At 38.6% G+C, this 107,991-nt stretch overlaps 1 protein-coding gene across 7 annotated transcripts; it reads left to right on the top strand.

Annotated features, from left to right (window-relative positions):
• The first annotated feature begins 4,230 nt into the window (after window positions 1-4,230).
• Window positions 4,231-96,616, top strand: TRPC1 (transient receptor potential cation channel subfamily C member 1). 7 transcript variants are annotated; one of them, XM_062213647.1, is made up of 13 exons: window positions 4,231-4,477; window positions 15,188-15,342; window positions 22,039-22,140; window positions 26,185-26,387; window positions 50,583-50,714; window positions 53,430-53,625; window positions 58,048-58,384; window positions 65,796-65,935; window positions 67,806-67,949; window positions 90,810-90,985; window positions 92,327-92,528; window positions 93,383-93,577; window positions 94,792-96,616. In XM_062213647.1, the coding sequence occupies exons 1-13, from the start codon at window positions 4,306-4,308 to the stop codon at window positions 95,017-95,019; spliced, it is 2,382 nt and encodes a 793-aa protein (XP_062069631.1). In that variant the 5' UTR covers window positions 4,231-4,305; the 3' UTR covers window positions 95,020-96,616. The 7 variants fall into 7 exon arrangements, with proteins under 7 accessions (XP_062069631.1, XP_062069638.1, XP_062069624.1 ...); XM_062213640.1 differs by having other exon boundaries at window positions 4,233-4,477; window positions 58,318-58,384; XM_062213654.1 differs by lacking the exon at window positions 22,039-22,140 and having other exon boundaries at window positions 4,232-4,477.
• The last annotated feature ends 11,375 nt before the right edge of the window (window positions 96,617-107,991 follow it).

Raw genomic sequence — 107,991 nt, 5'->3', positions numbered from 1 at the left:
ATAATGCAGAGGAAATAAAACAAGGTAATGTGATGGAGACTAACTTAGGAAGTAGGATGGAGATGGATTTTGGTTATCAAGGAAGGTCTCTCTAAGGATGTTCTATTTGGTCTGAGTGTTCAGCAAAGAGAGCAAATGCAAAGGTCTGAGACAGGAGGAGCATCGAAAGCATTACAGAGAATAGGCGAATGTGGCCTGAGAGCAAGGAGGGAGAGGTGGAACCAAGCATGTAGGATTTAGTAAGGGAAGGGACACAGCAATGGGGGCACTGGCCTGAGCTTGTTTTTGAGCGGATGTTCCAGGATGGCTTATCTTGGCAACACTGTGCTCAGAGGGGGCCAGGCCACCAGAAACAAGGAAGTTACAGCTCCAAGAAACCAGTTTGAGTATGAAAATTTATGTTGCTTGAGCAGGACAGACTCTCCTGGTCCCCCTAGTCTACATCCTGGACACTGCTCTAACCCTTGCTATAAAAGAAAAGCACTGGTAGGGAAGCATAATTTCCCACTGTCTCCTGCACTCGTTCCAAGTAAACAATTTTTCTCTGAGCAACTCGGCTTGAGGCTATTTAACAACATCCCACGCAAACAGATCCCTTGGGTCCCCTAACAGAAGAAGAGGGTCTGATGTTGTAAATAGAGTCCTACTTGAGGCGCCAGATCTAATTCTGGATTTTTTTTTTTTTCATTTTCTGACTAGAGTTGCAACTGCCCTTTTGTACCTGTTTGGCGTGAGTTGCTTTGAGTAATGTGTTGCCTCTGATCTTACATACCATTGTTCATTGTGACTCTACTATTAGTCTCCAAATCACATTTTCAAAATAAATGGATAGAGCATACACATGATGTTAAAATACTCCAGTTATTGGTGCTGACACTGTGGCACAGTATGTTAATCCTCCGCCTGTGGCACCAGCATCCCATATGAGCACCGATTCTAGCCCCGGCTGCTCCACTTCAAATCCAGCTCTCTGCTGTGGCCTGGGAAAGCAGCAGAAGGTGGCCCAAGTCCTTGGGTCCTTGCACCTGTGTGGGAGACCCAGAGGATTCTGGCTTCTGGCTTCAGATTGGCTCAGCTCTGGCTGTTGTGGCCATTTAAGGAGTGAACCAGTGGATGGAAGACCTCTCTCTGTGTCTCTCCCTCTGTCTGTAACTCTACCTCTCAAATAAATAAATAAATCTTTAAAAAATACTTCAGTTATAGAGAATATCAAAGAGAGGCAAGGGAGTAGACTATTCTGTATCTCAGATGATTCAAAAGGATTTCTAAACAAGATGCACTGGCAACACTGGTATAACTTTGAAGTGTATTTAGCCTCCAAATACTTTGGAATGTGTCCTAGGATTATCTACTAACGTGGGTCAGAATGCCACCCAGTTGTAAAAATTAACCTAGTTCCTGTGGGAATCATCTAAGCCCAGAAGCTTGAAATGGTTTAATATGGAGAAGCTTATACACTTCTCTTTCTCTCCTTGTCATATTCCCTGTGTCTTTGAGTCTGATGTGTATTTTGTAGCTATACTTCTGAGCCATCTGAATTTTCAGCCTCAATCACTCTGAACTTTTGGATGTGTCAGAGAGCTGGTTTGTTACTGACCATTTTGCTGACCTACAAACAATGTATATAAGCACAAACATGTACCTCTGTTCCCTGGCCTCAATTTGACAGCAATTTTGTTGTTCTACCAAGTACACACACTTGGGCCTGTATGAGGAGGCTACTTCAAAACGTATATAGAAAATGGAGTCAAGATAAGTCTTGGTGCAAAAAGTATCTTAAAATCTATGCATAGTTTTTTTTCATAATATGCATTTCCATGAACTTTTTGAAGGCCCCTTATATGCAATTTCAACATTTTTGCACCCAAATAACCTTATCTTAAAACTCCACTTTCCACAAAGTTTTTTTTTTCTTTCTCACAAACTTTTTGAAGTATCCTTGTATTATGCATTACAGAGTGGGGAGATTTGTCTAAAGACAGAAAAAAAAAAAAACAAAAACAAAAAACAAAAAAAACAAACTAATGATTCAAGAGATGATCAATTATTTTGAAGTAAATATGAAAACTGAACGTGGGCAATCATGGCATCTCTTTTCTGGAAGATCTAAAGAGGACTTTGAATGATGACAAAATTGTATTTAGGAAATTTGGGAGTTCAAGTGTTCAGAGGTACAGTGTTGGAACAAAGCAACATTAACTGTATAGACATTTAGTCCCTCAAATATGAGGTATGCAGAAGTAAGCCTATGTGTGGCCTTAAAATCCTAAAGGCAGTTTTTTTAAAAAAATATTTTATTTGAAAGGCAGTTACAGAGAGGCAGAGAGAGAGAGAGAGAGAGAAGTCTTCTATCTGCCAGTACACTCTCCAAATGGATGCAATGGCGAAAGCTGGGCCGATCCTAAGCCAGGAGCAAGGAACTTCCTCCGGGCTCCCATGCAGGTGCAGGGACCCAAGGATCTGGGCCATCTTCCACTGCTTTCCCAGGCCATAGCAGAGAGCTGATTGGAAGTGGAGCAGCTGGGTCTCGAACCATCTGCCATATGGGATGCTGGCACTGCAGGCGGCATTCCCTAATTTTTTTGTAAAGTCACAATTCAGATTTTTTAAAATAAAAGATTTATTTATTTATTTGAAAGGCAGAGTAACAGAGAGGCAGAGTCAGAGAGAGGTCTTCCATCTGCTGGTTCACTCCCCATATGACTTCAATGGCTGGAGCTGGGCTGATCCAAAACCAGGAGCCAGGAGCTTCTTCCAAATCTCCCATGCGGGTGCAGGGGCCCAAGGACTTGGGTCATCTTCCTCTGCTTTCGCAGGCCATAACAGAGAGCTGTATGGGAAGTGGAGCAACTGGGATTCGAGCCAGTATCCATATGGGATGCCAGCACTGCAGGCGGCAGCTTTATTGCTATGCCACAACCCCTGCCCCAGTTCAGATGTTTTAAAAGATAACATTCAGATTTCCCTACAGTTGATTGTTAAGGAAATCAGGAGTTATTGGAGAATTACAATTTCAGGTTTTCTCCCCTTTTAAAGGTGTACCATAATAGCAGTGTTTTCCAATCTTAAATTTTTAAATATAATCTTGGTTAAAAAATAAATTATTCAAGGAAGCAGCAGTTAGCGTCAACCAGCTCTTGCCTAAATAAAAGATCCATTTTTTTTTTTTTAAAGATTATTTATTTGAAAGTTGGGAGTTACAGAGAGGGGAGAGGCAGAGAGGTCGATCTTCCATCCTCTGGTTCTGGCTGCAAAGGCCGGTGCTGGACAGGAGCTGGACGGGTCCGAAGCCAGGAGCTCCGTCCAACGTGGGTGCAGGGGCCCAAGCACCTGGGCCATTTTCCACTGCCTTCCCAGGCGCCTTAGCACCCTAACAGGCGGCCGCAGGGGATGCCAGCGCTGCCGATGATGCCAATGTCAGATCACGAACGACTTGTTTAAAAAAAACAGCCTTTAGAAACTCTGCGGCTTTCCGGCGGTACATAAACCACCACCTCCAGGCGGGGGCGAGGCAGACTGCACTGACTGAACGTCAGGTCCTCAGAGCTCCAGTGAGCAGACGGCTGCCATTACGACCCGAGACGGCGGGGAAGTCACCTCAACCTCGGGTAACTGGGGTGAAGGGCTGGGGCCGGAAGCCTCCTAGCGCAGGCCGGCCGTGCGTCCTTCGAGCCCGCCCTCCACCGCAGGCCCCGCCCCCGCCTCAGGCCCCGCCCCCGAGCCCGCCCCCGCCGCTGGCCCCACCCCGCCGCAGGCTCCGCCCCCAAGCCCGTCCCCGCCGCGGGCCCCGCCCAGGTGTCGTCGCTAAAGCCGAGGGCAGGATGACGTGAGCAGAGTCGCGAACAGCTCCTCCCGGCGCAGCTGAGCCGACGGTTCCCACAGCCTCGGAGCCCAACGTGCTCAGAAGCGCCGCTCCCACGGATCTCTCGTCGCGCTCCCGGCCGGGCCGCCTCCTGCGCGGCCCCTGCGGCTCCTGGCACGGCCCCGCGCTCGGCTGCCGCCCTGGCGCGCTCCAGTCTGTCTTCCCCGGACGGGCGCGGACCTGCTCGGCCCGGGCGCCGGCGGCTGGGGAGGGGGCGCTGGCCTCGAGGCCGCGCATGCGCCGCCACCAACCTGGGGCTGTCGGTGGAGGGCGAGTGCTGGCTCCGAGGGGAGGCGACGCCCTTCGGGGCCAGCTGGCCGCGCGCGGAGGCGGCGGTGGGCACGACTCATCCCTTCTCCAGCCCTGGGGCGGGGCTGGGGCCGGGGTCGGGGCCGGTGGGCGCCCCGCCCCCGTCTCCGGGCCTGCCCCCCTCATGGGCTGCGATGATGGCGGCCCTGTACCCGACCACGGACCTCTCGGGCGCCTCCTCCTCCTCCCTGCCTTCCTCCCCATCCTCTTCGTCGCCGAATGAGGTGATGGCGCTGAAGGATGTGCGGGAGGTGAAGGAGGAGAACACCCTGAATGAGAAGCTTTTCTTGCTGGCGTGCGACAAGGGTGAGAGCTAGGCCCCTCTCCCCTCCTCTGGACGCCCCTGCCCTCCAGACCCTCGGTCCTCACTCTGGCCTCAGCTTACTCCGGGGCAGCCCCGCGTCCTCCCCCGCAGCGCCGCCCCGCAGCTCCGGTGCCCTGGAGTTCGCGGCCGGGGGTGCGCCCTCAGCGCGGCACCTGCGGCGGCGGCCTTGCCCGCGGCCGCCTCCCTGGGCTCCGCTGTCGGGATGCTGTCCCGGGCCTGGAGCCCAGCGTTGTAGCCGCATCCCTTCTGACAGCGTGAACGACCTGGTCTGCTTAGGGCCTCCGTTCTTTCCGTTTGGTGTGTTTATTGGCTAGTTTCGGACCTTGCCGTCAGAACATTCCAGTGTGACCTTGCTTTAAATTCCTTGTATTTATGGGCTCTCAGCTGGCTTGAGTTTATGTTAACAGGAACCCCACCTTTAGTGCATGATTTAGCTCAGGTGCACTGCCTTGGCCGGTACCTGTGAGTGGAGTTAAGTATCTGAATAGCCCGGGTGAGACGCAGGATAAAAAGGCCTGGAGAAGTTCTGCCTTAGATCCTAAAACTTTATCCAAACTTCTCAAACAGTCTTGACTACTAGTGCTTTTTTTTTTTTTTTTTTTTTTTTTGGTAGAGAAAAGCGTGTAGCGCCATATCCTGTAGGAGATAAAGGTAGTGAAAAATAATTATATGGCAAAAAAAAAAAAATGAGAAATTTATTTTCCATTTTAAAAAAATTTATGAGTTAAGTATTTTTGTGGCTGTCTTTAAGTCTTTTAATGCAAGTATACTTTCTAAGATTTCTTTATTTGAAAGGCAGAGTTACAGGGAGGCAGAGACAGTGAGAGAGAGGGGTCTTCCACAAGCTGGTTGACTCCCCAAAAGGCCGCAAGGGCTGGACCTGGGCGTACTGAAAGCCCGGAGCCAGGAGCTTCTTCCGGGGCTCCCAGGCTGATGCAGGGGCCCAAGGACCTGGGCCATCTTCCACTGCTTTCCCTGGCCATAGCAGAGAGCTGGATGGGAAGTGGAGCAGCCAGGACTCACATGGGATGCCAGCACTGCAACTAGCGGCTTTACCTACTATGCCACAGTGCTGGCCCTAAGTATACTTTTAAGAATAGGAAATTGATTACCCTAAGACTGCTTTAATTTCCTACGAAAAAAAAATTACTGAAAATCTTCCATTCCTAAATTTGTGTGGCTTGCTAGTCAGTGGCCATGTTCACTTGGGAAAACTGTTAGAACCATACAAATTTTCAAAACATAAAAGGCCAGTTGCACAGTGTAAAAATTAGAGTATTTTTTTGTCCGTATTTTAAGTTTTGAATGAAGGATAGCCTCCCTAATCTCTCTTACTGCTTTTGACGTAGGATTTTATTTACAGAAATTTTTGAGAACACATTGACATTAACAAGGACCACCTGTGTCTGTTGTCAGACACTTAATGTTCTTATGTAACAGTATTAGATAATGTGAAAGCAGGTCCGCTGTAGGCACAATTTTGAGTAGTCTTGGAAATGTAAAGAAATTATAATGTTTCAAAAATTAGAATCTATAGGCTAAATAAAATTACCCTGTATTGTTGGAGTGACTTCTGTGATTCTCTGCCCTCTAAAATTCTCTTGAAGTGGAGGGGAAAGATTGTGTTGTATTATGGTAAGTGGCTGCTGCATTTGCCTCTCCCTCTCTGCTGTGATTACTTTAGGCAAAGTATTTCACGAAAGGGAACAGGATATATTTCTGTCAAACTGAGGACAGAAAATTGTCCCAATGAAATGGAGTTGGTACTTGTGTGGTGTATATATTTAGGACTATTGCATGGTGTCTCCAAGAAAAGAGTTCTAATTCATGATTGTGTTATAGTCTGTCTAGTAGTATCAATTGAAACAGCCTGATACTCTGTTAGTTTCCTATTTTATGGCATTAAGATCTTTAGAAAGATTTGACTCTTAGGAGTGGCTTGGAAACTACTTGCTTTTCCCAGTACGTAAGTTGAAATTTTTAAAAATAAATGAGATAAAATAGGTATTTTGTGTGTTTCAGGTATATTGAAACAAATTCTTGAGTTAGATTTAGAAAAATGGCATATTTTTTACATATACTTATGGTGCAAATTTACAATTAAAATAAGTGTCAGAGGATTCTTTGTTTACATGTTTGTATTAACTAATATTGTTTAACCTTTTTAGTGTCTGCTTTTTAGTGTTACTTAAAGCAAATCTAAAAGTGAAAAGTTTCTTGAACGTATAGCTCCTTCTATTACATTGGAGCCTTCTTGAGACCAAATGACAAACGTTTACTCCGCTATTGGTAGAGTGCCCATGCTTTGTGTAGATGACTGCATGTGATCCTTACAACTAACCTTTCCTTCCTTCCTCTCTTCCTTCCTCTCTTTCTTCCTCTGTCTCTCTCTCTGTCTCTTTCTCTCTCTCTCTTTCTCTCTCCTTCTCTCTTTCTCTTTCTCTCTCTATCTCCAGTGTTCTGTTGATTTGATCATAGGCAAATGATTGAAAATCACTTGTGTCAGAGAATACACATCTATGTTTCTACTTTTTGGTTGGAAATTAAAATTATTTTCCACGTATGTTTAATTTTTTATTGAGTGGCATTTTGACAGAGAGGGTAAGACAGACACATCTTTCATCCCATGGTCCATCCCCTAGTTTCTGCAACTCAGTCTGGGTCTGCCATGTGGGTGACAAGGTCCCAAAGTCTTCCCGGGTGTATTAGCAGGAAGCTGCATTGGAAGCAGAGTGGCACTCTGATAATAGGATGCAGGATTAAACCACATTAACCAACTGGTGGCTTAACCTGCTGTGCCACAATATCTGTCCTTAAATTTGCTTTTTATTACACTTATCCAATAAAGGTGAAAAACATGGTATTAAAGTAGCACCAGAGCAAATGGTCTCTAGACCACTTATGATGTTTTAGACCATCTCTTCCTTTCCATTTAGCAGTATTGCTGTATGTATGTGAAGTATTGATAACATGTTCCACTTACTGAGAACTTGGGAATTCCTAAAGCAGAAATTGTGGTTATGTGTATGTTAGTAGATGAGTGGCCCTTTGTAAGGTGTGTATGGATTAAGGAATAAACAAAAATGTAGGAAAGAAAAGGAAAAAAAATTATGGTTTGTACTGGCTGACTTTCAGATGGAACTCATCCATATAAGCAACTGCTGATCTGAGTAGTAGACACTTAGTAATGGCTATTATGGTTCTTCAGAGTGGGTCAGGGTGATTTCAAGGTAACGCTGGATCCTTTGTATAAAATTTAGAAGAAAAATTTTGATAGTTCATATTCTAGTGTTAAAAGCTTAAATGTAGTGACTCCCACCCCAATAAAATTCTGCTCATTCTTTTTTTTTTTTTTTTAATTGTGTATTTTCATTTTATTTGAAAGGCATTTAGGGATGGGAGAGAGAACACAAGAGAGAGCATGAGAGAGAACATGCCAGCTATTTTCTATCTGCTGGTTCACTCCTCAAATACCTGCAACAGCCTGGGCTGGGCCAGACTGAAGCTGTGAGCCCAGAATTATAGTCTGAGTCTTCCCACATGGGTGGCAGGGACCTAAGTCTTGAGGCATGGTTACTGCCTGCCAGGGTATGTGAGATGCTGGCATCCAAAGACACTGTTGGACCAAACATCCACCTGTCATATTCTTTTCCAACATAGAGTGCTCTAATTCAGAAGTAAAGATTAATTGAAACAAGTGCTGACTATGAATGTGTTTTTCATGAAATATATATATATATATATATATTGTTTTTTGGACAGGCAGAGTTAGACAGTGAGAGATAGACAGGTCTTCCTTTTTCTGTTGGTTCACCCCCAAGTGGCCACTATGGCTGGTGCATTGCGGCTGGCACACTGCGCCAATCTGAAGCCGGGAGCCAGGTGCTTCCTCCTGGTCTCCCATGCGGGTGCAGGGGCCAAGGACCTGGGCCATCCTCCACTGCACTCCCAGGCCACAGCAGAGACTGGACTAGAAGAGGAGCAACCGGGACTAGAACCCGGGGTGCCGGCATGGCAGGTGGAGGATTAGCCTAGTGAGCCGCTGTGCCGGCCTGTTTCATGAAATATTAAGTGATATATCATCTTTTGCCTCCCTCATTGAGGGTTAGTGTGATAATGTGCCTCTTATTGTGGGAGCCTGTGTTATCTTACAGGCATGCTGATTGGAGAAAGGGTAAATATGGTAATAAGTTTATGTATGAAGCACCTATTCTAAGTTAGTTTTTCTTTTAAAGTAATTGTTGAGTAGATGGTAGCTTTGAATATATATTTGTGAACACAAACCTGCATAAGGTCAATAATTTGCTGCTGATCAGTCAACAGTTCTTGCGTAAAAAAAAAATTCAAGGATTCCATCTATTCCCCATGAAGAGCATCTTTCTTTAAAATTTATTTTTTAAAGATTTATTTTGCAAGACAGAATTACAGAAAGAGAAAGTAGGGGAGAGAGGCAGAAACAGATCTTCCATTCACAGGTTCACTCCTCAAATGGCTGCAACAGCCAAGAGCCAGAAGCTTCTTCTGGGTGTTCCACATGAGTGCAGCGGCCCAAGCACTTGGATCATCATCTTCTGCTTTCCCAGGTGCACCAGCAGGGAGCTGGATTGAAAGTGGAGCAGCCAGGATGCAGGTGTTGCAGGCAGCAGCTTTATCCTACCCCACAGTGTCTGCCCCCTTGGAGAGCATCTTTGGGAAAGTTAGTCAGCAATGCTTTCTTGAACTTTCAGCATGAGGTCAGGAGAGGGATGGAGAGGGCAGAGTTTGCCCATTGTCTCTGTGTTCAGTTTAATGTCAGTATCCTTTGTCTCTTTTGTGATTTGATTTGCTGCCTTACAGGGAAGGATGCTTTGATGACTGAATTCCTGCATAAACTTTGTGTACCTTTGGGCTAGGAATACTTTTAAAATGTGTAACAGTTCTGGGAAAAGTGGTATTAAGCCACTGTGTTATCAACACCTTAATATATTTAATGGACTTTTTTTTTCTTCTTGGAGGAGAGATTTTGAAGTGTATGGGGTTGGAGAAAATGGTGGTGGGAAGAGAAAAATGGATGCAGAGTGCTGGATATTGCTGTTTTATATTGGCTGGGGTACCTAATGTAGATGAAGGAGGAACCTTCACAGAAAGGAGAGGTAGAGATGAGTACCACAGGCAACATTGTATAGACATTTCACAAGTTGTCATTAGGCAGGACACTTAAGAACCTTGTACAGGAAAGCTTTTCAAATGACTGAAGTTTTAAAATGTACTAGCTGAGAAATGTTGTAGGGAACGAATGATTCATAGATACCTTAACAAAACATGACTTGTAAATCCCCAGACTCTTGGTGGACAATTTAACAGACCAGTCATTGAACAGCTGGTTGCCTCACAGCTCTACAGTATTGGCATTTCTTTATAATGATACCACATAGTTTTCTTTATTATTATTACTTTGTTCTTTTCTACAAATCAACCAAATATACTATGAAGTCCTGAATTGTGATCAGGCCCTGGAAAAGTGCTCTATCAAGACATAACTGACTATATCCATATCTTAGGGTCTTATTCCATAATGAAGATGTGTGCTGTCTCTTTTATGTGTATTAATTTTCACTTATTGGAAAGAGACGAAATGTATATTCCATCTACTGGTTTGTCCAAATGCCCACAAGTCAGGGTGGGGCCATGCTGAAACCAGGAGCCAGGAACTCCATGCTGGTTTCTTACTTGAGTGGCAGAGACTTAAGTACTTGAGCCATCAGAAGAAACTCTTTTATACTCTACTGAGGGACAGTAAGGAGAAGTATGTTTGTGTAAAATCAGTTTGAAGCAAATATTCAATTTAACTTACATAGCCTGTGTGTGATTTGGAATATGGGATATTTCTAGTTCAAAGTCAGTCTTTTATGTGGGCAATTAAAAAAAGTTAACTCAAGCCAAATCCCTGTACCTTATGTATTACAACCATAGAGGAAGAGTATTAAAAGTTTAAATTTTATTATATAGGTATTGTTTTAACCTAGGAAGAATTCTTCTTGCTATAAATATTTCTTAGTTGACTTCATCAAATTTAATGATATTGAGAAATCTAGTGTGTAGGATGAGTAGTTTAAAAGGTAATAAGTTCAGAAATCATCACTAAGAGGTGATAAGTAGTGACTTTAAAAAAAAAAAAATCTGGCCGGCACCGTGGCTTAACAGGCTAATCCTCCGCCTTGCGGTGCCAGCACACCGGGTTCTAGTCCCGGTTGGGGCGCCGGATTCTGTCCCGGTTGCCCCTCTTCCAGTCCAGCTCTCTGCTATGGCCCGGGAAGGCAGTGGAGGATGGCCCAAGTCCTTGGGCCCTGCACCCGCATGGGAGACCAGGAGAAGCACCTGGCTCCTGGCTTTGGATCAGCGTGATGCGCCGGCCGCAGCGGCCATTGGAGGGTAAACCAACGGCAAAAAGGAAGACCTTTCTCTCTGTCTCTCTCTCTCTCTCACTATCTACTCTGCCTGTCCAAAAAAAAAAAAAAAAATCTGTTTTTCCAAGGTAGAGAGAGACAGAGATAGAGAACTCCCATCTCTCCTATCTGTTGGTTCATTCCTCAAATGCTTTTGCATATTCACTCTTCCTAAAAATTAAGATTGCTATGTCCTTTTTGGATATAGCACATTATCTTAAGTGACTTGAAAATATAAATTTCAGTGAGATGCTTAGCAACCACTGTAGCTTTCCTATAACATCTATAGTTTTAGCTCATTCTTTTGTGTGAGTGTTAGCTGTGGCAGGATAGAACTTTCTTATTTTTACTTTTTAAAAAATTTATTTATTTGAAAGGCAGAGTTAGAGTGGCAGAGGCAGAGAGAGAGGTCTTCATCTGCTAGTTCACTTCCCAAATGGCTGCAATGGTCGGAGCTGGGTCAGTCTGAAACCAGGAGCCAGGAGCTTCTTCCTTGTCTCCCACGTGGGTTCAAAGACTCAACGACTTGGACCAACTTTCAGTGCTTTCCCAGGCTCATTAGTAGGGAGCTGGATTGGAAGTGGAGCAGCTGGAACTTGAACCAGTGCCCATATGGAATTCTGGCACTGCAGGTGGCAGCTTTACTCACTACGCCACGGAACCGGCCCCAGAACATTTTGTTTTTTTTATTCTAGAGAGAGATAGGTCTTCCTTCCGTTGGCTCATTCCCCCAAATGGCCACTACGGCTGGAGCTGTGCCGATCCGAAGCCAGGAGCCAGGTGCTTCCTCCTGGTCTCCCATGCAGGTACAGGGGCCCAAGGACTTGGGCCATCCTTCACTGCCCTCCTGGGCTACAGCAGAGAGCTGGACTGGAAGAGGAGCAACTGGGACTAGAACCTGGGGTGCCAGCGCCGCAGGCGGAGGATTAGCCAAGGGAGCCACAGCGCCGGCCTATTTTTTTTTTTAAGATTTATTTATTTACTTGAAAGAGTTACAGAGAGTCAAAAGCAGAGAGAAAGAATGAGAGAAAGGGAGGGAGGGAGGAAGGGAGAGAGAGGGAAGTCTTCCATCTGCTGATTCACTCCCCAAATGTCCATAATGCCAGAGCTGAGCCGATCAGGAGCCAGGAGCCTCTTCTGGGTCTCCCACACGGGTGCAGGGACCCAAGCACTTGGGCCATCTTCTGCTTTCTCAGGCTATAGCAGAGAGCTGAATGGGAAGTGGAGCAGCCAGGACTGGAACTGGTGCCCATATGGATGGTGGCATTGCAGATTGGGGCTTTAGCCCATGGTGCTGTGGCATAGTGGGTAAAGCCACTGCCTGCAGCACCAGCCCCAGAGCTTTTTATTTTTAGGGCTTAAACTTATTTATTTAGTTTTGATTTTTAAAGTTTTTTTTTGTTGTATAACTCTGATTGCAATGGAAATATTCAAAAGTTTAAATCTGGAGTTATCTGATTTTTGCAATGCAGTTCTTTTAGCAATCTGAACTTTTAACATATATTACAATATGTTCTGTTTCCCTTTACCTGAAATTTTAAATTTTATAAAAATTTATTTGTATAGTTCTTTGTAGTTCAGTATTTGAAACTTTTGCTTTAAAACACCTATAAGTGAGAGCTAAAATATAACAAATATCTAAAAGAACATCTGTGCTTTCAGGAAATAAGGGGAACTCTTGGGATCCAAAGTGAAGAAAAGCCTGAAAAACAGGAGTATGTGAGCTGACACTATGGCTGTTCCATGAATAAATGGGTGTACTGCTTGTCTAGGCATGATATAAGGCCTTGAGTCAGCACCAAGTGGAGTTGGAGCCAGTATCTATATGTGAAACAAGGATCCTTAGGGATTTCATCTTCAGCAAAGGAGTAGATCAGGAAAAGAACCCATCCGCTAGAAGAGGGAGACTTCAAAGAAGCTTGTTTTACTCTGGATTGCATATAATTAGAAACCCTTACTTACATGTAACCATGATTTTGGGGCTTTTTTTTTTTTTTTTTTAAGGCTTATTTATTTGAAAGGTAGACTTAGAGAATGGGACAGACAGCTTCCATCTGCTAGTTCACTCTTCAAATGGCCACAACGACCAGGGCTGGGCCAGGCCAAAGCCAGGATCCTGGAACGCTATCTGGGTCTCCCCTGTGGGTGGGAGGGGCCCATGTGCTTGGGCCATCGTCTGCTTTCCCAGGTGCATTAGCAGGCAGATGGATAGGAATTGAAAGCAGCTGGGAATGGAACCAGCGCTCATGTGGAGTGCTGGCATTACAGGTGGTGCCTTAACCTTTCGTGCCACAACACAAGCCCCTTGTGTTAGCTCTTGTTAGCTTGGGATTCAAATTAATACTACCTACAGATTATTTAATTACCATATAGAGACCATAAAATAATTATGCTTTAAGGGACTAAAGTCTTAAAATATGAAAATGAAAGATAAAATTTAGAAGAAAATTCAATGCAATATATAAAAATATATACTTTAATTTTTATAAGTCAGTGAGTTAATTAACAGAGGGCATTAGAGGAGAAATAAGTGATTGGAACAAAATTCTGAAGAAATCACCCTGAGTCCAGGAAACGAGGAAAACTCAGAAATCCTGGGAGACACAGAAGTTGGAATGAGAAGGTATAACAAAACTGTTTAATAGAAGTTCTGGTAGGAGAAAAAATAATACAGGGTGAAGCAATGCTTGAAGATATAATGGCTGGAAATATTGAGAATTAATGAAGGGAAAAATCCTTACATTTAGAAAGCCTAGTGAGTCCCAAAGAGGATAAGTGCCCTCACCTAGACACATCATAACAAATTATAGCAGTTTTTATGGGTAGCATTCTCTTAAGATTTTTTTTTTTTTTTTTTTTTTTTTTGACAGGCAGAGTGGACAGTGAGAGAGAGAGAGACAAAGAGAAAGGTCTTCCTTTTCCGTTGGTTCACCCAGCAGTGGCCGCTGCGGCTGGCGCACCGTGCTTATCCAAAGCCAGGAGCCAGGTGCTTCTCCTGGTCTCCCATGCGGGTGCAGGGCCCAAGGACTTGGGCCATCCTCCATCTGCACTCCCTGGCCACAGCAGAGAGCTGGCCTGGAAGAGGGGCAACAGGGACAGAATGCGGTGCCCCGATCGGGACTAGAACCCGGTGTGCCGGCGCCGCAAGGCGGAGGATTAGTCTGTTGAGCCACGGTGCCGGCCTACCATTCAGTTTCTTTTAAAACGTGTGGGGGCTCTAAGGCCATTGGTTAACAATAATAGCAAATTTATTTAAAAGTTTAATAAAATCTTTCAAAATTTTATTTAGTCCAATTTTAGTATTTTTTGTAGCATGAAGTCATTTCTTTTTCTATCAAGTTTCCATTCTGATTGTTCTTTCCCTGTTTCTTAGTCTTCAAAGGTACAACTGTATTTGCAAGTCACAATGGTGTAATCATCTTATATTTGAACTTGCTTTCTTTTTCTGTTTAATTAGCATTTTTTGACTTATTCCCCATATTCCAGCACCATCTGGTTAGCAAATAAATATAGTGTGCCCTTTTTAAAATTGCTTATTGCCATAATTATCTTCATTTTCCCACACGGACAAATGTTTTGTGGTGGGGTACAGCTTCATAAGACAGTCTGCCTTCTTCTGACAGGTCAAGCAATAATCCTAGGCCTGCCTTAGAGTTTCCTGAACAGAGTGTGTCCTGATCATTTACCCCAAATAGCTTCATTACTAGGGTGTTAATGAAGTTGGTGATGATGATGTGTGTGTTGGGAGAGTGGGGAGGAAAGATAATTTTTGGGTATCCTTCCCTCATACTAGACATATTCACAAATTCACAATCCACTGCTCTTCCAACATATATTTCTCTTATAAAGCCGCTCTATATTATCCTCTACTTGGTACTAGATCTCATTTTTAACCATTATGTTATATGAGTAAATGTGTATATGTATTTGAGATACAGAATTTAATTCCATTAAGCTTCTCCTATCCTATTTTTTCTAGCTTTTGATCTGTGCTTTTGGACATACTTTATTAAATTGTTTTAAATATCTTCTACAAGTTTTTCTCCTTGTAATCATCCATTTCTATTTGCTTTTTGTGTTTTCAGCTGATAACATTTTATCAAGATAGAAGCCGCAAGGAAATGTTCACATTTTCCGTGCAAATTTCCATATACAAGATGAGTTTAGGCTTTTAATCTTTTAATTCAACAAACTAAGTTTGTCTTTACAGTCATTCTTATGTAATATGTCATGGATGTTAAATTATGTTTGTGTATTGTTATTTAGGTGACTATTATATGGTTAAAAAGATTTTGGAGGAAAACAGTTCAGGTGACTTGAACATAAATTGCGTAGATGTGCTTGGGAGAAATGCTGTTACCATAACTATTGAAAACGAAAACTTGGATATACTGCAGCTTCTTTTGGACTACGGTTGTCAGGTACAAGGCAAGATAATTTTATCCACTAGCTTCTAAGAAATGTTAGATATGTCATGTTTTCTTCCTTCCATCCAGTTTTTTTTCTTTTGCTTTTCTCTCTATTTAACCCTTTATTTGATTATAAGCCACCAAAGTTTTAAAGGCCAGCCAAAAAAAAAAACTTTTTAAAAAATTATAATTTGAATTGATTAATTTTTTCCTTTCAACTGTTACTTTTTTTGTTATTTGGTAATGCTGTTATCATGACTTATTGAAGATAACTTTATTTTTATTATCTATATTATTATTTGTGTTATATGCCTAAAAGCAGTACAGATATTCTGGAACTCTCAGGGGAACAGATTTTTCCTGGGCCTGTGTTATTTATAGGCATGTGTACAAAATCTTGACTTACAAAACAATTTTCAGTTTGACTTTGGTTTTCTTCCAAGTTCTATTAAATTTTTGTCTTTGTTTGAAATTGAATGTTTACTTATGTCAAAGACGAATGATTTTTTTAACTGGAAAAGACAGACCTTTCTGTTTATCTTATCAACTCAGATAGAAAAGCAAGCATGCATGTACAACTTGAAAGAATTTAGTAATAATATTGGTTTTCTTTTTTGGTTTGCTTATGATGGGACTTCTAGGTCATGAATTCTGGCTCATTTTTTTTTCCCCTTAATGAGGTATATAATTTTAAGTGGCATCAGGAAGCACTCACAGCAGATTTTGTGAATATAAGTGGGTAGTTCTATATACATTTCTAATATGAGTATATGTATTACAGCATATGGTATTGTCTCACATAGATAAGTATACTTAAAGTTAAGAGAGAATGCTTACCTAGCAACTTCAGCTACCCAGAATACAACTGGAAACTGAAAAATAAAAAATACCTGTGATAGTCAAGGTAGCTGCCATGAGTTTTCCAAATTAAGTATATGAATTTTAGTTCTAGGAGTACTTCCGGAGCCTTACTTCAGAGTCTATTTTTTTTCTCATTTTAGGTTCCATCATAATAAACTTAATTAATTAGTTTTCCAATCTGTAGAGAATTAGAGGGGCAACAGGAGAAGCTCTGGAGCTGCAGTAGAAGAAAATGAGACATGATACCTAGGGCAATATTTAATAAAGAGGTCAATCACATTACACGTCTAATCATCTCTGAGGGAGCTATATATTAGAATGGTAATTAAGGTTTATAACAATGGGCCAGAATCTGTAAGGAAAAGTTAAATTATATTCAGTACTTACTGATTTAGAAGAAAGAAGAATATATGAAGGTTCTTTAAAAAGTTTGTGAAAAATGGAAAAAGATGTTTATTTTGGTGCAAAAATTTTGAAAAAAATGCATGAGGGTCTTGAAAAAGGTTTAAGAAAAATATGTATTATGAAAACTATGCATAGATTACAAAAAGTTTTGCACCAAAATAAGCTTATTTTTTATTTCAATTTTCCATGAACTTTTTGAAATACCTTAGTGCACGTGTGTGTGTGTGTGTGTGTTTGGAAAGCAGACTATTTCAGTCAAAATAATTTAAAATTCAAACACTTAAAGGCATAAGCTTCAGTTACCTCAAAAATAAGGTTGTAAAGAAATTCAGTTTCTGATGATTCTGGATAAAAGAGGTATTATGGTAGAATAATTTTGTGTGTTTACACATACGGTTGTATGTACATGATAGTTCTGCGGTATATATGTTTTTTTTTCCACTTTCTTGATTATATTTGAATATCATAATCAACCTATATAGATGTTAGCATTTTATCGGTCAGAAAACTGAGGCTCATAGACTTTAATTATTGCCCAAAGTTCTAAAATTAGTAAGAAGAAAGCTAAGATGTGAACTTAATCTTCTGACTGCAAATCCCATGCTCTTTCCAGCTCACTGTGTTCTGTTTGAATTGTTTATATCTTATTCTATCAGTCAACAAATATCAAAGGCCTTTGGTTGGGTGTGATTGTGGAAATAAGTAAAACGTGTTCTGTATGAAAGGATCTTAAAATGAATTGGGTAAATAAAGTACATATGAATTCAAGTCAATTCACTAATACAAAGGTGTATTTGCTGAATGTTAGGTGGTAATAATGCTTGACCCTTGTATATTGCTTTACAGTTACATTGTGCTTTCATATATTTTGTCTTGCATTATATTATGTCGATGATTTTGAACCAGACAAGTTTGCCAGGGTCATTGATTATGGAGAAAGTTTTGGTTTCACTTTGGTGAGCGGGGACAGTTACTGCTGGTATTGAGTGAGTAGAGGTGAGGGATATTGCTGAATATCCTACAGTATACAAGACAGCTACCACACAGCAAGAAAAAGGAAAAAAAAAATCTGACCCACAATGTCAATAGTACCAATTTTGAGAAACGCTATATTGTACTTAGACTTTGTGGTTCAATATAAATGTTTTATGAGTGTTATCAAATTATAGAAAAACAGCATGATCACTGTGGAGCTATAAAAAATTTTATTGGAAGAATGTCAGTTGAGCTCAGCCTTGAAATATTAATAATTTCTAACATTTATGGTGCCAGGAACCTTGAATATATTCACTTGCTTAGTCCTTAAGAGTCCTTAAGAGGTAGGTATTATTATCCACATTTTATAGAGGAGGGAACTCAGATACAGAAAGGTTAAATAGCTTTCCCAAAGTAACTCCATAAATAGCATACCTAGAATTTGAACCCAAGTTCTGGCTCCAGAGTTTGTGCACCTGTTACCCTAATGTACTCTCAAAGATGTGTAGATAGGTTAGGAGCAGGAGTTGCGGAGAAGGATGTAAACAAAGGCACAGAAAATGTATGTTTTTGAGACAGTGAATTGAAACCTTTTTAATCGATATATTTGAATAGTGACAATTATTAGGAAAAATAGCTAACACAGTTAACTGATGAAAAGGGCTTGGGAGGCCAGGCTTAGAAATTTGGTTTTATATAATAGATAGGTATCATTAAATACCTTTTGAGAAATGATGTGATACTTGTCGAATATATTTTAGAAAGATAAATCTGGAGGCTGAATTCAGTAAAAATGGGGATGTATGAGTAGCTTTTGTAGTAATCCAGATATGAACTAGAAAAGTGGCTATGAAAAGAATAGTGTCTCTAAGGAGGGAAAAACAGCTTATGTAAAACATGTTATGAAGGAAGAATTGACCAATCTTGGTGAATATTTAAATCTGGAGGGGAGAATTGAGAAGGAGTCCAAGGTGTTTCAGAAATCTTAAGCTTGGGTAACCGGGAGGAGGATGAAAAAGACAGCATTCGACAGAGAAGTCAAACTTCGTGCAAAGGATATCTTGTTGACTGGGGGATATCCAGCAGTCCCCAACAGACAGTGACTCATGAAGACTTCATTCCTAGGGAGAGGTGAAGCTAAAGACTACAGTAGACAAGACATGTGGGCTGAAGAGCAATGTCCTGAGGGTGGGTGAAGTCACAGAGAAGAGCAAAGGGCTGGTGCAGATTAATTCTTAGGAAGCCCCTACATTTAATAAAGGGCCTTAGAAGGAAAAGGTTTCATTAAAGGAGATAAAAAGCGGGTGATTGAAGAAGTCAGAGGCCTTTGGGATGTTGAAGCATTGTGAAAACCAAAGGAATAGTTTTAATATGTTGCTTAGAAATCAGTAGAAGACTGATGACACTAAAAAGTCCATTGGATTTTGAAAGCATGGCACCAGTATAATTAGAGAAATGATACACATTGATTTGAGAAGTTTGACATGGTGAAAGGAAGAAAAAAACTTGAATACTAAGAGAAAGATCAGATCAAGTCAAGGTAGCCAAGAGTAAGGAATCAGGATTTAAAATTCTGGGAGCAAAGATTGGTATTTTTGTGAATGAGGGACTGGGGTCTTGAAGATTAGGTAGCTTTAGATAGAATACTAAGCATTAAATGAAGTACTAAGAAAGTTAGATTTGGAATGGAAATAAGTAGCCTCTTACTCCGAGCTTAGAGGAAAGAGTATGGGAATTGTTGAACAGATAAATTCTGAAGTGAGAAGAAAGGGAGTGTCCTTAGAAATATATGAGTATGTGTCTTAAAGAGATATTAACAAGAAGTGGTCAAATATATGAGAAATTGGGAAACAAAACTAGTGAGGACATTGTGTATATCTTTATATATTCTTAAAATAATTTGCAACATTTTCCCTTCAGAACTGTTATTGATATATTAGACATCATTTGTATAGAATAAGGCAATGGTAACTCCTTGCTTATATGATATTTTTATATAAATGAATATTTTTATAGCTGAAGCTTATCCTTTTAAGCATTGAAAGATTTAATATAAATCTTTCTTTATTCTTTGCTAAGTTTTGTGTCTGAATATAATTTAACTTTACCATCATAAGTTGGAATCATTGAGAATGTAGTCATTTTACTTCGTTTCATGTGGTCTGAAACTGTTAACGTGTTTGTCTTTACGTTAAATGGCTTCAGACTGCTGTGTTTTGACAGTGATTTTTGTAATACTGGTATTTTATATTTTCAGCGGTCGACTTTTATCAATTTTTTTTCCTTTTCCCTACTTTGTTGGTTTTAATCTAGTTGTTCCTTTATTCAGTACAGATTTGAAAGATACTTGAGAAAGTCAGATATTCATCATTTATAGACTTCTCAATATAATCGATTCTGAAGTGGTGGGAGCAATTGATATACTACTTAATCATAGACCAAAACCATCATCAAAACCAATGATAGTAGTTAGTACTCTTAAATATTTATTAATCTGTGCTGGTTTCTTTTGGGAAATAATGCCCATAATGTTAGCTTGTGACAGCTCAATATATATATATTTTTTTCTTAAGGTTGCCATTGTATCCATAGCCATGTTTCAATGCCAAGCTGAAGGCCGCTTGGCATTTGATCTTGAGAACAAGGCATCACTATATCTAGCTTTATGGATTAAAATTAAAAATTGTAAATGAAATACTTAGTAGTAATGGATATAGACTTCTTTTTGTTCATTTGCTTCAACAGAGTATGCTAAAAACTGAAAAATGTTTGCAAAGCAGGGAAATAATAATGCTAGGAAGCTACAGTGCAGTGAACACTAAAAAAGTTTTAAGGAATAGAACAATGGTTTAGATTTCCCATCTGCATGGGAGTTTTTCCTATAGGAAAAAAATAGATGATTCCTAACGGTTGAATGAGGACTCCAAATCTCTTTTGGGGCGCTTAGTCTTGTTTTTAGACGTCCAGATAAACTCTATAGTTTTTATTCCTATTTTTGTTTTTAACATCTATTTTAGAGACAAAGATGGACAGTTAGACATTTATATAGAGTTCTCATTTGCTGGCCTCCAAAAGTCCCTAATGATCAGGACTGAGCCACGATGAAGCTGGGAGCCAGGAACCCATGTTCTCCCATGTGGGTGGCAGAGACTCAATTACTTGAGCCGTCACTGCTGACTCCCAAGAAAGTGGAGGCAGGAGCCAGAGCTGGGTATAAAAAGCAGGTACTTCTGTATGGAACCCAGGTGTCCCAACCAGTGCCCCGTTAGTCCTATTTTTAACATCCAGATAAAATGGATGAAAACTATCATTTTCAGTTGCTAAGAATATTAAAGATCTGATATAGTTTCATTCCCAAGAGCAGGAACATTGGTTGATTTAAATAGTAAAAATTATAATAGTTAAAAATGTACAGTTTGAAAATAATCAACTTTTTTTTACATTAATCAGTATTCAGTGATTTCTTCTGCCTTTATGGTTTTCCTTAAAAAAACAACCCCACAAAACTCCAAAACCTAATGTCTTGGTTGCCAAACTGTAGGCTTTGTTTCAGAAAGTAGAAAAGTCTCCATTTCCTCTGAGTTTAACTTTCCCTCCTGTTGGAATATGAGTTGGCATACAAGTGTACTTCAAAAGATTCATGGAAAAAATGGAATAAAAAAACTTATTTTGGTGCAAGGTATTTTGAAATTTATGTGTGTGGAGTCTTCAAAAAGTTTGTAGCAAATGTGTATTATGTAAAAACTATTCATGGAATTCAAAATTCTTTTGACTCAAACTTAATTCCATTGTTCATGGACTTTTAAAAGTACCCTTGTAGAACTATAAAGTTACTTCTCCCTCCTGCCTCTGCAAACGGGTAGCCTAATTCATTCTGGCTTATACCCGACAAGATAGCTAATATTAATATCCAGTTTGTATCATTTCAGTCAGCCATGTGTATTTCAAAGATTAGAGCAGAATACTCTCCCCTTTACATATTTTTCCATTCTCCTCTATTGGTTTGGTTGGATCAATGATGATTATTTTATTAGAACATAATCCTTTACTTGTAGGAATAGTTCTGGCATTTTTTTTTTTGTTGATTTAAAATATTAAGTTTTTTCGGTCCACAATTCAAGAGTAAAGATTTTGAAAAAAAAAATCAGCTTTATATATTGCATGGATCAGCACTGTTCCACTAATAATCCCTTGTATCAAGCATTCATTATTTTACCAGCTCATGCATTGGAATCAGGACAGAAACATGTAGTGTGGTACACAGACGTACTGCTGAGGCTAGCAATGTGCTACTTGTACAGTCTGAATTCCTGGAAATTCAGTATTGCTGTATACATACATATATATATGTATATATGCAGTTTAAATTTTTAAAGATAGAATAATTTATGAGTTAGTAAAAATAAATACTCACAGTTTACCTTTTTATATTCAATTTTCATTTTTAACTTTTTTTTTTTTTTAAAGTCCGCAGATGCACTTTTGGTGGCAATCGACTCTGAAGTAGTGGGAGCTGTTGATATACTACTTAATCATCGACCAAAACCATCATCAAGACCAACTATAGTAGTTAGTACTCTTAAATATTTATTAACTTGGATTTTTAAACCAAAATAGATCTTTTTGCCCCGTTGCCATTTTTCCTTTCCCAAATTTATTTTGTTTTTTTACAAATCAATTTTTTCTTTTTGTAAATTATTAAAGTAAGTAGACACTTGCAAGAATAATTAGTTTTGTTTTCAGAAACCTTTTTAAAATAAATTGACTTCTCCTTAATTTTGTTGGTGTGGACCAGTATTTTGATTTGGTATAATCTGCAGATAATGTTAACTTTTAAATTAATTTCCAGATAGACTTAAGAATTAAATATAAATGATGAAGCCATAAAAACTGGAAGAAAATGTAGATGAATTTTAACTGGGAGTAGAAGGACTTTTTAAGCATAAAAACAGTAGACAAAAATCACAGTGACATAGTCTTTGGCTGTTTTGAAAGTTAAATTTCTGAATTTTAAGTATCAGGCAAAATTTGGAAAACTGATGGGTAACTGGCAATACATACTTTTCAGCATAATAATAAGCTTAGAAAAATAGATGAAAATTGTTATAAAAGAACATTAAAAATCTGAGAAAATATAAATTATTAAATCTTACTGATAATCACATACAAGATGGTAATTTTTGCTTGTCCAATTAACAGATACTTTTAAAAAATAATAATCACCGATAGCAAGAGAATAGCAGAGTCATATACTGCTGGTGGGGCAGATACTTTGAAAAGCATTTTGGCTGGATGTTTCATAAATAAGAAAGGTGTTCCTCCTGTTGTTTAACTTAGTTCTTTTACCTCTGAGAACCTCTCAAGGAAGTGATCAGAAATGTGAACAAGGAAGTCGACTGCATTCTTATTTGTAGCAGTAAAAGAAAAGCAAAAACTCATGAGACACAATCTAAACATCCCAAAATAGATAGGAAATAGAGATAACTACATAGATGCACAATGGGATGTTATGCAGTTATTAAAATGATTTTTAAAAGAATATTTATGGAAAAATATACTAAAAAGCAGGATTAGTAAATTGTACATATGATTGGATCCAAGGTTAAAAATGTGCATAGAAAAACTGTTGTATGGAAAATGGCAAAATGTTCCCTAACAGTGGTCATATCATACTGATTGACCAAATGAAGAGTGTTTTCATTCTTATTTTTTATTTTTCTTTATTACTTTTGTAGTTAGGAAGATAGTCACTAATAATTAAATACTAATCAGAAATGAGATAGTTGTTATCGAAGGTGTAGTGAAACCAGTGATTTAACTCTGAGTATAAGCTTATTATACTCAGAAAAAAAAAATACTGCTTTTAGCAAGAATTATAAATTAGTGGCAGGCTGCCTGATGGGATCTGAGAACTAAGAGAGGTTCTGGTAAATTGCTGTATATTAAATGAAAAAGTTTACTCTCATTTAGACTATTACAAAAGCATGACTCTGTCCAGAAGATGGTACCACCTAGTTTAAGTGGTGGTAGGAAAACAACAGGAATAAAGAAAAAAGGACCAAGAATGTGGTCTCTATTCAATAGATCAGATATATCTAGTGTCTTATTTAATTTTCCACCATTTGTTGTGCAGTTACTATTCTGTTTTGGTATACTTCTTCTACTTTCTAATCTTTTAGCCCATTTCATCTTTGCAGGGGAGGTTGAAATATAGTGTGTTGGCTTTTGGAATCACTAACTCTTATTCATCACCATTACTAGTACCAGTTAAATGTTAACAGTTGGAAGGCCTTGGCAGTTCTCACCTGTTCAGTGAAGAAACACTTTCTGCTCTATCTCTAACAAACAAAGGTTATTCAGCCTTTATTTCAATACTTCTAATGACAGCAAGATCACATTTTAATGGTCCTGTTATTTCTAAACAGGCATTATTACACTTGATCTTAGTTAAAAGGCCGAGAAGCAATCTAAACAGGCATTATTAAACATTGTTATATATTTTACACTTTCAATGAATTCATTCTATACTTTTGCCATGTCAAAATTGTCTTTTTGATAATTGACTTTCAAATACATGTTTTTATTTGCTAGTTCATAGATTATATTATGAATAATGAAATTGTGAATTTTAATCTTATGCATGTTTAATATTGTTTTTCATGCAGTTAATGAAACAGAGCCATTTTTCTCCCAAAGAACTATATATAGTTTTCTTTATAACTAGTAATACAATAATAAGAGGGAAAGGGGCTAAATTTTTAAATAAATTCATTAATTTGAAGTCTGCAATAAGTGGAAAATATATAAAGTATATAAAGAAACTTCATAAAAAGGAGGGGAAAAGTTATACCAGAAAATAATAAAATTTACCAGTAGAGCAGAATAGATGAAAATTTCATGATAATATTTCTCATAAACTAGGAGTGCCCAGTGCTGGTGAGTAAAGCTTTAGTATAAAATGAGTGTATTCTTAAATTATTGATAATATAAACTGTTAAAAGTGCTTTGACATTCTGTATCAAGAGCTTCAAAACTGTTCATTGCCTATAATTCTACTTCAGTGGCAGGGGAAGGTCTGTGTTAATGAAATAATTAAAATTTGTGAAAAGCTGTTTTTGTTAGTATGTTTGTAGTAGTGTTACTCCAGTTAGTAGAATAATATATCTTGAACACAGACTCTATGAAATTATTTAGATTGCATGCAAAATTCTGTGCATGAATTTTTTCCCCTGAAGATCTTAGGCTATGCCTTTATAAAATTATAAAAAGGGTCTTTGATCTTCAAAATACTAAGAACCATTGTTTTTATCTTTGGTGCTTAGCATATCTACTATTTAAGCAAAAGATTTTCTTAAAAGGGTGTGTGGTAGAGAAAAGACTAGAAGGAAAAACTATGCTGTAAAATGTTCTGCGAAAGGAATATTAGTATTTTTATTCTTCTTTCTGCTTTTCTATATCTTTCAGATATTTTGAAATGAGTGTATACTACTTTTACAATGTTAATAAAAATTACCAAAAATGAGAACTTGATGAGCTTACACTGTGGAGTCAAACAGTTCTCAGGGAAACCTCTGAGAAAAAAATGAAAAGAATTGGAAAGAATATGCAGTAGTCATAAAATAGTCAACTTTTAAATTTAATCCTGATTCCTTAATTACTACTGTTTTCTTCCTCATTTCATGCCATTACCAAGCCCTCAGCCCCTGTAGTGAGAGGAGCTCAGGCTCCCAAGTAGTACAGCCTGGATTTAATCAGTACCCTGCCACTCTGTTATGTGGCTTGGGCACATTAACTTCTCTGAGCCTCAGTTTCTTCATGCGGATTGTAATGCTCTGTTTTGCAGGTGGGAACTAAATGAGGTGATAAATGTAAAGTGCTTAACAGTTTCAAGACTCATTAAATAGTAGCTATATTTGTTAGTGTTTTTATACATTTATAATAGGAAGTGTTACAGGGGAGGATTGGGCATGTGTAGATAATTATATGAGGGTCTTCAGAAAGTTTGTGGAAAATGCTTATGAAAAAAGCTAATGCATGAATTTCATATTTTTGGCACTAAAATAAACTTTAATTCTGTTTTCCAGGAACTTTTTGAAGTACCCTCATAAAATGAAGAGTGCTTCCTACTTACTTACCCCTTTCAATTAGCTTCATTGCTGTTCATGTGACAAAGTTTGCCATAGAGGTGGATTTTAAAAGTTTTTCTCATACATTTATACTCTGCTTGCTTTTAATATTTATGTTTTTCCATTACATTCTTTTTCTGAAAACCTTGTTCTTTATACTGTCGTACATGTTTCTATAATCTTGTGTAAATTAGACATTTTTTTCTAAGGTATTTCTCTTGGTAGTCTCACTTCTCCTTTGTTAGGAAAAACAGAACTCTAGTTAAAGAAATATTAACTATTGAAAATTTTGTGTTATGATATTGTAATTTATTAATCAGAGTTAAGCTTTGAGGTCTCAAAAAATTTAGTCCAAGTAAATTATCATATTTCTTCAAATACTTCTTAAGTTCTTTGTGCTTTCCTAGTTTTTTTCATTTTATTCACCAATAAATATATTTTTTGCAGTCACAAATTATGTTTGGAAATTTATATAAATATTTTTCAGAAACTAATGGAACGGATTCAGAATCCTGAGTATTCAACAACTATGGATGTTGCACCTGTTATTTTAGCTGCTCATCGTAACAACTATGAAATTCTTACAATGCTCTTAAAACAGGATGTATCTCTACCTAAGCCCCATGCAGTTGGCTGTGAATGCACATTGTGTTCTGCAAAAAACAAAAAGGATAGCCTCCGGCATTCCAGGTTAGAAAATTAAAATTTTGATAAATAGATAAGTGATGTAGTAAGGTCTATGTCAATTGTGTCAGTTTTTTAAATCTTTTTTTTTTCCAGTCACTTTTAAGACATGATGCCGTGGTGACTTGAATTAAAAATTTCTATATCCTTTGCTTGTACAATGACTTCTGAATTTTTCAGAAATGTTTACCAAATGCTACATAATTCAGAAAAATCCATGAAATTGTGAATGAAGTTTACCCATACTCCTGCTGTTGGGGATACTATTTACTCTTTAGAGGCAGAGTTTATTAATACAGGAGAATTTCCAAGTGTAGAAATTGCTATCTTATAAAGAAATCAGGACTACCTTGTAACTATGACTTGTTATGCCTCCTACAAACTCCCCCACAAATATTCAAGTCATTATTTCTTTCCATTTACCATCTCTTATCATTTCCTCAGTTGAAAATGTTAGGAAAACTGAGGAGTAATTGATCAAGAAAATACCCCATCTTTTACAGACCGAGCAAGATCATATACATGGGCTTGTTGTACAGAGGTATGGTTCTTAGCTAGACTTGAAAATCTAATTTTCAGCAAAAACCATTGCTATGGTTTGGATTTGGCTAGCTCCCACCAAAACTCATGCTGAAAATTAATTTCCAGTGTGATTGGTGCTGGGAGGCGGTGTCTTTGTGTGATTGGTACTAAGAGGTGATTAGGTCATGGGGGCACCACTGGATTGATGCCTTTTTTGAGAGATGGAGTAGTTCTCTGCAGACAGGATTAACTCTTTCAGTTAGTTCCTTTGAGAACTGGCTTATAAATAAAGCCCTGGTCTCTCTCACACATGCTCTTTCCTGCCATAAGACCTTTACTGGAAGTCAAGCAGATACCAGTCCAAACACACATATACATATATACATACATATATATATATATAAACACATATATATGTGAATGCTAATTAAATATATCTGAAATAGTATCAAGTTTAATATCTGCTGTAGGAAATGTGACTGGAAGTCCCAGGCAGCCCACTGACAAGCTACTTTAAGTTAAGGATTATTGTATAATATATACATTAAACTTTAAAGTGAGAACCATCCTTCTCACTGCTTCCTTCCCTTAAGAATAGCCCTTTGGTGTATTAAAGGAGCTATGGTTTAGTATGAGTAAGGTAAAGTATTTTAGGCAGAAAGTATAGCATGTGATTTTAGTTTATTTGAAACTTGCAAATTGTTTGGAATATTTGCAGAAGAGTGAGAACAGTTTGGCAATGGATCCTGACCAAAATAATTTCCAGGAATTGCTAAGTAGAACTGCAGAAGAAAAGGAGGCTAACAAAATGAGTAAAAAGAAATAAGAAGGCTTCTGGGAAGTTGAATAGCCAATGAGTTGGCAATAAGAGAGTGAGACAATTTGTATTTATAAGATACGGGTTTTTAAATTTTAGAGGTGGTGTCATTCCAGGTGATGATAATGTCTAAAGGCAATATTTTCACCTAGGGTAGAGATAGATAGTGGATTGTGCTGGTTTTGAAAAACATTTTCAGTAATATAGTTACTGTGGTTTATTTTTAGTTTCAATATTTGATGTACTTTGAAATTTCAAATAACTTTAAAAAAATCTTATTATCAGAAATTTTTAGACTTGAGAATCAATGCATTTGGAAGAGACAGCAAAGTAATGAACAGTGAACTACCAGTTAAATTTAACTTACAGGAGTGCTTTGTTTAACGTGTAAAGTATATTTTTCCTAATTTTGCATTGAATGCTGGTAAACCCGATATATACTCAGCTTTACTCATATTATTACCCACTTCACTGCTGAAGGTAAATAAGTTTGACTAGATAGTTACAAGGGGTTGGTATTGGCAAAGTGAACTTCGAGGGTAAGGTGATCTTAGGAATTCTGGCATAGTGGCAAGAAAATTAATTTGAAAGGGAGACTGCTCAGTGTCTCAGTCCTCAGTAAATATACAAGAGGGATATTGAGGTAGATAAATGACAGAGATGATGTTGAGTGGGTATTGGAATAACTGAATGGTTTGAACCTCCAAAAAAGTGATTTTGGTATATGGAAGAATGAATAACTGCCTATAATATTTAGTTATTAATGACATGATGCTTCTTTACTGCCAGAATCTCTAAAGGAAAATAGTTTGTTTTTATAAAATCATAAATGGATTATATACACAGTTGGATTGCATACCCATAACTGGATTATACAATAATTAGGTTTAAAATTTTCTTTCAAAGACAACAAGAAATCTTTTTACACTTGCCTAATGTATATGGGAACTTCACTTCCATTATTTTTTCTTTTCTAAGCATTTTTAATTATTAGAGGTGGCGGGAAGAGAGAGTGAGATATTCCATCTGCTACGTCACTCCCCAAATACAGTGCTTAGGGCTGGAGCCTGGAGCCAGCAGCCAGGAAAACAATCCAGGCCTCCCGCATAGGTGGCAGGAACCCAATTACTTAAGCTAGCACTGCTGCCTTCCAGGTTCTGCATTGACTGGAAGAATTAGGAGCCAGAGCTGGGAGTCAAACACAGATACCCTGATGTACATGTCCCAAGTGAACATTTTAACTGTTTCTTTTTACTAAAAAAATTATATTTTAGTTAGACAAGTAGTATGTGAATACATCCTTAAATATTTGTAAATATTCTGCTTTCAGGGACTGGTATTGGGGCACAGTTGGTTAAACTGCTGCTTATAGTGCTGGCATCCCATATCCACTTCTTTTTTTTTTTTTGACAGGCAGAGTGGACAGTGAGAGAGAGAGAGAGAAAGGTCTTCCTTTTGCCGTTGGTTCACCCTCCAATGGCCGCCGCGGTTGGCGCGCTGTGGCCGGGGCACCGCGCTAATCCGATGGCAGGAGCCAGGTGCTTCTCCTGGTCTCCCATGTGGGTGCAGGGCCCAAGCACTTGGGCCATCCTCCACTGCACTCCCTGGGCCATAGCAGAGAGCTGGCCTGGAAGAGGGGCAACCGGGACAGAATCCGGTGCCCCGACCGGGACTAGAACCCGGTGTGCCTGCGCCGCAAGGCGGAGGATTAGCCTAGTGAGCCGCGACATCGGCCCCATATCCACTTCTGATCCAGCTTATTGCTAATGCACCTGGGAAGGCAGTGGAGGATAACTCAAGTACTTGGGTCCCTGCTGCCCATTTGGGAGACCTGGATGGAGTTCCTGGCTTGTGGCTTTGGCCTAGACCAGCCCTGACAGTTGCCATTTGGTTTAGAAACATGACTCTTAATTGCTAGATTAAGAGCCTTAATTGTTAGATTAACTCTTAATTGTTAGATTGGCAGCTACAGTCTCATCAGTGGCTGTCAATTGTATGTTAGAAATTTTGTCTCCCAATTTCTGCCTATATAGATACCATTCAAATTTTCTTTTCTTTTTCATTAAGTTAACCTGTTTGTTATTAATGTTGCCTGATGCTCTGTCTTTCTTCTCATGTTTGCTTAAATAATTAGATTGAGAACCATATGAATTTAATGGTTTGAAAGACCTTTGTGGTGGCTGGCCTCTGGCACAGTGGTTGGGTTGCTACTTCGGACACACATGTCTTAAATTAGAGTCCTTGCTTCAGTCCCAGCTGCTATGTTTGTGTTCCAGCTCTCTGTTGGTTCATACCCTGGGAGGCAATGGATGATTGCTCAAATACCTGGGTTCTTGCCACTCCTGTGGAAGACCTAGATAGATTTTGGGCTCCTGGCTTCAGCCTGGCACAGGCCTTGCTGTTATAGGCTTTGGAGGAACTAGACAACATATTGAAGATACTTCTCTGTGTCTCTCTGCCTTTCAGATTAATTATTTAAAAAGTACTGGACATGTGGAGTTATATATTTCCATATTTAAATGTTAGTATGGATGAAACCAGAACCCCAGAAAGTCACATAGAATATAACCACCTAACTCCATAGGACTTTAACAAAGTTTTCTTTAAAATTTGGATGTTCATGATCTTTTTTTTTTTTTTAAGATTTTATTTATTTGAGAGATAGAGAGACAGAGACAGAGACAAAGAGAAAGATATTCCATTCGCTGGTTCACTTGCCAAAAGGCCACAACGGCTGGAGCTAGGCTGATCCAAAGTAAGGAGCCAGTAGCTTCATCTGGGTCTCTCAGGTGGGTGTAGGAGCCCAACCCCTTGGGCCATCTTCTGCTACTTTCCTGGGCCATAGCAGAGAGCTGGATCAGAAGAAGAGCAGCCAGGACATGAACCCATATGGGATACTAGCACTGCAAGTGGAAGCTTAGTCTACTACGCCACAGCCCCAGCCCCCGATGTTGATGATCTTAACAATCTGATATTTTTACATTTCCATCACTGGAAAAAGTTCTCTCATACTGATTGTATAGTTACTTCTCTAATCTCTAACTCCAACCAACCACAGATCTTTTTTCTGTTTTTTCCTCTTCTAGATATTTCAAATAAATGGGATCATATAATGTGTTGACTTATATTTCTGGTTTCTTTTACTTACCATAGTTTTTGAGGTTCACCCATATTGTTGACAAATCACTATATTTTTTTTAGTCTTCAGTAGTGTTCCATTGAATGGATATACTACCTTTTGTTTATCCATTCACTAGTTATTTCCAGTTTGGGCAGCAAAAATTCACAGGCAAGGCTATGTGTGGACATAATTTTTATTTCTGTTACATAAGTACCTACAAGTGGAATTTCTAGGTCATAATGGTAGGTGTCTATTTAACTTTAAAATTTTTAAAATACATTTATTTGAAAGAGAGAAAGATACCATCCCTCTATTGGTTTACTTCTCAAATACCTGCAACAGCTGAAGCTGGGCCAGGCTGAAGCCAGGAGCCTAGAACCTAATCTGGATAACTGGTTGCAGGAACCCTAGTACTTGAGCTTGTGTACCAGGGTGTGCATTAATCAGAAAGTGAAGTTAGAATTGGAGCCAGGGGGCCAGCGTTGTGGCATAGCTGGCAAAGCTCCCTCCTGTGACATTGGCATCCCATGGGATGCCAGATCAAGACCAGCTGCTCCACTTTCCATTAAGCTCCCTGATAATGCACCTGGGCAAGCAGTGGGCATTTGTACAAGTCTTTGGGCTCCTGCCCCCACATGGGAGATCCAGAAGAAGCTTCTGGCTCCTAGATTTGGATTGACCCAGCTCTAGCTGTTGTGACCACTTGGAGGAGTGAACCAACAGATGGAAGATCTCTCTCTCTGTGTCTCTCCCTCCCTCTCTCTATAAGCTAAAAAAAAAAAAAAAAAAAAAAAAGGTTGGAGCTAGAATTCAGATCCTAGTCTACAAACTCTCAAGTGATATCCTAACTACTATACCTAAACCACACCACTCTTGATCATTTTAGTCACTGTCTAGCTGTTTTTCAAAGTGGTTTTTCCATTTTACATTCTCACCAGCAATGTATGATGATTCTAATTCTGCCACATACTCACCAACACTTGATATTGTTGATTCTTTTTGTCATTTTAGAGTTTAGTAGTTTCTCATTGTGATTTTGATCAAAACGTGATATCAAGCATCTTATGTGTTTATTTGAGATTACTAGGTCTTCTTTGATGAAATGTCTTTTCAAATCTTTTTTGTCCATTTGTTATTGGGTTGTTATGTTATTATTGACTTAAAAGAGTTCTTTTCGTATTCTAAACACAAGTCCTTTATCAGATACATATTTTATAAATGATTCTCCCAGTCCATGACTTATCTTTTCATCCTCTTTATGGTGTCTCTTGAGTAGCAAAAATTTTAATTATGATGAAGTCTTTTGTGTATTGTGTTTACAATGTCAAATCTATGAAATATTTGCCTAACTCAAGGTCCCAAAATTGTATCTGATCTTCTAGGAGTTTTATGATTTACATTTATTTATTTTAAAAATGTATTTATTTGAAAGGCAGAGTTAACAGAGAAGGAGAGTGAATGAGAGAGAAAGAGAATTTTTCCATCTGCTGGTTCACTCCCCAAATGCCTGCAATGGCTCAGGGTGGTCCAGGCCAAAGCCAAGCACCTAGAAATCCAACTGGGTCTCCCATATGGGTGGCAGTGGCCCAAGCACTTGGGCCATCTTCAGCTGCTTTCCCAGGCTCATTTAGCAGGGAGTCAGATTGAGAGCAGAGCCACTGGAATTTGAACCTATGCCAATGTGAAATGCCTGTGTTACAGGTAGTGGCTTAACCTGCTGTGCCACCAATGCTGGCCCTAGGATTTAATTTTTTTTTTTTTAAATTTGTAAGGCAGAGTCAAAAGGGGGGGGGCGGAGAATGAATATGAGTACCTTACATCTTACATCTGCTGGTTCACTTCCTTCCCAAATAGCTACAGTGGTCAGGGCTGGGCCAGGCTGAAGCCAGGAGCCTGGAGCTTCATCTGGATCTGTCAAGTGGGTATGGGGGCCCAAACACTTGGGTCATCCTCTGCTGCTTTCCCAGGTGCATTAGCAGGGAGCTGGATATGAGGTTGAGCAGCTAGGACTTGAACTGGTACCCATATGGGGTACCAGTGTCTCAGGTGGAGACTTAACTTGCTAAGCCACGTTGCCAGCCCCTCTAGTGTTTACATTTAGTCTACGACCTAGTCAGACTAAATTTTTATATACTTGTTTGATAAGCACTGTGTTTATTTTCTGTTTGTAACAATCATTTTTCTCAACACTATTGAAAAGATAATTTTTCTCCCATTGAATTACCATCTCATCTTTGAAAACCATTTGAATAGATACTTGAACAGTGTGGTTTTTTAAAATTTTTATCTATTTATTTATTTTGACAGGCAGAGTGGACAGTGAGAAAGAGAGAAAGGTCTTCCTTTGCCGTTGGGTCACCCCCCAATGGCCACTGCAGCCAGCGTACCGCGCTGATCCGAAGCCAGGAGCCAGGTGCTTCTCCTGGTCTCCCATGCGGGTGCAGGGCCCAAGTACTTGGGCCATCCTCCACTGCCTTCCCGGGCCACAGCAGAGAGCTGGCCTGGAAGAGGAGCAACTGGGACAGAATCCGGCGCCCCGACTGGGGCTAGAACCCGGTGTGCTGGCGCTGCAGGCAGAGGATTAGCCTATTGAGCCACGGCACTGGCCGAACAGTGTGGTTTTATTTCTAGACTGTTCTGATCCATTCATCTATGTCTGCTTTCATACAAATACTACTCTGTGCTGATTACTATAGCTTTTCAGTAAATTTTATGGTCAAGTAGTATAAGTCCTCTATTTTTTATTCCCCCCCCCCTCAGATTTTAGCTATTCTGTGGCCTTTACATTTCCAAATAAAGTTTAAAATCAGTTGTAAATACTTACAAAAGCACTGCTTTGTTTTTTGAGAATGGTTGATTGAATCAATTTAGGAGAAATAGATTTTAATAATATTGAATCTTCCAAGCCATGAACATATTATATATCTCTTTTTGATAAGTTTTTAATTTCTCTCACAATATTTTATAGTCTCCAGTGTACATGTCTTGAATTTTTTTTAAAACAAGTTATTCGTATGTACTTTATTCTGTTTTGCTTGGTTTAATCTTTTATTTTCCATGGCAAATATATAGAAATCAAATAATTTGTGTATATTGGTTTTATATTATGTGATCCTACTAAATTCTTTTTCTAGTTATAATACCTTTTTTGATAGATTCATAAAGATTTTCTACATATAGTTTATACAGTTTATGAATAAAGACAATTTTTTTTTTAGTTGTTAAGCCCTTTTCTTTACTACAGTGAACAGACCATCAGTATGATGTTGAATAGATGTATTAAGATCTTTATTTTGTTTTGGATCTTGAGAAAGAATTCAGTCTTTACCATTAATGTGATGCTAGCAGTAAATTTTTCATCAATATATTTTAGATAATGATAAAATCCCTCTATTTCTAGTTTGTAGAGAGTTTCCATCAGTAGTTGTTTTTGAATTTTTGTTTAAAAATGCTTTTCTTGTGTTAACATTGCTTCATTTTACTCACTTATTGCATTACATTAATTGATGTTTGAATGTCAAACTGACCTTATATTCCTGAGATAAATCCCACTTACTTGTAGTAGTAATCCATTGAATGTGTTGCTTAATTCTGCTTGCCAGTAAATTAAATATTTTTATATGTTCATGATAGATCTTAGTTTATAGCTTTACTTTTCTTTTGATGTCTTTGGCTTAAAAATCAGAACAATGATGTCATAAAATGAGTTTTGAAATATCCTTGGCTTTTTGCTTTCTGAAAGGGTGTATTTACAATTGGCATTATTTTGGGGCCGGCACCGTGGCACACTAGGTTAATCCTCCACCTGTGGTGCCGGCATCCCATATGGACACCGGTTCTAGTCCCAGTTGCTCCTCTTCCAGTCCAGCTCTCTGCTGTGGCCCGGGAAGGCAGTGGAGGATGGCCCAAGTGCTTGGGCCCCTGCAGCCGCTTAGGAGACTGGGAGGAAGCACCTGGCTCCTGGCTTTGAATTGGCACAGCTCCGGCCATAGCGGCCACTTGGGGAGTGAACCAATGGAAGGAAGACCTTTCTCTCTCTCTCACTGTCTGTAACTCTGCCTGTTAAATAAATAAATAAAAAAATTTTAAAAAATCTAAAAAAAATTGGCATTATTTCTTTCTAAGTATTTGATAGAATTCATCAGTGAAGCCATCTGGGTCTTGTTTTTTCTTTAATATTTTAAGCCAATTTTTCTTGAAGTGGGGTTAATGTGATTTGCTACTTATTTTTTAATATTTTAAATCTTTCTTAGATTTAAAATAAAGCATTTTTATTTATTTGAAAGGGGTAGGGAAGAGAGAGAAAGAGAGAGAAAATCTTTCATTCACCAGTTCCTTCCCCAAATGCTCACAATGTCCAGGGCCGGGCCAGACCAAAGTCATTTGCCCAGAACTCAGTCTGGATCTCCAGTGTGGGTGGCAAGGACTCAAGTACTTGAACCATCACCTGCTGCCTCCTGAGGTATGCATTAACAGGAGTCTGGATTCAGGAGCAAAGCCAGTTCTCCAGTATGGGATGTAGGCATCCCAAGCAGCATCTTTACTGCTAGAGCAAACACCTGCCTTCATTTGCTGCTTATTTTTTTAATTCATTTTGATAATTTGTGATATTCTGGTTATTTGTCCATTTCATCTGTGTTGTCTAATTTGGCATGTAGTTGTTCATAATCCTTTATTTTTTTTCATTTTTGTAAGAACTCTAATGATGTCCTCTTTTTATTCTAGCTCTCTATCTCTTTCTCACTTGCTCTCTGTGGTCAGTCTAGTCAACTGTTTTGGTAAATAAAATTTTTGGAGATTTTTGGAGATTTTTGGAGATACATTGTCTATTGTTTTTATTACGGTATAGCAGCAGATTTGAATATTCACAATATAAGCAGTATAGGCCTCAAAGACAAAAATATTGATTGTCTGACTCTTTGTAGAAAAAGATTTGATAAGCCCTGGTCTAGATAAAGGCTTGTCAGTCTTATTGATCTTTTCTTACAGACAATGTTAATTTTGTTTGTGTTTTTAATTTTTAATTTTATTGTTTTGTCTAGTATGTTAATAATTTTTTTCCATTTCCTTTGAGTTTGATTTGTTCTTAGTTTCTAAAGTTAGAACTCTAGCTTGTTCTTGACTTTTAAATCTTGCTTTCTTTCTAATGTATGTGGGTTTTGTTTTTTTTTTTTTTTTTTTTTTTTTTTGACAGGCAGAGTTAGACAGTGAGAGAGAGACAGAAAGGTCTTCCTTCCATTGGTTCACTCCCCAAATGGTTGCTACAGCCGGCGCGCTGCGCTGATCCGAAGCCAGGAGCCAGGTGCTTCCTCCTGGTTTCCCATGTGGGTGCAGGGCCCAAGCACTTGGGCCATCCTCCACTGCCTTCCCAGGCCACAGCAGAGAGCTGGACTGGAAGAGGAGCAACCAGGACAGACTCCGGCTCCCCAACCGGGACTAGAACCCAGGGTGCTGGCGCTGCAGGCGGAGGATGAGTGCTGACCACGTATGTGTGTTTAGGATGGTCCCAGTTGGGGAGCCAGGCGGCCATTAGGGGAGTGAATCAATGGATGGAAGACCTTTCTCTCTGTCTGTCTCTCATTGTCTATAACTCTCTCTGTCTCTCTTTCTCACTGTCTAACTCTACCTATCAAAAAAAAGAAATTTTCTATTTTCCATGTGATTTCTTCTTTGACTCATGAGTGTTGTTTTTTTTTTAAGTGAATAGACTATTTTTATAGTGGTTTTAGCAAAATCTACAGCAAAATTGAGAAGAAAGTAGAATTCCCACAAACCTCCTCGCCTCACCACACACAAAACCTTTATCTACTGTCAGCAACCCTCACCAGTGTTACAATAGATGAACCAATGTTGCTTCATTCTGATTACCCAAAGTTTATAGTTTACATTAGAGCTCACTTTTGGTATTATGACTTTCTGTGGGTCTTGGCACATGTGTAAGTGGTGTGGAGTGGCTGAAGCCATGTTCTTTACTCTTTTGCAAGAAGAAATTTAAGGAGCAGATGTAGATAAAAGCAGAGAAGCAAGATTTATTTACGTGAAAAGTCAAAGTACATAGTCATTGATGCAGGCAAGCTCAGGAGAGAGCTGGGCTCAATAAGGTTTGGGGTTTTCCCTTTGTGTGATCCGAAGGCATAGTAAGTGGTGTCTGGGGCCAGGCTTAATTGAATATTTGAAATGGGTGGAGTTTGTGTCTGTGGCTTGAGTGCCACCCATTTCCTTGCCTTCTGAGAAATCTCAGAATTTGTCATGGCATCAGGTGTGTGATGGAATGGGCGTGTTGGCCATTATAATTTTATCATAATGACATTATAATGAGTTAAAGTGATCCCAGATACACAGCCTACAGACATATTGTATATTTCTAGCTGGCACTGGTTCCTAGTAGCACAACCACAGAAGTTGCAGTTTTCCCTACACAGAAGGTAGGGGTTAGTGGGATGTTGGGTAGTGCACAGAAAGAGTGTTTGGGCAGTGCAGGGGAAGGAGCCAGGGCAGTCCCTGGAAAGGGGGTGTTTGGTGGTGCTTGGAAAGGAAGTGGTTTGGGCAGTATGGTCAGAGCTGAAGGGTGGTGTTGGCAAACCTCAGCTCCTTGCTGGTGCAGTCTTCCTGCCTACATCACTAGACATGTGTCCATCATTATAGTATTATAGAGAGTAGTATCACTACCCTAAAAATTCCCTATATTACACCTTTTCATACCTCTCCCAAGCCCCTAGCAGTCATTATCGATCTTTTTACTATCTCTATAATTTCCAGAATGTCATGTAATTAAAATCAAACAGCATATAATCTTTTTGTATTGGCTTTTTTCACATTATAATCATTTTAAGTTTCCTTTTTGTGTTTTGTGACTTGACAGCTCATTTCTTTCCAGCACTGAATAATGTTACCTTGTCTGGATATACCACAATTTATCCGTTCACCTTTGAAGGTTATCTTATTTGGTTTTAAGTTTTGTCAATTATGAGTAAAGCTGCTATTTATATTATATTATTAATGTGTATGCATATTGATAAATATTCATGTACAGATTTTTGTGTGGATGTAAGTTTTCAACTCATTTATGTATGTACCAAGAAATGTGATTGCTGAATCCTATCATATGAGACTGTGTTTTTTGTTGTTGTTTTTTTTGTTTTTGACAGTGTTGGCTTTTTTTCTCCTTTATCTTCATTTTATTTGAAAGGCAGGGAGGTATGGGGTGGAGAGAGAGAAATTGAGGGAGAGACATCTTTTATCCTCTGGTCCACTCCCAAATCCCTACGACCTCTGAGGCTGAGCCAGGCCTAAGCCAGAGTCCCATAACTCAATCCAAGCTTCCCACGTGGGTGGCAGGGATCCAAGTACTTGGCCCATCACCTGCTGCCACCAAGGTTTGCCTTAGCAGGAGTCTGGATTGGGAGCAGAGGAGTGAGGAAAAAGTACTCCCTGCCGGCATCCCAAGCGACAGGCATCTTAACTGCTGTGCCAAACGCCTGCATGTTTAGTTTTAAGAAGCTGCCAACTATGTTTCCATAGTGATTAACATTTAGCAGTCCCACTAACTATGAATCAGAGTTCCTGTTGCCACACATCCTCACCGAGATTTGGTATTGCAGAATTTTTTATTTCAACCATTTTATAATTGTTAAGTAGTGGCATCTTGTTGTTTTAATTTGCAATTCCCAATGATATGTAATGATGTGTATCTTGCCATATGTCTATTTATTTTGTTAATACATTTGTAGTGAAGTGTTCAGACTTTCAGCCCATTTTAAAATTTAAAAATTTTCTTATTGTGCATTTTGAGTTTTTAAAAAAATACTTTATATAATACATATCTTTTTTTTTTTTTTTGACAGATAGAGATAGACAGAGAGAAAGGTCTTCCTTCCGTTGGTTTACCCCCCAAATGGCCACGATGGCCAGTGCTGCACCAATCCGAAACCAGGAGCCAGATGCTTCTTCCTGGTCTCCCACGCAGGTGCAGGCGCCCAAGCACTTGGGCCATCCTCCACTGCCTTCCCAGGTCACAGCAGAGAGCTGGACTGGAAGAGGAACAACTGGGACAGAACCAGTGTATATATTACATATGTCTTTATGAGATATGTCTTTTACAATTATAGGAGTCCTCCTGGGGCCAGTGGTGTGGCATAGCAGGTTGAACTGCTGCCTGTGATGCCAGCATCTGATATGAATGCTGGTTCGAGTCCTACCTGCTCCACTTCCAGTTCATCTCTCTGCTGATATGCCTGGGAAAGCAGTGGAAGGATGGCCCAAGTCCTTGGGCCCCTGCACCCATGTGGGAGACCTGTATGGAGTTCAAGACTCCTGGCTTTGGCCTGGCCCAGCCCTGGCTGTTAAGGCCATTTGGGGGAGGAAACCAGCAGACGGAAGCTCTCTCTCTTTCTCTCTTATATGTAGCTCTGCCTTTCAAATAATAAATAAAAATCTTTTAAAAGATTAAAAAAAAAAGTACTCCTTACTGTGGATTCACTTTCTGTGGTTTCAGTTACCCACAGTCAACCATGGTATAAAAATATTATATGGAAAATTCCAGAAATAATTCATACATTTAAAATAATTTGTATTAGAGTATATTGTTGTAATTTTATTATTATTAATCTCTCATTGGACCCAGTTTATACATTAAACTTTATAAGTGTGTATTTATAGGAAAAACAGAATGTACAGATTCTCCTCTACTTACAGCAGGATTGCATCCTGATAAGCCCATTGTACGCTGAAAACATGAAACTAAAAACGCATTTGATACACCTAATGTAGCCAGGCTTACCTGTGCTTGGAAAAATTAATAGTAGCATACAGATGGGTAAAAACAAGTAATACAAAACCCATTTTGTATATGATAATCAGGTGATCATGTGGCTCATTGAGAACTATCTTCCTGTCAGTGCCCAGCATAGCAAGATATTATTGTACCACATATCACTAGCCTGGAAAAGATCAAAATTCAAAATTTTTACTGAATTCATGTCACTTTCACACTATCATAAAGTAGAAAAATTATAAGTCATGCCATCCTAAGTCAGGGACCCTCTGGGTAGTGTTTAGTATTATCTGTAGTTTCAGGTGTTGGTAGAGGTGTGGAACTACTGTATTTTCTTCCAGTCTGTGGTTTGTCTTCCCATTCTCTTGACCCATGTGTTATTTTCCCCCTACTTATTAAATTTATATAAAGGCAACAGCCTTTCATATATAGCCTTTCATATACATGGTCTTAAGAACATTATGATACTTCCCACTCTACTCTCCCTTGTTCCCACCCTTCCTCTTCCTTTCCATGTGTTATTTTTAAATGTGTTGTTTTACTTTCACGTATTAGGATTTCTACTTTAATTCTGTTGTGGTTGGAGAATATATCTTTAAAGAACACCTTCATTGAGATATAATTCATATAGTATAAATCTCACCCTTTTAAAGTGTAGAATATTTGGAATGTTGTGCGTTGATCACTGTTGCCTTGTTCCAGAACATTGTCATCACTTCCGAAAGAACCTCATACTTGTTGGCAGTCGCTGTCCTGGCCTCTGGAAACCACTAAGTCTGCTTTCTGTCCTCATTGATGTACTGTTCTGGATATTTTCTGTAACTGGTATCTTCCAGTTGCTTATGATTATTTGTATACTTTCATCAGTGATATGTCTACTCAAATGCTTTTCCCCAATTTTTTAAAATTACTGAATCGTAAAGGTTCTTTATATATTCCAGATATTAGTAGTACCTCATCAGACATGATTCAGAAGTATTTTCTCCCATTCTGTAGATGCCTTTTCAATTTTTTTATGATTTATTTTCAAGAACAAAATTTTTTAATTTTGGTAGAGTCCCACTGGTTCCCCTCTCCCCCACCGTTTGTCATTAGCTTTTGATGCCGTCACCAAGAAACTATTATGTAATCTAGAGAACATACTGAGTATGATTTTATTCTTTTATAACATATTAAAACTAGTTTTATGGCCTAGCATAATGGTCTAACATGGAAAATGTTCTAAATACTCTTGAAATAATATGTATTCTGCTTTTTGAGGTAAGTTTTATATAAATCCCAGTTTGGTCATATTGTTTTATAGGGTTGTTTGAGTAGTCCATATCTGTACTGATTTTCTATATAGTGTGTCTTTTTCTGGGAGAAAAATATTAAAATCTCCAAGTACAATTGTGGAATTACCTTATTTCTACTTTCAATTTTCTCAGTTTTGTTTTGTGTGCTTTGAGCCTGTTTTGTTAATTTATCCATTCCAACTCTTTTGTGGTTGATAATTATATGGTATATCTTTCCAGCCTCTATTTTCAACTTATCTTTTTATTTGAAGTGTGTTTCTTTCAGATAGTGTTCTGTTGGATCTTGCTGTTATTGGGATATTTTTTGGTCCATTCTGACAGTTTTTGTCTTTTGATAGAAATGTTTAGTCTACTCACATGCAATATACTTTAAAAAATGCATTTATTAAAGAAAGAGAGCTCCCTTCCACTGATTCACTTTCTAAATGCCTGCAGTAGCTGGCACTGGACTGAGCTAAAGCCAGAGCTAGGACTCAATCCAGTTCTCCTGGGTTGGCAGGGACCCAATTACTTGAGTCATCACTGCTTTCTCCAATGGTCTGCATTAGCAGAAGTTGGACCAGAAGACAGAGCCAAATATCAAGCCCAAGCACTCCAAAATGGGATATGAGTGTTTTAATGCTGTCTGCAGTATAATTTTTGGTAATATAACTTTTAATATGATACATTTATATTTTTGATTTGGACATGTATTTCCTATATTTCTCATGTCTGTCTTTGTTACTCTGTTCCTCCTTTGTTCTTTGTGTTCAAAGAAAATTTAGTGTACTTTTTCATTTCTAGTGTTTTTATTTTCTTTAGCTATTTAAATTTTTTTTTCTTTTAGAGGTTATAGTATATGTCTTTGAATGTATTCAAATTATTTCAAGTTAATACAGACTTAAAAAATAGTAACTTTGCAGCTTCTCTTCCTGTTATAATTTTTATATATTACATATATACTTATACAGTGTGTTATAAATACAACATTGCAATGCTCTGAAAATCCTTACATTTCTTAGAAGATATAAGAAAATATATATAACCTTTTGTATTTATTTGTATAAATATGATTTCTGGTATTCATTTCTTCCTGTGGATCCCCATTATCATCTGGTACTATATCCTTTCAGCTTTAACATTTCTTGAAGGGCAGGTCTGCTGCCTAGAAATTCTATTAGTATTTGTTTATCTTGAAAGTCTGTATTTCATCTTTGCTTTTTGAGCATTGATGAGATACAGTTCACTTATGTAAAATATTTAAAATATAATTTGGTGGATTTTGGAATAAAGATACATGCAATCATTACCAGTCACGTTTAGAACATTTTTATCATCTCACAATGAACCTTCATACCTTTGCTGTACTTGTTCTAGTGTCTTAAGTAGAAGGCATGTCAGTGATATGAAATCTTTCTTTTTTAATATAGGCCTTTGTATACATTTCCTGCTTTAGCTGAACTTCATGTTTTTTGAAATATTTCTTCATTTTAATTTACCTTATTTTCTGATTTCCCTATTGATTTCTTCTTTAACCTATTAGTTATTTAACTGTTTGTTAAATTACTTAATTATTTGTGGGTTTCTCCTAACTTTTTGTTACTGATTTCTAATTTTATCCCACTGTGATTGGAGAACATACTTTGTATTATTTTTAGCTATTATACATACATTTTTCTTTTGGGTATTTCCATTATGAATATGTTGATTGCCTAATGGTTTCCCATATCTCTCTAAATCCTTATGAATTTTTCTTTTTTAAAAATACAACTTTAAAATTTTATTTTTAAATATATTTAGTTCACACATGGTAATTATACATATTTATACATTATGTTCATCTGTATTCTTTCTTCTCTTGGTTCTTCAGTTGTATAATCTGTTTTCATATATCTTCAGGTTTGCTAGTTCATGACTACCGTTGAGCCCAGTGTTGGTTTTCTAGAGCTGCCATAACAGGGTACCAAAAAGTGGCTTAAAGCACGGAAATTTATGTTTATCATAGTTCTGGAGCTGAGACATCAAACTGATTTGATAATATTGGTCCTTTAAGTGGGCTTAAAGATGGTCCTTAGAAGATGGCTTTTAGATGTCCTCTTCTTGTTCATGTGATATTCTCTCTATTTGTGTACTATCTCCAGATTTCTCTCTTTTATAAAGATGCCAGTAATTTTAGATTTCAACCCACTCCAATGTCCTCACTTTACCTTAATTCCTTCTTTAAAGACCCCATCTACAAATAAAGTCACATTTTGAAGTACTGATATTTAGGACTTCAGCAAATGAAATTTGGAGGGATACGATTCAACCCATAACAAGCCTCTCTAATGAATTTCTAACTTCATAAAAAGTGAAATTTTAATTCCATAATTTCCATTTCATTCTTTTTCATAATTTCTATTTGTGTTCTTTGATCTGACATTGTCAACAAACTCCCCTTTACCTCTGTAACTATGCCTTCTCTTCGTACTGGGAACATACCTATGATAATCTGATGTCTGGTTGCTCTTAGCTAGTTGCTGTTGCCTCCTTTTTTCTTGGGATATAAGCTGTATTTTCCTGTTACATGTGTCAAGTTTTTACTGGAAATTAGACATTTTAGATAATATATTGTAGCAACTCTGTGTGCTTGTCCTTACCCCCATCCTAGGGTCTTGTATTTGCTTGCTTATTTTTTTCTAAATGACTAATTGAATATTTTAAGGAAATCTATCCTCCCCATACACCATTAAGCCTCTTATGTTGCTGTTTTTAAAAAATGCATTTATTTATTTATTTAAAAAGCAGAGCATCAGAGCAAGAGCGAGAGAGAGAGAGCTTCCATCCATTGGTTCACTCCCCCAAATGGCTGCAAAGGCCAGGGCTGGGTGAGGCCAAAGTCATGAGCCAAGAACTCCATCCATGTTTCCCAACGTGGGTGGCAGGGCCCAAATACTTTGGCTGTCACTGTCATTTGCTGCCTTTCCAAGTATGTTAGCAAGAAGCTGGATCAGAAGCAAAGTAACTGAGACTCAAATGGGCACTCCAGTATAGGATACCTGCATCGCAAGTGGCAGTTTAACATACTGTGCCGTGACACTCGCCCTTCTCATGTTGCTCTTCAGGGAGGAGGCACAACTAATCCTTTTCTTGCACATCTAGTATTTGAAACTGGACCATTTAGGATATAGTACAGCAACTCTGGATACTATTTTTTTCCTAAGGATCTTATTGTTATTTGCCCAACCTAAAGAATATGTCTCTTTGTGGTTTAAAGTCATTGATGTCTGTGTTTAGGCTGTTTTTATTCTTATTTTTCAGCTTTCGAAATGAATAGGTCATCCAGTCAATGATTTGGGCAAAGGTTGTGCCAGTACTCTTGGAGCCTATAAAGTTTCTAATGTCTGCTCATCAATCTATAAGCTATTGGATTAGTTGGGGTATGCGGTCAAGTTATGGATATTTTTCAACTCTTTTCTTGTTTTTTGCCTTTTCACCAACTCTGTATTTTCCACAGCTGTATAATTTTTCAGTAAGAGATTCATGGAGACCTTATATGAATCCATATATGACCTCTTATTTCTAAAATCTCCCTTTTAAATTTCTGGTTGGTCTACTACTTGCCCCCACTTTGATAACCCCTGTCTTGCAATGCTGCAGGTTTTCCCTGTCCAAGTCCACTGCTTTAAGCCAACCAAGCTATGGGTTGCCTCTCAGTGAGTTGATTTTTGCCCCCTTGGATCACAACCCGCCAAAACTATAGATTTCTTTGACTGAAGCAGGAGTAGGGTAATGGAGGCATCTCTAGGCAAGACTGCAGATTCCAGCCATTCCTGCCTGAAGCTCTGGCAGTTTTGCAAAACATTTATAATTCTCAAGGGATAATTTCCAGAGGCCTGACATTGTGTGTGTAGGGGATAATTTTGCCCAGCATTATGCATGTTTTTTGTTTTTCTGGAAGGGAAATCAAAGAATTCTTCATACTGCCATTACTTTTTCATGGTGCTTTTAGTACCAAAAATGATAATTTTTTTAGAAAGTAATGCAGCTTAATTATTTGTCAAATTTTATCTAAATGCTTTCCACACAGTGGAAACTTCACTTTCAGGAGTTGGCCAACTTCTTTATTCTCCTATTATTGGGAGTTTTTCTGCTATGCATTTTGTTATTAATCTTTAGTATACCGTAATACATGATAAAATAGGTTAATACAAAAGTCTGTTTTAGAAACAGTAAGATAAACTTAATTAATTGAGATACATTGATGGATACAGAAAGGTAAGTTGGCAGGGCAGGAATCTGATGCAGTGGTTAAGCCAGTGTTGGGGATCCCTGCTTCCCATATCCATGTACCAGGGTTTGAGTTCCACCTTGGCTTCTAATTCCAGCTTTCTGCTAAATCACACTCAGAAAGCCAGCAGGTGATGGTTCTGTTACTTGGGTCCCTGCCACTGATGTGGAAGACTCAGACTGAGGTCCAGACTCCTGACTTTGGCCTGGCCCAGCTGTAACTGTTACAGGCATTTGGGAAGTGAATTAGCTGATGGAAGATCTCTCTGCCTTTCAGATACATAAAATGCTTTATAAAAAAGGATAAAATGCCTAATTACACTTTTTTTTAGCCTTTTGGCAGTTATGGTGTAGGCAAATATCTCTTTAGAAATCCTTACTTAGAGATAATTGTACTTGTTAATTGAATAGCTAGATCATAACTGGATTTCATAAGCATTTTCTTAAAACACATTATTCAGGATAACATTTTTTTTCCAGAGATGGGGAGACAGGTAGAGTTCTTATCTGCTGGTCCATTCCCAAATGTCCACAATGACCAGGACTGGACCACCAGGCCAAAGTCTAGAGCTAAGAACATGTTCCATGTTTCCTTGTGGGTGGCAGGGATCCAACTATTTGAGCCACCAGTTTGCTGCCTCCCAGGGTGTTCGCTAGCAAGAAGCTGGAATTGGAAGTGAAGCTGGGATACAACCTAGGATTCCAATACAGATTGTGGACATCCTAACCAGTAGCTTAAGCATAAGGTCAAATGCCTCTCCCCAGGATCACCTTTTGATCTAAGTAAGGCATTAAATTTATAAGCTGAATAAGGAATATATCAATAATTGCTCATATAAAGGCTTAGAATTTCTATATAGAAAAATTCCATTACAAAGTACAAAGATAAGCAACAACTTAGGACAAAGTGTTTGAATCACCCTTGAGTAGACAGAGAGCTAATTTGTTTAATGTGTAAATGGGTTTTACAAATTGATTAAAACCAGTTACACAGTGATCAGAAGACCAGTTCAAAAAACAAGAATAGGCAGTCTACAGAAATGTATATATTGGATATTGTTAAGAATAAATGCTCAGACTTTTAAAGACATTCAGGTGAAATTGACTGCAAAACTGCTTTTCCATTAGGTAGATAAAGATTTCCAGACATTTATAGTACCCAGTATTAGTGAAGATGTGAGGGGAGATGAACTCTTCCTTTTGTTATTCCTTTGGAACATCTGTCAGAATTTAAAATACATTTAGCATTTTGCTCAACAATTTGAAATATGTGAAGAATATATACCCTAAGGAATATTCATTCATTGCTACTTTTTATAGCTGAAATATTTTTTGAAAGAACCATAATTTTCATTAATGGAGATCCAATGAACCTCCATCAAATGAAAGACCACCCAGTTTGTAGGAAAGAATGAGGTGAATTTATATGTAATGATGTAGAAAGTGTTTCAAAATACACTATATTTTTTTAAAAAAGCAAGCTGTTCCTTTGTATATTGTATCTGGTTATGCTCTGTGTGAATAGAAAATATCAGCAAGGCTAAGCACAATTTTTTTTTAAAGATTTATTTATTTATTTGAAAGAGTTACACAGAGAGAGGAGAGGCAGAGAGAGAGAGAGGTCTTCCATTTGATGGTTCACTCCCCAGATGGCCGCAGTGGCCAGAGCTGCGCCGATCTGAAGCCAGGAGCCAGGAGCCTGGAGCCTCCTCCGGGTCTCCCACGCAGGTGTAGCGTGCTTTCCCAGGCCACAGCATAGAGCTGGATTGGAAGAAGAACAGCCAGCACATTCCATATGGGTTGCCGGCATTTCAGGCCAGGATGTTAACCTGCTGCGCCACAGCACCGGCCCCGATGCACAATTATTTGTAAAATGATTATCCTTGAGGTATAGAGTTGGTGGAAGGGAGAGTGTTAGGGTGTCATGTTTCTAAATTGTTTACTTCTTAATAGCAAGTTTGTATTAAATTTATATTTCAAAGAAAAGTATACATTATATAGTATCTACTAAATTTATAAATTTAGAATTACATGTACATATTTACAAGTGAAGAATTATAGTGAAATTTTTCTAGTTTGTTTCCTGGTTAGGTACTGAAACATGAAGACTGATTAATTTACAAAGTAAAAGAACTACTTTCTCTTAGTTGGAGATTATGCATAAACAAATGATTTTACTCTTAAGATTTGAAATATCTTTCAAAATCACAACCTGGCTGAATAATTCATTTATTTTATATCTAGTGTATTAAAAATTTTATCACTAGGGAAAGAAATTTAATAAACAATCTGTATAATATAAAAATATATTAGTTATTAACATTTCATGTAAAATTGTGTTGGGTTCTAGAATAGAAATTTTTTTTTTAACTTTTATTTAATGAATATAAATTTCCAAAGTACAGCTTATGGATTACAATGGCTTCCCCCCCACCCCATAACTTCCCTCCCACCCGCAACCCTCCCCTTTCCCACTCCCTCTCCCTTTCCATTCACATCAAGATTCATTTTCAATTCTCTTTATATACAGAAGATCAGTTTAGTATATATTAAGTAAGGATTTCAACAGTTTGCCCTCACATAGCAACACCAAGTGAAAAATACTGTTGTAGTACTAGTTATAGCATTAAATCATAATGTACAGCACATTAAGGACAGAGATCCTACATGATATTTTTTTATGAATTAATTTTCTGTGCAATTTCCAATTTAACACCAAGTTTTTTTTTCATTTTCAATTATCTTTATATACAGAAGATCGATTCAGTATATACTAAGTAAAGATTTCATCAGTTTGCACCCACACAGAAACACAAGGTGTAAAAATACTGTTTCAATACTAGTTATAGCATTACTTCACATTGGACAACACATTAAGGACAGATCCCACATGAGACGTAAGTACACAGTGACTCCTGTTGTTGATTTTAACAATTTGACGCTCTTGTTTATGGCGTCAGTAATCTCCCTAGGCTCTAGTCATGAGTTGCCGAGGCTATGGAAGCCTTTAGGGTTCGCCGACTTCGATATTATTCCGACAGGGTCATAGTCAAAGTGGAAGTTCTCTCCTCCCTTCAGAGAAAGGTACCTCCTTCTTTGATGGCCCCGTTCTTTCCACTGGGATCTCATTCGCAGAGATCTTTCATTTAGGTCTTCTTTCTTTCTTTTTTTTTTTTTGCCAGAGTGTCTTGGCTTTCCATGCCTACAATACTCTCATGGGGCTCTTGAGCCAGATCTGAATGCCTTAAGGGCTGATTCTGAGGCCAGAGTGTTATTATTTAGGACATCTGCCATTCTATGAGTCTGCTGTGTCTCCCACTTCCCATGTTGGATCGTTCTCTCCCTTTTTGGTTCTATCAGTTAGTATTAGCAGACACTAGTCTTGTTTGTGCGATCCCTTTGACTTTTAGACCTATCAGTGTGATCAATTGTGAACTGAAAATGATCAGTTGGACTAGTGAGATGGCATTGGTACGTGCCACCTTGATGGGATTGTATTGGAATCCCCTGGCACATTTCTAACTCCACCATTTGGGGCAAGTCCGATTGAGCATGTCCCAAATTGTACATCTCCTCCCTCTTTTTCCCACTCTTATATTTAACAGGGATCATTTTTCAATTAAAATTTAAACACCTAAGAGTAATTGTGTGTTAATTACAGAGTTCAACCACTAGAGCTAGAACAAAAAAAAAATACTAAAATGGATAAAGATTTACATTGTACATCAACAGTCAGGACAAGAGCTGATCAAGTTACTGTTTCTCATAGTGCCCATTTCACTTCAACAGGTTTCCCCTTTGGTGCTCAGTTGTCGCCGATCAGGGAAAACAAATGATATTTGTCTCTTTGGGACTGGCTTAATTCACTCAGCATGATGTTTTTCAGATTACTCCATCTTGTTGCAAATGACCAGATTTCATTGTTTTTGACTGCTATATAGTATTCTGTAGAGTACATGTCCCATAATTTCTTTATCCAGTCTACTGTTGATGGGCATTTGGGTTGGTTCCAGGTCTTAGCTATTGTGAATTGAGCTGCAATAAACATTAAGGTGCAGATGGCTTTTTTGTTTGCCAGTTTAATTTCCTTTGGGTAAATTCCAAGGAGTAAGATGGCTGGGTTGTATGGTAGGGTTATATTCAGGTTTCTGAGGAATCTCCAGACTGACTTCCATAGTGGTTTAACCAGTTTGCATTCCCACCAACAGTGGGTTAGTGTCCCCTTTTCCCCACATCCTCTCCAGCATCTATTGTTGGTAGATTTCTGTATGTGAGCCATTCTAACCAGGGTGAGGTGAAACCTCATTGTGGTTTTGATTTCCATTTCCCTGATTGCTAGTGATCTTGAACATTTTTTCATGTGTCTGTTGGCCATTTGGATTTCCTCTTTGGAAAAATGTCTGTTGAGGTCCTTGGCCCATCTCTTAAGTGGGTTGTTTTGATGTTGTGGAGTTTCTTGATTTCTTTGTAGATTCTGGTTATCAACCCTTTATCTGTTGCATAGTTTGCAAATATTTTTTCCCATTCTGTCGGTTGCCTATTCACTTTCCTGACTGTTAGAATAGAAATTTTTTTTTAAGATTAATTTATTTATTTGAAAGGCAGAGTTTCACAGAGAGATTCTGTTTTCTCATTCATTCCCCAAATGGCTGGAACAGCCAGGGTTCAGCCAGGCTGAAGGCAGGAGCATGGAACTCCATCCAGGTTTCCCATGTGGGTAACAGAAGACAAAGCACTTGGACCATCTTCTGCTGCTTTCCCAGGCATGTTAGCAGGGAGTTGGATTGGCAGTGGAGCAGCTGGGACTTGAACTGGTGCTTATCAGGGAGGCCAGAGTTAAAGTTGGTGGCTTAATCTTCTGTGCCACAACACTGTAGTAGTATGAAAAGAGACAGTAAAACAGTTTATTAAAATTAGTAGATGGTGTTGTAGTGTAGTGAGTAAAGCTGCTGCTTGTGACGCTGGCAACTCATATGGGCGCTGGTTAGTGTTCCTGCTGCTCCACTTCACATCTAGCTTCCTGCTAATGGTCTGGGAAAGGTAGCAGAGGATTGCCCAAGTGCTTGGGCCCCTGCTACTGTATTGGGAGACCTGGAAGAAGCTCCTGGCTCCTAGCTTTGGCCTGGCCATTGCAGCCATCTGGTGAGTGAACCAGCTAATGAAAGAGCCTTTCTCTCTCTCTCGTTTCTCCCTCTTTCTCTGTAACCCTTTCAAATAAATAAATCATTAAAAAAGTAGTAGATAGAAAGTTTTTCAATATTTGTATCTCAAAATATTTAATTTTCATGTTTATAGATTTATAAGTATTATAGTTTTTATTTTCTTTAATTTTATAATACCTTAATTATTTATGAAAATTATGTTAATTCTAATCATAAGTAACTAAAAAGTTTATTTTACATTATGAAATCAAATTTTGTCACAGGTTTCGTCTTGATATATATCGATGTTTGGCCAGTCCAGCTCTAATAATGTTAACAGAGGAGGATCCAATTCTGAGAGCATTTGAACTTAGTGCTGATTTGAAAGAACTAAGCCTTGTGGAGGTGGAATTCAGGTGGGAATGAATGGAAATTATACATTATATAACATCTTTTCTTTCAAGATCTTCTACCTGAGTATCTTTGTAGGCCAGTTATACTTTGTACTTATTTATACTTGATCCAAGGTTATCCATGTTGTTGCTACTTAGTTGGGATTTTCCTTCTCTACCCCCAAGGGAAGACATCCTGGTCACTCCTTCCCTGTCTGCCCTCTGCCACTGTTTAACTACCCTTATTCTCCCGCTCCATTTTCAACCTGGCTAGGGACATTCTAGGGCAATAGGAGTTGTCACCTAAAATAAGAGCAAACAATGTAATGGCTCTCTGTCACACCTCCCCTCATTCTCAGATTCTATAATCATCACCCTTGAGACTTGATCCTTCAGATCTTCCAAAAGCACCTCGAATGCTTTCTTTATGTCATGGACATTTGACATAGACCTAGTCCCTGTTTGCTGAAATTTACTGGCAGAAGAAACTTACAAGTAGACATAAAATATCACTGATTAAGTGGGATAAAAATCCAGCCTGCGTTTTCTTCTGAAATGAAGATCAAGTATAATTCTGGCACTTTGTATACCAAAGAATCACTCTTAATATTTTCCTTTAAAGGGAAAGTTGGAAAATAAAAAGAGACTTTGGCGAAGCAACCTATCATTGAAACTGTAAAAAAAAAAAAAAAAAAAAAAATCCTTAGAGAACTATATTTAGTGGAATTGAGGGAAAGTTTTGAAAATGTTCCCTTGTAGCAGACTATCCCTGGTAGAATGATCAACATTTATTACCAGGTCCTGCTGCAGAGTTTCTGTAGGGATCTGCACCTAGCCCTACCTACCTTTTCTTTCGTGTCCAGCTGCTTTGAGACCCATGTCTTGCGTGGCACCTGTCCAATGACTTCACAAGATTGTCAAAGTTCAAATCTCCATTGGAAACCTCCTCAGAAAGTTGCAATTGTCTTTAGCCTTAAAGCAGTAGTATACAAAGCATTCTTGTTAGATCTGAGTTCTTGTTAGTTCTAAGTTCCAGAAACTTTCAAAAAAATTATTTATAAGTTTTCAAATTTTGAATTATTGTATCTTAATTTGGATACCTTAAATTTTATTTAAATTTAATATGACATAAAGTATGTACTTTGATCAATATGTAAGATGTGGTTAAAGTGTAACTTGTTGCTAATTTTATCTTTATTGGCTGGCCAGGCTTGTTAATACATTATTCTGTTCAAATATGAAGAACTTCCTATTGTAATATTATAATTTTGTAAGTTCTGAGATACCACATAAAATAGAATTCATTCAACTCCTTCCAAAAAAGAATTTGAAGCAATTGCTATATTTTTATCATAAAGTAGTATGAAAAAGTTAAATTTGGGTGTGATCATAGACCCCTGAAAGATAGATATAAAAGCTAGATATTTTACTAATATGAGAATGTAATTAGAAACAGCATTAAAACTGAAAGGAAGATCAAAGTTACAACTAGACCTAGGATTCCTGGCTTCCAGTCTGTATTTCCTTCTAAACTGTGCAACTACTTACTCATCTTCCAGTAATCCATTAGAGAGTAAGCATGTTAGGTTAGTAAGATGTATTAATTTTACCTTTGAGTCTAGTGGTCTGTCAAATGTTTATGTAAAGATATCTTCATAATAATATACATATTTGAAGTTCCTATCTGCAATTAGAGCCCTAAACAAAGAAGCAGGTGATACTTCATTTGTTAAAGAAATTCAGCTACTTTTTATCTGGTATTTTTGGTTATGTGGTAAATGCGTAGAATGAATGTGAAAAATGTTAGTCTCTAAAGAAAAGAAGTTTTTTTTACTTACAATTTGTACAGCCACTTCCAGAAAACCCCATTGTATAGAAAGACTAACCAATGAAAAGTCTTCCTGTTTCCTTTTCTTTTCCCATTGGAGGAAAAAAAAAATTGAATGAAAAAAATTATTTTCTGAAGTCTGACCCTAAGTTCATGATTCCCAGTTATTTATTTCTGACTTCATTCTTGTTATTAAACTCAGACTATCAATTAGTTTAATTGATATTTTTAAAAAGGATTATGTGCTAAAACTTCATTTGTCATAAATTAAATTAGGCCTGCCTTTAAATAAAGCTGTTCAAACCTAAGAACCAAGCAGTGGTGATTTTAAAATGGGAATTCTTTACTGGGTATCTTTTAGTGTCTTTCTTCCTAGCTTGAATTTCATTCAATAAGCACTTTAAATTTGAATCACAATACTATTTTAATATCAGAGTTAGCATAAACCTATGGTAGACTGTTACCAAAAAAACCCGTAGTTTAAAAAGTATATTTATTGGATAGTGATTTTTTTTTAATTCAGATAAGTAAATAATATTTATTGGATAGTGATTTTTTTTTAATTCAGATAAGTAAATAAAGTGTTAGATGTGTTTACAGAGAATAAGAGCAAATGAATTAACTGAAGAACTGGTTGGAAGTATTAGAAGAATTTTTAGCAGTATCAGTATATATGATAAAATATTGTATTCATTTAAGGATATCAGTCTGAACTCAGAGAATCTAATAGTGTCATAGTTTTCCCCAAAGCTATGGAGAATTTATACACCAGAACATTCCTTTGTCAATGGAAAATGACTTCAGATTTTGTGTAGCACCATAATTAATGCGTAGTAAAAGTTTTCTATTAACTATAACTTAATTAGAAGATGGGAATGATCATTTTAATAATAGATTGCTGCATTTTGTAGGAATGATTATGAGGAACTAGCCCGGCAATGTAAAATGTTTGCTAAAGATTTGCTTGCACAAGCTCGGAATTCACGGGAATTGGAAGTTATCCTAAACCACACATCTAGTGATGAGCCTCTTGACAAACGGGGATTACTAGAAGAAAGAATGAATTTAAGTCGTCTAAAACTTGCTATCAAATATAACCAAAAAGAGGTATGAGGCTTTCTGTGACATAATTAAATTATTTTTTTCTATTATAGTCTAGCAACTCAGAGCAAAGGCTTTGGAGCAACATACTGGGTTGAAATCCTAGTTCTGACTCAAAAATTGTGTGTCTTTGGGAAAATTGTTGACTCTCCATGAGCTTTGGTTTTAAGAATTAAGTAGTACTATATACTTAAAGAGTTTAGCGCAATGAGTCCTAAAATTGAACCAGTATTCAATAAATAGTAGTTATTTTTAATAAAATTAATTATGGTAATGAGAATGTTGATTTAGTGTTTTTGCTAAATAGTAGCTACACATGTGAGATCCTGTGTGGGGAGTACTTTATAATGAAGTTCCCATGTTTTGTTTAGTCTGTCATAGATTTATTTTATTGATATGCTTATAAATAACCCTTTCTATAGTAATACTGATTTCTATTTTAAAGTATCAGGGATTATATTTCTTGATTCTTTTTATTTATAATGTATTGTGAAGTCAAAATTTAGAGAGGTGCATGCCATAACTAAATTGACTCTGACTCTTATGGGCTCATTTCTTCCTACCAAAGGAAATGCCCTCTTGTACTCCCTGAGCGCGTGCACACACACAGACACACACACACATGATTCAGGAACTTTAAGGAAGGTATGCATTTTAAATTTCACTTTTTGAGATAATTCACTAAACAATAGCATTTTTTAAAAAATTTTATTTATTTGAAAGAGTTACACAGAGAGAGAAGGAGAGGCAGAGAGAGAGAGAGAGGTCTTCCATCCATCAGCTGGTTCATCCCCCATTGGCCGCAACAGCCAGAGTTACACCAAAGCCAGGAGCCAGGAGCTTCCTCTGGGTCTTCCCAAGTGGTCTTCCACTGCTTTCCCAGCCCATAGCAGAGAGCTGGATCAGAAATGGAACAGCCAGGACTTGAACTGGCATCCATATGGGATGCTGGCACTGCAGGTGGTGGCTTTACCTGCTATGCCACAGTGTGACCCCTAAACAATAGCATTTTTATGTGGATGATGATATCTAGCTGATAAAATGGGATGTTGATAAATGATACCTTTAGGATATTGCTACTGTGACTCATTTTCATCATTAATGTTATCAATAGATGTTGGACTAAAACTTGCTTCTCATATTTAGGTTATTATAAAAATGGAGTATGAAATAGATAATGGTAGAAGGCAAGATGCAGGACCTTTGATGCTAAGAATGGAATTTTTTATTATCTTGGTTGAAATGTTGAGCTTCTCAGTACCTTTGTGACTGAGGAAATTTATGTAGAAATTTAAAAAATATTTAAGATTACTTAGATATTATATTGCTTATTCAGATCTTTGACTTCAAATCCTATACTTTTTCTCCTACTTGGTAGAAATTTCTTAAGGTGGAACATTTATAGGAAAAAACTTAAGGGTAAGAATTTGGATCAATGAAGATTGACAATTATAAATGAACAATATACCTTTATAGTTTAAAAAGGAAGTATGCTGCTAACATGTTTGGGTAGAGACAGAAAATATAAGAAACCTGATGTAATTGCCCCTCTTATATATTGTGACTAGATCTCACTGACTAGATATTAGGTTAATATATTTACTTCTGTGTTCAACAACCTAAAATAGACATACTAGAATAGTATACTAGAAAACTGCAGAATAAAGGGAGAAAAAGATACAAAATCAACCAGTATGATCAGAAAAAGAATCTTGAAGGTAGGAAAAAAATTATATTGGTCCTGGAAGGAAAATCTCAGTGGCAGTTTCTTATTAATATACATATCCCTGAAGAACTCACAGAGGATAATGAAATGATGCATTTTAAAGAAAATGAACAAAGAAAGGATGATACTTCATAATTTTAAGGATTATATAGAATTTTAAAAAACATTTATTTATTTATTTATTTGAAAGGCAGAGTTACACAGAGGGAGGGAAGGAGAGGGAGAGATATCTTCCATCCACTGATTTTCTCTCCAAATACCTGCAAATCTCCAAATACTTGCTGGACCAGGCCGAAGCCAGGATCCCAGAGCTGCTTCTGCATCTCCCATGTGGGTATAGGGGCCCAACCACCTGGTCCATTTTCCGCTGCTTTCCCAGGCACATTAACAGGGATCTGGATTGGAAGTAGAGCATCTGAGACTTGAACCAGCGCCTGTGTGGGATGCTGGCAGTGGCTTTACCCTCTATGCCGCCACACTGGCCCCATAAATTGATTTTTAAAACTAAAGTTCTAAATATAATCAAAGGTTAAGATAGTATTTTCCCAAATAATTGAAACCTTTATAGATTACCATTGCTCAATAGGTAACTACCCTGAAACTAGTGGTAAAAATACTATTTCATAATTGTTTTAGAAGAACTTCATATTCATTTTATTATGCTCTTAGATTCTGTAGGTCAAGAATTAAGGGAAGGTATGGCAACAGTGGTTTGTCTTTCCTGCCCTGTGTCTGTGAGGGCTGGCTGGAATGCCTTCATGTGTCTTCTCTGTGTAGCTGGGATTTCCACACAGTGCAGGCATTTCAGAGTAGTAGTATGTTTCATATGGTGGTTCGTGACGCCTAGACAAAGTGTTACAGTACGTAAGCTGGAGACCTTTGAGACCTTCCTGTTCGAATCTTCTGGTTAAGGCAGTCAAACCTCTTAAACTGATGGGTAAAGGGTCATTGCCTCTGTACCCTCCAACTCTTTGATGACTGGACTATCAGAGGATTTGTGTCCATGTTTCAAACTTAGGACACTTCTAACTGAAATTTTTTTCTTCCAAATACATATGCAACAATTCTGTTAGTGAAATCAACGTTATATAGAGGGAAGATAAGGACAGTAATTCATTCTGAGATTTCTGTGATAGTTTGGGGAAGGACAAAACTATTAAATTTGAAATGCTGGGGCTGGCGCTGTGGTGTAGCAGGTAAAGCCACCGCTTGCCATGCCAGCATTCCATATGGGTGCCAGTTTGAGTCTCAGCTGCTCCACTTCCGATCCAGGTCTCTGCTGTGGCCTGGGAAAGTAGTGGAAGATGGCTCAAATCATTGGGCCCCTACACCCGCTTGGGAGACCTATAAGAAGCTCCTGGCTCCTGGCTCGGATTGGCCCAGCTCCAGCTATTGCAGCCACGTTGGGGGTGAACCAGCAGATGGAAGACCTCTCTCTCTCTCTCTCTCTCTTTCTCTTTTTCTTTCTCTTTCTCTCTCCCTCTGCCTCTCTCTTTCAAATAAATGAATAAAATAAATATTAAAAAAATTTTGAAATTAAACTGGGTAGTTGTTGGGAAGAAAAGCTATTTCTGGCTATTTCCCAGACATTTCACCTTGAGGAGTAAATTAAGATGCCCCACGAACACTAGACTCTGACCAGAAGAATAATGAATGAAGATTAATTGAGAAAAATATAGTATATTAGAAAATTTCTTGATAAGCACAATGAGGAATAAAATTCTGTCCAATTATTCTTATTGCTACAGTATTACAATAATGCATAATATTGTATAATCTAAAATTATATTCTACCTCATGATACATCTTCCTCAGATTGAACAAGTATTATTTTAGATTGCCTAATAATATTATAAGTCTATTTTTGCATAATTTCATACATGATCACATTATTATATTCAGAATTATCAGACCCTTAAGTTAAACTTTACAACATGAATGTCAAAGAAATATTGTCTATGAACATTTTAAACTAAAACTTTGGAAACTTTGGTACTTGATCTGGAATTTTTTCCTGTTAACTTATGAATATTTTTTGTTTTTTGCTCAAATGAAATTTAGTTGTAAGCATGTTTAATAATATCATTAATACATTTTAGGAAATTATCCATGTTTGCCTGAAGCATGAACATACCTAATTTTCAGATTTTGGTTGTTTTGCTATCTTGATTTCTTGTCACTAAAATCAGCAGTTTCTTTAGACCAAAGATATCCAAACATTAGTGGTATCTCTTTCTGTGGATTATGCATGTTAACTTTGAAATTTCATAAATATTATTTTAAGAGTCTTTTTAAATTAAATGTGAAAAAATAACTCAGTAGGCTAATAATAATCCTGAGTACTTATATGGTCCGTGCTAGGAACCAGGCACTGTTTGAAGAGCTTTACGTTAATCTTCACATCAACTCTATGGTTAGGTAGTGTTATCCCCATTTTTCAGCTGGGGAACTTGAGACTTCAAGAGGTTCAAAAGTTCTAAGTGGCAGGGCCCAAGTTTCAATCCAGGTGATCTGGCTCCAGTCTGTGCTCTTAACCTGTATATTTACTATCTGTAAAGAAAACAAGAGAGGGAAAAAAAGCAACTATGTTCAATGTATAGAAATGGTTTTTAAATTATGAAAACATTGACTATGGATTAATCAGTTAGTATTTAAATACTTTATTTTACTTTTTTTTCCATGTGTGTGTATGTCCTTTTCAGTTTGTCTCCCAATCTAACTGCCAGCAGTTCCTGAACACTGTTTGGTTTGGACAGATGTCAGGTTACCGACGTAAGCCCACCTGTAAGAAGATAATGACTGTTTTAACAGTTGGCATCTTTTGGCCAGTTTTGTCACTTTGTTATTTGATAGCTCCCAAATCTCAATTTGGCAGAATCATTCACACACCGTTTATGAAATTTATTATTCATGGAGCATCATATTTCACATTCCTGCTGTTACTAAATCTGTACTCTCTTGTCTACAATGAGGATAAGAAAAACACGATGGGGCCTGCCCTTGAAAGAATAGACTATCTTCTTATACTGTGGATTATTGGTAAGTATCAAGTTAGTTCCAAAGGTTTTGCCTTTATGTAGCCCATTAATTGTTCCTTGCTTGATAGTGTTATGAACATTGGGTTCAATTTGAAATTTAACATAGTTCACACAAGAATGTAAGCATTTCCATCATTGTTGAAGATTTAACTGGCTTCTGTAAAGATAAATGTTCCTGAACATGATAAGGGAGCATTTCTCTTACTCAATATTCCTTCAATACATGGAAGTTAAAATATTTTGTTCTCAGATCCTGAAGGTATTCGTTCATTCATGATTGTTAGAAAAAACAACTTTTACTGTGGAGTAGATTTTTTTATTTCTTTTTTTTTTTTAAAGATTTATTTATTTGAAAGAGTTACAGAGAGAGGTAGAGACAGAGAAAGAGGTCTTCCATCTGCTGGTTCACTCTCTGGATGGCCGCAATGGCTGGAGCTGTGCCGATCTGAAGCCAGGAGCTTCATCCAGGTCTCCCATGTGGGTGCAGGGGCCCAAGGATTTGGGCCACCTTTTGCTATCCCAGACCATAACAGAGAGCTAGATCAGAAGAGGAGTAGCCAGGACTAAAACTGGTGCCCATATGGGGTGCTGGTGCTTCAGGCCAGGACTATAACACGCTGTGCCACAGCACCGGCACCAAGGTTTTTTTTATTTCTATAACAATTTGAGCTTTTCTTAGGTATTTTGCAGTTTAATACATGTTATACTCCTCTGCATTCTAAAAGTTAATAATCCTGTTTCATTTTATCTTTAGTTTTCCTTTTAAGAAATTATGGGGGCCTATAACTAGTACTCAAACAGTATGTTTCACTTTGTGTTTCTGTGTGGGTGCAAACTGTTGAAATCTTTACTTAATATATACTAAATTGATCTTCTGTATATAAAGAGAATTGAAAATGAATCTTGATGTGAATGGAAGGGGAGAGGGAGCAGAAAAGGGGAGGGTTGCGGGTGGGAGGGAAGTTATTGGGGGGGGGGGAGCCATTGTAATCCATAAGCTGTACTTTGGAAATTTATATTCATTAAATAAAAGTTAAAAAAAAAATAAGAACTTACAGGGGCCAGTGTTGTGGTGAAGTAGGGTAAGCCCCATATTAGAGTGCCCATTAAAGAGTCCTGACTTCTCCGCTTCTAATACAGCTCCCTGCTAATGGCCCTCGAAAGATGTGGATGACAGCAAATACAGCCCTGACCCAGGGCTGGCTGTCAACAGGCATTTAGGGAGTGAACCAGCAGATGGAAGATCTCCATTTTGCCCTCTATCATTCTGCTTTTCAAATAAATAGATTTGTTTTTGTTAAAGAACTTACAAAATCAGTTATATCTTACATTTCTATTGTAGACATAGCATTTAAACTTAGAATTAAAGGAGCTCTAATTACTCATTCCATAAATCAATTCTTTGTAATGATAGTTAAATTTCATTAGAAATGACAGATTTTTTAAAAGTATAAAATAAAATATTTATTTTCTGGAATTACTATTTTTTTTTTTTTTAGATTTGTTTTACTTGTTTGAAAGGCAGAGTTAGAGAGCAAGAGGAAGAGATAGATAGGGAGAGATCTTCCATTTGCTGGTTCACTCCCCAAACGGCCAGGGCTGGACTATGCCAGAGCCAGGAGCTTCTTCTGTATCTTCCATGTGGGTGACAGAGGTCCAAGGAAAGCTGCTAAACTCTAAGGATTAAATGATACTTTTGGATATTTTCTCTTTTTTTCTTGCATTTTAGCTATCTTGTCTAAATTTTAATTTTTAAAATTCTTATATTTAAGAGAGAATCTGCTGGTTCGCTGGTTCACTCTCAAATTAATGCCTGCAGTGCCCCAGGCTAGACCAAGCCAAAGCCAAGAACTCAGTCCAGGTCCTGCATGTCAAGTGACAGGAACCCAGTTGCTTAAGCTATCCCTGCTATCTCCCAGAGTCTGCATTAGCAGGAAGCTGGAGTCAGAAGCAAAACCAGATATCTTCATTGATGTCTTAACTGGCAGACCAAATGTCTGTCCATAAAATTTAGTACTTACCTTTACCATATAAACTCCATATTGCATTGTGTAGATCTTTTCAGTGTGAAATTTGTTTATATTGTTACTTGAGTAGGTAAGCAAATAGATTTAAAGGAATCTCTAAAAAGCACTTTTCCTCTATTCATTTAAGCTATTTCTGAAAGATTGTTATAAATACCTTAAAGAGATGAACTTTTATATTATTTATACATAACCTATTGTTTAGTAGTAAGAAAGAATATTTTTTCTGTCCTGTAAGATTCAGTTTACCCAAGTCATATAAGCATCAAATTAAAATTTATAAGTGTTAGCCCTGAGTAAAAACTCTTTAAAATCAGAGCTACACCACTTTTTTTTTTTAAAAGATTTGTTTGTTTATTTGAAAGGCAGAGTTACAGAGAAGCAGAGGCAGAGAGAGAGAGAGAGATCGATCAATCAATCTCCATCATCTGCTGGTTATATTGCAAAGCCAGGAGCCAGGAGCTTCTTCCAGGTCTCCCACATGGGTGCAGGAGTCCAAGGACTTGGGCCATCTTGCACTGCTTTCCTAGGCCATAGCAGAGAGCTGGATCGGAAGTGGAGCAGCGCCCATATTGGATGCCAGTACTGCAGGCAGCGGTTTTACCCGCTGGGCCCTGTCCCAGTCCCCTGTGTCACATATTATATATAATAAATACTGCTACAGTCACTGACTTTCATAATAATGGTAAACTTTGGCTAGTCCCCCCCCCCCTTTTTTTTTTAAGATTTATTTATTTGAGAGAGTCACAGACAGAAAGAGAGACAGAGCTTCCATCTGCTAGTTCACTCCCCAAATGGCTGCAATTACCAGAGCTGAGCCATTCAGGAGTCAGGAGCCAGGAGCTTCTTCTGGATCACCCATGCTAGTGCAGAAGCCCAAGGACTTGGGCCATCCTCTACTGCTTTCCCAGGCCATAATTAAAGAGCTGAATTGAATAGGGGCAGCTGGGAGATGAACCAGCGCCCATATGGGATTCTGGCGCCACAGGCAGAAGCTTAGCCTACTATGCCACAGTTCCTGGCTATTTGCTTTTAAGAATGATGGCCCTCTATTCAGTAATGTTATGTGTGAACATATAAGAGCTGATGGTATGCTGGATTGAGGATGATTGTTCCCTTCCCTTGTTATCACAGAAATGAAAGATATTTACAAGGTAAGGCCACTGGGACATGGAATATGTGTGAGTATAAGTATATATGTGAGTGGCCTTCAAAGAGTTATGAAAAATTATTCATGGAAAAATTTTTGCATCAAAAATAAATTTATCTTTTAATTCCAGTTCCATGAAATTGTTTTCAATTATTATTTTAAAAGATTTATTTGTTTATTTAAAAGAGTTAGGGAGAGCCAGAGAGATCTTCCATCCACTGGTTCACTCTCTCCAACTACCTGCCAGCAGCCTTGTGTGGGCTAAGCCAAAGCCAGGAGCCAGCAACTCCATCCAGGTGTCTCAAATGGATTGCAGGGACCCAGATACTTGGGCTCTCATCTGCTGCCTTCCCAGATCCGTTCTCGGGAAGCTGGGTTAGAAGCAGAGGAGACAGCATGTGAACTGGCATTCCTAGATGGGGTGCAGGCATCCCAAGCTGCAGTTTAACCTACTGTGTCACAATAGTCGTTCCTAAGTTAATACTTCTGAAAAATTGTTTTCATTGTACATATTTATGGGACACAGTGTGATAATTTGATACATGAATTCATTGAGTGGCAATCAGATTAGTTAACATTTCTATCCTTAAATTTTTTTTAATGTTTGATTAAAATTCAACAATTGCACATTTCTGTGGTGTGAAGTGTGACATTTCAGAAAATGTATACAATGTGTACTGGTCAAAGTAATGAAAACTTCCCTCTCCCGCCGGCGCCATGGCTCACTAGGCTAATCCTCCGCCTTGCGGCGCCGGCACACCGGGTTCTAGTCCCGGTCGGGGCACCGGATTCTGTCCCGGTTGCCCGTCTTCCAGGCCAGCTCTCTGCTGTGGCCAGGGAGTGCAGTGGAGGATGGCCCAAGTGCTTGGGCCCTGCACCCCCTGGGAGACCAGGATAAGCACCTGGCTCCTGCCATCAGAACAGCGCGGTGCGCCGGCCGCAGCGCGCCTACCGCGGCGGCCATTGGAGGGTGAACCAACGGCAAAAAGGAAGACCTTTCTCTCTGTCTTCCTCTACTGTCCACTCTGCCTGTCAAAAATTAAAAAAAAACAAAAAAACCTTCCCTCTCCCTGCTTGGTGCCTTTGAGTTCCTCTCCTCTATCATAAAATACATAATAGGCTATTGTGAACTCTAGTTACCCACTGTGCTATAGAACACTGGAACTTACTATGTTTTTGTACCAGTTATCCAACTCTTCTCTATCTTCCTCCTCAACCCTTCCTCCCTCAAGTAATACTCTTTTACATTCATATTGACTTTTTAAAGCTTCCGTATATGACAGAGCATGTGGTATTTGTCTTTCTAAAATTGACTTAGATCACTTAACTTGATGTTCTGTAGTTCCATTCATGTTGCTACAAGTGGTAGGATAACCTTTTTTGTGATTGAATATCAAAAAGACAAAAAAAAAAAAACCAAGATAATAAAAATAACAAGAAACTTTTTACTTTACTTGTTTATTGGAGGGGCAGGAAGAGAGACAGAGAGACAAAGAAGACACGAAGGAGAGAGGGAGTTAGTTGAATGAATATCTGTTTCAAGAGCTTTCATCCGGAAGGAAGAGCCAATGTAAAGGCTCTGAGGCAGGACCATGTGTGTCCAAAGAACAGCAAGGAAACAAGGAGGCCGGTGTGACTAGAGTAGGAGAAGGAAAGGGAAGCAGGAGATGCAGTTGGAGAAGAGAGCTCAGAGGCTGTTGTGAAGATGTGTTTATGGGAAAATGCAATATACCCACTATGCACAGGGAGCAGCATACCTCTTGGATTCTCTGTCATTTGCATTCACACAATAGGCTGAAGCCTGACACCAGGTTTTTTTGACTTTATAGTGGGATACCAAACAGGAAACAGCATGTCAGCATGGTAGCTTCAGATGCATCTTCACGGGGGAGACCTTAAAAAGTCTCTGGCTCTTCTCAGACACCTCATGGGTATACTTAGTTGTATGGGATAAAGTCATGGTTGGGTGTGTTACCCCAGCCAGAAAAGCCTCAAATAAAACAGGAACTATATCTTAAAAAGCCCAACAGTGTGGCTCTCATTACAAACACACTCTTGATTTGAGGGAGCCATCACAAAGAGAAGCTGAGGCCTGTGTTTCTCCAAGCGTTTTTTTTTTTTTTTTTAACTTTTATTTAATGAATATAAATTTCCAGTATACAGCTTATGGATTACAATGGCTTCCCCTTCCCATAATTTCCCTCCCACCCACAAAAAAAAGTGGCTAGTGAGAGAGAGGCAGAGAGAAAGGTCTTCCTTTTGCCATTGGTTCACCCTCCAATGGCCGCCGCGGCTGGCGCGCTGCGGCCGGCGCACCTCGCTGTTCCGAAGGCAGGAGCCAGGTGCTTATCCTGGTCTCCCATGGGGTGCAGGACCCAAGCACTTGGGCCATCCTCCACTGCACTCCCTGGCCATAGCAGAGAGCTGGCCAGGAAGAGGGGCAACCGGGACAGAATCCGGCGCCCCGACCGGGACTAGAACCCGGTGTGCTGGCGCCACTAGGCAGAGGATTAGCCTGTTGAGCCACGGCGCCGGCCGTCTCCAAGCGTTTTATACAGTCTTGGCTATGCATAGCTTCAGAATTTCTGGTCCACTTTAGTCCTGCTAGTCCACATGCAGTTTCCCTACTAGTGGCTGTGTTGTTGTTGTTTTTAACAGTGTTGGACAGAGCTGACCTTTCATACTTCTCTTAACAGTATATTTGCACAAAAACCACTTTAGTAGAAGGTAACCTGAGGTGTAGTGTTCCCATGAAAAGAGCTTGGACCTCCACTAATCTTTTTCTCCTCTGGCAGCTACTAAAAGGTTTTGAGAAGTGGAGGAACACTTGGGTTTTAAAAAGATCATTCCAGTTTCTGTACTGAATGTATTTTAGGGAAGTTAGGCTACAATCTAAGAGACCAGATAGTTATTTCAGTAATCCATGCAAAACAAGATAGTGACTTGAAACTGAAATGAATGTAAGAAGGGTTATATATATTTAAAGAGGATTTATTTATTTACTTTAAAGGCAGAGTTACAGAGAGATCTTCCATCCACTAATTCATTCTGAAGCCAGGAGCTTCTTCCTGGTTTCCCATGTGGGTGCAGGGGTCCAAGCACTTGGGCCATCTTCCACTGCTTTCCCAGGCCATTAGCAGGGAGCATGTTCAGAAGTGGAGCAGCCTGATCTCCAACCAGTGCCCTTACAGGATGCTGACATCACAGGCAGTGGCTTTACCCTAATGCTACAACAGTAACCCCTAAATATATTTTTTTAAGTAGAGCCAAAGGAATTTGCTTTTGCATTGAATGTGGAGTTTAAAAGAAATGTAGGAGTCAAGGATGATTCAAGGACGTTTAGACTGAGTAACTAGAAGGATGGGGTTGCCATCAACTGACATGGGGAAGTCTGCAGGTGCAGTGAATTTGGGGGAGAGATTAGGAGTTCAGTTTGGACAGGTCAGGGCATCTTATTGGAGATGTAAGGTAGCAAAATGCCTATTTTGAACATTTATTTATTTATTTGAAAGTCAGAGTTACACAGAAGGAGAGGCAGAGAGAGAGGTCTTCCGTCTGCTGGTTCACTCCCCATTTGGCCACAACAGCCGGAGCTGAGCTGATCCGCAGCCAGAAGCTTCCTCCGGGTCTCCCATGTGGGTGCAGAGGCCTAAGCATTTGGGCCATCTTCACTGCTTTCCCAGGCTATAGCAGAGAGCTGGATCAGAAGTGGAGCGGCTGGTTCTCGAACCAGTGCCCATATGGGATGCCAGCACTGCAGGCAGCGGCTTTACCCGCTATTCCACAGCAGCAGCCCTGCAAAGTGCCTATTTAAGTTCAGGAGAGGCTTAGAGACACAAATATGTAAGTTTGGGAGTCTTTTACATATGGATGGTATTTAAAGCCCTAAGACTAGATGATAACACTGAAGTGTTGAGTGCAGATACTAAGCCTTGAGGATCTGAAGTGGAGGGAGGGAGGGGGAAGTGGGAGTGTGTGTATTTAGCATCAGTTTGCTTATTTCACATTATTTAAGTTCTCTGGCAAAAAACAAGGTTATTTTTGTCAAGTCATATGTAATTATAAGCTTATTTTCTTTCAATCTTTAGAAACTTTTATACTAAAGTGTTCTTAATTTCTTTCAAATAAAGCTAGAGCTGGTACAAGTGTTAATTATTCAATACTTTAATATTAAAGTATTATTTAGTGTATTATTAAATTTAAAAAATATTATCTGATTTTCTTTCTTCCTTTTCTAGGGATGATTTGGTCAGACATTAAAAGACTCTGGTATGAAGGGTTGGAAGACTTCTTAGAAGAATCCCGTAATCAACTCAGTTTTGTCATGAATTCCCTTTATTTAGCAACTTTTGCCCTCAAAGTGGTTGCTCACAACAAGGTGACTATTTGCTATGTCAATTGATGTCATAAATGAAATTTAATTTGAAAAGACTTAAGATACTTAGCTATATAGCTCAGAATTAATTTGAGCAAATCTTTGTCTATTACATTTTCATTTTAAACTATGTACATAATTTCCCATCTTTCCAATAGTTTAAAGGATGTTCCTTGAAATGATTGTTATCTATTAGGTGGTAGGTTATATTATTACCTATCGCCTGGTTCTTCTTCAGTATAGGTTAATCTCATTTTATCCTCATGAGGATTCTATAACATGGAGGTCCTTATCCCCATTTTGCAAATAAGAAAAATTAAGCTAAGATACTAAACTGATCTTCTGTATATAAAGAGAATTGAAAATGAATCTTGATGTGAATGGAAGGGGAGAGGGAGCGGGAAAGGGGAGGGTTGCGGGTGGGAGGCAAGTTAGGGGAGGGGGGAAGCCATTGTAACCCATAAGCTGTACTTTGGAAATTTATATTCATTAAATAAAAATTTAATAAATGAAAAAAAAAGAAAAATTAAGCTAAGAAATATTAAGTAATTTGTCCAGGATCACACAGTGAGAAATCAAGGCTGGATTTGAGTCCAGGTATATGTAGGCATTTTCTCTCTACCAAATGCCAGTTTCTATTACGAAAGCTAGATTCATTTAGCTCTTTTAACTATACATACTTAAAATGAAAACATACTTTGACTTTATTAGTGTTAGTTATCTTTGTATCATCCAGAAAAAGTTCATCTGAATAGAATTAGTTTTTTTAACATTACAAATCATGATTATTATTTTTAACAACTTGCAAGTGATATAAATTAATTGATTTTCTAATGACAATATTTTTTTCTATTAAGAATTTGACTAAAACCTAGCTTTGTAGGTATTTTATAATTTTACTTGTATTAAAATATAAGCTCCCCTAGCCCAAAAAGGGTAATAGACTTTCTGTTAACTATTTTTGCTTAAACTTTTAGTTTAGAAATCTGGGATGCCACATTTAAGGAACTGAAATAGATAATATTCTCTGGGTTTTTGAAACTAATATATGGATTATAAAAGTGCAAAATAATTATCTTACGTCACTTTATTAAAAAATGAATTGATGAGTAGTATGGAACATGTGTATTCAGTATGCTCAATGACCAGAGTTTAAAATTACTGATATAAAAATCAGTCATGCATAGATAGAGATGATTTGATAAAGTGATTGAGATGTATTGTTTCTTCAGACTGATCTCTTTAGTTCTAGACTTCAAGTGATTGTACAATTTATTATCCAAACCAGGACATTTTGAGACTGAAAGGCAGCACTATTTTGATAATTATATCTATAATTGTGGATTATGTTGGGCATTTGGACATGTGACCACTCCATGTATGGGTACAATAATGCATACTTTTTTTTGGTATTTAGAAGGAAAAACATGAACTTCTGTGTTACATTCTCAAATCCTAAGTCAAAAGACTATTTTAATAGTTAATCAGTTGACAGCACACATATTTAATGGTTTTTGTTGTGGTATTTAAGAAAACTAGCCAATACTTCATTCATGAAAAAGTTAATGACAATTCAAAACATTGCTTAATTTTTTAAAATCTAAGAATTTTTGGGAAAAAAATCTTAAAAATCTAAAAATTTTCTGGGGAAAAATAGGCAAAATTGCCTGATATACATAGAAATGTTTTACTTAGTTAAAACATTAAAAAATTTAAAAAATTCTACTTAAAAAAGGGGAACTCCATAAAGCATAAATAGAGACATAACTAAAGGAGTCATAACTAAAATAGCTTTATTTCAATGGTTAGATTATTTTTTATTTTCCCAAATTAAGATAGCTGTTCACCTGTGGCTTCTTCTTCTTTGCCTTAGTTTCATGATTTTGCTGATCGAAAGGACTGGGATGCATTCCATCCTACGCTGGTGGCAGAAGGGCTTTTTGCATTTGCAAATGTTCTGAGTTATCTTCGTCTCTTTTTTATGTACACGACCAGCTCTATCTTGGGTCCATTACAGGTAAATAATTAAGATTTCTTAAGGGAATATTTTTTAGATGCTGTTAATATTAAAACTTTATATTTGTCCACTGCAACATTATTCTCTCATTATTTTAGACTTTGCTTTTGAAAATAGGTAACAATTAGAAAGACCCAGCATGTTTTGTTTTGTTTGGGGCTCAGTGATAATCCTTTGTTTCAGGTGTTCATGTTTATTAAGCCATGGACCGTGGGCTTTCTTCCATCAGTCCACGAACATGGATGTGTTTAAAATATAATTGTACCTCAGACAGAATAGAGTATTATAAAAATCTGCTTTTTACCAAAATTATTTTCACATTTAAAATTTTAAGTGTTTTAGGTTGTAAGTATAAGGGAGGTCCTGTGCAAACAGAAATCATCATACTTAATGATTTTGAAAATATGTAAACTATATTTTTTAAATGTTCTTTCATTTTTAAAAATAAACATTAGGTTCAATAACTTGCAAATTAGCATTCTTAGAGCAAAAGCATTCATAGAGATCATATAGTGCAGATTTGTACTTTATAATTAAAGAAATTGAGATTTTGAGATGCTGTGTGATTTGTACAAAATGGTATGATTATGTGTGAGGGTCTAAGACCATATGCTAGTCTCTTTTCACCAAAAAAATGTACTCAGCAATTAGTTAAATTTATCTCCACAGAGTTTACTGATTGACTGTTTTTAGAAGGTAGAATCCGCCGGCGCCGCAGCTCACTAGGCTAATCCTCCGCCTTGCGGTGCCGGCACACCGGGTTCTAGTCCCGGTCGGGGCACCGGATTCTGTCCCGGTTGCCCCTCTTCCAGGCCAGCTCTCTGCTGTGGCCAGGGAGTGCAGTGGAGGATGGCCCAAGTGCTTGGGCCCTGCACCTCATGGGAGACCAGGAAAAAGTACCTGGCTCCTGCCATCAGATCAGCGCGGTGCGCAGGCCGCAGCGCGCCAACCACGACAGCCATTGGAGGGTGAACCAACGGCAAAAGGAAGACCTTTCTCTCTGTCTCTCTCTCTCACTGTCCACTCTGCCTGTCAAAAAATAAATAAATAAATAAAATAAACTTAAAAAAAAAAAAAAGGTAGAATCAGCTCTGCTACCTCTACGTTTTGAAAATTTGCACAGAATTTTTCTTGATAAGTCAGTTTACTAGCAATTTAGATTTCTCTTATATCTTTAAAGTAGAGGTATTTTAAATAAAAGACAAAATTACCTTCTCCAAACAAGTATATGAAAAATAAAATGTTAGAAAAAACTGACTTGATTAGGGTTTTATGTTACTCCACAACAGTGTTTCTTGAGTCTTGTGAGTTGATCTGAATTAAGTAAGTTTGGCACACATGTAGGAATTCACAGAGTACATTATCACATTAAAGCTTCTGAGGAAAAACTAAACTTGTTTAACGTTACTGAAAACATCATTGTCTAAATTCATCTAACCTTGCACTTACTGTTCTTCAAATACGGTCAGGTCTATGCATTTCTCCAGAATATAGTATGTGAAACACTGTTTTAAACTATTTTTATTTTGGTTTACATTTGCCACTAGTATTATTCAGGAATATTTTAATCAGAGCCAACAGTATTGTTATATTCATGACAGTGTTTTACATTGATATTTTTAAAACTAAAAATGGACAACCACTAGGTTTATATACTGGAAATTTTTCATAGATTTCTAACTTGTTTTGCAATGATGAGTCAGTTTCTAACTTCTGTCTCTAGCCAAATATGCTCTTCTGCCTGAAGCAACCAAAAAGGAAAAGGGGACAGAAAAATATGAGAGGACTTAAAATGTTTGTGGGAAATGGAATTAAAGACACATTTATTTTTGTGTCTTTGACATCCATGCATGTAAGAGGTCTTCAAAAAGTTCATGGAAAACAAGTATTATGAAAAATGCTATGCATAGATTTCAAATGTTATTTACACCAAAATAAGCTTATCTTGTAATATAATTTTTCCACAAACTTTTTGTTGTACCTTCATATATGAAACAACAGTTGAAAAGAAACTGGAATCAGACAATAAAGAACAGTGGATCTCTAAGGAAGGAGAAAGATTGCTCTAGATTACTGCCTTGTGAGAATTTTTAGTGTATTGTGCAGGATGGGTAAGTGCAGTCAGAACCTGACAAAATTCTGGGTTTAGGAGATAGATCTTAGAGTCCAGTGAGACCAAAAATGCTAGTTTGCACAAAAGAATACTAAAGAGAGGAGAGCAACATAAAGAGAACATTTTGAGTTTTCCTTGGTTATTCACTAGAGTACCAATCATCATATGTACTTGAGGGTGATACCAGGGGCAGGGAAAGAACCATTTGGCAGGATTAATGCAAATAGTACCACAGGACCAGGTTGGTACCTATTCATACCAGGAACATCCTATAATAAACTGGAAAACCCTGCAACACACTGCTCATTGGGTAGAATACTCAGAAGGATCTTTTCTCAGTAGCGAGAATTACTTCTAGACTATAATACTACCCTTGTTCTACCAAACAAATCTCAAAAGCAAGATCTGAAAGGATAAAATAGTTTCCAAGTAACTTAAATGTGTTCACCAAAACCTATCCAATATGACACAGATATAGAATTATCAGATAAGGACACTAAGACAACTATAATTGGTTTAGATATGTTCAGAAAGTTAAGTAGACATACAAGATGTTAAAGAAAAAAGACAAACTTTAAGGGATGAAAATTTAAATGTGTGACACAAAGCATGCATTGGATGCAATAATGACAGAATAGACATTGTAGAAGAATACATTAGTGAGCTTGAAAAGATAACAGCAGAAACTATCCAAAATAAAACAAGGGGAAAAGAATTTTAAGAATGAAAACAAAGTCAGTTAACTTTGGCATAACTTCAGATGGTTTAATACATGTGTTATTGGACTACTTGAAGGAAAGGAAGAACCAAAAATTTTGAAGAAATAATAAGTGAAATTTGAGGAAAACTATGAATCTCCAGATCCAAGAAGTCATAATCCTAAACACAAGAATTATGGGCCGGCACCATGGCTCACTAGGCTAATCCTCCACCTGGGCGCCGGCACCCCGGGTTCTAGTACCGGTCGGGGCGCTGGATTCTGTCCCGGTTACCCCTCTTCCTGTCCAGCTCTCTGCTGTGGCCCGGGAGTGCAGTGGAGGATGGCCCAGGTGCTTGGGCCCTGCACCCGCATGGGAGACTGGGAGGAAGTACCTGGTCCTGGCATCGGATCGGTGCAGTGCACCGGCAGCAACGCGCTGGCCATAGCGGCCACTTGGGGGGGTGAACCAAAGGAAAAAAGAAGACCTTTCTCTCTGTCTCTCTCTAACTCACTAACTCTGCCTGTCTAAAAAAAAAAAAAAAAAAAAGAATTATGAACAGGGGTCAGCGCTGTGGTATGGTGGGTAAGGCTGCAGCCTGCAGTGCTGGCATCTCATATGGACTTTGGTTCTAGTCTTAGCTGCTCCACTTCCGATCCAGCTCTCTGCTATGGCCTGGAGTGCTTGGGCCCCTGCACCTATGTGGGTGACTTGGAGGAGCCTGGCTCCTGGCTTCAGATTGGCCCAGCTACAGCTATTGCAGCCATTTGCAAAGTAAACCAGCAGCTGGTTTACTGTTCCCTCTCTCTCTGCCTGTGCCTCTGCCTATCTGTAACTCTGACTTTCAAATAAATGTTTTGTTTTGTTTTTGACAGGCAGAGTGGACAGTGAGAGAGACAGAGAGAAAGGTCTTCCTTTTCCGTTGGTTCACCCCCAAATGGCCGCTGCAGCTGGCGCACTGCGCTGATCCGGAGCCCAGAGCCACGTGCTTCTCCTGGTCTCCCATGCGGGTGCAGGGCCCAAGCACTTGGGCCATCCTCCACTGCACTCCCGGGCCACAGCAGAGAGCTGGACTGGAAGAGGAGCAGCTGGGACAGAATCTGGCGTCCCTACTGGGACTAGAACCCGGTGTGCCGGCGCCACAGGCGGAGGATTAGCCTATTGAGCCATGGTGCCGTCCTCAAATGTTTTAAAAAAGATAAAAGGGCGCCGGCGCCATGGCGCAATGGGTTAATCCTCCGTCTGTGGTGCCAGCATCCCATATGGGCACCGATTCTAGTCCCAGTTGCTCCTCTTCTGATCCAGCTCTCTACTGTGGCCTGGGAAAGCAGTAGAAGATGGCCCAAGTCCTTGGGCCCCTGCACCAACATGAGAGACCAGGAAGAAGCTCCTGGCTCCTGGCTTTGGATCGGTGCAACTCTGGCCGTTGCGGCCGCCTGGGGTGTGAACCAACTGACGGAAGACCTCTCTCTCTGTCTCTCCCTCTCACTGTCTGTAACTCTAGCTCTCAAATAAATAAATAAAAATATTAAAAAAAAATAAAAGAATCATGAAGAATATCACACCAATGCACATAATATTCAAATTACTCCAAACAAATAAAAAGAGAAAATTAAAAGAAGACCTAACAATTCATAAAAGGTAAGGACACCAGCAGATTTCTTGTCAGAAAAGGCAAATAAGGAGAAAATAGAGCAACATTTTTAAAACACTAAAAGAGAAAAAAAAGAGTTCCATATCTAGTGGAATATTTAAAAACATGGGTAAAATAAGACTTTTCCAGATATACCAAAGCTGGAAGAATGTTTCACCAGAAGACATGCACTGCAAAGAATGCTAAAGGAAGTCCTTCAGGCAGAAAGAATCCAATACCATCTGGAAATACGGAACTAAAAAGAAAATGAACAAAAGAAGGAACAAATACTGATGTATACAAAGAGAAGCTAAATACATAAGTGTTTTGTTATTTAAGTCTTGGAATAAATGTTAAAGAAACACAATTACAGCATATTGGGAGGTTTATAACACACATTATTAAGCAATACATGATTATATTATAAATGAAGACAACTCTTAAATCCATAGCCTTTGCTTCCACCTCCAGAAACTAGAAAAAGAAAACAAACCTTAATCAAAGAAAGCTGAGGAAAGGAAATAATAAATATTATATTGGAATGAACAAACTAGAAAAGAAAAAAAATTGAAAAGCCAGTGAAGGCAAAAACTGACCATTGATTTGTTAAGAAATCAATGCAATTGTTAAACTTCTAGACAAACTTAGGAAAAAAGACACAGTACAGAAATGGGAGAAGTGATAGTTCTCCAAATTCTACAGATATAAAAAAAATTGTAAGGGAAATATTGTGATTAATTTTATGTCAGATCTGACCACATCAATGAACAGACACAGGAAGAAAGAGGTAACTTGGGTAGCTGTCTTTTCTCTGAATGCCAAGAAGACAGACATCTGTTCTCACTGCTTCTATTTGACATTGTTCTGGAGATTATAGCCAATATAATAAGGTAAAAAAAATTGAAAAGCTCCAGATCAAAAAGGAAGAAGCTAATACGTCTTCATTTGTAGGTAGTGTGATCACCTATATAGAAGATCTGATGAAATCTTTTTAAAAATTAGTAATACATGATTTTAGCCAGCACTTTGGCATAGTGGGTAAAGCTGCTGCCTGCAGTCCCGGCATCCCATATGGGCACCCATTCGAGACCTGGCTGCTCCACTTCCGATCCAGCTCTCTGCTATAGCCTGGGAAAGCAGTAGAAGATGGCCTGAGTCCCTGGGCCCCTGCACCCGCATGGGAGACCTGGAAGAAGGTCCTGGCTCCTGACTTCGGATCAGCACAGCTCTGGCCGTTGCAGCCATTTGGGGAGTGAACCAGTGGATGGAAGACCTCTCCTCTCCCTCTCTGCCTCTCCTTCTCTTTGTAACTCTGCCTTTCAAATAAATAATAAATCTTTAAAAAAAAGTAATACATGATTTTAATAAGGTTGTTGGATACTAGATCATTATACAAATAACAGTTGTATATACTATATACTAACAACAATCAGAAATTGAAATTAAAATATTCTGTTATAATAGCATCAAAGAAGCTAGAATACTTGGGATGTATCTGACAGAAGAACATGAAAGACCTGTTTGCATAAAATCAGAGTGCTGCTTGTTGGAATACTCAATGTAATTAAGCTATTGCTTCTCCCTAAATTAATATATAATGTAACACAATTTCAATCAAAATTTTAGCAGACATAAATTAACAAAGTTTGGGCCAGTATTGTGGCGTAGCAGGTAAAGCCACAGCCTGAAACACCAGCATCCGATAAGCAGCAGCAGATTACTCTCAAGTGTTTGGGCTTCTGCCACTTATGTGGGAGACCTGGATGAAATTCATCCTGGTCCAGCTCTGGATGTTGCAGCCATTTGAGGGATGAACCAGCGATGGAAGATCTCTCTCTCTCCCTATCTCTGTAACTCTGATTTCAAATAAATAAGAAACATCTTCATAAAAATAATAGGTTTATTTTAAAATTCATGTGGAATGTGAAGGATTTAGATAAGACAAAAAGAGAAATGTGATGGGTATGTTTAACATAGATTATGGTGATGATTCATTAATATAATATATGCGTGTGTCAACACTTACCAAATTATATACTTTTTAAATTTTTTTAAAGATTTATTTACTTGAAAGAGTTACACAGAGAGAGAAGGATAAGCAGAGAGAGAGAGAGAAGTCTTCCATCCGCTGGCTCACTCCCCAGATGGCTGCAATGGCAGGAGCTGTGCCAATCCAAAGCCAGGAGCCAGGAGCTTCTTCTGGGTCTCCCACATGGGTGCTGGGGCCCAAGGGCTTGGGCCATCTTCCACTACTTTCTCAGGCCATAGCAGAGAGCTGGATCGGAAGTGGAGCAGCCAGGTCCCGAACCAGCGCCCATGTGGGATGCTGGCACTGCAGGTGGCAGCTTTACCCACTATACCACAGCACCGGCCCCCCAAATTATATACTTTAAATATGTGTGGTTTATTATATATAGTTTACCTCCATAAAGCTGTAATTTTTTTAAGGAAGAAGAAAATAAGAGTCAATTTCTGAATTAACATACTGTACTATGTACATGTCACTTTTAAATAAATAATGTAATAAATAATGAGTCAGCAATGTTTATAAAACAACACAGCCCATACTTCAGAAGTATGAAGTAAAATACCAAATATTTGTTGACTGAGCTGTAGTAACCATATTGTTGACTGAACTTATAGGAGAAAATTGCTTCAATTTCTTAGTGAATCATCTATTTGTTTTTCTTAAAACCGTTGAGTCAGAGTCAGGTCTTCACTTTTAAAAAAAAACATTTATTTGAAAGGCAGCGTTACGGACAGGGAGACACACTGAAAGAGAGATAGACCGTCCATCTGCTGGTTCACCCCCCAAATGGCTGCAGTGGCTGGAGCTGAGCCTATCAAAAGCCAGGAGCCAGGAGCAGCTTCTGGGTCTCCCAAGTGAATGCAGGGGCCCTATGACTTGGGCCATCTTCCACTGCTTTCCCAGGCCATAGCAGAGAGCTGGATGGGAAGTGGAGCAGCCAGATCTTGAGCGGGCCATCCATATGGGATGCCTGCACTGCAGGCAGTGTCTTTACATGATACACCACAGCGCCGGCCCCCTTCACTTTTCAGTTGCTGCTATAATTGGGATTTAATGCTTTGTTAGATAGGTTGTTTGCAAATATTTTCTCCCATTCTGTTGGATGTCTTTTCATGCTATTGAGCATTTCCTTTGCTGTCCAGAAGCTTCTGAGTTTGATGCAGTCCCATGTGTTTAGTTTCGATTTTGTTGCCTGTGCTTTGGGGGTCCTATCCAAGAAGTCATCCCTTATTCCAGTGTCTTGGAGTGTTTCCCCTACATTTTCTTTCAGCAACTGCATAGCCGCAGGTTTTAAATTTAGGTCTTTGATCCATCTTGATTGATTTTTGTCTATGGTGAGAGGTATGGATCCAATTTCATTCTTCCACATATATACACCCAGTTTTACCAGCATCATTTGTTGAAGAGTTTATCATTACTCCACTGTATGGTCTGAGCACTTTTGTCAAAAATCAGTTGGATGTATATATGTGGATTAATTTTGGGCTCTCTATTCTGTTCTGTTTGTCTATGTATTGGTTTTTATGTCAGCACCATACTGTTTTAATTACTATAGCTTTGTATTATGCTTTGCAATCAGGTATTGTGATGTCTCCAGTTTAGTTTTTCTTGCTCAGGATTTCTTTAGTGGGTCTTTTGTGATTCTGTATGAATTTTAGGATAAATGGTAAAGAATGCCATTGGTGTTTTTTTTTTTATTAAACTTTTATTTAATGAATATAAATTTCCAAAGTACAGCTTATGGGTTACAATGGCTTCCCCCTCCCAAAACTTCCCTCCCACCCACAACCCTCCCCTTTCCCGCTCCCTCTCCCCTTCCAATCACATCATGATTCATTTTCAATTCTCTTTATATACAAAAGATCAGTTTAGTATATATTAGGTAATGATTTCAACAGTTTGCCCCCATATAGCAACACAAAGTGAAAAAAAAAATACTGTTGGAATACTAGTTATAGCATTAAATAAGAGTGTACAGCACATTAAAGGCAGAGATCCTACATAATATTTTTTAAAAATTAATTTTCTATGCCGTTTCCAATTTAACACCAGGTTTTTTTTTTTTCATTTCCAATTATCTTTATATACAGAAGATTGATTCAGTATATAATTAGTAAAGATCTCATCAGTTTGTACCCACGCAGAAACACAAAGTGTAAAAATACTGTTTCAGTACTAGTTATAGCATCACTGCACATTAGACAACACATTAAGGACAGATCCCACATGGGATGTAAGTACACAGTGACTCCTGTTGCTGACTTAACAATTTGACACTCCTGTTCATGGCGTCAGTAATCATGAGTTGCCAGGGCTATGGAAGCCTTTACGGTTCGCTGACTTTGATCTTATTCCGATAGGGTCACAGTCAAAGTGGAAGTTCTCCCTTCAGAGAAAGGTACCTCCTTCTTTGATGGCCCCGTTCTTTCCACTGGGATCTCACTAACGGAGATCTTTCATTTAGGTCTTCTTCTTTTTTTCTTTTCCATGGTATCTTGGCTTTCCATGCCTACAATACTCTCATGGGCTCTTCAGCCAGGTCTGAATGCCTTAAGGGCTGATTCTGAGGCCAGAGTGTTGTTTAGGACATCTGCCATTCTATGAGTCTGCTGTGTATCCCACTTCCCATGCTGGATCTTTCTCTCCCTTTTTGATTCTATCAGTTAGTATTAGCAGCCATTGGTGTTTTGATAGGGATTGCATTGAATTTGTAAAATGATTTAGGTAGTGCAGACATTTTAATGATGTTGAATCTTCCGATTGATGAGCAAGGAATATCCTTCTACTTTTTTGTGTCTGATTTCTTTCATCAATATTTGATAGTTTTCATTGTAGAGATCTTTCACTTCTTTGGTTAAATTTATTCTAAAAAGTTGATTTTTCTTGTGGCTATTGTGAATGGGATTTCTTTCTCTCAGTTCATCATTGGCATACAAAAAAGAGTAGTTTATTTTGTAACCTACAAATTTACTGAATTGTTTTATCAATTCTAATAGCTTTTTGGTGAAGTGTTTAGATTTTTCCACGTACAGCATCATGTCATCTACAAATGTGGGTAATTTGACTTCCTCTTTTCCAGTTTTCATGCCCTTTCTTTCTCCTCTCTAATTGCTCTTGCTAAAACTTCCAGTACTAAACTTAATAAGCATGGTGAAAGTGGACATCCTTGTCTCATTCCAGAGCTGAGGGGAAATGGTTTCAGTTTCAGTTGGTTTATGATATATAGCCTTCATAATTTTGAGGAATGTTCCTTCTATACCTAATTTGTGGAGGGTTTCATAAATAAAGTATTTCTCAGATTAAGCAAAAACAGAATTCATCACCAGCAGACCAGTCTTACAAGAAATTCTGAAGGGTGTCCTGCATTAGAAGTAAACATCATGAAAACACATGATACCACCAAATTTACTAACAGAGCAGGTAGAATTATTATCGAATCAACAAAATGACAGGTCTTAGTTCTTATCTATCAATACTAACCTTGAATGTAAGTAGATTAAATTGATCAAAAGATTTTTAAAAAATTTGTTTGTTTTAGAGGCATAGTTACAGACAGGGAGAGACAGAGGGAGAGGTCTTCCACCTGCTGTATCACTCCCCAAATGGCTGCAACAGCCCAGGGTGGGCTAATCCAAAACCAGGAGCTAGGAGTTTCTTTTGCGTCTCCCATGTGGGTACAGCAGCCCAAACACTTGGGCCAACTTCCACTGCTTTCCCAGGCAATTAGCAGGGATCTGAATCAGAAGTGGAACAGGTGGGACTCAAAGGCTCTTAAATTTTTTCTAATCTGTTGAGGTGATCACCTGATTTTTGTCATTCGTTCTGTCAATGTGTATCAGATTGATTTTTCCTTACAACCTGGGATGGTTAGTTGTATGAGCTTTTTCAGGCATTGAGTGGTTTGCTGGTATTTTTGTATCTTTGCTCATTAGGGAGATTGCCCTGTAGTTTTCGGGCAGTGTCTTTGTTAGCTGTTTATGTAAGGGTAATGTTGGCATAACAAAATGATTTCGGAAGTGTTTCCTCCCCTTCAAGTTTTGCAAGCATTTGGAAAGAATGGGTAGGATCCCCCAATGAAGTCTGCTTCTGGACTTTGCTTTCTTGGACATTTTCAATTACTGATTTAAATATTAGCTCTGGGTCTGTTCAGACTTTCTGAACATGATTCGGTCTGGGAGGATTTTCTATTTCTAGGAATTTATCCATCTCTTCTAGATAGTCAGTTTGTAGGTGAATGCAGATAGAGTCTTCCCCACTTCTCACCGGGTGAACTCAATTGACTATAGACTATAGCTCCAGCAGTCTCAGTCCCAGAGCTGCAGGACTTGGAGGGTGCTTTATACACATCCCACAGATTGATTATAGTTTATGCTGGGGATTCCCCACTGGCAAGTGCAAGGCTGGATCATGGGATGCAGTTAGGGCCTTCCTCAGGCTCCATGGATGAACATGGGTGTCCCTGGGACTTATAGAACAAACCCGGAACTGCAGTATGCAATGGGGTCCTTACCCAGGTCCCTTGAGGTGGACTCAGATAACTCTGTGGAATATAGCTCCAGCAGTCACAGTCCCAGAGCTGTAGGACTGGGTGGGTATCTTACACAGATCCCAAATGGCCATTGCAGGTTGTACTAGGGATGGTGCAGTAGCAGGCCTGGAGCAGTTAAACACAGGGAGGGCCTCCCCTCTCGCGTGGGGCAGGGTTGCGGGGAGAAACAGGTATCCCCAGGACTTATTGAACCAACAGACACAGTTCTATGGCAGCAAATGCAGTGGGGTCCTTACCCAGGTCTCACAGGGTAAGTGCAGTGTATGCCAAGAATCATACTGACAGCCACCAGCTTGAAGCAGAGGAATGCACATAGGGCCCTGCGGCCCTGCAGTTGCCACAGTGAGTGCGGCTACCCCAGGGATTGTAGCACCAATAGCCACAGTGCCAGAGCTGCAGAAAACAGAATGGATCGCTCCCAGTTCCCACAGGGCATGCGGGGGCGATACTGGGACTTGTACCCTGGCCACCCAGCACCCTTTGCTAATGATACAGAGAGGATTTCCATAGGTCTGGTCCTCGGAGCTGCCCCAAGGAGCAGAGGAGGACATCCCCAGAACACAGAGTAAAAGTGGCTCTGGAGCTTGCTTGTGCCCAGCAATCTCGAAGCTGCAGGTTGGAGAAGGCCCTGGTTTCTTCCCTGGGAAGCACCCTAACTCCAGCTCTGGGGCTTCTGGTAGCAGTGGGGCTGCTTTCTGTCCCCTTAGACAGAATAGAGTTTAACTGTGGCTGTACAGCAGCAGCTTGAGTCTGGTGCTTTGGGCGGTTCCTTTTTTGGAAACAGCAATTGCTCCCGCCCCAGTCTACTTTCTGTATGACTGAATTTAAAGTCAGGATTGCGGAATACTGTAGTTAGGGCTGCTGCTCTGTGGCAGGGTTGAGGACTGGGAGCTTTCTGTGTACCAGATAGAATCCCCCATAGCCAGAGAGCTGTACTCATCCCTTGTTCCTTCCCAAAATAACTTCTTTTTCAGCCATTTCTTTGAATAATTTTTCTGGACCTTTCTCTCTCCCTCCTCCTAGGATTCCCATAGAGCATATGTCAGTCTTTTTGATGGTGTCCATAAATCTCTTAACTGTCTTCATCCTTTTCACTCTATTTTTCTCTTTGCTCCTTTGATTGGATAATTTCAAATGACTTGTGTTTTAATTTTCTGATTTCTCCTTGATTTACAGTCCTATTGAACTTCTCTGTTTAATTTTTTTAGTTAACATAATGTATTTTTCAACTTCCAGATTTCTGTTTGCTGCTGCTTAAGCTTTTCTGTTCCTTTGTCAAAATTCTCCCTTTGCTCATTCATTGTTCTCAGCTCACCAAGCTACTTTATGATGGTTATTTTGAATTCTCTGTCAGATATTTATAATATATATAATTTATAATATATTTCATTTATTTGTGTTTTAGAATCGGTTTATGGAGTTCTACGTTGTTCCTTTGCTTAAATTGTGTTTTCCTGTTGCTTCCTTTTTCTTGCCTCTTTGTGTTGGTATCTGTACAGTAGAAAGAAGCACTACTGCCTCCTTCCTCCGCCTCAGTCTTTCTAGACTGGCCACGTGCAGGAGGACACCCTCTTCAGTCCCTGGCCCTGAGAGCACACCTGCATGCTAACTCAAGACGTCACTTTGTTCTTAGCAGCCTCCAGGCAGTTAGAAACTGTCAAGTTCCATCAGTGGCCCAAGACAGGGATGACAGGAGTCAATCCCTCAGGGACCTCCCAGAGCAGTTGGTACTCTGGGGACATAGTCCAACTCTGCCTTTTTAGGGGAAAGCTGGAAAGTAGGGTTTTCCACCTATTCAGTCTTTGCTGAGCTGGGGAGAACTGTTAAAAGTTCTTGCCCAGAATTTCAAACCTCCTTTAGGCTCTCCCTAGCTACCAGAAGACCAGAGTATAGTGGGTTCTGTCAGTTTTCTGATATACACAAGATACAAACCAGTCCCATGGGGAGCACCTAAAAAAAAAATGGAGGTATTAGATGTGTGGTCCAATTCCATCACCCAGGTAGTCCAATTCCATCACTCCTGGGTGAAGAACTGGAATGAGGATAATTATCTGCTTCCTTTGGGAGCTGGAAAATGGGATTTTAAAGACTGCTTGAATGCTGGTTCTAACAGCTGCTTTTTCCCTGTCACTCTTGAGAGACTAGCATATGCCAGGTTCTTTCAGCTCTCAGAAAGGTGAGTTAGGGGCCAGTCCTTTGTGCATGTAGCATGTAGAGAAGTTAGCACTAAATATGCAGCCCAACTCCTTTCTTTGTAGAAGCTGAGAGCTGGGGCAGGTGGGGGTGCAGGTCCTTCCGATCATTTGGCACTATGCCAGGGTTGGGAATTTGGCAAGAGAGTACCTCCGCTTTTCCTACTGGTTTTAATGTCACTGGTTTTTCACTCAGGATACAGGAGCTTTTAGCTAATTTCTGGGTTTCTCACAAAGGGAATTGATTGATGTGTTGCTATTATGTTGGTGTGTCTGCGAGGGAAGGGCAGTCTAGGACTCCCTATTCTCCCATCTTGATGATTTCACTTCAGAAAGAAACTTTAGAATAAAAAAATCTGCTTCCCAATGTAGTCTTATTAACATGATAGATTTGTATTACATAGTTGTGCTATATTATTCTAAAGTAATTATATAGAAACTTTCTTTTAAAATTTTTCAGTTTTGTAATTAGTAAGGAACTCAAAGCAATCTAGTTATGAAAATAAAAGTAAATGAAGTACAAAAGAACACTATGATAAATTGTTAACTGCTTTAGCAAAAATGCAACTTTTTTCCTTTTCAAGTACAAAACAGACTATGTCAGATAATATGTTTATATGGTTACTGCTGCTGATTGTTTAATTTATTTCTAGTTACTAACAGGTTTCCTTCCAAATCTTTACAGATTTAGAAATGGATGGACTTGACTTTTAACTAATTTTATAACCTGCAATGGGGATACAGATTTCTCCTAGTTTGAAGGACCATAGTTCATCATCCAAATGGAGACATGTTGGAGAATAGAAAAGATGCTTTAAGTATTAAGTTGGGAAAACATGTAAATTAGTACCCTTCCAGGCAAATTAAGGTCTTAGGATTATATTACAGCAAAATATATAAAGTCATCCTATATTCAGCAGGGGGTAGGTTTTTTTTTACTAGTACATGGCATTTTATTATTACATTCATTACATTTGTAATTTATTTTGTAAGCAGACTTGAAGCTCAGAACAGCTTTTGGAAGGTGACATTCTACCATGTGACCCCACTTACTTTCTAGCCATCTCTCACTGTACTCATCTCCTGTTCCTTCCCAAAATAACTTCTTTTTGGGAGGCTAATCTCAGTCACTAATATCACACACATATCCTGTGGTTTCCCAATTCCATGTCATTTTTTATGATATTACCGTGTTTGGAATGTCCTTGCCATATCTTGCTGAAATTTCAAAAACATGGTTTTTTGTTTTATTTGAGAGACAGAGAGACAGAAGCAGACAGAATTCCCATCTGCTGCTCCACTTCCAAATGCCTGTAAGGGTCGTGCTGGGAGTCAGAGCTCAATCCAGATCTCACACGGGGTGGCAGGGACCCAACTACTTGAGCCATCCCTTGTTGCCTCCCAGGGTCTGAATTAGTAGGGAGATGGAGCGTTGTTAGGAAAGAAGTGACATCAGAATGTAGCCGTGAAGGATGAATGGAAAGGAGAATGTAGTATGTTTCAGGGAGAGAGACCATGTGCCAGCTGCAGTGTCCCATCTGCTAAAAAGTCTGTGCCTACACTCCACTCTCAAGTAAATGAATATACCATAGAAATTAATACGTTGAACCTCTAATGAGCACTTCCTTTATCATTTAAATTCGTCTTAAACTGTAAGGTTATGTTGTTTCTACTAAATTAAAAATTTCCTGAGGATGGGGAGTATATCTTAATTTTCTCATCTTTACTTTAGGCATTGCTTTGCCATAGTAATCACCTAATGTTTGTCAGTTGAATTGAAAAACTGGTTTGAATGGGGCAGAGTCAAGATAACTGCTGAGTGTGTAAGAAATAGGGCTATATTCTAGTTGTTACAGCTGCTTATTCAAAATAATAACAGCAACTAACATTTATTTAGCATTTTGTGTGGACCAGACACTGTGCTAAGTGTGTTCTACTTATTTAGTATTCATTGTTTTATTATTTACATTTTGCATATGAAGAATCTAAGGTTTTGAAAGGTTGAGTAGTTCATAGAACTAGCAAGTGGAAGAGTCAAAGTTTCAGCAGAGTTTGCCTGCCTCCAGAGACCAACCTGGAGTTCATTCTGTTGCTTTTGTGAGGGATGTCAGCTAATCCATTTCCTCAGACATCAGAATCACGGTTGGGCATAAATCAAAATGTTTCATATTTTAAAGAAAAAAAGGCATGAAGAGAAAATCTAATCATGATAATAGCAATGGTAACAGAGAACATTTATTGAGCTCTTGTTATGTGCCAAGTACTGTTTTAAGATCTCCATTTACATTTATCACCTCATTTGATCCATACATCTATTCTAAGAAGCAGACTCTTATTTCCATTTTACAGAGGAAGAAACTGAGGCATAGAGACATTAAGTAACTTGCACAAAGTCATGTATCTTGGTAAGTAGCAGAACGGGATTTCCAGCTCAGGTGATTTGGCTCTAGAGTTAGTGATCTTAACCACTGAGCTAAGTTGCTTCTCAATGTTTTCTTTCCACAGAGTAATAGGATTCCCTCATTAATTTTTTTTTTTTTGACAGGCAGAGTGGACAGTGAGAGAGAGAGACAGGGAGAAAGGTCTTCTTTTGCCATTGGTTCACCCTCCAATGGCCACTGAGGCTGGTGTACCGCACTGATCCGGCAGGAGCCAGGTGCTTCTCCTGGTCTCCCATGGGGTGCAGGGCCCACGCTCTTGGGCCATCCTCCATTGCACTCCTGGGCCACAGCAGAGAGCTGGCCTGGAAGAGGGGCAACCGGGACAGAATCCAGCGCCCCAGCCGGGACTAGAACCTGGTGTGCCGGCACCGCAGGCGGAGAATTAGCCTAGTGAGTCGCTGCACCGGCCCCCTCATTAATTTTTATTGTACAGTCACTTCTGTTAGCAGACTTTAAGAATTTACAGATTAAAAAAACATTCTTCCTGGTTTAGCAACAGGTTTGAAATGACTTAAACAACCTTTAACACTGGTAGCTGTGTGATTAGTCAGGAAAAAGAAGACATGAACACATAACTCTCCCTTTTTTCCCACCTGGTCCCAAATGCGTCCTCTGTTAGTGCTTATAGCTTGGAACAGAAGATTTGCTATTAATGGTTCCTCATGCTGCAAGATCCTGTTGTATGTATCTTTGATTACTTCCCATTTGTAAGAGGAAGATTTGGAATCCAGGTATGAGCCCACTGGTCTGCCAGTTACAGCCTACTTGTTCCTTAAGACATTTATTGAGTGCTTGAAAGGTACCAGACACTGGGCATAGTACTAGCCAAGAACAAAGGTTAGGCTGTGCCCGTGGTTCAGAATTTTATTATCATTCTCACCCTTGTTCACAAGTTAAAGAGAATAACAAAGTTTTGAAAACTGGTACCCGAAGAGAGACAGGCATGTTTTATCTTCCATTGGCTTTGTCTCCTAAGACCTGAGCAGAGCAGAGCCTAATGACATCAGTGAAAGGATTTTATTTAGGAAGACAAATATAATAAGCTAGAGTGTTCTATTGGCAAAATCTTCTTGCTAGCACAAAGATTTCTTTTGATTCATGAACATGTTCATAATCAAATTTTTAACATTATAGTGACAATGGTTCTTTGTCTCTTTTTTCATTCTCGCTTTCTCTTTTTAAAAGGAAAAACACCATCCATACAAACAATGCTTGGCCTATACCAAATGCTCCATAAATGTTAATTTCTATTATTGTTGTAAATCCTAAGAAGCAATAGCTACATTGACTTTAGCAGCTCCTGTAGTATTGTTTTTGAAATACTCTGAAGTTTAATCCAATAGTAAGCCAGGATTTTCTTTGCAAATAAATTTAACTCCAATTGGGGCTGGCGCTGCGGCTCACTAGGCTAATCCTCCACCTGCCGCGCCAGTACACCGGGTTCTAGTCCTGGTTGGGGTGCCGGTTCTGTCCTGGTTGCTCCTCTTCCAGTCCAGCTCTCTGCTGTGGCCCGGGAGTGCAGTGGAGGATGGCCCAAGTGCTTGGGCCCTGCACCCGCATGGGAGACCAGGAGGAAGCGCCTGGCTCCTGGCTTCAGATTGGTGCAGCACGCCAGCCTTAGTGGCCATTTGGAGGGTGAACCAACGTAAGGAAGACCTTTCTCTCTGTCTCTCTCTCACTGTCTAACTCTGTCTGTCAAAAAAAAATTAACTCCAGTTGGAAATAGAAGTATGTAGTCTCAGGAAGATGGAAATGCTGACATGCCTTAATTTCTCACTATGTAATTACTTTGAAGGCACACGCTGTTATAAGTAATGAGATGGTTCTTATGCACCCTGGCAGTTAACGTGCGGAGGGTAAAACAGGTCTAGGAAGACAGAGGAGAGAGGCAAGACTTTGAGAGAAAGCAGCCTCTCAGGAGTTCTGCTCTTGTTCAAGGAACTCTCAAGTCCAAGATTTATCCAAAGAGAAACCTACAACTTTCAGTCATTATTGGCATACTCCCTATGACTGGGTGATGAAGCATGAGCTATCATTGCCAGATGGGCCTGTTTTCCTTTCCTCTCTTTTTTTTTTTTCCCCCTTTCCCTTTATAAAATATCGCCATCACTTCTTTGGTTCTGTGATAACCTGTTTAACCTGTTGTGGAAAGAACAAGTCTTCCCCCTCCAGCATCTTTCCTGGGCTGTGTTGATCTCACCCTTCAGGCCTCGCATTTAGAGCATCTTAAGTGGAAAAGAGGCCATTTAATCTTTGAAGGAAGGGAAAAGGGAATTTTCTTAAGTACTATCTGTTATTCTTCTGCAAAGTGCCTTCCCTCCCTACATCATTCAGGATAGCAGGCATGTTTCTTTCTGGCGCTAGACATGTTTCTTTGCTAGGGATATCTGCCATATCATGTGGTTCCAGATAGTTCAATCGTAGGCCCCATGTTAGTTGATTAGGGTGCTCTGAGGAGGATCCCTAAAACAGAAATTTCAGGAAAGGATTAGTTTGGGATGGTAGTGAAGAGCAAATCAGTCTAAAGGAAGGGGCCCCCTGAGAGTCTGCATGCCTTCTTAGGCCTTAACATTTATGAAAAACCAACATATTTTTATCTAAATATCTTGCTTTTGTGCTTGGTGTAATTATTAGAATTACTGATGTTACAAATGGGTGAGCCATTTCTTTGGATTCTGGTAGCTTGGCTCAAAATCTTGCTCTGTCACTGACTGTTAATCTCTCTCTCTCTGAACTTTCATTTTTATTTTTGTTGTGAAGATTAAATGGGTCAATATATTATAAAATGTATAGCAGAGGACCTGCCACGTGGTGGGCTTTACATAAATCTTTACACTCATTCCTCCATCCCTTTTGAGTTCATTAACTATGGAATACCTGAAAAATGAATCAAGAAAACTTGAAAATTAGTGTAGTTCTTGAGACATGAGTGAATACTTTATGTCTAGTCAGTTATTTGATTTTACAGGATAATTATGAGATTGAATTTAGTAGCCCATAGGTGCTATTACTAACGAGTAGAGCAGTTCCAGGTGCTTTGCATTTTGAGGTATACTTAGGGAGAATGTTTTTCTTTTAAAGCAGCGCAAAGTGCTCAGGGCAAGTGGGCATTTAGTCCAAAGATTCCCAAAGTAGTGGGAGCCAAGAATGCCCTGTGGAGCATGGTAAGCCTGCATTCTCAAATCCTGCCCTCTGAGTTTCAGATTAAACAGATTGAGTTAAATCCTGGTGAATAACATGTAAACAAATCTAATGCAGCATTTGGCTGTTCTCATTATGCCTTTTACAGAACAGGAAACTAAGACCCAGCTCATACAGTGTTTGACCAAGACTTCATGTGAGTGAAGCTTATTAACAATTGTGTCTTTTTTGGCTATTCATATATTAATTCAGCAATATCTGGTATGTGGGAGCTGTTATGTGAGAACTAAATCTGCCCTGTACTCAGCTCCAAATATGTAATGAGAGAGCAAAGATGAAACCACAAAGTGATGTTTTAGAAAAGCTAGCAAGGAATTAGAAGCAAGAATTCAGTTCCCACCTCTGCCATCTATTAGTCTGTTACCTGAGCAAATCAATAAATCTGAGATTCAGTTGTGTCACTTGGAGAGATGGAGTAATACTAGCCTTCCTCATCTTACAGGGGGAATGTATTTGTGTGTGTGTATGTATACATGTACACGCACACACTAGTTCTTGGAAATGGGGTAAAGAATTAGGTAAAAGACATAAAAGGTAGTTGGGTAGTCAACATTTTAATGTGCCTAGGCTATGGATCTTACTAAGATAGGTTCTTACCTTAAAGACTGCTACAGGAGACAAACAATAGGAAAAGTTATAAAATACTACTTTAGAAATAACGAAAGTACTTGGAGAGTCATGAAGGCTCCTTAGCCTGGCTCTAGAAACCAAAATAGTTATAAGCCAACAATTAGATATTGTTTTGCTTTAATGTAGTTGTTATTATTTAGACAATTGGCATCTGAAGTACATAAGAAGTATTTTATCATTTTACTTAAAACCAGAATTTCTGGAATTTCCAATTAGTCTTTAAAGTTTCCCAATATGGACATGAACTAACCCCTCTTTGTTTCAAAAGATGAAATGTGAGGGACTGGTGCTGTGGTGCAGTGGGTTAAGGCCCTGGCCTGAAGTGCCGGCATCCTATATGGGCACCGGTTCTAGTCCCGGCTGCTCCTCTTCCCATCCGGCTCTCTGCTATGGCCTGGGATAGCAGTGGAGGATGACCCAAGTCCTTGGGCCCCTGCACCCATGTGAGAGACCTGGAGGAAGCTCCTGGCTCTTGGCTTCGGATCAGCGCAGCTCCAGTGTTGCAGCCATCTGGGGAGTGAACCAACGGATGGAAGACCTCTCTCTTTGTCTCTATTTCTGTCTGTAACTCTGTCTTTAAAAAAAAAATAACTGTCATAATAGAGCAACATTTTCACAGGGAATTTATAAGGTGCTGGCACATAAAATGTAATATCTATATGATAATGTCTACAGGAAATATTTAAAATTCTCCTCATGCTACTTAAGTTCTAAAGATTAAACAAATATTTTATGTCAATAAAAAATTAAAATACTATAAGCTTTCCATGAATTCAAAACTGATTTGTACTTACATAAAGATGTACAAGCCTTGTCAAACTAAATGATTTATTTTAGTGAATATACTTTTTTGACATACATTTTCTAGATTATCCTGTAAGTACAAACTGGGCTTTAATGTAACTTATAAATGCTTTCAATTAAACTGTAATACTGTAATAAATGTCAGTTGTGTTTGCCTAGCTATTTATGTGTTATACAAATACAAATCTGTGACTCTTAATTTATACTTTTTTAAAACAGATTTATTTATTTATTGCAGAGTTACAGCAAGAGGGAGACAGAGAAAGAGATCTTCCATCTGCTGATTCACCCAGAGCCAGGAGCCATGAATTTACCCAGGTCTCCTGCATGGATGGCAGGGACCCAAACACTTGCACCATCTTGCTCTGCTTTTCCCAGGCCATTAGCAGGGAGTTGGATTGGAAGTGAAACGGCTGATACATGAACAGGCACCCATATGAGATGCCAGCTCCGCAGATGGCGGCTTTACCCACTATACCACAGTGATGGCCCCTCCATTTAAATACTTAAGTCATCAATGTAGAGAATGTGTTAGTAAGAGAAGTCAACAGAGTGATTACTTTTCACTTAAAGTTCTAAAGATGCGTATTCTACTTTTAAAGGGAAATAACTGAAAATTTTGTTTTTGACTAAAATTTTAAAACTAAAATTATGAGGCCAATGCTGTGGCCTAGCAGGTAAAGCCACCATATGTGGTGCCAGCATCCCATATGGGCCATAGTTTGAGTCCCAGCTGCTCCACTTCAAATTCAGCTCCCTGCTGATGTGCCTGGGAAAGCAACAGAGGATGGCACAAGAGCTTGGGCCCCTGTAGCCATGTGGGAGACCCAGAGGAAGTTCCTGGCTCCTGGCTCAGACTGGCCAGCTCTGGCCATTGTGGCCATTTGGAGGGTAAACCAGTGGATCGAGGACCTCTATCTGTAACTCTGCCTTTTAAATAAATAAATATTCAAAAATAAGAAAGAAAAAAAAAAACTAAAATTGTCTTAGAAAACCCTGTTTACCCTGTAAGCTCATATTTCCATGCCAGCATATATATACTTCATTCTTTAAAAATAGTATTTAGGATTTCTAAATTTTTTGCTATATGTAACAATTCTGTGATGAGCATCCTTATATATACAGGTTTCCCTCGGCATCCAGGGGAGGATTGGGTCTAAGACCCAATAGCTACCACCATAGCTACCATCATCTGTACATGTTGCAGTCCCTATATGTAAAATGTGTATCCTTCGTGTACTTTAAATCATCTCTGGTTTATTTATAATACTTAATGTATGGTAAATAACGTATAAATAGTTACACTTGTACTGCTCAGAGAATAAAAAGGGAGAAAGTCTGTACCTGTTCAGCACAAACACAGCTGTCAGTCTAACTACTAGAACTGCTACTAGTTCTGCTGAACTCAGCAGAAAGATTACATTTTTCCCCCAGTATTTTTGATCCACAGATGGCAGAACCAGTGGAAATGGAGAGCCAACCTTACATGTGTCTTTGTGTACTTATCTATTGGCTAAACTCCCTGGGATAGAACTGGGTCAAAAAAAATTATATGAAATTATCCTACAAATTTATATTCCAGTTTAAAGAATTTTTATTTAAAAGAGTTACATAGAGAGGGACAGAGAGAGACATCTTCTATCTACTGGTTCATTCCCCTGATGGCTACAATAGCCAGGGCTGGACCAGGCAGAAGCCAGAAGCTTCTTCCAGGTCCCCCACATGGGTGGTAGGGGCCCGAGCACTTGGACCATCTTCCACTGCTTTTCCAGGTGCATAAGCAGAGAACTGGATTGGGCATGGGACAGCTGTGACTCTAACTGGCACCCATATAGGATGCTGGTGTTGCAGATGGCAGCCTAACCTCCTACACCATGACATAGGTCCTGTATGCCTTTAACCACCAAGAATTTGAAATTGGACTTAAATAAAGCTTTCAGAAGCACTTTGACATGTCTAAATTATAAAAGACACTCAATACTGGACACTCTAATTTGGTTTGCCATGCAAGTTTTCTTATGATGGACCCAAAAAGAAACAAAATAGGTCCCCTTGGCAAAAGAGATTAGGGTAGTCCTGAAGAAGAAACTTGTCCTGTAGGAATTGGTTTAGAATTGGTTGCAGAAATTTTGTGTAACGTGATTTTATATTTCAAAACATGTACAAATATAAAAATGTTTTGTGTTAGATTTTAAACTTTAAGCAGCTGTATAAATATAAGCATTTATTTTCCTTTACATTTGATCAGGGCATTTTCCTTTTATCTCTTACAAATTAGGCCTTTCCTTAAATCTCCATGCCTCTGCCTCTACGCCATAGCAACACAGTCCTCTGTGGATCTGATCCAAGTTCAAAGAATGGACTGTCCAACACTTAAGTATTGACACAACTGCAATGATTTTTTTTTTTTTTGGTTAGACAACTGTAACTGATGTGTTCAAAGTGCTGAAATACCTCAAAGGAAATGAAAGGCGTGGCTGGTGTTCATGTTTGTCTTCCTTTGGTTCAAGGTAATTTAAGACTTTGACTTTCTGTTATTTTAATGAACACCCATGTAATATATTCCACAGATTTCAATGGGACAGATGTTACAAGATTTTGGAAAATTTCTTGGGATGTTCCTCCTTGTTTTGTTTTCTTTCACAATTGGACTGACACAACTGTATGATAAAGGCTACACTCCAAAAGAACAGAAGGACTGTGTAGGCATCTTTTGTGAACAGCAAAGCAATGACACCTTCCACTCGTGAGTGTCTTTTAAAATTTCTTCTTCAATTTCGCATTCTGTATGAATTAGTACCACCAGAAATGGAGCTTTCAGATTTAAGAAATACCTTTCTACTATTTGTAAACTTTAATATTTTTAAGTTTACTTTTCATGAGTCTGAGACATCTTTACATGTAGAATCTTAAATAGTAAGTGCAAGTTATCGCACTGTCTTCCATGCAGTCTTAACAGAGGAACTCCTGGCATTTTGTACACTCTTGCCACTTGGGGCAGGACAGTTCTCTGTCAGGCCTGTATATTGCAAGATGTTCAGTATCTCTGCCATTCGGACATTGAATGTCAGTAACACTCAGTTGATAAAACTGAAAACTCTCTCACAGTTCTAGTATTACTTAGGAGGGCATTAGAATTGAGAATAATTAGAACTTCGTGAATATTTTTTCTCTAATGTATCAAAGAATTGAACAACCAGTTGTGAGGTAGACAAAATACCTTTTTATTTTTAAATAAAACAATAGAGAAAAGGTGTGGAACTTTCTCATTATGTTTGTACCATGTTCTTGAGATACTTTGTGTGTCATCTTATAAGTGTTCATTTAACATACACCATATGCCAGACGTTATTTTAAATACTGAATGAATTAAGGAACCACATTCCTTAATGGTACTTACATTCCAGTGAGATAATACAGCTAATTAAAAAGATACATGAAATATGTCTATTAGTGATATGGGCTAACAAGACAAATAAAGCTTGGTCTAGGGTGTATATATGTAAGGAGGGTACAGTTCTAGATAGAGGACCAAGGAGTGCCCCAGAAGAGATGACATTCAAATAAAGGCCTAATGCTGGTGACGGAGCAAGCTAGGAAGAAGGTATCTGGGGGAACAGCATTCACAGCTGGCATAGCAAAGCAAAGGCCCAGAAGAGGAGGAACAACTGCAAGATCCGGGGAAAGCCAGGTGGACAGTGTGTTTGGACTGTGATGAATCAGAGGGAGAGTGGTAGGTAATGGGATCACGTAGGACTTTGGTAAGCCTCGTCTGGGTGTTGGGCCGTGGAGATTGAGAGCCATCGGAAGAATTTGGGTGGAGGAAGGGCAAAATCTAACTTCATCATATAGGCAGTTATATTGAGAATATGCAAAAAAAAAAAAAAACAGCAAAAGGTTAAACAAGAATAATTTGTCTTTTGAGTCTGTGTCCTCATTTAAAGTAAGACATGCCTGTACTGTGGAGATCAGCCTCATTTATTTTATCAAATATTCGAGGATTATGTCTTATATAATTTTGACATGAATTCAACTTTGCTAATTAATTTATCAAACTTCCTTAACAGAAATGTGATTGTCATTACAGATTCATCGGCACTTGCTTTGCTTTGTTCTGGTACATTTTCTCCTTAGCGCACGTGGCAATCTTTGTCACGAGGTTTAGCTATGGAGAAGAATTGCAGTCCTTTGTTGGAGCTGTTATTGTGGGCACGTACAATGTCGTGGTAGTGATTGTGCTTACCAAACTGCTGGTGGCCATGCTTCATAAAAGCTTTCAGTTGATAGCAGTAAGTGTTCGTCCTTTTATCTATTTTTAATAGACTCTTAGGTGAAGCTACTTTTTAAAAATTTACTTATTTGAGAAGCAAAATTAAATCTGTCCACTGGTTCACTCCCCAAATTGCTGCAATGGCCAGGCTGAAGTCAGGAGCGTCTTCCACATGCGTGTGGGGGCCCAAGTACTTGGGCCATCTTCCTCTGCTTTCCCAGGTACATTAGCAGAGACTTCAACCATCGCTCATATGGGATGCTGCCATTTCAGGTGGCAGCTTAACCCACTGTGCCACAATGCTGGCCTCAGTGTTTGTCCCCTTTAAAGTGCTACGTTTCACTTCAGATCAGATTAAATGTATGCTGTAGATAGGATAACAAAAGATTACAATAGTATCATTTAAAAATTAGAGATTTTTTTAAAAAGATTTTATTTCTTTGCGAGGTAAGGAGAAAGGTCTTCTATCCGCTGGTTCACTCACCAAATGGCCACAACAGCCGGTTGTGTAACAGATCTGAAGCCAGGAGCTTCTCCTGGTTCTCCCATGCTGGTGTAAGGGCCCAAGCAACTGTGCCATCTTCCACTGCTTTCCCAGGCCATAAGCAGAGCTAGATCAGAAGAGGAGCAGTCAGGACACAAACCAGCACCCATATGGGATGCTGGTGCCGCAGACAGAAGCTTAACCTACTTTGCCATAGCACTGGCCCCCTTAAGTAGAGATTTTAAAACTATAAGCCATATACAGTAATCACAAATCTTGGGCCAAATATTTATCTGCAGCATGTGCAAATATTTGAATAGCTCTCTTCTGCCTACCCATGTATGCATGTGTATTCATATTCTCTATTGCCTTTTCGTTTGCCTTTAAAGAATCATGAAGACAAAGAATGGAAGTTTGCTCGAGCTAAGTTGTGGCTTAGCTACTTTGATGACAAGTGTACATTACCCCCACCTTTCAACATCATTCCTTCACCAAAGACTATCTGCTATATGATTAGTAGCCTCAGTAAGTGGATTTGCTCTCACACTTCAAAAGGCAAGGTCAAACGGCAAAACAGTCTAAAGGTAAGAAATTACAAGTTTGAATGCAATCTAAGTTTTAACAATTTCTGAACACAGATGTTTCTTAAATATACAAGCTCCTTAAAGGGCTCCAACTCTGTCCAGTGCCAGATCCCTAATGCATGGCATAATATATATAACAAAGTAAGAATTCAAAAAATATTTATTGAAAGTGAGAGATAAAAGCTTAAAAAAAAACCTCAGTCTTAAGTTTCCCTATCTTAGAAAATCTCATCTCATAGTTTTACAACATGGGCAATGTTCAGAATACCTGTTCCTTCACTGTAGATAAAGAATGTCTATAGAGTTTGTTCAGATTTTTACAACAGTAACTCAACACAAATGTTACCGTAAACCAGTAGTTGGGGACTTTTTTTTTTGTAAAAGTAAATATTTTTTACTTTGTTTTAGCCTGCAAAGAATAAGATATGATATAAGCAATTATATATTAGAGGAAACAAATTACCAAAAATTTATTGATGGTATTAAAATTATAACTATAATTGAGTAATTTTGGTGAGATTTCTTAGTGAAAAGAATAGAGTACCTTTTGGTGAAGATAAAATTTCCCTTAAATAGGGTTCAAAATTAGTTTCCTATCAGATATATTACACATATTCATCTGTAAAATCATTCATAGCTCATAGGCTGTAAAAAAGCCAAGGGCCGGCATTGTGGTGCAGTGAACTAAGCTGACGCCTGCAATGCCAGCATCCTGTATCAGATCACCAATTCGAGTCCCAGCTGCCCTGCTTCCAATCCAGCTCCCTTGCTAATGTGCATGGGAAGGCAGTGGGGAGATGGCCAAAGTACTTGGGTCCCTCCCACCTACTGGGAGACTAGGATGGAGCACCTGAACCAGCCGCTGTTGGAGAGTGAAACAGCAGTTGGAAGATCCATCTCTGTCTCTCTGCCTTTCCAATAAAATAATCTGTAAACAAATTGAAGTGTGCCACTTTTGGCACACAATTTGCCATAAATTGAGGATTCTAAGACTAACTTCTTTTTAATCAAGGTAACATAAAGGCAAATGAATAAAACAAATAATGCAAGCTATATTCATTTTAAACAAGTATTAAATATACCATATAGTGACAAAATTCTAGTCTAAGAAAATATTAAAAGATGTGTCTGTATTTGTTAATATTTTTTTAAAAAAACACCTCACCTCACTAACATGTTGAGCATGTCAGCAGTATCGTATCATTGTTTTGAAGGAGTGGAGAAATTTGAAACAAAAGAGAGATGAGAACTACCAGAAAGTGATGTGCTGTTTAGTGCACCGTTACTTGACTTCCATGAGACAGAAGATGCAGAGTACAGATCAGGCAACCGTGGAAAATCTCAATGAACTGCGCCAAGATCTCTCGAAATTCCGCAATGAAATAAGGGATTTACTTGGCTTTCGGACTTCTAAATATGCTCTGTTTTATCCAAGAAATTAACCATTTTCTAAATCTTGTGGAGGGTAATTTTCAATAACAATTCTAAAAGACTGTATTTGCACAACTTGCAATTAAGTAAGATATATATTGAAAAAGAATTATGTAAAAGCCATTCTTTAAAATATTTATAGCATAAATATGTTATGTAAAATATATATTGAGAATTAGTTTTTTAAAACTTTCTGTTAGTGGCTTTTTGCAGGAGCAAAATGCATTCGGTAGATAGATTTTGTTCGCATGCTGCTTGGTTTTCTTATTTGGACAGTGCTTTCAAATTTTTTGTGTTGTAAAGGGCATTTATAAATGTTCCCATTGCTCAGAATGTTTTGTAAAGTGAAGATCAGCAAATGTGGCTGATCTTCGTACTGAGGATACACTTGAAATCCAGAAGTCATGGTTTTTAACATCTCTGTTTTAGGAGTTCACATATAGTTTAGTATTTATTGTTTAGGAGTATAGTTTTACCTAAAATAATAGTTTATTTTTTCTTTTTTCTTTTATTATAATCTTAAGCAACAAAATTCTAATGAATATTTGAATCTATTTATGTCTATCAATTTAAATTCACTTCAGTTTTTGTTACTGTAATATATTTACTTTTACATGGTATAATCATTTTATATTTTTTTCTTCACTTAAATAGTATTTTATATATACATTTCCATGTATTGACATAGTCTATGTATCTAAATTTTTATATAATTATATAGTTTTTGAAAAACTTTAGATCATAAATAACATTTATTTTTTAGCTTTAGGATATTTGTTTTTAAGTCTGCATAGCTGCTTCTCTAGGCATTTTGTTGCTTCTAACTTTTCCTCACCATAATAGTGCTATAATTCTTTTTCAAGCTGGAGTGAATATTTATAGTTATAAAATAGAAGATACTTCTGTATCATGTATAGATGCACTTGTTTTGGTATGGTAAAACTTTAGAAGACTCAAGATTTGTTTTATATTTGAACTAAGGTTCTTAAGCTTGTCTCCCAAAGTATTTTCCTTAGAATTTAACATGGCTTCTAAAGTGATTTCATGTTTGTGGATCATTTTTTGCTGCTTAAAATGAAAAGCTTGATTTTTGAAATTAGAGAATAAAGTATGTATTTAATTTTTTTTCTGTGTTCACATAAGAGATGTAGCTAAAAATTTTTTCACAGGCTATTGCTTATATATTCTTACAGCATATCCAGTTAAGAGGGTATTAGGTATATAATTATCTTCTTAACTGAATGTCAGATAGTCTTAAAGCCACAGGGTGCAGGTAGCCCTTGGTCTATAATCACCACTGATCCAGGGATCATTGTCTAAATATAGTACTATGTTTCATTTTGCTTTTTACTTTTTATTTTTTAATTTCCAAATTTTAAGTGTTCCCTTTTTTGGGTAAATTCTTATAAAAATGTTTATTGTAAAGCTATATATTTTGTCTACAATGGGATTATGCACTTCCCAATTGGGATTTTACATCAGGATTTTTAGTCATTCTCAAAAATAATTATTAAATAAAACTATTTATAGAGTGCCTACTGTATGCATGAGTTACTTATGAGGTATATTTTGAATGACAGTGTATTGTAAGAAAAAAGGTGAATAAAACTTGACATTAGATTATAAATTGACAGTCCATTGTATTAAACTTTTACTCTTCTTTTAAATTTTTTAACTGATACATAAACCGTTTTGATAACATATGTATCATGTAATGTTCAAATCTATCTCCTCATCTATCACTTACGTTGATGAAATATTCAAAATGCTTTCTTCTAGTTATTGAAAAACACAAGACAGTCCATTATTATCTATTGTCACCCTACTAGTATCTGTTAATCAACTTATTCCCATCCCTATGTCCCTCTTATTCTCCTCAGCCTCTGGTTACTACCATCTGCTCTTTAACTTCTATGAGATCAACTTTTTTAGGTTTTACATGTAAGTGAAATTATGCATTATTTGTTTTTCTGTGCCTGGACATTTTCACGTAACAATTCCTGTAGTTTCATCCATGTTGTCCTAAATGACAGGATTCCATCATCTTTCTAGCTGAATAGCATTGCATTGTGTATATATGTAAGTACATGACACGTTTTCTTTATCTGTTCACCAGTTGATGGACATTTGGACTGATTTCAAATCTTGGCTGTTGAGAATAGTGCTTCAGTAAACATGGGAGTGCAAATGTCTCTTCAACTGATTTCATTTCCTTTGGATATATACTCCATAGTGAGATTGCTGCAGCACACGGTAGTTCTATTTTTAATTTTTTGAAGATCTTCCATTCTGTTTTCCAGCAATGGCTGCTCTAATTTACATTCCCACCAGCAGTGTTCAAGGTTCCCTTTTCTGCATGTCCTCGCCAGCAATATCCTTTATCTTTTTATGATAGCCACTCTACACTGAAGAATAAAAGCCATGATTATCTCAACAAATGCAGAGAAAGCATTTAGTAAAATACAGCACCCTTTCATGATGAAAACCGTAAGCAAATTGGGTATAGAAGGAACTTTCTCAACACAATCAAGGCAATTTATGACAAGCCCACGGCCAGCATCCTAATGAATGGAGAGAAGTTGGAAGCATTCCCACTGGAAATCTGGAACCAGACAAGGATGTCCACTCTCACCATTGCTATTCAATATAGTCCTGGAAGTTTTAGCCAGATCCATTAGGCAAGAAAAAGAAATCAAAGTGGGTACAGATTGGGAAGGAGGAATTCAAACTATCCATATTTGCAGATGACATGATTCTACATATAGAGGTTCCAAAAGACTCCATGAAGCCATTACTGGATCTCATAGAAGAGTTTGGTAAAATGGCAGGATATAAAATCAACACAAAAAAATCAATAGCCTTTGTATACACAGACAGTGCCACGGATGGGAAAGAACTTCTAAGGTCAATCCCATTCACAGTAGCTTAAAAAAAAATACCTTGGAATAAATTTAAGGATGTCAAATATCTCTACAATGAGAATTATAAAACATAAAGAAATAGAAGATGACACCAAAAAAAAAAAAAAGGAAAAATCTTCCATGTTCATGGATTGGAAGAATCAATATCAAAATGTCCATACTACCAAAAGCAATTTATAGGTTCAAGGCAATACCAATCGAAATACCAAGGACATTCTTCTCAGATATAGAAAAAACGCTGCTGACATTTGTATGGAAGCACAAGAGATCCCAAATAGCTAAAGCAATCTTACACAACAAAAACAAAGCTGGAGGCATCACAATATCAGATTTCAAGACATACTACAGGGCAGTGATAATCAAAACAGCCTGGTAATGGCACAAAAACAGATGGGTAGACCAGTGGAACAAAACAGAAACACCAGAAATCAATCCATGCATCTACAACCAACTTATCTTTGACAAAGGAGCTAAAACCAATCCCTGGAGCAAGGACAGTCTTCAACAAATGGTGCTGGGGAAACGATCTCCACAGGTGGAAGTATGATGCCACTCTAATTGGAGTGAAGTGTTATGTCATTGTGTTTTGATTTACATTTACATTTCTCAGATGACTAGTGATGTTCAACAGTTTTTCATGTACCTGTTGATCATTTTGTATGTCTTCCTTTGGAAAATGTCTATTTAGATCTATTGCATATTTTTAAATGTTTTTGTTTTGTTTCTGCTATTAGACTTTTTGAGTTCCCTGTATATGCTGCTTATTAACTCCTTGTCTCATGTTTTCTTCAGTTGTTTCTGCACCCTGCTGGTTGTTTTCTTGATGTGTAGAAGCTTCTTTGATATAATCCCATTTGTCTGGTTTTGCTTTTGTTGCCTGTGCTTTTGTGGTCTTTTCAAAAAAAAAAAAAAATTTGCCTACACTAATGTCTTGAAAGTTCTCATCTTATGTTTTCCCCTAGTAGTTTCATGGTTTCAGATGTGGTGGGAGGGGTCTATATAGTCACAGAAGCCACTGTAGGATCCCACTAGTATGACATTCTAGAAGGGAAAAATTATAGGAACCAAATAAAATCTTTGGTTACCCAGGTTTGATGGGAGATTATAAAACTCAAACTGTACTCTTTCTTTTTTTAACTTACAAGTTAAGAGTGGACAGAGGGAGAGACAGAGAGAAAGGTTTTCCTTTGCCGTTGGTTCACCCTCCAATGGCTGCTGTGGCTGGCGCACCGCGCTGATCCGAAGCTGGAAGCCAGGTGCTTCTCCTGATCTCTCATGTGGGTGCAGGGCCCAAGCACTTGGGCCATCCTCCACTGCACTCCCAGGCCACAGCTGAGAGCTGGACTGGAAGAGGGGCAACCTGGACAGAATCTGGCGCCCCGACCGGAACTAGAACCCGGTGTGCCGGCGCCGCAAGGTGGAGGATTAGCCTATTGAGCCACGGCGCCAGCCTCAAACTGTACTCTTAAAAAGAGTTTTAATGTACGGAAATTATTTTCCAATAAACCTGGTAGAAAAGTATAAAATGTAACATTGCAAAATAAATAAGCAAATAATACTGAAATCTTACAATTCTTCAAAAGAAAACTGCTCGACTATGACAGTTGGTAACCCATCACTTACACAACAGAGTGGCAGTAGGTGCAGGAATTTGTGCCAAGGTAAAGAACTTTGTATTACTTTTTCAAAATTATATTTGCTAATCTAGGTTATTTCCTCTTTAATAAAAATTTAGCATCTGCTTATTTTCTACCACAAAACCTACTGGGATTCTGATTGTAAGTACATTGAATATAGAGACCAATTTGGGAAGAACTTCTTAATATTGTCTTCCAGTCCCTCAACAAGTTGTATCTCTCCATTTATTTAGATCTTTAATTTCTCAGCAATGTTTTGTGGAGTGGGTCAAGCTGAAGCTGGGACCTGGGAACTCAACCCAGTTCTATCACATTGGATGGCATAACCCACTCACCTGAGCCGTCACACTGCCTCCTGGGATCTGTGCTAGCAGGAAGCTGGTGTCAAGTGCCAGAACTGGGAACAGAATCCAGGTGTCAAAACCACTATGCAAAGAACCTGCCCCTCACACTTTCTTAAAAATAGGATGAGAGTTGTCCTTCATCTCATTACTTACAAATACCAATTATCTCTCCATGATAAAGACAATTGTTTTGATTCCTTAGACTTTAACATTTTTGTTTCCTTAGGAAATTTATAAAATACCAAATATGTTAATAGTACCTGGGTAGTAAACTAACTGAATCAGGTTATTCAGATTTACACTAAAAAATACTACCAGTATCAAGGCTAGCAGCTGCTCCGAATTTCTCAACTTGTAAGTTAATTTGTTAGCTTTCAGGCACTGCTGCCTCATCCATAAACATGTTGCATTTCTGGATGATATACTTGGAAGAATTTCCCATTACAGTGTTTTTCTTCATTTGGTAATTTCACATTGTTCTGTATTCTGCTCCCTCTACTCCCAGTTTGAAATAAATACTTTAGATATGCAACAGAAGACTTAGGAAACTTTCGTGTGCTAGTTACATGCTTTAAAAATAATCTTTTGGCTCAATTACTTGGGTTCCTGCCACCCACATGGGAGACCTGGACTGAGTTCTTGGTTTCAGGCATTTGGGAACTGAAGCATTGAAAAGCACATGTGCTCGCTCGCTCTCCCTGCTCCTCCCTTCCTTTCTTCCCTCAGTTAATTATCCTCTAATTTTGGGCATTACTATTATTGCATGATACTAAAATTGTCAGGTGCTGTTACAAAAGTTTATGGAAGAAATATATAAGCTTCATCAGTAACTCATTCAGAAATTGAATTAATTTAATGGGTTAATTCAGCATTATGTTTTAAAATACATTTTCCCCATTTTATGTTTCAATGGAAACAGCAAACAATCACTGCAATTTGTATAATTGTTTCAGAGCAGATGTTTTCTTTTTGAAGTTGTGACACTAGATTAAGCGCAGGAGGGAATAGTTCTTTTCCTCTTTCTGTGTTCTGAGCTTAAAAACGGAGTTAATGGTGAACGGCACTAATTTGTTGAATGGAGGTTTGGCCATTTTCTATTTGTGTAAATATTCTAGAGATGGCATCCAGTCAGCTAACTCGTCTGATAGTTGCCTGCTGTAGATCTGTTTCCTCACATTGGATTGGAAGAAAACTTAATCACCTACTTCAACTCTCATTTAATAGGTAGGAAACACATTTTAAGTAATTGCTGCAGTGTTGCATAATTATGAACTTGAGACCCTGAACTGAATTTTTGGTTTCAGGTAGGATATGTCTGAAAGCTTTGCTTTTTTGAATTAATTTCTCACTGGAGGTCCATCTTGGTGAGTGGACAAAGCTTATAAGATGTCTAGTCTTTGCGTTTTAAATGGTGAATTATCTTAAAGACTTTTAATGTCATGGCCAGAGTCAAGCAGACACCAGCAAGATGAGTGAGAGTTAGAGGGAGACGAAAGACAGGTGCTAAACAGAAATAAGAAAGCAAGAGTGAGCCTCAGAAAGTACCCCAGGACGAGGAGGGGCCAGAGTGGGTGAAATGAAGAGACTGGCTAATTCACTTCCTGTATCACTTTTTATCCAGATCAATTTGGATATTCAAAGGTCCGGAAACAATTTAAGGTCACACAGTAACTCAGAAATGACCCAAATCAACACTCTCATTTTACAAACCAAAGTTTTCCCAATACTACACCATGAATGAGAATCCCAATCTTTTTCCTCCTTGTCCAGGAATCTTTTAATTGCATTAGGTTGCTGTTGATAGCAATTTTTTGTTGAGATTGGGTATTGAAAGTCTTGCTATAAACTTATAAATTTCTTAATAGATTTCTATACTTAAAAGCTCCATCTCACTGTTTAAATTTAGCCCATAGTATCAGAACTGGAATATTCTTAAAGCAGAAGATAATGTTTCAAATTTTTAGCTAATCAAATTTTAGCCATTTTAAACGCAGTTGTTGAATCTGTTTTTAAGAGGAAGAAGCATATGACAAAAAGTTGAAAAATTGGGATTTTTAAGAATAACTAAAATCTCTCAGAACAAATTTCTGTGGCCCAGGGCTACTAAGTCTGCATACTCAATTCCATACAGCCATGAACACTCCCACACCTGACCATCCATCAACCCTGTGTAAGAGACTGTGTGTGAGGTGCTTCCAAAGACTCAATTAGAAAACAAAATACTATTCGACATTTAGAACTTAAAGCTTAAAAATTTTGGAACAATTGTGTGTAAAACATTTCAAGGTCTAGTGATTTACCTGCAGGTTACCTTGGATTTTCTATTTGGATAATATATTATTTTTGAATTATAATAGTCTTATTTCTTCCTTTACAATTGATTGTATTTTTGATTTTGTCTATCACACACTTTTTAATAGAAATGATTTTTTTTAGTCATACCACTGATAATAAAAGATTTCACTCTTTCCCACAGGTAGGTTTGCTGTATTCTTGTCAACTGAAGCAAATTCTCTTCTATTCATAGTTTGCTCAGTTTATTTTTTAAATGCCATGAATCAATATTGAGTTAGAACAAATGCTTTATCTGCATTATTATGATGAAATTATTTTTTCCTTTACCGTAAACAGGGCTTCAGAGAACTCTCATTCTATTAACGATTTGACCTTTGTTGAGTTGACATTACCTGCCAATCTCCTAACACAGTATGTTAACTATGTTGCTGCACGCTGCCAGTGAGGGTGAGTGGTAAACTGCACCTGGATTGGAAGGAACTGTGGTTGAACTTGGATTACCTGACATGGGAGCTATGGCTTTGAGCTTTCCTGAGTGTGTAATTCTTAGAACTAGCAGGTCATCCATGAGAAGGCTAGAAGCTATGCTGTTGGAGTTGTTACAAGAGACACTGGCTGGCCGGCGCCGCAGCTCACTTGCCTAATCCTCCGCCTTGCGGCGCCTGCATACCGGGTTCTAGTCCCGGTCGGGGCGCCGGATTCTGTCCCGGTTGCCCCTCTTCCAGGCCAGCTCTCTGCTGTGGCCCGGGAGTGCAGTGGAGGATGGCCCAAGTGCTTGGGCCCTGCACCCCATGGGAGACCAGGAGAAGCACCTGGCTCCTGGGTTCGGATCAGCGCGGTGCGCTGGCCGCAGCACGCCAACCGCAGTGGCCATTGGAGGGTGAACCAACAGCAAAGGAAGACCTTTCTCTCTGTCTCTATCTCTTACTGTCTAACTCTGCCTGTCAAAAAAAAAAAAAAAAAAAAAGAGAGAGACACTGGCTAACCGTTCAGGTAGGGTATACAGCCCCCTGACCTAAGTCTGTCTCCTTGTACCTGAGACCTCATCTAGGGAGGCCCAAGGTGGCTGCATAGACGGCTTCGAGACTGTGACAAAGAATCCCCCAGAAGAGAGTCTAACACTTTCCCTTGTGTTAGATACTCAGAGTGTTGGTGCCACTTACGTCTGAATGGTTAATTGCACCTAAGATTTCCTGGTTAGCTTTGCAGATCTATTAATGCTGTGAAGTGTGCTCACTGCTTTGTTGCTCTTGTTGCTGAAATATTTAACTTTAAAATGTGTCAACAGTGAATGAAAAGAGGAGATAACTACTAAAAAGTTAATGTATGTTTATACTTCATTGATAATTATAACATTTATTTGACCTGAGAGTTCAGTTGTTGAGCAATGACTAATAATACGAATGACTGCCAAGAACAATGACTAAATAACGAACGAAAAATTTCACTGTTGTGACTCTGGTCAAAATTTTTGATTATGGATAATTTTCAGCAAGGTTCTGTTGCTTAGCAGAGGGTGCCCCAAGTGTGTGGGCCCCTGCCGCCTATGTGGGAGACCTGGAGGGAGCTCCTGGCTCCTGGCTTCAGCCTGGCCCAGCCCTGACCGTTGCAGCCATTTGGGGAGGAACTGAAAGATGGAGAATCTCTCTTGCCCTCTCTCTGTGGCTCTTTCAAATAATAAATAAAATTTTTTTAAATTAAATCTCTTTTTAGATGTATTTATGTATTTGAAAGGCAGTTACACAAACGCAGAGAGAGCAAGAGAGAGATCTTAAATCCACTCCTTTACTCCGCAGATGGTCACAACAGCCAGAACTTCACTGATCTGAAGCCTGAAGCTTCCTCCAGGTCCCCTATGTGGGTCCAGGGGCCAAGGACTTGGACCATCTTCTACTTTCCCAGGCCATAAGCACAGAGCTGATCTGAAGTGGAGCAGCCAGGACTCGAACTGGCACCCATATGGAATCCAGGCACTGCATCTTTTAAATTTTTTTTTTTTTAATTGTTGCTGGGGCCAGTGCTGTGGTGCAGGTTAATCCTCTGCCTATGGCACCGGCATCCCATATGGGCACTGATTCTAGTCCTGGATATCAGCCAGCGCCGCGGCTCACTAGGCTAATCCTCCACCTTGTGGTGCCGGCACACCGGGTTCTAGTCCCGGTCGGGGTGCCGGATTCTGTCCTGGTTGCCCCTCTTCCAGGCCAGCCCTCTGCTATGGCCCGGGAGTGCAGTGGAGGATGGCCCAAGTGCTTGGACCCTGCACCCGCGTGGGAGACCAGGAGAAGCACCTGGCTCCTGGGTTCGGATCAGCGCGGTGCGCTGGCCGCAGCAGCCATTGGAGGGTGAACCAATGGAAAAGGAAGACCTTTCTCTCTGTCTCTCTCTCTCACTATCAAAAAAAAAAAAGAGCCTTGTGTGATTACTGCTGTCATAAATAACAGTGTCAATTGTTAAATCAACAACGGGAGTCACTGTGCGGAGCTGCTGCCGTGGCTCACTTGGTTAATCCTCCACCTGTGGCACCGGCATCCCATATGGGCGCCGGGTTCTAGTCCCGGTTGCTCCTCCTCCAGTCCAGCTCTCTGCTGTGGCCCGGGAGGGCAGTGGAGGATGGCCCAAGTGCTTGGGTCCTGCACCCACATGAGAGACCAGGAAGAAGCACCTGGCTCACTGGCTTCGGATTGGCGCAGCGCCAGCTGTGGTGGCCATTTTGGGGGGTGAACCAACGGAAGGAAGATCTCTCTCTCTCACTGTCTAAACTCTACCTGTCAAATAAATAAAAATAAATAAGATTCATTTAAAAGGACCTGTGTCCTTAATGTGTTGTACTATGAGAATTAACAGTAAAACTAATCTTCAAACAGTACTTTATACTTTGTGTGCCTGTGTGGGTGCAAACTGTTGAAATCTTTACTTAGTATAGAGTTGATCTTCTATATGTAAAGATAATTAAAAATGAATCTTAAGAATGGGATGGGAGAAGGAATTAGGAGATGGGATGGTTTGCGGGTGGGAGGGTGGTTTTGGGGGGGGGAAGAACCCTATAATCCAAAAGTTGTACTTTCAAAATTTATATTTATTAAATAAAAGTTTTCTGTTAAAAAAATAAAACCTTGATAATTACAAAAAAACTGCTAAATATTCCTTCTTTGTTTATACTCTGGAATAGTGTCTGTTGGGTTGGCAGTATTTGCCTCTTCATTGCTTGGTAGACCTTCCAAGTGAGACTGGGTCTGGAGTTTTCTTTGAGGGAAATGTTAAACTACTGATTGAATTTCATGATGGATGTATGGCGGTATCAGTATTCTGCTTCTATTCCTTGTTTACCAGGACCCCTGCTCACCCCAGGAATTTGACATTTCCATCTGAGTTTAGAAATCTATGGGCATAATTTGGTTCATAACATTGTTTTATTTCCATTTAAGATTTTGCAAAATCTGTAGTTAGGTCTCCTTTTTATTCTTAAATGGGTTTACTTGTCCCTTTTTACTTCTTGTTTAACAGAATTTTGTCAATTATATTCATCATTTTAAAGAACCAACTTTATTTTTATTATTGGTGATTACTACTTTACTCAATTTCTGCTCTATGCTTAACTTCTTCCACTTTTTAAGTTTATTCTTTGTTCTTTTACTAACTTGCCAATTTGTATTCTTTGTAAGGCTATGCAAGGGACCTTCAAAAAGTTCCTGAAAAACGGGTATTATTAAAATATTATGCCTGAATTTCAGAATGTTTACATCCAGGGCAGGCATTTGGCACAGTGTTTAAACACTTGCATCCCACGGGGCTAGTGCTGTAGTATAGTGGGCTAAGCCTCCACCTGCAGTGCCATCATCCCCTGTTGGCGCTGGTTCGAGTCCCAGCTGCTCCTCTTCTGATCCAGCTCTCTGCTGTGGCCTGGGAAAGCAGTGGAAGATGGCCCAAGTCCTTGGGCACCTGCACCCGCGTGGGAGACCGGAAAGAAGCTCCTGGCTTTGGATTGGCTTAGCTCTGACTGTTGCGTCCATTTGAGGAATGAACTAGCGGATGGAAGTCCTTTCTCTCTGTAACTCTACTCTCAAATAAGTAAAATCTTGACAGTACATCTCCTATCAGAGTGACTGAGTTTTGAGTCCAGCTTCCTGTGCTGACCTGGGGGACAACAGGTGATAGCTCAAGTATCTGGGTCCCTGGCCCCGAGGCATGAGTCAGAGTTCCTGGCTCGACTTCTGCCTGGCCCTGCCCGTGTTGGGGGAGTCTGGGGAATCAGACAGAGGATGGGAGATCTCTGTCTCCCCTTTTCTCTGACTTTCAGATAAACAAAATTTTTGCAACAAAATAAACTTTTAATTCAATTTTCCACAAACTTTTTGAAGTACTCTTGTGGATTTTAAAGTGATGCTTAAGCTACCTTCATTCCACTCATTTTGAAATGCAGCATTTCTATAGTTCTGCTTTTGATATTTTCCGTTTTCTACTATGGTATATTTTCGATCAAGAGTTATTTAAAAGCACTTTATAAAAAAATTTTAGAAGGTTTTCTTGTTATCTTTTTTGTTACTAATTTCTAATTCTTCACTGTCATTGGAGGAGGAAGGTATCTCTATAGTCTTTGAAATTTGTTGAGATTTGCTTCATGGGACAGTAAGTAGGCAGGTTTTGAAAATGTTCCATTTGAGTTAAAAAATAACATGCCCTTGGTTTTGTCCCGTATAATATCCTGTAAAACAGGCAAATCTAGTTAATTTTTTGGCTGAAAATGTGTTTACTGTTTTCTCTTTTAAATATGTCAATTAGAGAAAGAATGTTAAAAAATCACCCACTATGATAAACTTGTCAATTTCTACTATAATACGATTTACCAGTTTTAAAAGGATGTTATTAGCTACCCACAGAATTACAATTGTTCTTTCTCTCTGTAGCCCTCTTCATCCTGAGTAATGACTGAAGGTTTGTTTTTTGTTCTTGTACTAACAAAGCCAAACCAGTTTTGTTTTGATTGATGTTTGCCTACTAAGTTGATTTTTTATCCTTTTCTTCCCAGTTTTTCCATCTCTTCATGTTTTAGATGTCTCTCTGAAATGGAGAGAGTTGTTTTCCAACCAGTGATCACGTTTGATTTTTAACTTCTGGGTTTAGTCTAATTATGTTTATTGAAATTAGATTTGTATTTCTACTAGGCTAATCCTCTGCCTGCAGCACTGGCATCCCGGGTTCTAGTCCCGGTTGGGGCGCCGGATTCTGTCCCGGTTGCCCCTCTTCCAGGCCAGCTCTCTGCTGTGGCCCGGGAGTGCAGTGGAGGATGGCCCAAGTCCTTGGGCCCTGCACCCCATGGGAGACCAGGAGAAGCAACTGGCTCCTGGCTCTGGATTGGCGCAGCGCACCAGACACAACATACCGGTCGTAGCGGCCACTTGGGGGGTGAACCAACGGAAAAAGGAAGACCGACCTTTCTGTCTCTCTCTCTAACTCTGTCTGTCAAAAAAAAAAAAGAAAATGTTTGTCATTGGTTTACATCATTTCAGTCGTCCAGAAGATTTAAGGGGCATCTGGCAGTGGTATCCTACATGAAGAAAAAAGGTAAATTTCTTTCAACCAAGGCTATTGAATAAGTAATAAAATTTAACACTTGGATACTTTGGAAGATTCTTATATTTTTGTTATAAGGAACTGAAATGAAATTCAGAAGATGAAAATCAAGCTAGCAAGACCCTCAAATATATTAAGAAGTCTTGTTTCTAATTTTGAAACGATTTTGTGATGTTAGTATAATTGCCAATTCCTCTTTCATATATATGTATGAG

This window comes from Lepus europaeus, chromosome 2 (genome assembly GCF_033115175.1).
Source record: "Lepus europaeus isolate LE1 chromosome 2, mLepTim1.pri, whole genome shotgun sequence".
Lineage (NCBI taxonomy): Eukaryota > Metazoa > Chordata > Mammalia > Lagomorpha > Leporidae > Lepus > Lepus europaeus.
This window is presented reverse-complemented; position numbering and strand designations above follow the sequence as displayed.

Bases quoted from the DNA above. Each gene is read 5' to 3' on its own strand.
- TRPC1 (XM_062213647.1), top strand. From the start codon at position 4,306: ATGATGGCGGCCCTGTACCCGACCACGGACCTCTCGGGCGCCTCCTCC. The intron at 22,141-26,184 runs GTTAGTACTCTT...AATATTTTTCAG, and splicing joins CATCAAGACCAACTATAGTA to AAACTAATGGAACGGATTCA. The intron at 58,385-65,795 runs GTAAGTATCAAG...TTCCTTTTCTAG, and splicing joins TCTTATACTGTGGATTATTG to GGATGATTTGGTCAGACATT.